This window comes from Xenopus laevis, chromosome 1S (genome assembly GCF_017654675.1).
Source record: "Xenopus laevis strain J_2021 chromosome 1S, Xenopus_laevis_v10.1, whole genome shotgun sequence".
NCBI classification, from domain to species: domain Eukaryota; kingdom Metazoa; phylum Chordata; class Amphibia; order Anura; family Pipidae; genus Xenopus; species Xenopus laevis.
This window is the reverse complement of record NC_054372.1, coordinates 183,159,025-183,303,203: the sequence shown is the minus strand read 5'-3', so window position 1 is coordinate 183,303,203 and position 144,179 is coordinate 183,159,025. Positions and strand designations below refer to the sequence as shown.

The window sequence follows — 144,179 nt, the reverse complement described above, 5'->3', positions numbered from 1 at the left end:
GATTATAAGCCAGTAAAAGCTGAATTCCAAGCTTACTTAAAATTGTCATTCACGTCAAAATTGTCGCACATCAAAATTATTTTGACGGCCAATGACTTCAATGCATTTCACAATTTTTTTGTTGTTTCACAAATTTTTTTCCCGGTTTCATGAATTTTTTGGCAAAGTAAAACGGGACAGATTCGCCCATCACTACTCATTTACAATGCCCTAGCAATATTTGCTAAAATGGGCTCAGAATTGCACTTCTTTGCAAATGCATAGTGCCATGTAGAATTTTCAGATGCAAATCTCGATCCTCATGATTTTCTCAAGAATGGCAGCACCACTGAAGCTAAGTGCACATAGTTGTATATTTCCAGCAAGCTATTTTAGCATGACTACACATTACCTTTTAGTTGTAAATGAGGCTTATTATAAATTGCATACAATTTTTCATACCTGTAATGAATGTCCATATTGCATTAAAATGATTTTTAAAGTACATAGACTGATTACTAGTGGGCGAATTTCTCCCGTTCTGCTTCACAGAAAAATTTGCGAATTTCCCGCAAAATTCACGAAACAGTGAAAAATTCACGAAAAATCGTGAAATTTGAAAGTTCACGAAAAATTAGTGAAATTCTAAAATTTTCTCGAAAAAATAGAGCAATTCGAACCTTTTCACGGAAAAAAACGTTAAAATCGAAAATTAACGCCGGTGAATTTTCACGGGAGATTTGCAAATTTATTCGCCGGCGGCTAAGTGCGGGAATACTGATTACAATTGGGAGAAATGGAACTGAGCAACAATCATAATTCTGAAAAGTAGATAATAGTAGATAGATAGAAATATAGATACTGTAGACTGATAGATAGACATATCAAGACATATGCTAGATAAGATAGACTGATAGGGTTAGGGATAGATAGATGGCAGATAGATATGGTAGATATATATACTGTAGTAGATAGATAGATAGATAGATAGATAGATAGATAGATAGATAGATAGATAGATAGATAGATAGATAGATAGATGGATGGATGATAGATAGATAGATAGATAGATAGATGGATGGATGGATGGATGGATGATAGATAGATAGATAGATAGATAGATAGATAGATGATAGATAGATAGATAGATAGATAGATAGATAGATAGATAGATAGATAGATAGATAGATGGATGGATGATAGATAGATAGATAGATAGATAGATAGATAGATAGATAGATAGATAGATAGATAAAAAGACACACAGATAGATATATCCCATAGATATGACAAATAAAGTAGAAAGACAAGATATGACAGATAGATGATAGAGAGGGAGAGAGAAAGAGACAGAGAGATTAGATAGATACATTCAGATAGATAGATAGATAGATAGATAGATAGATAGATAGATAGATAGATAGATAGATAGATAGATAGATAAATAGATAGATAGATAGATGATAGATAGATAGATAGATAGATAGATAGATAATAGATAGATAGATAGATAGATAGATAGATAGATAGATAGATAGATGTGTTTTGTAAAGAAGGCTTAGGTTGGAGCTTGATAGTTTATAGACCAGACAAAAATTGTGCAGTGAGATTGTAGATCCATACATTTATTATCATTAAATAGGACCTTGACTCACAAAGAAGGGGAGTTTAAAAAAATTCTGCTGTTGTATGTGTTTATTTAGGTTAAATGAGACAGTTAGTTCAAGCAATGACCTATGAAGGGACTGTTTGCTTCCAGTATTAGTTTTTTGACATCTTATATAAATCACGTTATCTTCATGTGCAAGATTATGTAGGTGGAATATTCTTGCTATATACATTTGAATACAGATATTGAACCCAAAATCTTCTAGTTATTGTTGAACTACTGTTGCCAATATCCATGAACTGACCGTGCATCCCTAGTGCAAAAGAACTGAAATGTTTTCAAAATATTTTGATGTTTTATATTTTCATAAATTCAATGGCTGGCATCTAAATTTTCTGCACTTTAAGGAAATCCAGAAAATAATTCCTCATCTTATCCTTGCTTGCCTGACAATGAATATGCAAGGAGCTCAAAGGAGAGCTAATACAATTTTGGCATTGAGATTAAAACCTTCTTTTAATAAAAAGGAATGAAGAAATCAAATTATTTGCAGGCTCATAAGCATGTTTATAATAAGTCTGCAGAAATATTTTGATTTCATTTCCTCACACTAAAAGCAACAGCCTTTCCAGAACGCGGGCAAAAAGTCTCTACTCGACTATCAACTCTTTAACTAATCACAATCATAATAACACGTTACGATATTGGAAAACATTTTTATTTTTTAATAAGGCCAATCACAACAGGTGGGAAGAGTCACACTGAGGTCAGATAGTGAAACGGTGCCTTTCTTGATAGGGGAAAAGATCGTATCACCCCAGTTTGACAGTATCAAATCACATGACGTTCTTGTTAGATCATAACACACAGCATCATGCAAAATTCTCACTTTTTACGGAATAACAAATGTTGAAAGGATGCTTTCTATCATGTTTATATTTCAAAGCACTAAAACCCCAAATTATCTCTTTTTATAATTTGACTCAGAAATATAAAAAACAATAGGCTGAAATATTCCTAAAGAGTAAGGAAAGCACAATTCACAGTGGGCGCCAATATATTAGGCTCTCCATGGGTGAATCCAAGCAATATGTTTCATGGGGGGGAAAAAACATAGTGCGGCACCACTGCCATCATATTTAGCTTTCCTAGACATCAGTGTTGATGGACACAATCAGTTATAATTTATTTTTCGCAGAGACCTGGAGCAATTCTGGAAGGTAGGTGGTGCACACTGCCAAGAACCTTACTCTACTGTGTGTCTGCTGAGGGATGACTAGGAAAGGTAAGACTCATAAGACTCAGCACATCGTTATTTATTCCCCAGGCCCAGCCAGGGAGAACATTTTCCAAATGAATTTAGGCTTTCCTTGTACTTTGTACTTAGACCCCACAATGTAAAATTTGTAAAGCCTGGCAGTCAGTAACAGTTTCAAACATTTTGGCAAAAGCATGGTGTTGGGGTGGGGTTATCCTTTGGGCAAACTTTTGTTACATTTTGGCAAAAGCAAAATGTGGCCCCATTAGGAAAACATTCAATACACACACTTGCTTTATAAAAATATCAACGTTACACAAGAAAGTGCAGATTAAAGGGGAAGTAAACTTTAAAAGTACACATGTGCATTTAGAAGCATGACCCACTACCCTGGTGAACCTGTGCCAGTCCTATACTGGTAATTCCCTACCAGGCAAATTCCCGCACTACTCCTTTGGTGACAAAGAGTTTCTGTCCCTTTTCCCAACAAGAGTACAATTGGTCCAGGTAGCGCTACTTTCCCAAGTACCTTTGCCGATGTACAAGGTACTGGCTCCCACGTGGCAGGCACACAAACAGCCTGTGACACAATAGAAACACCGCTGGATCCTTTCCCTTTCCTCTACTCTCCCCAGGCAGACTCAGACGAGGGCTTGCACACAGAGCTGGCAGGCTCACACAGAGCGGAAACATCCACAGCGATGAGAATCTTTATCCAAGAAATGCAGCTTTGATGAATCCTTAGCTGAACTGTAGCTCCCAGAACTGTCTATAGCGCAAGCATTTCCACATTCAGTTTTGGAACTCAGGAGCTTGAGACCCTCCTGATCTAGCTCCCAGGCATGGGGTTGCCTACCCCAGCCTCAGAGGCCTCCTGCTTCTACATCTTGGCTGCTGAATTCACTCTCTCCTCCAAGAAGTAACATCCAGCAATAATAAAGCAGGAATCTGTAATGGCTGTCTGAGCACATGGCTCTCCCTTTTATAGTAAAGTGGTGCAGCAGCAGCAAAATCACAGGGCCCTGAACAACAAAATTTTCAGGGCCCTCTGGCCATACCCCCACCCTGGCCCCCAAGCCCCACCCCAGATCCCACCCACTCCATACTACAGTTAAAAGACCACATAGACATCAGTGCTAAAAAAAATAACCCCCACACACACACAAGTTATAAAAAGCTATTGATGGTCAGGTCCCCTTATAAGTTAAAAAAACTTTGGTGCCAGGGCCCCCCATAATTTTTTTTTTAAAAAAAATTGGTGCTCAGGGCCCCCCTACAAGTTAAAAAAAACAATTGGTTATCACGGCCCCCCTACAAGTTAAAAAAAATAATTGGTGATCAGAACCCCCTATAAGTTAAAAAAAAAACATTGGCGCCAGGGCCCCCATAAATGTTTTTTTTTTTTAAAAAAAAACTTTGGTGGCAGGGCCCCCCTTACAAGTAAAAAAAATTGATGGCCTGGGGCCCCCCCCCACAAGTTATAAAAAGCCATTGGTGATCAGGGCCCCCTTGCAAGTAAAAAAAAAATTATTTTTTGTCTAAGGGGGGGCCCGGCCATGCTTCACTTACTTTATTAGCCAGGCCCCCCTGTTTTCAGCGTGTTGCACAGCAGCTCTGTGCACAAAAGCATTTCTCCTATGAAGATTTCCTGTAACCTCATTGGTCCTTTAAGAATACGTCCCGGTAAAGCTGTACAGGGATTGGATAAGGTGATCCAATCCCAATGCAACTGTCCCCCCTGTGGCCCCCTGATGGTGGCCCTGGTTGTATGCCTAACTGAAAACTCCCAGGCAAAATTTTCTGTGATTGTATAACATGCACCACATGCCTGTAAAAATGTTCACTATTGTGGGCCCCATTGAAGAGCAATGTAAACCAAGAATTTTATTGATTACTATGAGTCATGAACCTTTTCTCTACTTTTTTTGAGAGATCTGCTCTGACTGCTCCCCACTAAGTGACATGAAGGGTAATTACTGGATGAGAAAGATAAAGTGTGTGCTGCCACAAGGAAAAATATATAATTTAAATGGTACCACTCCAATAAACCAAAAAGTATTGTTGTAAAGTAAATAGCAGGGGGATCCACTCAAAGTTCACCTCAGTCCCAAGGTGAAAAATCCAAAACACTATATCCAAAAGGAAGAATGTGAGGATCTCCAATAATAAAGAGCTACATTTTTTAAAAAAGTAGAACATTTAAGACCTAACGCGTTTCGTGCCTGATAGGGCACTTACTCATAAGCTGAGTAAGCCTATGAGTATACCCTATGAGTAAGTGCCCTATCAGGCACGAAATGCGTTAGGTCTTATGTCCTAATAAATTCTCTACTTTTTTAAAAATGTAGCTCTTTATTATTGGAGATCCTCACATTCTTCCTTTTGGATATAGTGTTTTTAATTACTGGATGGTTTTAGCACACTTGGCATGATCTAGATGTCAACATTTCCCTTCTGTTTCTATAGCACATAGTAACATTGCACTAAAAGCTAAACACGCTAAGGGTAAAAACAGGACAGCTTTGCACGAAAACAATTATTTTTTCTGGAACAAATACCATTGTGGACAAATTTGCTTTGTCCTTTTAACCTTCATCATTGCTTGGTCACATTTCTCTTTATTCAGCCATAGGTTTTTATTCATCGCCTAGAGGTTAGGTTAAAAGAACAATGTTTCGGTTACCAGTAAAAATAAACATTTTACTGAATGGTGTATTCATCTCATTTGTTTTTCATGGAGCAGATCCTTTGTAGTTAGGCTTTTTGCACCAAACAGGTCTTTCAGATAAGCATTTATTCTGTGGAACAGATCTGAATGTGGAGTAATGATTGAAAGATTGTATGTCAGCTTGCCACAAAAATATAAAGAATTGTTTATCTTCTAGTTGCCAACCCACAGCATCACCAAAATACCATTTTACGTCCCACATTTCTATTAAAAAACAATTTCTTTAAAAAGTAAGATTTGTTTTCTGATAGTCAAGGTCAGGCAGAGGATGACACAGATTAAATATACAGTGTATTCTGCTGAACATAAATATAAGACATTATCGTAGCCATTTTAACACACATGATAAACAGGCAACTATTTGTTCTTCAGGATTTTCCTTTTGAAATAGAAAAATTTGAATGCCAGTTCTCTGCTAAAATCAACACACTTTTGTAGATAGATAGTGTAGGGCAGGGGTCCCCAACCTTTTTTACTCGTGAGATACATTCAAGTGTAAAATAATTTTGGAGAGCAACATAAGCATGCAAAAAGTTCCTGGGGCTTCCAAAAAAGGGTTGTGCTTGGGTATTGGACTTAAAGCCAACAGGAGGGTCTGTTTGGCAGTACAACTCGTTTTTATGCAATTAAAGTTTGCCTTTAAGCCAGGAATTTAAAAAGAAGCACGTTTAGAGAGCAACATCCAAGGGGTTGAAGAGCAACATGTTGCTCACAAACCACTAGTTGGAGATCACTGGTGTAAAGGATCAGACAAGTCTTTCCCCTGGTTTTCTGTCTGTGACATCATTCAGTTCCAGTTACAGGCTGGGGAGCCTGATTGGCTGGGAGTCCCAGTGCATATCTTGGAGAGGAGGAGGACCAAATGCACAGGGTTACAGAGGGAGCTTATAAAGGAGCTCCTGCTACAGCAGATGCTGTAATAAGTGAGACTCTGTTTGTGCTCAGCTGGAACAGCTTTAGGCTTCAGATTAAAGGTTGCCCTGCATCCAAATCAGCTGATGGATGCCAGTTACAACCCTTGTGTGTCCCCAGTGTGAGGATAAATGTTTCTCGTAAGCCTGCCATGTGGGAGCTACAGCCTACAGTATATCCTAAAGGGGGGGTACATTGGGGCAGGTAGCGTTACCTGGGGAATAAAGAGCACTTGGGAAAGGGACATTCCAACTGAACTGTGTTGTCCACCCGGAGTGGAGTGAGAGATTGTGCTAGGTTCTAGACAGAGCCAATGTTCCTCAGTGCAGGAATATTATTGAATTGCACCTGTTAACCTCATTGCTCTTTTGTTCTTTATATACAGTTAAATTCTTTTGCTGCAAAGTGTGTGTTTTATTTTTCTAGTGGAATCCTCCCTGAGGTGTGCTCCCACTAGGTGGAGGCACTACGCTGTAAATTCCAGTTCCCAGTTTGTTTCATATGCAAAGAGAATGAAAGAGTTACTGGATATGGTCTGCTCCTTTGTAGTTATTACACTGGAGCTAAGTAATTAAGACACAAAAAAATAGCTCATGTGGGTACAATATTCAAAGGGAAACCTGTACTTTAGGCCTGACCAACAATCGGTGTAAAACATGGGACTCCCTTGCACCACGGAAAAAGCAATTGGTTTTATGGTGGTTTAATTTCCACAAACTTGTGTGTTTAGCAGTTGAGCTGTATGTAATGAAGTGCTTAGTTATCAAGACCTGAAACCATTACCCAGACCCTCAAACTAGATTTTTACCCACTTGGACTTGCAACGTGACCCCAACACCCAACACAGACTTCTTCAGAAAGAAGGAAGGAAGGTGGACACACTCAGGCCGGATACCAAACACAAATGCAGATCTCTGCTATGCACTTAAAACAAGCCTTGGCACTTATATTCATCATTCTTTTCCATGTGTGGATGGGAATTACCTGTTAGTTAAAGGGCTCCAATGCAAGTTTTAGACAAACAATATCATGAGTTATTCATACTTCAGAAACCTCTGGACAACTTTAATGTGGGGTCTTGTCATTAAACATGAGCCATGGAGACAATCTACATGGAACATCTCCAACATTTTGTGGATTTATAAGTAGTCCCAGCTGCTAATCCTTTTTGGGTGAGATAGCATCACACAAGAGTTTGTAATGTGTTTTTGTCTTTTCCTTCTCTAATGTGAAATTCTCTCCCTTGTACAATTATTGCTGTCGAATTCACACAGTCATAAAACTGCATAATATTTCCCTAATGAAGAAGCAAGGATGTAACCATAAAATAATAGCCAGTAATGCATTCTTAGTTTAATATCAACTCTGATGATTTAAGCATTTTTTTCTACAGAGTCAGAAATATAATGTCAATATACACTATAAGAAAGGAGTTTCGGTCTACAACAGTTGTTTTCAGATTGTTCCCCAGAAATAAAGACGTTTTTCAATTACTTTCCATTATTTATTTTTTACGTTTTTCCAAAATCTAAGTTTAAAGATGAATTTTCCTGTCTCTGGTGTTTCAGTCTGGCAGCTCAGAAGTGATGTGCGGGCCAACCCGATACCCGCGGGACCCGCGGGTCAGGCGGGTTCGGGTCGACCTTGCAGTGCTCCTCGCGGGCACCTTCAAATGTCGACATCCGGGTTCCGGTTTTATAGTGTCGCGTCTGCTCGCCCCGCTCGTCTGGAGTATTAGCAACTATTGTATCAATTCTAACAGCTGCTGTAATGAAACTAGGGATGCACCGAATCCACTATTTTGGATTCGGCCGAACCCCCGAATCCTTCGTGAAAGATTCAGCCGAATACCGAACCGAATCCGAACCCTAATTTGCATATGCAAATTAGCGGTGGGAAGGGGAAATTCTTTTTACTTCCTTGTTTTCTGACAAAAAGTCACGTGATTTCCCTCCCGCCCCTAATTTGCATATGCAAATTCAGATTCGCTTCGGCCTGGCAGAAGGATTCGAGCTGAATCCGAATCCTGCTGAAAAAGGTCGAATCCCGAATCGAATCCTGAATTTGGTGCATCCCTGAATGAAACACAGAGATTCTGCTCAGCAGGTACAAAGATAAGAAATATATCAATTAAATGTATCAATTTAGAACAGTTTAAAGGGTCTGCGACCCCCCTTCCCAGAGCTGCTTTAGAAGGTGGAAAAATGACACTTTACACTTCAATATTAGAAAAACGGTGACACATAGTGATGGGCGAATTTATTCGCGACGAATTTGCGCGATTCGCCGCCAGTGAATAAATTTGCGAAACGCCCGCGAAAATTCGAGCCAAAAACGGGCGCCGGCATCAAAAACAGGCGCCTGCGCGATTTCGCGAATTTTTCGCCGTTTCGCGAAATTCGCACATTTTTTGCGCAAATTCGCCCATCACTAGTGACACATAGAAAGTAGAAAGTAATTGGAAAAAGTCATTATTTCTGGTGATCTGAAAACAACTAGTTGCTTGAAAGTGAACAACCCCTTTAAAGGAGAACCAGTTAGGGCTGTGAAGTCAGTACAATGTGTGTGAAAACATGGACTGATGTGATTCCTTCTGATGTGTTTCTGGAGTGGCACAAAAAAAACAATGCTATACCCCCATGTAGTGGATTGATACCATATTACTGTTATATAATTGTGTGCTGCCTTATATTTCAAAAATCAGTTTACTTTTTATCTGATTACCACTGGCACCCATTGTACTTGTTTTCCAATGTACCAATCAATTTCCATTTATAATGTATCAGTGCCCTATGGGGAAAAGGATTCTGAATGTAAGCCTGGTGCTTTCCCCATAGCTGATTCTAGGGGTTTGGGGGATTTTCCTGTCTAAACCAGTGATAAAAATGAACCTGCAGGATAGTAATTATTCCGTTTTTTCTATTAACTGTGATGGAGCAGTTGAGTTTGGGCTCAGTACCATGTTCTTCCTACATGTGTAGGTATGTGAGGGCTAGAAATCTGACATGTGCCATAAAAAAGATTTCTAGCAAAGCATTGCTGCTTTAATCAGTAAATATAAACTTAAAAGGGAATTTATTACATTCAGTAGAAAGGAATGAAGGCATAGTGCAAGAGGTGTTAAGTAGAGATTATCCTCCATCGACATTCCCATCCACAGAATGAAAACTATGAATAAATAATATATTGGCGTTCAAGAAACATTCCATCTCTGTATATATATGTTTATATACAGTATGAGGGAAGCTTAGTCAAACAAGGCCTCTTCTAAAGAGCGCAGCAGAAATTATTTATCGGTCAGAAAAGGGTTGCGCTAATGTGATATATTAATGGCTGCCTATGGTAATTCCTCAGCCAAGACAAATAATGTTGTAGCTTCTACTAATAAAACCATCGATATACAATGAAGGAATGCCCTGTGCAAACAACGAGCCACCACACTCATAATTCAGTGTGTACATAAAAGCATGCAATCTATTTTGTTTGTAATGACCTTGAGGAAGGCATTTGTAAGTATTGTATCTATTTTTGTGGATGATACTAAATTGTGCAAAATGATATGTTCCTTGTAGGATGCTGCCATTTTGCACAGATTTCACTACACTGGGAAACTGGGCAACAAACTGAGTTCAGTGTTGATAAGTGCAATGTAGAACTAACATAAATGCAAGTTATAAATGAAATGGTGTTTTGGGAGGCTCCTTAAAGGGCATGTAAAGGCAAAACAATTTTCCTTCGATCCAATATTCCTTCGATCGAACGATTAAATCCTTCGAAGGATTTAAATCCAACGATCGAAGGAATATCCTTCGATCAAAAAAAGTTAGGCAAGCCTATGGGGACCGTCCCCATAGGCTAACATTGACTTCGGTAGCTTTTAGATGGCGAACTAGGGGGTCGAAGATTTTTTTAAAGAGACAGTACTTCGACTATCGAATGGTCGAATAGTCGAACGATTTTTAGTTCGAATCCTTCGATTCGAAGTCGTAGTCGAAGGTCGAAGTAGCCCATTCGATGGTCGAAGTAGCCCAAAAAATACTTCTAAATTCGAAGTTTTTTTACTTCGAATCCTTCACTCGAAGTTAGTGAATCGGCCCCTAAGTATTAAAAAATGTACTATATAAAAAAATGTCTACAGTTTTTATTTTTTTATTATTTAAGAAACCTGACTGTATGCAGTGAAATTCCTCCTCCGTTTTACTTGCTCTGACAGCCAGTGTTGGACTGGGAAGCCAGGGGCCCACCAGAAAGCCTTAGACCTTGGGCCTTTCCAAACTATTATTCCTCCTCTACTAACTCAACGGGGCCGATTCATCAAGGGTCGAATATCGAGGGTTAATTAACCCTCGATATTCGAGTAGGAATTGAAATCCTTCGACTTCGAATATCGAAGTCGAAGGATTTAGCGCAAATTCTGCGATCGTACGATCGAAGGATTATTCCTATCGTTCAATTCGAAGGATTTAAATCCAACGATCGAAGGAATATCCTTCGATCAAAAAAACTTAGGCAAGCCTATGGGGACCTTCCTCATAGGCTAACATTGACTTCGGTAGCTTTTAGCTGCCGAACTAGGGGGTCGATTTTTTTTTAAAGAGACAGTACTTCGACTATCGAATGGTCGAATAGTCGAACGATTTTTATTTCGAATCCTTCGATAGTCGTAGTCGAAGGTCGAAGTAGCCCATTCGATGGTCGAAGTAGCCCAAAAAAACTTCGAAATTCGAAGCTTTTTACCTTCGAATCCTTCACTCGAAGTTAATGAATCGGCCCCAACCTCTTTATCCTATTAGTCTTTTATATGTACTATTTTCTCCCATTATTAAGACTTTTTCGCCATAAAGAAATAGGGAATGACCATGAAATCCTTCGACTTCGAATATCGAAGTCGAAGGATTTACCGCATTTTGTTCGATCGAACTATCGAAGGAAAAATCGTTCGTTCGAACGTTTAAATCCTTCGAATCGAAAGATTCGAAGGATTTTAATCCATCGATCGAACGATTTTCCTTTGATCAGAAATTACTTAGAAAGCCTATGGGGAAGGTCCCCATAGGCTAACATTGGTGCTCAGTAGGTTTTAGCTGGCAAAGTAGCTAGGCGAAGTTTTTTTTAAAGAGACAGTACTTCGATTATCAAATGGTCGAATAGTCGAACGATTTTTTGTTTGAATCGTTCGATTCGAAGTCGTAGTCGAAGGTCGAAGTAGCCAATTCGATGGTCGAAGTAGGCAAAAAAATACTTCGAAATTCAAAGTATTTTTCATTCTAATCCTTCACTCAAGCTAAGTAAATGTGCCCCTATGTGTTGAATTAGATATAAATTAGTGAGAATTGCACAACATCAGCCACATATTACATATTTTTACACAGGATGTAAAAAAAAATATAAGTACAAACAACCCAATATGCATGGTAATTTAAAGGCAACATCATTTATTTTAGTGATAGCCAATGCAGCGAATATGCATTCATCCACAGATTTTCATCCTGACTCTTCTTCAGTCATACTCTCTCATTGAATGGATTGGTTGTATTCATGGTAGGAACGAGGCATCCTCATAGTTTAGAAACCACTGGATTTAGATCATGGAGAGGGCTGAGGGCACAATATTTTATTCTGCAACACCCATCAGCCATGTGTCTTGGGGTTGGATGTGGCCACCACATAATACCCTGTGGCTACTGACCTCAAGCATTACTTACACATTACTCCTTAACTCATAGGCCACAGAGAAGGCAGAAAGTGGGTCAACTTGGTTCTCTGTTTTGTGCTCCTAGGGGCCGATTCACTAAGGGTCGAATTTCGAAGTTAAAAATACTTCGAAATTCGACCCTCGGATTGAAATCCTTCGTCTTCGAATATCGAAGTCGAAGGATTTAGCGCTAATCCTTCGATCGATCGATCGAAGGATTTTTCGTTCGATCGAACGATTAAATCCTTCGAAACGAACGATTCGAAGGATTTGAATCCAACGATCGAACGAAAATCCTTCGATCAAAAAAAGGTTAGCAAGCCTATGGGGACCTTCCCCATAGGCTAACATTGACTTCGGTAGGTTTTACCTGCCGAAGTAGGGGGTCGAAGTTTTTTTTAAAGGGCAAGTACTTCGACTATCGAATGGTTGAATAGTCGAACGATTTTTCGTTCGATTCGTTCGATTTCGTTCGAATTCGAACAAATTTAACCAATTCGATGGTCGAAGTACCAAAAAAATACTTCGAAATTCGAAGTATTTTTCATTCGAATCCTTCACTCGAGCTTAGTGAATCTGCCCCCTAGTGTGGTATCCCTACACTAAGTGCACCCCAGTGCATGTTTTATGTTTTCTCCCCGTTCCCCACTGAATATAGTTTAGAAGAGAAGAAAGATCCATGGACATCACCACCCCAAACCACCAGTTAAAAGAGGTCTCATGGCATGGCCACATCTCTCTGAGTAACACCAGGGCTATTGGATCTTTTCCAACTTGTTTATAAAAGTAGCTGAGGGCTGTGTAATATCATTTTCATTCAACCTGAATATGGACTAATTTACCAACAATGGGTAAATTTGCACTTAGGCAGTAACCTATGGCAACCAATCATAACGTTGCTTTCTTCATCAGAAATCAAAGAAAGGTGCTGATTGGTTGCTATGGTATACTGCCCAGTTTTTGAAAAAGAACTCTATTCAAGTGAGAGTCATTCCAAATTCAAGCAAGTGACTTTATTCACTATACAAGACGCAGAACCATATTTGGTATCAATGCTTCGTCTTACCTAATTACATGAGTTTTTTTGGTTGAAGATACTAGCAGTCACATGTAGTGATGGGCGAATTTGGGGCGTTTCGGTTCGCCAAAATTTGCAAAACGTCTTTTTTTGGACACCGGCATCCGTTTTTGTTGAAATTGTGCCGGCGTCCATTTATTTTTTGATGCCGGTAAATTTTCATGGCGGATTTATTTGTGAATTTGCGTATTTGCCGCGAATTCGCGACTGCCGAATAAATTCGCCCATCACTAGTCCCATGACTTGCAAAGGAGGTGTCATTGGTCACAGGTAGTTTCATATGTAAGTTCCCTTAAGACCAAAGTGACTATTTTTTTCTTTGATCAGATTTGTAAACATGCCTTTTGAACTTAAATTGGATGTTTTGTAAAGGGAATATGCTTCTTTTGTGTTGGACATGCTGAGACGTACTGTATCATGTGAGGCTTGGAAACCTGTTGCCAGCTAGGTGTTATTTAACAACAATTCCCATGGGTCTCAGAGAGCTTGCATTAAATGCTTCTAGCAGGAAGATGTGCATAAATGATCTCCTTACCAGGCATAGATTGGTGTATAATATATATTTATAGTGTGTGATAGACTGATAGTGTGTGATAGACTTTCCGTCATTCTGTACAGTGGGTCCAATGGCAGTGTTCAACATTTTGATCCTTGCTGAGTAGAGTTGTTATTGAAAGGCCTTCTTAGCAACTCTTTGAAAAGATGGTCGTGACTGTAAAAAAATAACGATTTCCAAAAAACATAAATATAAACAGATTGGGAAGCCACATAAATATTCTTATTTATCTACTACTGGGTTTTAGCATGACGTTATTAATAAATGTATGTGGTCACATGGTACTGGAAGTTGGAATTTCCTGCCACCTATTCAGTGTACGGTGGAGTAGTGGTGATGCTCATGAAATCTCGGTGCAATAGTCAATCCCTGCACAAGAACAAGGGATTTATAAAACATCCACATGGAAATGTTCTTATAACTGACCTTTCAGGCACATTTATCAAAGGTCGAATTTTGAGTTCATGCGAATTTTCAAAAACTCCTATAAATTCTCATGAACTCGAAATACAAAATGTATTAAAAAAAATCTAATTTTACAAACTTGGGTGAATAGCATCAACCCGGACAAGCTAAATCGGTTTTGAGTTTTAAAAACACGATTTGAGTTTTTTCTCCGAAAAAAACTTGAATGTCAGGAAGGCTGCAAACAACTCCAAATTGATCCCAGGACGTCTTCTATTGACTAAAAGAGCAATTCATCAGGTTTTAGGTGGTGAATAGTTGAATTAGCGTTCTTAAAGGCCCAGTGTATGATAAATCTCGAAAATAGAATTTTAACAATTCCCTAGTCAAATTGGACAGTTTTGGCCATTAAAAAACTCAAAAATTCTACTTGAAATTTTTCACTTCAATCCCTGCTAAATCGGTCCCCTAATGTACATGCCCTGCAAAGGGATTTTGTTAGTTGCCTCAAAATCCAGCAAAGTTCAAAGGGAAATTGGTCTGTGCAGGGATAAGTAGTTAGAATGAGTAATGAAGGGATCCCATGGGAGTTGGTAAAAAGGGGCCTCACCAACTCATAATACTCAACAACAAGTGATAAGCAGGACAAATACTAATATTAATGGCCAAATCAGTGGTTTGAACATGCTCTCAAGATGCCTGCACAGTCTAACAGGGTTACATTTGTGGGTGAGTTGAATAGAAAATGAGCCAATTACAGCTGCACAGGATCTAGTTCTCTAGAGCAAATTGGTGCAGCACTAACAGTATTTAATCACCTTCTTCTAAATGGTCAGTGCTAACTTCTGTCTGTATTTGCATCTGGATTCAGTTTCAGATAAGGACACATGCTGAATCAATTGCCTGTTTCTGAGGCCTCCTAGTAATTTCCTAGGCCTCCTAGCATCATAATCTTGTGCTTTGCCGAATAACTAGTTTCTCTACTGTCTCTATTTGGGATTCCCTTCCATGATCTATGAGACTCTTCTTTTTCATTGAAACTTCCAAACATCCCCTGAAGAACCAGCTAAGAAGGTCTATTTGAAGGCCTTGAATCATTAGAAGACGTTGTACTATACACAATATTTTTTTTAAAAGCCTTCTGTGCCAGTTTGTCCCTAGTTCTCTTGATTAAGTGGGATTATATAGGATGGAGGTGTATCTCACCTTTTAACATTTTTTTAATCATTTAAAGGGATCCTATCATCAGAAAACATGTTTTTTTCAATACGCATCAGTTAGTAGTGCTACTCCAGCAGACTTCTGCACTGAAATCCATTTCTCAAAAGAGCAAACAGATTTTTTTATATTCAATTTTGAAATCTGACATGGCATGACATGACATATTGTCAATTTCCCAGCTGCCCCTGGTCATGTGACTTGTGCCTGCACTTTAGGAAAGAAATGCTTTCTGGCAGGTTGCTGTTTTTCCTTCTCAATGTAACTGAATGTGTCTCAGTGGGACATGGGTTTTTACTATTGAGTGCTGTTCTTAGATCTACCAGGCAGTTGTTATCTTGTGTTAGGGAGCTGCTATCTGGTTACCTTCCCATTGTTCTTTTGTTTGGCTGCTGGGGGGGAAAGGGAGGGGGGTGATATCACTCCAACTTGCAGTACAGCAGTAAAGAGTGACTGAAGTTTATCAGAGCACAAGTCACATGACTGGGAAATTGACAATATGTCTAGCCCCATGTCAGATTTCAAAATTGAATATAAAAAAATCTGTTTGCTCTTTTGAGAAATGGATTTCAGTGCAGAATTCTGCTGGAGTAGCACTATTAACTGATGTGTTTTGAATTTTTTTTTCTTCCCCATGACAGTATCCCTTTAACTTTTGTATTTCTCATTCTCATCCTTTTCCAGGTTATCTGTCTACTGTCTTCGATTCCCCATAATTTTTGATTGAGGATTACTGTTTGATGTGTACTTTATAATATCTTCCATTTTATCCTAAATAGGATTATCTTACATTGTAGAGCAGAATAAAAAAAAAATACAGATCGTTAAAAGGCCCGTTTTGTTTCGGAAGATAAACTAGTTCTCCCAGGAATCTGAAATGCCACAATTAAATTTGATTATCTCATTATACTTCCCTGTATCTCATTTCGGAAGCAGACACTAGCACGCAACATTTGTTCATTCATAACTAGCGTTTGTTACACTGTAATATATCAAGTAAAAGTGCCGGAAGCACTTTACTTTCATTGAAGGAGCGAGATTGTTATGGCTGAAGCACATGAAAGGAATGGGAGATACAAGACAATCCTATTCACGCACAAAAGCCTTCACGGCAAGCAATAGACCTAGTGTGCCAGATCCAAGATTGATAACAAAACTGGGGGATTTTGTATGAAGGTTGGAAGCAATGGTGAGTTTCTAAGAAAGCAATTTCCATCTGAATCCAACTCAGACTGGCAAGAATGAAGAGTTGTTGCAACTAGTTCTTACATGGCAAGTACAGTGTAAAGTCCATGACACAACCACAAGTTTGGAGTATTAAAATACTATCAGCAGTGAGAGCTAATATGCCGGACCTGAATAGCTGGTCATCCCATGGTTCCTTTAGTGGGTTGCAAGGACACATACATCCAGTGAATTGGACACTTATTGCATTAATAATATTGAGTAGGGCATGAGGGACTTTTTTTGTCTGGTACAATTTCTCTTATCACTGAGGCTGAGTGCTACATTCGTAAATGAGACCTAATACGTTTTTATATGGAGTCATTTACTATGACCCTGGATGGAAAAGGTCCAAAAGCATTAACCCTTAAGGCTAGTTTTAGAAGAACTTGCATCGGGGGTCTGGCTGCAGTCTATAAAGGCACAGCTGCAACAGGGCACTTGGTATCATATATCTATTTATCTATATCTAGCTACAAATTGATCAATATCTATCTATCTATCTATCTATCTATCTATCATTGATCTATTATCTATCTATCAATCTATCTATCATCTATTATCTATCTATCTATCTATCTATCTATCTATCTATCTATCTATCATCTATCTGTCTGTCTGTTTCTATCTATTAATCAATATCTATCTATCTATCTATCATTGATCTATTATCTATCTATCAATCTATCATCTATCTATCTATCTATCTATCTATCTATCTATCTATCTATCATCTATCTATCATTGATCTATTATCTATCTATCTATCTATCTATCTATCTATCTATCTATCTATCTATCTATCTATCTATCTATCTATCTATCTATCTATCTATCTATCATCTATCTATCATTGATCTATTATCTATCTATCTATCTATCTATCTATCTATCTATCTATCTATCTATCTATCTATCTATCTATCTATCATCTATCTATCATTGTTCTATCATCTATCTATCATCTATCTATCATCTATCTATCATCGATCTATTATCTATCTATCTATCTATCTATCTATCTATCTATCTATCTATCTATCTATCTATCATTGATCTATCTATCTATCATCTATCTATCTATCTATCTATCTATCTATCAATCTATCTATCTATCTATCTATCTATCTATCTATCTATCTATCATTGATCTATTATCTATCTATCTATCTATCTATCTATCTATCTATCTATCTATCTATCATCTATCTATCTATCATTGATCTATCTATCTATCTATCTATCTATCTATCTATCTATCTATCTATCTATCTATCAATCTATCTATTATCTATCTATCTATCTATCTATCTATCTATCTATCTATCTATCTATCTATCTATCTATCTATCTATCATCTATCTATGATCTATCTATCTATCTATCTATCTATCTATCTATCTATCTATCTATCCATCCATCCATCCATCCATCCATCCATCTATCATCTATCTGTCTGTCTGTTTCTATCTATTAATCAATATCTATCTATCTATCTATCTATCTATCTATCTATCTATCTATCTATCTATCTATCTATCTATCTATCTATCTATCTATCCTATATCTATCATCTACCCATTTGTCTATCTGTTTGTACTTCTTGGACAAGCAAAATATCCAAGGCTATACTGATATTAAAATCTATAGTTAGCATAGATATTGGTAAATATACTGTACATAGTTTATGTGAATGTATGGAGGGGTCAGTATGAGTGTGTATGGATGCTGGGTTTCATTTGGAGGGGTTGAACTTGATGGACTTTAGTCTTTTTTCAACCCAACTAAACTATAACTATGCAACTATCTGAATAAATCAATATGTCATGTTGTATATCTATCTATCTCTATTTATCGTAGTCTAAGAAGCACAACAAATATGAACATAAAACCTTACAATTTCAGTGTGTATTTAGAAGAATAATAAACTCTGTAATTAGCAGAACAGTTAAGCAGTCTTGTGTGGTGCACCAGTAATACCAGTAACCAAGAAGGCAAAGCTGTTCATGTCCAAGCCTGTGCTCCGCTGACAACAAGCATCTCCTTTGTCCCTCATTAACCATACTTTACATTATACCTGGTATTTGACATTTTTTCCCTCCCCAAAAGCATTCTTTGCATTGTCCCGCAAACAACAGACAGACAAAAAAATATATATAGTGTAGTATTTTCAAAAAGTTTTTTACACCATGGGGCAGATTTATCATGGGTCGAAGTGAATTCGAGGGAATTTTCCAAGTAAAAAAATTCGAAATTCGAGGTGATTTTTTGGATACTTCAACCATCGAATAGGATACTATGACTTTGACTTTGATTCGAAGTAAAATAGTTTGAATATTCGACCATTTGATAATCGAAGTACTGTCTCTTCGACTTCGATTTTCAATACTTTACCAAATTAAACCTACCGAAGTGCTACCCTACAGAGACCTTTGGAAGTTTTTGGAAGTCGAAGTAAAATCATTCGATCAATCGCTGAAATCCTTTGAATTCAAACTATTCGAAAGATTAGTTTTAGGTGGCGAAGTAGGTGGTCGAAGTTTTTTTTAAAGAGACAGTACTTTGACTATCGAATGGTAGAATAGTCGAACGATTTTTAGCTCGAATCGTTCGATTCGAAGTCAAAGTCGTAGTCGAAGGTCGAAGTCGTAGTCGATGGTCGAAGTAGCCAAAAAAAACGTTTGAAATTCAAAGTATTTTTTATTCTATTCCTTCACTCGAGCTAAGTAAATGTGCCCCATGGTGTAAAAAAACTTTTTGAAAATACTACACTATGGGGCACATTTACTAAGCTTGAGTGAAGGATTCTAAGTAAAAAACCGTAGAATTTCTATGTTTTTTGGGTACTTCGACCATCTAATAGGCTACTTCGACCATCGACTAGGACTTCAACTCGAACGTTTCGAAGTAAAAATCGTTCGACTATTTGACCATTCGATAGTCGAAGTACTGTCTCTTTAAAAAAAAACTTTGACTACCTACTTCGCCACTTAAAACCTACCAACCTTCCCCATAATTTTTCTAAGCTATTTGTGATCGAACAAAAATCTTTCGATTGATGAATTTTACTTCGATCGAAGTAAAGATTTGCGGTAAATCCTTCGACTTCGATATTCGAAGTCGACGGATTTTACTTCGAGGGTCGAATATCGAGGGTTAATTAACCCTCAATATTCGACCCTTAGTAAATGTGCCCCTATATATTTATTTTTGTCTGTTATTTGTTTTTCTCCGTTGCCAGAGGCTCTGAATCATTTTTTATACTTTTGAAACAATTCTACAGTTGAGAGACTGAAGGAGGATCGGCAGGAGAGAACTAAATGGACTAATTTTTTCCTTCTATTTCATTTGTATCAAACAACAGACAGCATGAGAAACACAATGGGGCTAATTTATCAACACTGGGCAAATTTGCCCATGGGCTGTTACCTATAGCAACCAATCATGATCAGCTTTTTAAAGCCAGCTGCAAGAAGAACAATGAATGCAGCAATCTGATTGGTTGCTATAGGTAACAGCCCATGGGCAAATTTGCCTAGTGTTGATAAATGAGCCCCATAATGAGAAGCACAATGTCACTTTTTAAGGAATGTTTCATTCCCAATTCTGGAGTAGTGCACTAATTGTTTTAGAATTGAGCGTCAAAACAATATAGTTTTGCAATTAACTTTCAAAGCCACATAGACGTAAATAAAAGGAAAATCATTGTCAGTTAAAAAAAGATGAATAAGTTATTACCTGCTCCTTAGGAACAAAGGCACAAACGCAAGGAATGGGAGCAGAGAGCTGCAATCTTGTTTTGCAAACTGGGTGCGCTTAATAAACACAGCAATTCTAGAGTCAATAAAGTAGGGTTGGAAGGAAAACACCGTACAGTTACATACCATTAAAATGTAAATATCAAAATGAAAAAGCAGAAATGAAAATCATTTTAAAAGTTTTTTTTAATAGGAAACATAAAGAGAATCTGTTAAACATATTTTTATTGTGGCCCTAATCCATAGGCTCCATATTCCTTGATCTCACTTATTTTTTGAGATAACAGAATGTCCTAGGGGAATAGTATCTTTGCTACTCGAACAACAGCGTGTCCTGGCCAAATATTACAAATCTGATGCAATCAGGCTTTGGCCCATACAGATTTTTGATACCTAGTAAGTATTTTTTGGTCGCAGTCAATTTTGCTTAATAAAGCCAAACATCAGTCCAGGTACATATCAATATGCCAATCAGCCATAAAAAACATAACATATATCCCTATGAACTATATATGACCACAGCCCCTTCCCAGAGACTATTATCCCACTGTTACTATAGGCACCATCTCTCCCTACTATACCTGCTATCCCACAGTCACACTCCCTTCCCAGAGACTATTATCCACTGTTACTATAGGTACCATCTCTCCCTACTATACCTGCTATCCCACAGTCACACTCCCTTCCCAGAGACTATTATCCCACTGTTACTATAGGCACCATCTCTCCCTACTATACCTGCTATCCCACAGTCACACTCCCTTCCCAGAGACTATTATCCACTGTTACTATAGACACCATCTCTCCCTACTATACCTGCTATCCCACAGTCACACTCCCTTCCCAGAGACTATTATCCCACTGTTACTATAGACACCATCTCCCCCTACTATACCTGCTATCCCACAGTCACACTCCCTTCCCAGAGACTATTATCCACTGTTACTATAGGCACCATCTCTCCCTACTATACCTGCTATCCCACAGTCACACTCCCTTCCCAGAGACTATTATCCACTGTTACTATAGGCACCATCTCTCCCTACTATACCTGCTATCCCACAGTCACACTCCCTTCCCAGAGACTATTATCCCACTGTTACTATAGACACCATCTCCCCCTACTATACCTGCTATCCCACAGTCACACTCCCTTCCCAGAGACTATTATCCACTGTTACTATAGACACCATCTCTCCCTACTATACCTGCTATCCCACAGTCACACTCCCTTCCCAGAGACTATTATCCACTGTTACTATAGGCACCATCTCTCCCTACTATACCTGCTATCCCACAGTCACACTCCCTTCCCAGAGACTATTATCCCACTGTTACTATAGGTACCATCTCTCCCTACTATACCTGCTATCCCACAGCCACACTCCCTTCCCAGAGACTATTATCCCACTGTTACTATAGACACCATCTCTCCTTACTATACCTGCTATCCCACAGCCACACTCCCTTCCCAGAGACTATTATCCCACTGTTACTATAGGCACCATCTCTCCCTACTATACCTGCTATACCACAGTCACACTCCCTTCCCAGAGACTATTATCCACTGTTACTATAGGTACCATCTCTCCCTACTATACCTGCTATCCCACAGTCACACTCCCTTCCCAGAGACTATTATCCCACTGTTACTATAGGCACCATCTCTCCCTACTATACCTGCTATCCCACAGTCACACTCCCTTCCCAGAGACTATTATCCCACTGTTACTATAGGTACCATCTCTCCCTACTATACCTGCTATCCCACAGCCACACTCCCTTCCCAGAGACTATTATCCCACTGTTACTATAGACACCATCTCTCCCTACTATACCTGCTATCCCACAGCCACAGTCCCTTCCCAGAGACTATTATCCCACTGTTACTATAGGTACCATCTCTCCCTACTATACCTGCTATCCCACAGCCACAGTCCCTTCCCAGAGACTATTATCCCACTGTTACTATAGACACCAACTCTCCCTACTATACCTGCTATCCCACAGCCACACTCACTTCCCAGAGACTATTATCCACTGTTACTATAGGCACCATCTCTCCCTACTATACATGCTATCCCACAGCCAGAGTGCATTCCCAGATACGTCTTTCCTCATTGCTACTATATGTATCATCTATACCATCTATGCCACAGAATCCACTGCTACAGGCACAATTTCTCCCTGCTGCACTAGCCAGAAACTCCTAGATGCGATGCTATCCACAGTTGCAATAGACATTGCTGTGCAAGTAAAGGTTGAACTAGTGGTAAGTACAAGACTTTGGTCAGTTGTCCCTGCTCTTTGTAAATCAGTTAAAAGCCTATTACATAACCTCATTCATGCTTATCTATGGTCTCCATTAGTTACATGATGTGACCTAGTCTTATTAAGAAAATCTGTACACAAACATTTATTTAATACCTCGAGCAATGATCTTGCTCCACTTTGAAACTAAAATGTTTCCCCATGTTTAGCAATAAAAAAACGTTAATTAGGAGGCTCTCTTTGGGCCTGACTAGCAAATAACTTTACCTATCAATTAAATGGCATCCCCCAGGAGCAAGCAACGGGAATGGTATTTCATTGGCTTCCTGTTCAGCTGCATTAGGAAGCTTTTCGACTGAAAAACAAAGCGTATTGCTGGTTTTCATTTAGTTTCTGAATGTCATACCATGCATAATGTTAACAGAGGGCATAGCAGGGACGGAGAAATGTCTTCTTCAATTTGGCCAATTAATCAATTACACTACTGTATTAGCGTTAAAATGTAGCTGTTTCTGTGAAAATACCTCCAGTGCTTTAAATGCTGCTTATAATGCTGCTTGTTCCTAAGACAGTGAAGGGTGAGCTAATACAGTACACAGAATACAAATTCCTTGATTCTTATCAGGAATATATTTGCCCGTCTGTAATTAATGAGACAAAATTGAATACAATAACCCTATAGGCTTTTGACTATACAGATTATATACAGGATACATTTGGGGGTTCCTGTGTGCAGGGTCATCTTTACTTGTTGTGGGGCCAAGGGAAAACTGGGCTTCCTTTTATTAATCTAATGTCGATCTGAGAAATTTTTGACAATTAATTTGTTGCCGGATTTCAACTTTCTGGACCCTTCCAATGGCCTTAAAAATTCAAATTCAACAACAAATGAAAGGCCGCAGGTTGGGCATACGAATTCCAGTCGAGTCAGTTGTTCAGGGGTATAATAATGGAGGAAGTAGATTTAAGTGGTGGGTTTCTTCATAAGTATGAATTAGTGATGTGCGGGTCAGGATTTCCCCATCCCACACCCGACCCTAACCCGCCCTCCCTTGGCCCGTGCCTGCATCCGACTTCCGCGTTGCTTTTATAGACCCGCGCCGACTCGATATAAGTCAAAGGGAGAAGTCCCAATAATTTTTTTGATGTGCGCTGGGTTTGGTGCAAAAACCCGGAGTTTTCAGCAAAAACCCTAAAAAGAGTCTGAGTTTTTGGGTGAAAAATCCAAAAAAATTCAAGTTTTCGGGTGAAAAAAAATCTGAAAAAATCGTGAAATCAGATTTTTTCCCACAAAGCAAATTTTCGGGAAAATTTATTAATAAATAAGCATAAAAAACCTGAGCAGATTTGAATGGAGTTTGTAGCAGAAAATGTTGAGATAAAATCTGACTTAAATAACCCCCACAATGTATCCATCTTTCAAATATCCACATTTAGATGCCTGTTTACCAAAATTCCAATTTATGAGGTTTTAGAGGGTTTTTCTACTTTGAATAAACTCACAATTTTAAAAACTCAAATGTTTGCTCATTTATTAAAAACTCTGAATTAAAAAAAAAAACAAGATTGAATACAATTGTGGAAAAAACACAAATACCTCGAATTTGTCAAGTTTATAGGCTTAACAAGCTCAACTTTGAGAGTCCTGGATTTTCTCCTTTATTGATTCTGCCTTTTGGTATGGAATCACATGACATTTTTTGTTCTTCGTGTTTGCATCAATCCATATATAGATAAACTAAATGATCTATTTAAATACATGAAAATGTCCCTAAATTCTCCTTCTTTGATTCATCTGTCTTCTCTGTACAAATCACATTCATACTCAATGGAACAATTTCCCCTTTCTAACAAACTAGTGTAGCGCTATAGTGAATTGAGTGCACCTTACTCCACTATAAGCTCCACTCCTAATAAATGTGCTCCGGATGAGAACTTAAAATCCTAGGGAGTAAGCCCTCGCAGCAATGTGGAGGCAGGGTGTAGTGCAACTGTAACTGTATTCAGGGTCTAAATAAATGGCCACCAGTGGTTCTTATAACTTAACCATTGAACAGATTTATTGAACATACAATCCTCAGTGGAGTGTACATAAAAGAGAACATGCAGGATCATACATCAACATTGGATAGGCAATACACACAGCACCTTTGAACGATATAAGTTCCCTCATGAATGAGAACAATGAATGCAGCCTTGAGGAGGTACACACAGCTTCGGGCCTTTTCCCTAAGTGGAACTGGAGGGGAACCAGAGGGGAATACTCTACCCTAGGTCTGTACACTTAGTCCCTACTTCTGGGCAATTAGTACCCGGGATCTTAATCCCACTCACAATCCTCGGAGGAGCCTCAAGCTGCTCAGCTAAATATCCTGACTGGCTGTCACTCCTAGCATGACCTAAGAAGAGAAGCCTATCCTTACTAGACCTGACCTGTCTAGGTTCCACTCAAGCTCTGCCTGCCTGCCTGCCCAGGCTAGAGCCAGCACAAGATGGACACTGAAAGCATGGCTTCAGAGTCTTTTATACTCTAGCACAATGCCATCTACTGGTCACTGTGAGAAACAACAAGGGGCATATCTTAAAACAGGATTAGGAAACAGTTACCCCTCCCAACTGTATTTTAGGACCCAGTTAGGTATCTATAACACTAGGGGACTAACTGCTAAACAATACTGGGGATGGTTATTTTACACATCCCTACAGTGGCATTATTCTAACTATGAAATATGTTTATATTATTTATTTTTACATAATTTAAGATCTTCTCTCAGACCTCCAACACCTAATTGATCATTTACATAATTTAAGATCTTCTCTCAGACCTCCAACACCTAATTGATCATGTCACAGGCTTTAGGATTATTGCTTCAAAGTCAATGTGGATTCTATTTGCCAGTGCATTTCCTGTCCCATTTGACCCTGATCAAAATTTGTTCCTTTTATTTAATGTTCTGCCAATTTTAATTCCCCCAACTTCTGTAGTTGTGCTGCTTTTAGGAATCTTCTTCTCTTCTCCACTTCCTTACCTGTAACCTTGTACAAATGGTATAACAATTGGAACAGCAAACCAGGTAGGTACCCCAAAGACATTATTCAATGTTCAGTTTTAGGGGGTTAGTTATTAAAGTTGAAATGCTAAAAACTCAAACAATTCAAGTTTTTTTTACTATAAAATCTGAATTTTTAGTGAAAAGAACTTGAATTTTTCAAGATTTATTATACCCTAGAGGCTGCAAAGTCCGAAAATCTGCCATCTCAGACCTGCCAAAGTAGTATAAAAGTCAATGGGAGAGGTCCCTATACTATTTGGACGTTTCTGTGGTCTGCGCTGGAATTAGAATGAAAATCCGACTATTTTGAACTTTTCGGGCAAAACTCCAAAAAATTCAGACTTTTCATGAAAAATTTTGAAAAAATGAGTGATCCAGGGAAATAAATTGGAAAAAAAACGTACAATTCTGGTTTTCGCTCAGTTTTATCGAGTTTTTCCCTGATCAGATTAAATCTTGCTTTTTTAATAATAAATAAGGTCAAATTGTGGATTCTAGTCTGGTCTTTTTTTTTGATAAAATAGCACAGAAAAGAAACATGGCAGATAAAATAATATAGTTGTTCCATTTGTATGGAGTACTAGAAAACCTTAGGAGCTTTTTTTACAATCATCACATTCCTGTGTTTTTCAAACAAAAGACAGACCTAAAGAGTCCAGTGTAGAGGAGACTGCACAAATCTATACATTGGAATGACAATTAACAATATGTGATTGTCCCAAAATACGAGGGCTAGCTCTTCAAGGCAAAATAAGTAACACTTATCTTGAATACAGCAAAGCTTATATTTTAGACTGGGAACATATCAAACTGCAAAAACCCTAAAGATGAACGTTGCTAAAAATGCCATATTTTATATACTGAACTTATCTTACTTATATGAGCTTGTCAATAGCAGCAATGATCCAGGACTTCAAACTTGTCACAGGGGGTCACCATCTTGGAAAGTGTCTGTGACACTCACATGCTCAGTGGGCTCTGAGCAGCTGTTGAGAAGCTAAGCTTAGGGCTCGTCACTAATTATCCAGCAGAAAATGAGCTTCCCCTGTAATATAAGCTGATGCTACAGGGCTGATTATTAAATTCTGATGCTAGTTGCACTGGTTTCTGTGCTGCCATGTAGTAATTATCTGTATTAATTACTAATCAGCCTTATATTGTGACATTTCTATTCTATGTGTACTGTATATTGTGAGTGGGTCCCTAAGCTCAGTAAGTAACAGCAGCACAGAGCATGTGCAGTGAATCAGCAGAAAAGAAGATGGGGAGCTACTGGGGCATCTTTGGAGACACAGATCTTTACTGCTAAAGGGCTGTGGTTGCCTTGGGCTGGTACAGAAGCACAAAACATAATGTAAAACATTTCTAGCTACTTCTTTAGTTAAGCTTCAGTTCTCCTTTAAGAGATGTGAGTGCCTTATACACCACCTGTGAGTCACAACATAAATATAAGGATTTATTGTATGGTAAACTCTGAGAGTGTACCACCATGTACAGATGTGACCAATCACACAGGCTGATCAGGCAGCTTAGTGCAATCTGACCATCTACAAGAGCAGGACAATTGTCACCCCTGGATGTTAAAACAGTAAAATATGACTGAATTAAGTTGTCATGATTGTTCAAAGTTTCAATAGGAAAATTGTGCAGGTCCATGCCTCCCCCAGAGTTATTTATCTGACTTCAGCTGGTCATACATGTGCAGATTGAAGCTGTTGATTTGGCCCCTTATGACCAAGACTGAGTGGGCTCTTCCAGACAAAGCTGGAGCAAAGATCTAACAATCTCATCTCAAACAAATGAATATTTATGTCTACGGTCAGCCTAAGCCTTGCAAGTGTAAACAGCAGTAGCCTGTATTTTTTGGACAGGGAACTGTAGTTGAGATTTAGGGGGTTATTTATTAAGTTCTGAATACCTGAAATCCGAAAAATTTGGATTTTTCGGGTTATAAAAAAAAATCTGAATTTTTTTTGGATTTATTAAAGTCTGACGGTATGAAAACACCACATCCGAAAACCCTGCATCTCAAAGCTCTCAGGATCATGTATAAATTAATGGGGAAGGTCCCGGTTACTGCCCTGCTGTTAGTACCGATATCCGATGATTTTGGGGATTTTGGGCCAAAAAGTCAGACTTTTCAAGCAAAGGTCCAAAGTTTGCCCCAAACCTATTTATTTGAATGATAAATGAGGTCCATTCTGGAATTCGGAGTTGCTCGGATTTTTATCTTAGAAATCCTGAGATAAATTCGGAGCTTGATAAATAACCCCCGTGGACTTTATCTAAAAATGTACCCTACATTAACACAATTTATACATATTTATGGAAACCATAAATACTTAAATAAGTACAATTCTTGGGATAAAAGCAGCTGCATCAGAGGTATTGGGTGTTTCCCATTTAAATAAATGGGAAATATCAAAGGTGGTCAAAACGTGTTGGGGTGAGAGAAGTGCCCCATCTAAAGAAAATACTCTTTTTTGCTCCAACGCATTTTAAAAAACAGATTCCATATCAGTATATATTATCCATCACGTTTAATTAACATTTAATGGAAATAATTAACTATACAATGAAAATCAGGTTAAGAGTCAGCTTTATTGAGGAAGACAAAACAATCTAACCATTTTGCAGTTTATGGGAAAGCTCCTTTTAAACAGCTAATACTTAAATAACAGATTTACATGGAAGTGCTCATAAAAAGCATTACATTCAAATAACTTATAAGACCACAAAAGACCAGTATTTCTAGAGGTTATATTTTTAGTAAAAAGTCTTTTCATTTGTACCAAAATATTTTTGAGCAACAAAAATAAACCATATTATTTTACAAGAGCTGCAGTATCAATTCATTATTTCCTTATTAACTAACATTTTTTGCATTCGATAACATTATCTTTGGTGGGACACGACCTATAAGGCATGTACTTTTGTCTATTGGAATACAAAGTGAGTCTGTGGCTTGGGTGATAGATGTATTATTTATCTGCTCTAACAAAAGGAACGTTATAAAACAAATTGTACTAGTCAATATTTTTGCGTTACAAGGAATTGAAAGAGATTATTGGGGAGAATCTTTTAAATATTAAAATCCTAGGTGAATTTTTTTGAGACCTAAAGAAAAAAAGATTTTCACAGTCTAAATACAATTCTTTGTGGGGTTTCAATTAAACAATGTATGTAGGCTTTTCCTGCAAGAGGACTCCGTTTGGTCATTAGCATTTTTTGTCAGTTATTTTCCAAATATTGTACTTTTAAAATCTGAAATTAGAATAGATATGGTACACATGGAGCCCTCCTTTGTGCAACATCTGAAGCACTCCTTGATGCAACATCTGAAGCACTCCTTGATGCAACATCTGAAGCACTCCTTGATGCAACATCTGAAGCACTCCTTGATGCAACATCTGAAGCACTCCTTGATGCAACATCTGAAGCACTCCTTGATGCAACATTTGGAGAACATCTTGGTATAACATTTGAAACAATCCTTGCTGCAACATTTGGAACACTCTTTTTTGCAACATCTGGAACACTCCTTATTGCAACATCTAGAGCAACATCTGGAGCACTCCTTGTTGTAACATCTGGAGCACTACTTGGTGCAACGTCTGGAGCACTCCTTGATCTAACATTTCTGTAAAAAGGAATACTGAAATCTATTCCATCTGTAAGCACCATTTTTCCATTAGGTCATAGAAACGGAAATATATGTGGAAGATATATAATCATGACCAATCATGACCAAATGGTACTTTCAAGAATAAACAAGTCTTCTCACTCTTATACTGGTCGGAGGTTGTGCATAAAGTATGTAACACAGGATGTACATCATACATGTTGTACCTCTGCAAGTGAGGCAAAGTTTTCTTAAAGTCAAGGGTAAATATTGTAGCAAGCTGTAAATATCAGTCTGGTAGCTGTACTGTCGCAGGAAATGATTAAGATCTATCCACACTAGAATAAAAATTATAATATTAGTGATAAGCTATTCATATAAAGGTGTTACATCATGAGCAGTTACACTAACATACAAAGTGGGCCAAATTGCATAATATGTATACATCGCAATGGCATTACGAAAGGTCTTATTCAACCCTTCTCCACTTACTTTAGGAAGACCGTGTGATTTTTGATTAATCTGGATCAACACATTGGTTGAAGTCCTGCCACTCTAAAAGCAGCGCACAATTTACCTGTGGTTTTTGTTGTTAGTTTTTCTCAACAGCCTTGAATTAATGTTTTTTCCCAATGGCATAATTGACTTGTATTTTTATTCCAAACTCTTCCTTTCATTAAAACCTAAAAAAAAACCTATCTAGTGTATCTTTGAGTTGTGTCCAACTGAAAATGAACCATAAGAAAGAAGTGTTTTCTTTTGCTTTTCTTTTTTTTAGCCTAGACACAAACTGTAGTATGAAGTTGAAGCAGAGACATCTATCTATGAGAGTGACATCAAACATTTTTAAATTTAAGACAAACAATTCAAACACAGAAGACAGGTATCAAACATTCTATTAAATAAATAACTTACAAAGAAACAGAAAGAGATGAAGGTAAAAGTACACAGGCATACCATAATATTCATTTTTGTTAGAACAGTTTTAATACATTTATATTTCTTAATCCTAACCATTCTTCACGTTGACTCTTCAGAAAAATACATCATCAATACTTTTGACCCAAGTGCTTCCAGTAAATTCTTACATGGCTCCCTGCTCATTGGGATCGTTGGAAGTGAATGAGCGATGAAAGTCTTTGATTTGAATAAAGTAATCCATAAATAACTTTCCCAGTAGATAATTTGATTGTCTTTTATCCTTAAAATCGGACTGTACAAATATAATTCTATGTGACACAGGTACTGGCTGCTTTCCTTCTCAATCTGGCCACAGTCACCACAAAGTCAATAAAAAAAGTGTCCTTCTAAAATCCAAATGTGCGTACATTATCCATCTTGGACCTCCCCATTAGAATGAAATAAGGAGGTGAGTACACATTATGGATGAAGAAAGTACTTATTTAATACAGAAATGTGTCAATTCCTTCATTTGAGGTTATACAACAATTGGAAGAAAATGAGCCGAAGTATTTTTCCGTCTTGTTTTTGGTCCTCTCTTTGGAACCCCTTTACCATTTAAGGCCACAAACATTTGTCTCTCGTTGTTCTTCCAGTTATGTGATGCATAGGTGTTGTAGCCATTCTCCTCTATTCTCTCTTTCAGCTTGCAATCAATATTGAATACTTTCTGCGGAAAATATAAACAACTGTTAGAAAAAAAGGAAAGTAATTGCAAAATAAAATCTAACTAAACATTCAGCAAAAATATGCTACTACTCACTGATTAAAAATATATTACAGACTTCTTGGAACAGTTGAGGTGTTTCAAACTAAAACCAGATGTCAACCAGCATCTGAAGGGCCTCACCTGCTTCACCTCCTGCCAAGGCAACACCAATGTTTCACCCAGGTCATGCCCATAATTGCTCTCCCTCCAACAACTGAAATTCGGTAACAAATTACAGGGAGCAGGTGAATGGTCTATAACTGCAGGTGACTGGGTAAGGGGGGTGAGTCAAGGTGACTTCTGAAAAATTCAGGTGAGTTGAAATGTCTGTGTAACTTCAGCGCTTCATAAACCAACAAAAGCAGGTCAATTATACAGATGTGTGGTCTAATTTTAGCATTGAAAGGGTTCCGTTCCCATATTAAACACTCCAATGCTTATACAAGAAGATCATATTTTGGAGAATATTGTGAAAAATTGTTTCATTACTTTCGGATATTTTTTCTCCTTAAGTATTATCAACTGTATATAGAATGAAGGAAGGAATGCCTAAAGTAATTGAGAAAAGAATATAAATACAGAAGAGGGGTGCACTCCCATAGTGTAAAACCATGTGAATTATTAAGAGGGTTATTTAATAAAACGCAATTTACTCATAGTTTACCAGAAACAAACTGGTCTTACCCCCCATTTCTGAATTGAGCTTATTAACTAATATTTCAGGTAAAAAAAATTATATATAATAAAAATATAACTACAATCTTTTTTTCAAGTTTGAAAAAAAAAATCAAAATATTAGAATTTTAATTCAAATCCTACAACTTTATCGAATTGCCACTCAAAATACTCAAACGTATCAAGTTTTCAAGGGAAAAACCTGCGTCAAACACCCCAAATCGCTCAAAATTTGTGAAGGTTGAAAACATCTTCATGGTTAAATGGACTTTTTTATTTACCACCTACATTTTTAATAGCATCAGTGCCCCTTTCTTCCTTATTGAGAAAAAAATGCCTGTATTAAGCCCTAGTATCTTGTGCTCCCCTATATAAAATCTTTATAATATGTCTATATAAATATATGACCCTCTGTCATTCTATACAATGCAACACTGGATAGAGAGGCTCATTTATTAAAGCTATTTACTAACTTCTATCTAATATTTACCTAGGGAAACATTGGCAGATCAGACCATACGTGAAAATGCAAGTTCATTTCCAGTTCCAGCCTCCTGGAATGACTTGAGTCGGTAAATCTTTCAGACCAATGAGCATTATAGATATTTTTGTGATTATCAACAAACCGATTTATTAATTAAAGGGCATGTAAAGTCTAAAATCGAATAAGGCTAGAAATGTATTTTGTATACTAAATGTAAACATGAACTTACTGCACCACAAGCCTAATCAAACAAATAATTTATGCTTTCAAAGTTGGCTACAGGGGGTCACCATCTTGTAACTTTGTTAAACATCTCTGCAAGACTAAGACTGTGCACATGCTCAGTGTGGTCTGGGCTGGTTAGGGATCGTTATAAACAAAGCTGCTTGAGTTCTGCATGGCTGGGAAGTAAGGTGGGGGCTCCCCCTGCTGTTAATAAGTATGATTGTTTCCTTGCTCAGCAGTTAGGGACCATCTGACAATTCCTATACACAGCAGTAAATGAAGGGAGAAATTCACTGCATACAGTGAGGTTTCTTATAAAAACGGTACATATTTTTTAATTAAAATATATTAAAGAAAGTAAAAATGGGATTTTATTTTTTTGCCTTTACATGCCCTTTAAGGGCAAACTTTTTTTCTTAGAGCATATATACATGCAGAGGCTGATACATATGGCCTAAACTGAGTAATATTTGAAATTGTCACAGTGATACTGGATGTGTACCCTGGCCATTTGCAAATGAGCTGGAAAAGAATACCTAGAATTGCCAGGACCTGGTTTGAATGGTTACTTACCGAACCGTAGATCTTTCCTCTCCTATTCATGGCTAAGTAATAATTGCTGTTAATGGCTTTCACTGCCACAACCCCCACGTCCACAGATGTTATCTCCAGTATACCTAAGGTGGAAATAAAAAGAGTCGATATTTACGTCTTTAAATATATATAAAAAAATATTTTATTGTCCAGTGAAGTGCAACACTCAACGGGTCTTGTGCAAACAAAAATAAAGTTTTTTATTTAATTTACAAACCTGAGATTTCGGCCACTAAAAAATTATTTTAGTAACAAGCCAATCAAATACTTTCATTTATTCATTCATTTCATTATGCTTACTGTTAATTGGTTACTGAACTTGGCAAACTTTGTCTATGGTGCTACATAATTAACTATTATTAATTATACTTAATTGACCTGCAACTCAATATATCTTGACATTATTGGGGAGTGTCTGAAGACACAATCCTAAAACTATGATATAAAATCCGAGATCCAAGCACTACCTAGTCGTGAAGCAAACCTCATGCAGCAGTACACTGTACAATTAACATATTTTTGTGGAATTCATTTATTATAAACTAGAAACACATGGCAAATGCATGCTGAAAATCCCTACGCATTCAGTACATTCCAATTTTACACATTTTAAGATGACAAAATAAAAATATCTGTATGTTCTAGCATGGTTATCTAATTTTTTCTTCTTTAAATAAAAAAATAGTTTCTGGGAGATAATGGGGTTTTTGATACAGGTATGGGACCTGTTATCCAGAATGCTAATGGATCTTTCTGTAATTCGGGTCTTCATGCCTTAAGTCTACTAGAAATTCATTTAAACATTAAGGGGCAAATTCATCAAGGGTCGAATTTCGAGGGGTTAAATCCCTTGAAATTCGACTGGAGAATAGAATCGAATAGAATCGAATAGGCAAATCGGGCGAATTTACGCGCTGGCGAATAGTCGAATCGGCGAATATTCGCCAGGCGAATAGGCGCTCGATCGAAGATTCGATCGAAGGATTTTGATTCGATCGAATGCCTTTTTATTCGATCAAAAACTTGGAAAACAAGCCAATGGGACTTTCCCATAGGCTTTTAAAGCAATTCGGAAGGTTTTAGGTGGCGAAGTAGGCAGTCGAAGTATTTTTAAAAGAGACAGTACTTAGACTATCGAATGGGCGAATAGTCGCAGCGTTTTTGCGCTCGATCCAGTACTTCGACTGTCGAATGGCGAATAGTCGCAGCGTTTTTGCGCTCGATCTATTTGAATCATTCTACTCAGGCGAATTTACGCCAATTCAATAGTCGAGAGCACAAAAATTCTAAGTTTTTTTACTTCGAATCCTTCACTCGAAGTTAGTGAATCGGCCCCTAAATAAACCCAATAGGCTGGTTTTGCTTCCAATAAGGATTAATTATATCTTAGTTGAGATCAAGTACAAGCTACTGTTTTATTATTACAGAGAAAAAGGAAATCATTTTTAAAAAATTGGATTATTTGGATAAAATGGAGTCTATGGGAGACAGCCATTACGTAATTTGGAGCTTTCTGGATATCGGGTTTCCGGATAAGGGATCCTATACCTGTACTGGAAAAACAGCACAAAGACATGATTCTGAAGCAAACTACTCTAAATGGCCACTTCTGTGTATTAGGGGCAGATTTATCAAGGGTCGAATTTCGAAGTTGAAAATACTTCGAAATTCAACCATCGAATTGAATTACTTCCACTTCGAATATCGAAGTCGAAGTTTTTTTTCATTGAATTTGTCCATTTACGGTTGAATTAAAATAAGAAGGATTTCAGCGATCGATCGAACTTTTTTTCTTCTACTTCAAAAAACTTCTCTAGAATGTCCCCATAGGCTAACATAGCACTTCGGCAGGTTTAATTTGGCGAAGTATTGAAGTCGAAGTTTTTTTAAAGAGACAGTACTTCGATTATCAAATGGTTGAATATTGAAACTTTTTTACTTCGAATCGAATTCGAAGTCAAAGTCGAAGTCGTAGTATCCTATTCGATGGTCGAAGTATCCAAAAAATTACTTCGAATTTCGAATTTTTTTACTTTGAAAATTCCTTTGAATTCACTTCGACCCTTGATAAATCTGACCCTTAGTGTTATCCACCCTAGTAGCAACTGATTTGGCAGTGTAGGTCCTTCAAGCATAAAAGAGTACATTCTGGGATAGAAAATGTGTTTCCAATGGCCATGATTACTCAATATCACAATGACCCTATGACACTTATAAAATTGACCTAATGAAACTTGTTAAATGGCAATGTACTGAATTCATATCACATGTGTTTCTAAGTTAGAACAAAGTAACTCAAAGAAAGTAAGTTTTTTGTACATTGTGAGGTTTGCTTCATGACTAGGTTGTACTTGGATCTGCATATATCTGCATACAGTTCTCAAACCCACATATTATGATGGACAATAAAACATGACCTACCGTACAGAATTGTGATAAATATATTTACTGTAGGTGATAAAAAAAATACATGTATTGGACCCCTTAGGCCAGGGGTCATCAAAAGTGCCATTTTGCCCCTTTTTCCACTAAAGAAAAATAGTCTGCAGCCGCAAAACATAACACAGCTTATAAACTTTTAAAAGTTTTAATCTTTTTTTTAATTTTAACTGTTACAGAATACAACAAACAGAAGTGCAGTGTGCATGTGTAGGCCTACTTTGAAATAAATTAAACACTGAACAGCCCTATTAAATGCTAGCGTCCTCATCTGCTTAAAGGCGAGATGTCATTAAAATATGCGTCACATTCACGTCTATAACCCTCGCACCCATTGCAGCTGGACCCTGGAGGCTTCTCTCTTGAGTGTGTGACCGCAGTAAGGACTATGGTGAATCATCTTGCTGCGGCTCGGTCTTGCCTGTCACTCCTGAGACGTCTATACAGTCCTTGAACCTGCTGGCGGCTTTCTAAGCTAACAGTTAGCTTACCGCGGTCGCACACTCAAGAAGCCGCCAGTAGGTGTGAGGGTTGTACAGACGACGTGATAGGCAAAGCCGCAAGACCGAGCCGCAGCAAGCAGGATGAAGAGCCGCATGAGGCTCCGGAGCTGCGGGTTGCCTATCCCTGCCTTAGGCAGCATCCTGGTTAGTGATGGGCGAATTTCTTCCGTTTCGCTTAGCTGGAAAATTTGCGAATTTCCCACGATATTCGCAAAACGACAAAAGAATTTTGCAATTCCGATGCCAGCAACAATTCCGACACGGCGCCACTTTGACGTGCATTAAAGTCAATGTTCACCTTTAATTGTCGGCAGCGGCGGAATTTTCGCTGCAATTTTGCAAATTTATTCGTCGCAGGCAGGCTCAAAACCCAAAGCTGCCACAATCTGATCCAAAGCAAGTGAATTATCTTATGTCTTCTCCCATTGGATTGGTTAGTGCTATGTTAAAATAATTTTTAATGTGGCGCTATCAATTATCAACTAGGGAAACCACATTTTCAACAAGCTTCATGTTCCAAGGCTTTGCTGCATAAGGGTCCCATACATACTTGGTAAGTAGTGGTCTTAAATAGATGCCCTGTCATGTTCTACATATGCCCCTTTCTCTGCCCAAACCAGGTGCATAAATATGGCAGACTTGGATGGGTTGACATGTTAATGATAAACTGGTGGATTAAAATAAAAATTGAGGGCAACAATATGTGGGATGTAAGAAGGGTCAGGTAAAAAGCACTTGAGGGTACAAATATATAAGCAAGTAGCTTAGTCGTCTACTTTATTTCAGGCAGATGGTTTTTGTGGAGGAGAAGGAGGGGGTACACGTTGAAAAACATCTAAATGAAGGCACTAAAAGGACTAATTATTATGTTTTGCCTCTCAGAATAATTCCTATATAAATTCAGACACATTTAGATATGTTTACAACCAATGGGCGCATTTCTAAAGGTCAACTTCAGCGAATTTTAGCAGTTATTACTAAAATAATGATGCCGGCAGCTATTGCTGTGTAATATGTGCAGGTGCTCCACAAATCATGTTCTGTAACCACATATTTTAAAAGCAATCGTAAAAGTAAGAACAAGGTTGTATTGGCTATTGGAAAAACTGACGAAAATGGCTTTGCGTGGAATTTTACACATCGTTAAAGTACAGACAAAGTCATATTTGTGAAATATTTAAGATTTAAGGGAAAACTAAGCAGTTTATCAGAAAGAGATGTGGACATTCGGCAGTTACAGTATCTGATGGATGAAATGTCTTCCTTTACTCCTTTACAATAGGAAACTACATTTTTTTTTTGTTATTTTCTGGAATTGTTTTTTACTGCGCCAGCCGGAAAAACTGCAGTGTGTGGGGTAGCACTGAACTATTTAAAATGGCAGAACATTTATGATAGAAAGTTGTTTCTTTTTCGTCTGTTGTTTAGAAATAGAAATATTTTGATTTTCCACATGACATTTAATATTTCCTTTTTGTGTAGCTGACACCTGCATCAAATTTATTGTGATTTGAGTGTTGGAAACGAGAGGAAAAGTGAACAGTTTTGTAAAACCCTAAAGCAAATTTTGCATACATATTTTTGGTAACAGCGGAAGATGGTTCTGTTTTCAGAAACCAAACTAGTTATGCGACACAAACAACCATGGAATCACACACATAGGGGCCGATTCACAAAGGGTCGGATATCGAGAGTTAATTAACCCTCGATATTCGACTGGGAATTAAAATCCTTCGACTTCGAATATCGAAGTCGAAGGATTTTAGCGCAAATAGCACGATCGAACGATCGAAGGATTATTCCTTCGATCGAACGATAAAATCCTTTGAATCGAACGATTCGAAGGATTTTAATCCAACGATCGAAGGAATATCCTTCGATCAAAAAAACTTAGGAAAGCTTATGGGGACCTTCCCCATAGGCTAACATTGAGTTTGGTAGCTTTTAGATGGCGAACTAGGGGGGTCGAAGTTTTTTCTTAAAGAGACAGTACTTTGACTATCGAATGGTCGAATAGTCGAACGATTTTTAGTTCGAATCCTTCGATTCGAAGTCGTAGTCGAAGGTCGTAGTAGCCCATTCGATGGTCGAAGTAGCCCAAAAAACACTTCGAAATTTGAAGTTATTTTACTTCGAATCCTTCACTCGAAGTATACACACAAATATTCCTAAACTATTCCAAAAATAAGTTTTGGTCTTTTTTGGTGTTGTGGTAATGTTGTTTTATAGTAATGTTTTAAGAAATCTGAAGCTTGTTATTTTTCATCAACTCCTGAATAACTGATCAAAGTATCGGAGTCCGGCATCTTTAGTAACAACCCGGCTTTACTCAGACGCACATTCAGATTACATTGTAACAGTGGGTGTATAAATCTAACGCGTTTCGTGCCCACTTCATCAGACTCAGACTCTTTGGAATAATTTCAGATTCAAATTATTCAAATTTTAGATTTTTCTTTAAAAATTCGAGTTTCTTCCCCTTTAAAACTCGACTAGAAAAGTTTGCTTTTTAATAAATAACACCCTGCGATTCGCAGAGGCACATTTATTAAAGGTCAAATTTCGAATTCATGTAAGTCATGTAAGTCTTTTAAAACTCTATTAAATTCAAATATACTCTTAATTCGACTGGAGGGGTTATTTATAAAAACAAACTAATATGTAAAACTGGGACGATTTTTACCGACTTGAAAACCCAAATCGGATTTAAATCTATTTCGACTAAACTCGATTTAAGTTTTTTCTCCAAAAAAACTAGAATTTCAGGAAGGCTAGTGTCCAAATTGATGCCTGGACAACTCCCATTGATTTAAACATGAACTCGGCAGGTTTTAGGTGGTGAATAGTCTAATTTGAGTTCTTAAAGGGTATGATAAATCTCAAAATTGTAATTCAAATTAAAACTCAAATCGAGTTTGGATAATGCACAATTCGAATTTGAGAGTTTTGACCATAAAAAAAATTGAAAATTCGAATTTGAATTTTTAGTTCGACCCTTAAAGGGCATGTAAAGTCTAAAATAGAATAAGGCAAGAAATGCTGTATTTTGTATACTTAATATAAACATGAACTTACTGCACCACAAGCCTAATCAAACAAATAATTTATGCTTTCAAAGTTGGCTACAGGGGGTCACCATCTTGTAACTTTGCAAGACTAAGACTGTGCACATGCTCAGTGTGGTCTGGGCTGCTTAGGGATCATCATAAACAATGCTGATTTAGTTCTGCATGGCTGGGAAGTAAGGCGGGGCTCCCCCTGCTGTCCATAAGTATGATTTTTTCCCTGCTCAGCAGTTAGGGACCATCTGACAATTCCTACCCACAGCAGTAAATGAAGGGAGAACTTCACTGCATACAGTCAGGTTTCTTGTAAAAACGGTACACATTTTTTAATTAAAGTATATTGGAGATATATTGGAGTGGTGTCTAATAAAAGGGCAGCCAAGTTTGGGAGTTTTACTTTGAAAGCAGCTAGTAAGTTGCAGGTAAAACGTGTTCGTCCCTTTTATAAAACGTATAATGAAACCATAGAATTCTTAATGAATCAAATGAAAATTGAGCATAGGACTGGCCAGATATGGGATGACTTTGACGTAGTTGGCCATCTTAAATATATTGCAATATATGGACAAACAATCCCTGTTTTGTTTAAAGGGTAAGGCATTTTTCAGTAGCAGTATGCACAAAATGTCTCTGTCTTAAATATATTGATAATGGGTTGAGTGCAGAGGAATCTAGTATTTGTCTTTAATAAATCTGCCCCTTGGTGTGTGATGTTCTCCCATAAGTAGCTCCTGGGTTTGATTATAGGACTATGCTCTCTGTGTTTCCTATCATATTCAATGAGCCATTCTGTGATGCCCTCCAATCCCATGCACCATAAAATAGTCGGTATTTCTAAATGTTTTCCTTTTTTTTATATAATGGGAACTAGAGGCTTTATAGCAGATGTTTATAGTGTGTGAGTCATACAAAGGTTTGTGTTTCGAGGAGATGATGTCTATTCCCGGCTACTACCATTATCTGTAACAGGAAGTGATTTGACAAATTAAAAGTTTAAAGAAGTATATATTTTTTCCTCCCATGTTTCCTTGAATTAATAGCTACAATATTTTGTTTTAAAAACTGATCTATAGCTTTACCCTTATTTCTATAACTAAGATGGAACAATAATACATTCTTTTGACTTATTATTATTAATGAGGGGAACATCTTTATTTTCATGCAAGTGAATTTATATTGTACGGTGGTCCTGCATGCTTCAAATTCCCATCCTTCCCAATATTTTAATGTGATTATTTACTATAAATAGAGCGTTTTGATCCTGATAATGCTTGATGTACTTAATATGCATTAGAATATTACATATGGTATATGCACTTCCATTTATGAATTTGACAGCATATGGACTGTGTCAGGTGGAAGGCATAGAAGGAAGGGAAGGTTACACTGGTCACATTGGTATATTTGCCACGGTTACAATTCTTGTGTGAATGATTGTGGGTGCCATCCAATTAAAACTGCCCATTAGGGATGGGTGAATTTTTTCGCCTCGTTTCGACGAAGAAATGATGCCCATAGACTTTTTATGGCGGCATGCGTCAAAAAATACGCACAACAAAATTTTGTTGACGCCCATAGACTTTAATGGGCGTCTGCGACATTTCGCCGGCGGCGAATTTTTGGCGAAACAAAACGGGTCAAATTCCTCCATCCCTACTGGCCATACGTGTAAAAATCGACTCTTTTTGGAAAAGTCGCCAAACAAGCAAATCTTTTACCAATATATAGTACCAATATAGGTGGGAGGCATAGAAGGAAGGGAATAAATAGAATAAAGGGAATAGTTCTTTATGCCTATGATATTGCCAATAAGAGGAAGAACATTTCATAAAAGGGCATGTAAAGGCAAAAAAATAAAATCCCATTTTTACTTTCTTTAATGAAAAAGAAACCTATCTCCAATATACTTTAATTAAAAAATGTGTACAGTTTTTATAAGAAACCTGACCGTATGCAGTGAAATTCTCTCTTCATTTACTGCTGTGAATAGGAATTGCCAGACTTTCCCTAACTGCTCTGCAGGGAAACAATCATACTTATGAACAGCAGGGGGAGCCCCCGCTTTACTTCCCAGCCATGCAAAACTCAAGCAGCTTTGTTTATGACGATCCCTAAGCAGCCCAGACTACAATGAGCATGTGCACAGTCTTAGTCTTGCAAAGATGTTTAACAAAGTTACAAGATGTTGACCCCCTGTAGCCAACTTTGAAAGCATAACTTATTTGTTTGATTAGAATTTGATAAATAACCCCCAAAATCTTTAGATTATTGGACGACACCCAGTGCAGATCAGGATTTCTTCAGGACCTCTCCCATTGACTTATATACAACCTCGGCAGGTCTGAAATGCCGGATTTTCGGATTCTAACTTTTTCCGTCCTCGGGTATAATAAATCCCTAAAATGTATTTGACATAAATATATTAGAGGTTGGAGCTGGAGACAGTGAATGTTTTTTTCCCCTGAGATCTGCTATAAGGTCATAAAACCTAAACGGGAAGTAGGTCTGTCAGGTGTAAGGAAGCAGGACATATTATATGTCTGAACTACCCCCCCCCCAAATCTAAATTCAGGTGCACTGCTTCAAAAGCCAAATCACCTTAACGGCAGCTCCTCAAATCTGTTTCAAGTTCCTTTTTTTTTACAACACCTGCCTTAAGTAATTCTCCTTTGAATGTTATATAAATTAAAGTGTTTCAGATGTCTTCCTCACAACTAACAGATAAGACTCGGGAGAAACTTGTATGGGGGGTCAAACGTTGCCTTTGAACATGAAAAGTTCTCAAGCCCTGAGATTACTGGCAATCACCTGTAGGTACGTACTGTATCATTTATTAGGTGAGAATATGAGTAGGGAGTGTTGTTGTCAATACTTAACATTTCCTGCTGCAAACTCCGATCAAATCTGTTCGGGTTTTTTACTGAAAATTTGCTTGCAGGAAAAAAATCAGATTTTCACAATTTTTTCAGATTTTTCACCCGAAAACTAAGAATTCTTATGTTTTTTTGCCCGAAAACTTTTAAAACTTCGGGGTATTGCACGAAACCCAGCGCACAACATAAAAATCATTGGGACTAGTGATGGGCGAATTTATTCGCCAGGCGTGGATTTGCGGCGAATTGGCGCGATTCGCCACCGGCGAATAAATTCCGAAACGGCCGCAAAAATTCGCTGGTAAAAATTTGCCGGTGTCAAAAAAAAGTCGCCGCGTCCATAAAAAACGGACGCTGGCGTCAAAAACGCCCACCGGCGTCAAAAAACGTCTAGTTTTTTTGGCGCCGGTGCCGTTTCGCGAATTTTTCGCCATTTCGATAACTTCGCTGGAAATTCGCAAATTTTTGGCAAAGCAAAACGACGCAAATTCGCCCATCACTAATTGGGACTTCTCCCATTGACTTATATGCAACCTCGACAGGTCTGATACTGGAGATACTGGATTTTATGATTCAGACTTTTCCATCCTCGGGGTATAATATATATATATATATATATATATATATATATATATATATATATATATATATATATATATATATATATATATATATATATATACGTATATAAATGTCTGATTTTATTTTAAAAAAATCACACATTTTTCTTAATTATTGCATTCAGAGTTTAGTAAATAACCCCCTACAAGTGCACTACTGTGGTTATTGTGTATCTTTATTAGACTTTTTTTTCTTATTGTTTCTAAACCACTAATTAAATTATCTCTCACATGCCAAGGAAATGTGTGTATAAAACATATAAATATAATAGTAATAATAAACCACCCCCATCTCATCAATGATTTAGCCTTGGGTAGTTAACTGTGTCAAGCAACAGATTAAAACAAACTAAGCTTCTATTAGACTTAAGTAGATGAAGAAGTAGGATATTTATTTTGTAGACACGTTTCTCTTTCCCTTTGTTGTGATACACTATGCATTTTAATCGGACGCCTGCCAGACATGCCTAAATCTGAACTTCTTCCCAAATTATTTCTTCAGGAAGAATTAAAACCAGCTGTTAACAGTGCAGTCTACTAAGAAAAAATATTAATTATCTGTTGAATCTGGAGCAGATTAGATTTAAATAATTGTATTCTGTCCCATAACATAAACAATTTTTTTCTTTTTTTTTTGCTGGAGGTCTGCAATGCATGCTGATTTCATAAACAGTCATTCAACACATCATCAGAGCAAGATAAAAACCTGAAACCTGCAAACATACTTAAAAGGCTATAAAGCACTATGGTCATCATCTTACACCTTGCCAAATCTATTACCGTCACGTGGATTTTTCAGGGAAATGGCGGTTGTTATGCGGCAAATTCACATAGTTTAGTGTCAGAAGAATGTCTAGACTCACACTGAGATCTTTTGCTTTTTGTGTGAATATCATTGGATTTCACCTCACATTGATAAGAAATGAATAAACAGACAAAGACTTGAAGAGAAGAAAATAAATAGATACTTAAGCCACAAGCAATATGATATTTAGATATATTTTATTTATTTATACAGGTATCGGATCCATTATCTAGAAAACAGAAAGCTCAGAATTACGGAAAGGCTGTCTCTAGTGATGGGCGAATTTCTCCACTTTCGGTTCGCCAAAAATTTTGGGAATTTCCAGTGAAATTCGCTAAACAAAGCAAAATTAGTGAAACTCAAAAATTGCAGCTCACGTCAATTTTGACGGCGCATTAAAGTCAATGGGTGTCCGAATAATGTTGACACGTGTCGATTTTGACGTGAGTCAATCAAAATTTTTTAAGGCCGGCGAATTTTCGTGTGAATTTTGCATATTTATTCACCGGCGGTGAAACTCGGAAATTCGCTGCGAATTTGTGTCACGCAAATGTATTCACCCATCCAAGCTGTCTCCCATAGATACCCTTTTACTAATAATAAAACAACACATTGTACAGGTATGTGACCTGTTATCCAGAATGCTCGGGACCTGGGGTTTTCCAGATAAGGGATCTATCTGTAACCTGGATCTTCATACCTTAAGTCTACTAGAACATTAAGGGGCCGATTCACTAAGGGTCGAATATCGAGGGTTAATTAACCCTCGATATTCGACTAGGAATTAAAATCCTTCGACTTCGAATATCGAAGTAGAAGGATTTAGCGCAGATAATTTGATCGAACGATGGAAGGATAATTCCTTCGATCGAACGATAAAATCCTTTGAATCGAACGATTCGAAGGATTTTAATCCAACGATTGAAGGAATATCCTTCGATCAAAAAAAGTTAGCCAAGCCTATGGGGACCTTCCCCATAGGCTAACATTGACTTCGGTAGCTTTTAGATGGCGAACTAGGGGGTCAAAGTTTTTCTTAAAGAGACAGTACTTCGACTATCGAATGGTTGAATAGTCGAACGATTTTTACTTCGAATAGTTCGATTCGAAGTCGTAGTCGAAGGTCGAAGTAGCCCATTCGATGGTCGAAGTAGCCCAAAAAAACCTTCGAAATTCGACGTTTTTTACCTTCGAATCCTTCACTCGAAGTTAGTGAATCGGCCCCTAAATAAACCAAATAGGCTGGTTTTGCTTCCAAAAAGGATTAATTATATCTTAGTTTGGATCCAGTACAAGTTACTGTTTTATTATTACAGAGAAAAAGGAAATCATTTTTTAAAATTTGGATTATTTGGATAAAATGGAGTCTATGGGAGATGGCCTATCCATAATTCGGAGCTTTCTGGATAACAGGGTTCCAGAGGTATGGGATCCCATACCTGTACTAATGTGTAAAAATTTTTTACATAACATAACAGATAAATAACAAATACAAATACATTTTTGTTTTACTGATTGTAATAAATACTACAGTAGGAATCTCATATACAAAATAGCACTCTTTATATATTTATTTCCGTTTCTGCATTCTTCACATAATTTATTTTTTTTCAAATTAAGGGAATAATAAATACATTTTTTTTACAACATATGGAGGGAGTCACGATTAAATCAGACAGATGTTTAGGCATGATTCACACTGGAATGTATGTACAATGTTACTGATTTGCTCTTTATTGGAGAAATAAGACAAAAAATGTGGAGCTAGTTGCTCGTTCACCTCGCCTTGCTGAACAATTCCTACATAGAAGGGTAGATGTATTAAAAATACTTGATTTTTTTTACATTTCACACACAAGTCACAGAGCATTTATTGTCAAGAATTGTCCAAGAATCATTTTCTTTACAGGGATAGGGTTACAATGATTTTGTTTGAAAATTCTGATAGAGAGAAAGATTTCTATTCCAACAAATGATGATGTGCCTACTTGTGGATCTAGGTGCAAAAAGTGATAAATAAAAAAAAAAAAAAGAGATCTTCAGGAGAAGAGCATTTTTCAATCGAGAACTAAATAGAAAATAGAAAATGAAACTGAAATATTAAATAAAAATTGCATCTCATCCTTGTATCATTATAGTGAAAAATGATACAGTGTCATATAAAGATGTCCATGGTCACTTTGTTACACCAAAGACTATAAAGAATACTTGAAGGATCACATTCAGTCACTATCTAGTCAGGACAAGATTATTATTTTTATATTTTTTGTGCAGAATGTTCATTTTTATTTTTATAATAGTTTATTATTTAAAGGAGAAGGAAAGCTACCAAAGCAGTTTATTGCCAATAGATTAGCTACAATAGTACAAGCTATAACACTATATTTATTCTGCAGAATGCTTTACCATACTCGAGTAAACAGCTCTAGAAGCTCTCTCTGTTTGTTTAGGATAGCAGCTGCCATACTAGTTTGGTGTGACATCACTTCCTGCCTGAGTCTCTCTCTGCTCACTCATAGCTCTGGGCTCAGATTACAGCAGGGAGGGGAGGAGGGTGGCGGAAAGGGGAGAGGAGCAAACTGAGCATGCTCAAGCCCTAGGCCTGGAGGTTTAAGCTGAAAACAGGAAGTCTGATACAGAAGCCCATGAGTACACAATAGAAGGAACTAAATGTGATGTTTCTTTTGACAGAGGACTCAGAGCAGCATTACTTTGAGGGGCAGATTTATCAAGGGTTGAATTTCTAAGTTGATAATCGAATTCGAAGTTTTTTCAGCGAATTTGGCAATTGTTCGATCAAATTAAAATCATTCGATCAAACGATTAAATCCTTCGAATCGAACTATTTGAAGGATTTCATCGATCGATCGATTTTAATTTAATGTGTAAAGACTTGGAAAAAGTTTGTAGAAGGTCCCCATAGGTCCCCTTAGGCTAACATAGCAATTCGGCAGGTTTAATTTGGCGATGTATTGAAGTCGAAGTTTTTTAAAGAGACAGTACTTTGATTATCGAATGGTCGAATATTCAAACTATTTTTACTTCGAATCGAATTTGAAGTAAATTCGAAGTTGTAGTATCCTATTCAATGGTCGAAGTATACAAAAATTTACTTTGAATTTCAAATTTTTTTTACTTTGAAAATTCCCTCTAATTCACTTTTGACCATTGATAAATCTGCCCCTCTGAGTGATTACTGGTGTATTTATATAGACCTTTCTGATAAAACTTACTTAATTTTAGCCTTTCCTTCTCCTTTAAAACAGCCTTGTATTGCCCAGAAATTGTAGGACGCAATCTCCCAGTCAGAATTTCGGGGGAATAATTGTTTTATTTGCAATTTATGCCAGTTCCATGGCTAATATAAATGCTTATTCCTGTAGTGATAGTTAGACAGACGGTGGCAATGCATAATTACATCTAAATCTATTTTAGACTTCCCATTAATCAAGTCCCTGTTTTTACCTGATCAGGTCAAAGGACAATGTCACTGTTTTCTCATGAAACTACATTCTGAGAAGATCACAGCAATCCAAATATTTTTTGCCGGGAAAATATGTAAATATAAATTAAGCTTTAGGATATATAAGACTGGGGGTTATTTTTTTATGTATATCCGTATACAAGAAATTTGGCCACAACATGACCATGAAGTAAAAAAAAGTGGAGTGGAAAGATTACAAAAATCCATCAGATCTTCCACTGATTTTTCTCTTGCCCAAGCTGTTTGTTTGATTCATATAGACATGCTCAAACTAGAATACAGGCATGGGACCTGTTAACCAGAATGCTTGGGACCTGTGGTTTTCTGGATCGAATGATCGTTTCGATCGAACGATTATTCCTCCGATCGTTCGATCGTAGGAATAGCGGTAAATCCTTCGACTTCGAATATCGAAGTCGAAGGATTTTTATTTACCCTCGATATTCGACCCTAGGTAAATGTGCCCACTAAAGTCTATTAGAAAATCATGTAAACATTAAGGGGCAAATTTACCTAGGGTCGAATATCGAGGGTTAATTAACCCTCGTTATTCGACTGCCGAATTGAAATCCATCAACTTCGAATATAGAAGTCAAAGGATTTAGCGCAATTCGAACGATCGAACGATCGAAGGAATAATCGTTCGATCGAAGATTCAAAGGATTTTAATCCATCGTTCGAAGGATTATCCTTCGATCAGAAAAACCTTGGAAAGCCTATGGGGAAATTCCCCATAGGCTAACATTGGCCTCGGTAGGTTTTAGGTGGCGAACTAGGGGGTCGAAGTTTTTTTTAAAGAGACAGTACTTCGACTATGGAATGGTCGAATAGTCGAACAATTTTTAGTTCGAATCGTTCGATTCGAAGTCGAAGGTCGTAGTCAAAGGTTGAAGTAGCCCATTCGATGGTCGAAGTAGCCAAAAAAAACATTCAAAATTCGAAGTTTTTTCCTCTATTTTCCTCTATTCCTTCACTCGAGATAAGTGAAGGGCCCCTGTATAAACCCAATAGGCTGGTTTTGCTTCCAATAAGGATTAATTTTTAGTGATGAGTGAATAAATTTGGCTGGCACAAATTTGCGGCGAATTTCCATGTTTCGGCGGCGGCGAATACATTTCTCAAATCTCCTGGCATCAAAATAATTTGGGCGCGCGTCCGAAAAGTCGCTCAGCAGGCGCCACCCATTCGACACCCATTGATTTAACGCCAGCGCCAGCTTGGACTCGGACGTCAATTTCCGATTTGCATTATTATAATGTCAGTTTTCACGATTTTTTCATACCTGTATATTAGTGATGGGCAAATAAATTCTCAAATCTCTGCATATCGCTGCCGGTGAATAAATTCGCAAGAAAAATCCGCTGCGTCATGAAAATTTGCATGTAAAAATAATTTTGACGTCCATTGACTTCAATGCATTTCGAAAAATTTTCGCCGTTTTGCGAATATATATATATACATACCATGATTGTTATACAACTCAGACAATTGCCCCATTTGACTATCCTTGTGGTATATCTCGCTCAAGTTGTGGGTGCCCACAATGATGACAATATTCTGCAAGAAATGTGGGTGGTAGTGTGGGGTAGTAATTTGCTGTTGCTCTTATGTTTAAAAATGAGCCTTACAAACGTACATGTACCTTATGTTCAAAAGAAAATACCTCAAAATATCAAAACCATTTTTCTAAAAACAACAATTGCCAGTTGTAATTAGTACCACATATTGCCATAAATCAATAGGGATTATTTACAGAACAAGGAGCAAAGTGCAAATAACTCTCAGTCAGGATAAATGTCGGCCATTCTGGCATTGGGCATTTTATGCCCTTAGTCTGTGCACATAAAATAAAAAAAATCATAGGGGAAAATCTTGCTATATTAAGGCCAAAAGCAGCAGAATTGGTTCAGACGAGAGAGATTACTAAGCTAATGCTGTACAAACATTATTCATCATATGTCATGATAAAAAAAAACAAATCCCACTGACAAACCGCAGATTGGTGATTCTGTCAGTCTGCTCTACTGTTTTTATGTTTGTGCAGGTCTATTAGGGAAGATGTCAATGTGTTCTCAGCTGGAAACAACATGTTGCTCTGGTCAGAATTACGGCAGTCAAATTATTTTATTCATTAGAGCCTAACAGAAGTATCACAACGAGATGAATCCTGCCGGAAAATTTGAACAATGATGCCTGTGATTGATGTTCAGTAATCCATAGCAGCCAATCAGCAGTTAACTTTGCTGTTGGTAAAATGCTTAAAGCAAATAGCTGATTGGTTAATGCAATACGGCAAATGAGTGTAGTAAATGAGACTCAGTATATCAAGTCTATGGGGCAGATTAACTAAAGGGCGAAGTGGCAGTCGCTAACAAAAATACGCCAGAAATCCAATCTCTAGCAATAGAGACCGTCACTAGCATTCATTCAAACTCTATCACCAGGCGACTTTTCGCTCAGGTGAATGGTCTTTGCTCTTCAAATTCACTAAAATGCGTTTTTTTACTGAACTTGTTACCTCTTTTGCCTTCGCCACCTCAGACCAGGTGAAATGCTAAAAAGAAGCCAGATCTTCCTCAATCTTATGTCACTTACATCATATTCTGTCTGCCAAAAATGCATTAAAGATGAAAAAACGCTGGCGACTTTTCCTTTTATTAAGCGGGATTGCCTGCAAAAGTCCTTACTTGAACTTTTTTGGGTTAACATTTTTCCCCAGACACTTGAGGGCCATGGGACATTCCTTTTACAGTGGGCTCATGTTTAGGGCATTACAGTATATGATCTCTTTTGTCTTTATTAAGGTTCCTTGGATATTTGTAATAAAAAGTGTCTACTTCAAGCATTTGCACCAACATCTCTAATAAAGATGTCCATACAACTTTAATGTACCCGCCCTATTCAAATTGACCTATGTTTAAGATCACTAGTGACTTTTCACTAGGCGTAAACGAACGCTAGGGACTCTTCACTATGAAATGCTCACACTGAAGAAGTATCGCTAGCGAAAAGTCGCCAGCGTTCAGCACCCGTAACTCCACATTAGCGTAGTGATAACGAATTGGCGTCTGGCAAAGTGGTTGCTGGAGACAATTCACCCCGTTAGTAAATCTTCCCCTATGATGGTGGCACTTTACTAGGGGCAGCAAAGAGAAATAGCTTTTTTTTAAGATCTACTGATTACCCTATTCTACCATTTATGTTCTTAAACGTACCGAGTAAGAAGTCTTTTCTAGTAAAAGTTGACAAACGAGTTCTTCCAAGAACAAGCTCAGCCGCAGTGTTAAACCATTCTCTGTTACAGGGTGTCTTGACCAGATCTGCTTAATGCGTCTTTTATTCAGCATGTTACAATGAACAGATGTCTTGCCTTGTGTTATTTTCACTTGCATTTAAAAATAGCTCCTTCCCCAAAGCTGTCGAATACCATTAATCTGTTAAAATCTCTTTTTAAATATATAAATATATTATAAAAAAAAACATTATAAATATTAATCATTCTTTTCTTTTGTTTCTTTACACTATACCATCAGATTAAGAAATTGTGCCTGCCTGCCTGCCTGCCAGCTGGGGAAAATATTTAATGAACATATATTGGAAAAATCCATTGGTCCTTTTTAATATCCAGTTAATTTTCTCTCTATAGATAATTCATTTCTGGCTTCTTCAGTTTGTTTTTTTGAAAGACAGCACAGAGTAACCTGGTATTTTAGCACTAAAAAGTAGTGATGGGCGATTAAATTCAGCAGGCAGGGATTCACGGCGAATTTCCACGTTTCGCCATCCGCAAATAAATTCGTGGAACTGTGACGAAAATTTGCCGGAAAAAAATAGTTGCGCGCATAAAAATTGACTTCAATGCGTTTCGTGAATTTATCTCTGTCTTTTATAATTTTTCACTGTTTTGCAACAGATTCGCCCATCACTACTAAAAAGGAACACCAGTCTTTCTTGAACTTTTCTCAACTTGTCCCCTAGAAAAAGACGCAAGAGCCCAGTCTGAAGCCCCAACATGGTAATGGAGAATTCTGATGTCCTCCACTAGATCCTACTGGAAATCCAGATAGAAGACAAACCCCCATAATTAATAAACAGTACTTCAAGTCGAAGTAACCAGTAAGAACCAGTAAGATATTTGCTTTTAAACAGGGGAACAGTTAGGGGCCGATTCACTAAATTCGAGTGAAGGATTCGAAGTAAAAAAACGTCGAATTTCGAAGTATTTTTTTGGGCTACTTCGACCATCAAATGGGCTACTTCGACCTTCGACTACGACTTCGAATCTAAGGATTCGAACTAAAAATCGTTCGACTATTCGACCATTCGATAGTCGAAGTACTGTCTCTTTAAAAAAAACTTCGACCCCCTAGTTCGGCAGCTAAAAGCTACCGAAGTCAATGTTAGCCTATGGGGAAGGTCCCCATAGGCTTTCCTAAGTTTTTTTGATCGAAGGATATTCCTTCAAACGTTGGATTAAAATCCTTCGAATCGTTCGATTCGAAGGATTTAATCGTTCGATCGAAGGAATAATCCTTCGATCGTACGATCGCAGAATTTGCGCTAAATCCTTCGACTTCGATATTCGAAGTCGAAGGATTTCAATTCCTAGTCGAATATCGAGGGTTAATTAACCCTCGATATTCGACCCTTAATGAATCAGCCCCTAAATGCTAGCAGCTGATTTATTATTATTATAGTTGACTGGGATGATTGTTTACTGTTAGAGATGACTAATCATGTAGCAAACTGTGCACCTTTTATTACATAACCTCCTAATTCATGTTGAACATTTATTGGTCCTAGATATTTTAATCGTCATCTACAGAGGGCCCTGGACAAACGCTGAACCTCAAAAGGATGAGGGAGTAACTACAAAAGCCCACAAAAAATTTAATTTAGTGCATGTTTCTGTTCCACCGCTTCAAGGAGAGAATTCTACTACATTAGGGTCATTTATGACCACAAATCAATAAGGCACTCACTTTCAAACACACTCCTACATATCCACATTGTTGCCAATGCATTCATTCTGCAATTGTGAGGATGGGGAACCCTGGAGCTAATTTAAATACCAAAAAAGCTGGCTATTTCATTCTACTGCGCATGCGTTTGCCCCGGGAAATTTGAAGGAAATAGAAGAAGCCGTAGAGGATCGTTCTGTGGTGCTCACTGGAATAACCTCGGGCCGGTGCCGTTTTCTGCTGATAGGAGCACCAGCACGGGGTTTTAGGTTAGTAAATATATTGACTTGGGGGTGCCTAACATTTGGTACCCCCAAGTGTGAAAAGACTTTGTAATAATCCATTGATAGTTTAATATCAATTAATTACATATATAAAAGGATTATAAACCAAACACTACAGTTGGGGGGCACAGTTATGTCAATGTCAATCTAATCTCAAGAGATGCACAAGGGTGCTCATTAATCTACCTAAGCATATAATCATTAAACCCAGAGTTACAGTATGAACCGGTTTATTAAGTGCTGCTATTAAAAAATGGACATTTAGCAGCAGCTTCTATAATAATAAATTAAATACTGTATGTTTGAAACAGAGATGAATACCAATAAGTGACAAGCACCTCTATAGTATCATTTATTTATAATGCACTAACATATTCTGCAGAGCTTTACGGATATTATACATCATTCCCAGTGAAGTTTACAATCTAAAACCCCTATTCATAATCACTATGGACAATGTAATCAGGATTAAATTAATTTGCATGTTTAAAGGAAACCTAGTACCAGAATTAAACCCATGCAAGCACCAGGAGAACATGCAAACCCCTTGCAGATAATACCCTACCTGGAATTAAACCTATGAACCCAGCACTACAAAGAACTAAAGTCAACCTTAGCCATTTAGCAAGGAAGATATGCGTCTCCAAAGATGCCCCAGTAGCTCCCCATCTTCTTTTCTGCTGAGTCACTGCATATGCTCTGTGCTGCTGTCACTTACTGAGCTTAGGGACCTACTCAATATATACAGTACACAATGGGGTATATTTATCAAAGAGTGAAGTTAAAGATCATCACAGTCTTTTAGAGTGAAATTCCTCCACTCTCCATTCATTTCTATGGGATTTTTAAAAGAGTATTTATCAATGAGTGAAAGTGAAAGTTCATCCTTTGATAAATATGCCTTTTAAAATCCCATAAAAATGAATGGAGAGTGGCAGAATTTCACTCTAGCGGCTATTGACTTTTCAATGAACAGGTTTTAGCTGGACCATTTGTGGATTTGGATTTTTAGCAGCTTCAGAGCATAATAAATCTTGAATCTTGAGTTTTTTTTCTCCCTTTAAAAACTTAATTTATCAAAATTCGAATTTTAGGGGCAGATTCACTAAGGGTCGAATTTCGAAGTAAAAAATACTTCGAAATTCGACCCTCGAATTGAAATCCTTCGACTTCGAATATCGAAGTCGAAGGATTTAGCGCAAATCCTGCGATCGAACGATCGAAGGATTTTTCGTTCGATCGAACGATTAACTCCTTCGAATCGAACGATTCGAAGGATTTTAATCCAACGATCGAAGGATTTTAATCCAACGATCGAAGGAAAATCCTTCGATCAAAAAAAGTTAGCCAAGCCTATGGGGACCTTCCCCATAGGCTAACATTGACTTCGGTAGCTTTTAGCTGCCGAAGTAGGGGGTCGAAGTTTTTTTTAAAGGGAAAGTACTTCGACTATCGAATGGTCGAATAGTCGAACGATTTTTAGTTCGAATCGTTCGAATCGAAGTCGAAGGTCGTAGTCGAAGGTCGAAGTAGCCCATTCGATGGTCGAAGTACCCCAAAAATACTTCGAAATTCGAAGTATTTTTCATTCGAATCCTTCACTCGAGCTTAGTGAATCGGCCCCTTAGAGTTATGTGAATTTTTTTAAACTCTAATAAATTTGATTTTATTCACAATTCGAATGGTATGTTATTTATGAAAACATTTCTTTGTCTAAAATTCGATCGAATAGTCCCAACTTGGCTTTTGCGAGCTAAAAATCTTTTGACACACGTCAACATTTTTTTCTACCATTTTCAAAGCAAAACTTGGCAAAAATTTGGCTCATCGCTACTATTAACATCTTCAAATAGTTCCAGGAACCTCTGCCATTGACTTCTACATGAACTTGGCAGGTTTTAAGTGTAGAATAGTGTAGAACTGCTTCCTGGATCGAGCTGTGATAAATGTCACATATTGCAAATAGAGTATGTTACTAATTTATTAGGAATTTTCTAAAAACAATGAGGGGGAAGCAGTAAATGGGGCCCCAACACAGCTATTTATAAAAGCTCTCTGAAATTGTACAACGCATTAAGCAATCGTGATGGAAGGAACAACAACATATTTCGTTCCCGTATTAGAAAATAAATTCATTTTATTTAATTCATATTATTTTATTGCACCCAAAGTAGAGTTTCCAAAATATCATTAGTAAAACCTTATGGATTTATTTTTTAAACAAACAGTTAATTACAGGGGATGAGGATATGAAATGCCAAAGAATTAATAGCAATAAGCACTCATAAAATAAGTCATTCCAATCATGTGGTCTCCTGCAGAGGTTTATTATGATGAGTGCTTTGATTATTTTCTTCCTTTTTTTTCTTAATTAGGCAGAAATTAAGGCAATGGTGTTTACTATCATTTTCAGGATCCCTGTACACAACTCAAAACAATGTATATCACAATCTAGTGACCATGTTTGTGTCTTTTTTGTCTGATTACAGACTTCCTCGCAAAGTTTGGGACCAAATGGATTTTGTGAACATTTTCAGTGTATCTGATAAAATTTCACAATTCCAACAAAATATTTTATGAAACTCCAGAGCAAGTGTTAACACTAACCATTGGTAAATCCAATGTATAGGTAGGAGTACAAATAAGCGCAGAAGAACTGCTGCAAAAAGTGCCTTTATTCACAAACAAGATATGGTTCGATCGTCTTTATCAAGTGTATAAAGAGTGGCGTACTTGATACCGAGAGGTGGCGCTCGAAACATGTTGTGTGAATAAAGGCACTTTTTTGCAGCAGTACTTCGCGCTTCTTTGTACCCATACCTATACATTGGATTTACGGATTGATTGCTTTGGATGGAAGCAAGGTATTGGGCTACTTGAAGTGGAATTTGAAGAGTATAGATACCATTGTATTTTGACTGTTAACACTAAGGGGCCGATTCACTAACTTCGAGTGAAGGATTCGAAGTAAAAAAACTTTGAATTTCGAAGGTTTTTTTGGGCTACTTCGACCATCGAATGGGCTACTTCAACCTTCGACTACGACTTTGAATCAAAGGATACGTAGTAAAAATCGTTCGACTATTCGACCATTCAATAGTCGAAGTACTGTCTCTTTAAAAAAAACTTCGGCCCCCTAGTTCGGCATCTAAAAGCTACCGAAGTCAATGTTAGCCTATGGGGAAGGTCCCCATAGCCTTGGCTAACTTTTTTTGATCAAAGGATATTCCTTCGATCGTTGGATTTAAATCCTTTGAATTGTTCGATTCAAAGGATTTAATCGTTCGATCGAAGGAATAATCCTTCGATCGTTCGATCGAACTATCTGAGCTAAATCCTTCGACTTCGATATTCAAAGTCGAAGGATTTCAATTCCTAGTCGAATATCGAGGGTTAATTAACCCTCGATATTGGACCCTTAGTGAATCGGCCCCTAACCATTGCTTAAGGATGTAATATTTGGCGCTAAGCATTCACAAAAATGCCATTTCAAACCTTATTTGTGATTTTCATATACAATGCCCCTTAAGCATTTTAATTTAAGGTCAGGGGTACTCTATAGTCAATGGAACATTTGGCTTGTGCCATACCGTGTGTTTTCATCACAATTTCTTGTGGCAATAAAATCACCTACTACTCCTCACTCGACGGGACAACCCACTGATGCAGCAAAGAAGCTTTGCACATCAAGTGGTGGGAATTTGGACCACTTTTAGGTTATTTATCAAAGTCTGAATTGATCTCAATATGTTCTGCTACAAACTCTGATCAAATCAGCTCGTTTTTTTATGCTTATTTATTATTACAAAAAATCTGATTTTCACGATTTTTTCATCCGATTTTCAGGTTCGGAAAAGTTCGATTTTTGCCCGAAAACTCAGAAAACGTCGGGGTATTGCACGAAACCCAGCACACATCAAAAAATCATTGGGACTTCTCCCACTGACCTATATGCAACCTCGACTGGTCTGAGATGCCGGATTTTCTGATTTGGACTTTTCCATCCTCGGGGTTTAATAAATTCCGAAAAATTCATGATTTTTTAAAAGTCCGATTTTATAAGAAAAAATCTAATTTTTTTCAGATTTTTGCACTCGGAGTTTAGTAAATAATAGCCTTAATGTCATGAAGATGTAAATGTATGTGTGAGTTCAACATGCATGTATCTGTTATATTTGGAATATGCATCTAATGCTTAAAACCATGAGTTACAATTGTGCTAAAACACAGATATGACCATTTGTGGGTTCATCCAGGCAGAATTATACAAGAAGCAATTATCTAACACATTTAGATACTCTCAAACAAAGGTCACAGTCATGAAAAACACCAGTGCCTATAAATTAGACCATTGGCAGTTCAAGCTCCATATGGAGGGCCAACCTTTGGTTGTGGCTCCCCTTGGTTTATAACATGGTTATAGTTGAAGGAAAATATAAGTGTCAGTCATTCAGCCAAAGCACCATGATTGAGAGCAAAACTGGTGACCACTGGGGCCTCCAGGAAGTATATAGTGCCCAGTGGGGCTCTAACTGGTATGTTTCAATATATTTAGTTTAGGGGGGTCCCAAAATTATTTTGCTCTATTGCCCTGCAGCTTCACAATCTTTCCAGGAATACGTAGGACAAAAAATAGTTTTTCACTCTAACTGACCTTTAAGCTAGACTTTCAGGTGTATCTCGAAGAGCAAATAGCCATTTTTCACCATCTTACCCTAGTTCAAGCTGAGTCTCCTTGCCACTGCACCAAGTTACACCCAGGAGACCGTCTCTACCTCATTTAATCATTCAAAGAAATAAATGAATCTCTTGCCAACAGAGCCACCTACAAACTACAACGATAGCACCTACTTTTGTGATGTTGGCCTCCAAAAAAATCCAACGTGTATTTGTTATATTTCTTGTTGAGTGAGCTGCACTTTACCCTTATAATAATGAAAAAGACATTGAACTATTTTCGGTCAGTAAGTTGTAGATTATTCGTTAGACAGCGCACTCCAGGATCCTTTTCAAACAGATTTGCTTGTTTCCACTTTTAAAGTTTAAAACAAATTTCCTTTATTCAATTACACATCTTGGTACACCATTAACATAGCGCCATGAGGTCTGACGCGTTTCGTGTCACTGCACTTCATCAGAGACCTAAGTTGCCCTTTTTTATTTCTGCTTATACTCACAACCAAACCTAAAATTATTATTTATTCAACACCTGGTCATTTATTTATTTATCCTGACACTTATTCTTAGATCTGCGATATGAGAAAGACATTTCCAGTACAGCCCTGTTACCTTCAAGATCAGGTTCCTTTTCACCGGACAGGTAAATGAATAGCTTTCCCTCCCAAGCCTTAGGTTCAAACTCACACACATATTACGGAAGGAAGAGTGACACAGTTGGGAAACAAAGATGATGAAAGATTCATTTTAAATCCTTGGGGATCAAAGATAGCGGCGGTCCAATACAAAAGCATTTCATGAGAAACCGGTGGGAGTTTTCCTAGTCAATGACGTTACATCCACTTGGTTTATTATCGTTGTTATTTTTTTTTTCTTCTTCTTAGAAAGATAATGGTATGTTCCTAAAGACTTGAAAAGGAGGTACAATTCACTTTAACAAAGGCATCTGTCCTTCTTGTTTAGAATTTCTCAAGCTTTGATGTGGTGCTGAAAATATTAGCGCAATTTCATCCCCTATTACCCTGACTGCAGTGCAGGTTCAAAAGAAGTACTTCTCTACACATTCCAGGTTATTGTGACAAAAAAGTAAGAAGAGCTTTGAACTACCGCTACAAAATTCAAATTTTTGCATTTCTTTTGCATCATTTAGGGGCAGATTCATTAAGGGTTGAATTTCGAAGTTAAAAATACTTCGAAATTTGACCCTCGAATTGAAATCCTTCGACTTCGAATATCGAAGTCGAAGGATTTAGCGCTAAACGTTCGTTCGATCGATCGAAGAATTTTTCGTTCGATCGAACGATTAAATCCTTCGAATCGAACGATTCGAAGGATTTTAATCCAACGATCGAAGGAAAATCCTTCGATCAAAAAAAGGTTAGCAAACCTATGGGGACCTTCCCCATAGGCTAACATTGACTTCGGTAGGTTTTATCTGCCGAAGTAGGGGGTCGAAGTTTTTTTTAAAGGGAAAGTACTTCGACTATCGAATGGTCGAATAGTCGAACGATTTTTCGTTCGATTCGTTCGATTTCGTTCGTATTCGAACGAATTTAACCAATTCGATGGTCGAAGTACCCAAAAAATACTTCGAAATTCGAATTTTTTTCATTCGAATCCTTCACTCGAGCTTAGTGAATCGGCCCCTAAATGTGAAACAAATGGGGTGATACAGGCTCACATGGAAATAGTACAAGTATTTTGTATTTTTTTTGGGGGAGCCAAGAGTTTTAACTGTTGTAACTGTAGAACTACTAACAGTGTTGAAATTGATAATTCTTTCTTCTTTTACTGAATTATTCTATTAAAGTGTCCCTATAATATCCAGATAATGGCTAGAATAAGAATAGAATGGGAAATAATTATATAAAAGCAACACAAAAAATATATAAAAAAAATATTCTAAACACTTCATAATTATTTTTATTATCAAACCACTTTGCATCCCCGCATGGAATATTGCTGTGGCCCACAGCTCCCACCTTCCCTTCAGGGAAGCAATATTGGAAGAGAAAAGTTAGTAAAATATATTTCCTTCTTAATATTTTGGTAATTTTAATTTTAATTTAATTCTTCGGACGAAGGGTGATCTTTCCTGCCCCGGCACATCAACTGCTCACTTAATGTTCTTACTGTACACAATCATGAATCCAAAGAATGTGTTCCTTGAACAAATACACCTGCAAATTTGCTGGTGTTTACTTCACTCGTGAAAACAAATTCGAATTTGCGTCACAAACCACATGTTTCAACCAACTGCTTTTCACCAGCCTTTCTAAGCATCTGTTATCATGAACCGCTTTTAGTCCAGTGAATCCATATTATTGGTTGTGTGCGAATACTAGCAAGGTAGGAGATGTCAATATGAAGTATATACATATATATATATATATTAATTAGCTCCTTTTCCATATTAACCATTCTAACCAATTAGCCACTGCAGCTCCCATTGAGCCATTATTTTATTGCACTGATCCAGCAAGTATTGTTTATTCAAATACATATACAGTACCTCCTACTGAGCAAATCTATCACCTATAGTGATGGGCGAATTTATTCGCCAGGCGCAAATTCGCGGCGAATTTGCGCGATTCGCCGCCAGCGAATAAATTCGCAAAACGCCCGCGAAAATTCGCCTGAAAAAATTCGCCGGCGTCGAAGAAAAACGTACACCGCATCAAAAATGGGTGCCGGTGTCAAAAACGGGCGCCGGCGTCGTTTCGTGAATTTTCCGGCGAAGCAAAATTCGCCCATCACTAATCACCTACCAAGTCAGTGCTTTCCCTAACAGTACTTCACCTACTAAGCCCATCTTTCCCACTAACCTACCCTTTCTTCCACTTGACTTGGGGGCAGATTTACTACGCCAGCGACCACTTCGCACCACTTCGCCAGGAGCAAATTCCTTACCACTACGCTAATTCACTAAAATACTAAATTGCGTACTGGCGACTTTTCGCTAGCGATACTTCTTCAGTGGGAGAATTTCATAGAGAAGATTCGCTAGCGTTCGTTTATGCCTAGTAAAAAGTCGTTAGTGATCTTACGTTTATGTCAATTTGAATAGGGTGGGTACATTTCTCTCCAGACATTTCATGGCCATAGGACATTCATTTTACAATGGGCTCATGTCTAGGGCATTATCTGCCTTAATAAAGACAAAAGAGATCAGATAATGCCCTAGACATGAGCCCACTGTAAAATGAATGTCCTATGGCCATGAAATGTCTGGAGAGAAATGTTAACCCAAAAAAGTTTGTTAGGACTTTTGCAGGCAATCCCGCTTCAAAAAAGGAAAAGTCTCGTTTTTTCAACTTTAATGCATTTTCGGTAAACAGGATATGATGCAAGTGACACGATTGAGGAAGATGAAGCTTCATTTTATCAGTTCGCCTGGTCTGAGGTGGCGAAAGTGGGAACGTTCAGTAAAATCCGCACTTTAGTGAATTTGAGGAGCAGCGACCATTCACCTGATTGAAAAGTCGTCTGGCGATAAGAGTGCGAATGAACACTAGCGACGGTCTCTTTTGCTATCGAATTGTCATCTTGCACCTGTTAGTGAATTGGCGATGTCCCTGTGGATGTGATTTTGCCCTTTAGTAAATCTACCCCTGGGTTTCCACTGAGCCACCTATTCTCTCACTGAGATTCTCTTTTTAATGCTACACTGTTTTTTCTCCTAAGAAGATACTGTTATTGAGCCCTTCCTTCTCTAGCACAAATTTTTCTTTTTCACAGCACGCTTCACATATTAGGCAAATAAAAATGTAAAAATGAATGTATAAAAGGCTAGACACAGCTGTATAAAACTTGTGTTTTCCTTTTATTACCCAAGCCATCCATCTTTACAGGGTTTACAACTCAAATGAAGTCAACTACTACAATATTGATTTATTTGTAAGGGTCCTGTCAGCAAACTCCAAATGAATTACTGTTTCCACAGTCTTTGATGTACATTATTTTAAAAAAGAAAGAATCAATAAAAGAGATAGGGAGAGTGTATACTTTTCTCTTTACATACATGCATTCATCAAAATATGGACATAGTGCAGAGCCATTGAAGAACAGGTGGTTTGGTTTGAGGAATGACATTCTTTCATTGCTCTACCACCTGAGTAATCTCATGATATGGATGGAGGACAAGCATACAGGTAACAACAAGGACTTTTGCTGTCACAGATGTAGACATAAAGGCTGTGGACATTTAAATGTAGACATAAAAGGTTGCAGCCATTTTCTACAGCCATTTAAAATGTTGATGCAATATATGTTTTTATTTCAATGTAATGCTATCTATTCATTTTCTAGTGATGTCTCCCATTTCCTCTCTAGTCTACTTTTTTCAGAGCAAAAGTGCCATTGGGCCAGGGTCCAAACACTGACAGTTGTGGTCCTTCTACCAGCACATAATAGAAGGGCACTGCTTAAGCCCAGTGGGCATTATATTCATTTACTGCTGTTCTATAAATCTTTAGGAACGTTTGATTTTTACAGCTTTCCTTGACTGGATTGTTCACATTTCAGCATGTTGTGTTCTTACACAGAATCATGTGCACTGGCTAAACATGTACTGAATTAAACATGATTCTGTTTAAAAAAGTCATCAAGGTCAGTGGTTTCTAAGCAGCACATGAAGATGCCTCTGTCATATGAAGCATATGTAAAGTAAAAATATAGGGGCAGATTTACTAAAGGGCGAATTGTCACCAGCGACCGCTTCGCACCTATTGATACACTTTGGCAGGCGCAAATGCGCTTAGAAAATGCTAATTCACTAAAATGTGGAGTTTCGTCGTGGGCGCCGAAAACTGGTGACTTTTCGTTAGCATTACTTCGCCAATGCGAGCATTTGATAATGAAGATGCGCTAGCGTTCATTTCTGCCTAGCAAAACATCGCTAGACGAGAAATTTAAAGTTGTATGGACGTCTTTATATTAAATGTTGGTGCATATACTTACAAATTATACTTTTTAAAACATATGTCCAGGGAACCTTAATAAAGACAATAGAGTTATTCTAATGACCTACACGTGGCCACTGTAAAATTAATGTTCCATATGTTTGCAAATGTATGGGGAAAACCTTTTGCAGGCAATCAGGCTGAAAAAAGGAAAAGACACCAGCATTTTTCGGATTGCATATTCGGCTCATAATGCATTAATGCATATAATGTAAGTGATTGAGGAAGATCTAGCTACTGCCTGGTCTGAGGTGGCATAGGCAACTCTGGCGAAAGAGGTAATGTTCAGTAAAATCCGTACTTTAGTGAAACTGCGGAGTAATGACCGTTCATCAGATCAAAAAGTCGCCTGACGATAGAGTGCAAATGACCTATAGCGCTAGTCTCTTTCACTAGAAAATTGGCGCCAGTGCTGGTTAGTAAATCGGCGATGTCCCTTTAGAAGCACTACTATTGTTGATATAAATAAGTTGCTGTGTAGCAATGGGGGCAGTCATTCAAAGGAGAAAAGGCTCAAATTACACAGTAGATAAGCTCTGTGGAACATAATGTCATCTGTTATCCACTATTTAACCTGTGCCTATAGCCTTTTTAACATTTTTGCCATTACTACACAGCAGCTTGTTTATAGGAATTATAGTAGAGTTTCTGAAGCAAACCCACCAGTTTTACCAGTGCAGGGCAACACTACAGATGAAGCCAGTTTGGTTTGTGTGTTTAACAGAGAATATCTAAACACATTTAACCCTTTTATCCCATTTAAAACTCCATCACGGCATCCCATCTAATTAAAGAATTCACCATTGTAAACAATGGTGCTTTGGTATGTTAATGAAAACTGTTCCTTTAGGGAAAGGCCATTTCCCACAGACTTCATTTTATCCAAATAATCCAAATTTTGAAAAATGATTTCCTTTTTCTCTGTAATAATTAAACAGTAGCTTGTACTTGATCCGAACTAAGATGTAATTAATCCTTATTGGAAGCAAAACCAGCCTATTGGGTTTATTTAACGTTTACATGATTTTCTAGTAGACTTAATGTATGAAGATCTAAATTATGGTAAGATCCCTTATCTGGAAAACCCGAGGTCCCAAACATTCTGGATAACAGGTCCAAACAGGTCCAGGTCCTAGCTGGAGCCACGTAGTCTCATCTCATGTGTATTCGTATACTGCTGAGATGACAATAAAGTTTACTTTGACTTTGACTTTGATTTTGAAAACCTGTACCACAAATGTAGTTGCGTTCATTCGAATTTCCCCATAGTCCATTGCATGTAAAACCCCCTTAATTAAATTAAATGTTATTAATTTCAGAAAACTGCATCAAGATCATATATATCTGAAAGACACATTAGGGGTCATTCATGAAGACCACCGATAGAAGTGCAAAAACACTAAGGGGTGCAAGAGTGTGCCTCTAGCACTTATGTCTGGAGTCTGGCTGCAATCTGCACCTCACACATAGAGGTAAAAAAATGTGCACGTTAGCTCCTGAACCTCCTGATGCTCCTCTCGGCACCACTTCCCAATATAGATGACCAATGTGACCATGAGCCAAGATGATGGTCTATGGTCTATATATGAATATTGCTTAGAAAATATGCCAATAACTCATCAATGCTATGACAAAAAGACAGAAATGTTGTTATTTTCAATCAATCATATTCTCATAGATGCACAAGTAATTGGGCAGTAAAACCACCTATAGTCTCACATGGAGAGGCTTTCACAAATGGTGTTGCTGTCCCCACTGAAGCTTGTATTTGTCACACAATATATAAAACACATATTATGTTAAAAGCAAAGTATACCCCCTTTTCAAGATGAGTTCCATGAACAGAGCTTGTTACACTTAGCACAAGACCTATTTATTAAAACCAATGTTAAAAACAGCCCATACTGTCCAGTTAAGTTGATGATAGGACTGTTCACTACAAAGATACATGAATCATAACAAAAAAAACACTACTAAACCAAATAAAGGAAAGCAAAAGCCACAAATATATGTGAGGGATGTATTCTTATTGGCTCTGGGGTGTTATGGATAAGCATTTTAATGAAAAGGGAGAAACAGCCAGGATTCCTCCTCTATCGATGCTGCTGAACAGCATGGGTTAAGAAGCTTTAGTAGGGGCCTGAGACAGGAGATCTCAGCAAAGGATAAGCCAGGATACTAAAGTATAGAGAACATCTTAATGGTGAGCGAGAACTCTTAGTGAATGATAGGATAGCTCCTTTTATAGCATGCTCTAGCACAGCGATCCCCAACTAGTGGCTCATGAGCAACATGTTGCTCACCAACCCCTTGGATGTTGCTCCCAGTGGCCTCCAAGCAGGAGCTTATTTTTTAATTCTTGGCTTAAAGGCAAACTTTAGTTGCATAAAAACCATGTGTACTGCCAAACAGAGCCTCCTGTTGGCTGCAAGTCAACACAGAAGCTACCAATGCCCAATCTCAGCCCTTATTTGGAAGCCACGGGAACTTTTTGCATGCTTATGTTGCTCTCCAACATTATTTTACAATTGAAAGTGGCTCAAAGATAAAAAAAGGGTTGGGTAACCATGCTCTAGCACATAGGTAGAAGAAGCAGTCCTGCTCCACTGAGGAGAGAGACAGCATGGCCATAGTCCCCTAGGAGACACCTGCCAAAGACTTCAGCATTTAGGAGATGGTAAAACAAACCTGAAAGAACGGCCATAGGATTCCACTGATGAATATACTATCTGTGTGATACCCCTTTGAGATATATTTGTAGCTTTTCCTGTGAACTAAGTATCCTTCCTATGTTTTTGCCACAGAAAAAAATTAAAGTATATAAGAGAGTTGCGGTTCAGCCTGAAGACCCTTCACCTCCACTATTCTGTGAAGACCCATGTAACATTGCTTTACTAGGAGAGAAGCTAGACAGTATTCAATTTCTATATTGCTACATAAATATAATTACAGAACCTCTAGAGACCCATCACAGTTCTTTCCCTGCCTCTTCTTCTCTTTACGTTGTTATGCCCAACAGTTCATAGTATATGTAGTGATAGTATATAGTATATGTTGTGATTCTGTTTCTGTTATATATCTGTTAATTTAGTTGCTGCAATTGCAGAACATTCCTATTCATTACTGTTTTGACTTTTCTGCTGTGCATTTTTTCCCTTTCTCTAACAATTGCCCCTCCATCAGCCAGGCTCTCACGTGGAGCTTGTTGTGTATAGGCCTTTGAAATTAATCTCTGAGACTGGCTGTAACTATTTAGTACCCATAAGTACAGAAATGATACAGTACCAATATATTTCACAATTCTTTAAAATGGGTTTCAAAAAATAAATATACCCATAAACGACTACAAAAGCTATTAGAGCCGACTGCAAAAGCAACATATGTAAGTCACAGTCAAATATCACGGTAGAATTAACATAATGGCGACATTTGGATAAAAAAAATAAGTTCTATTTCCTGCAGCACTAAAAGGATTAAAAAGAAAAACAAGGAATCACTAATGACCACTTGTGAAGTGACGTATTAAAATGTGACCCAGGACATAAATTAGATGCCGAAAAGACGCTGAGTGAAAATTCACAGGAAAGGCTTGTCGTGCAAGTTTGGGTTATTAAAGAATAATAAAGCAGCAGGGGATTTAATTCTGAATCTGTGATGGATAAACTCCAGGGCTGCAAGCTTAGCTACTGCATGTCCTCATTCACAGCAATCAATCTCGGCAACACATGTAACATATTAACAGTGAAGTAATTAGTAGGAATTCCCGTCTGCTACTAAAGACTCCCCCCCCCAGATGCTGCTGCTGTATGAGCTTGTTTGTATTACCTTTGATGATTCAAAAAACTTTCTGTGTTGCTGAAGACAAGAGTGTTGATACAGCCTAAACCACTGATGTCCAACAGCCAACGTTCCTTTAAGGGAGTTATTGCTCAAACATCTGGGGAGTGGGAAGTGTCCTATCCCTGGCCAAAGTTATGGAATTATAGGTTTTTTTTAAACCAGTAGAATTAATGTAAGATCTTGATCTCTAAAACCAAGGGATCACCTGTTGAGGGATGTTGATAAAAAGGTTGGAATTATGTAGGTTGTCCTTGAATTATAAAACGAGTGACTGTGTAGGTTAGAACTCCCCATGGCATGGCAGTCTAGAAGTAATCGTGCCAGAATAAAATTTTTGAATACGGAGATTCAGTCATAGATCCTTATACATTGACTATGTCCTGGTAGTTCAGCTGTATGTCCCCACCATAAAGTTCGCTGAGCTGGAAAAACAGGTCTAATCTTCTAGGCTCCAAAATGCCAGTGCCAATGCTACCAATACAAATGTAATTCGTTATTGTGCAAACAAGTTACAACACAAAGCATAACAATAATCTGAAAAAGTCAATAATATCCTGACAAAGAGCAGGGTCAGGGATTGTTCTGACCAAGGATATCACTTATAAAATGAGTCTTTTAAGAACATAAAAAGTAGTGTTTGTGAATGTCCATGGAAAATGAATGGGGGGGGGGGTCCCAGTCTTGTTTTTCCTAAATTAGACAGCAAATTGTGCCGAGTTTGGCCCAAGGGTTGTAAGTGCTGGGATTGAAGTCCTGGCTTTCACTTGTTTTTATTATGATTTTTTTTCAAACAACACATGAGTTTATTTACTCAAATATCATTCCAGCATTTCTGTTTTCATTTGGTGACCTGCTTCCTTCCAAATCATCACTGTGACCGGGGACAGAGCCTTAAATTACAGAATTGTATCTATAGGTCACAGTGTCACTCTGTGACTCGTCTACTGACTCCTGCTTGTCATTAAACAAAGGTGATGGATCCCCTCCAGCTAATGTACCATGCAGTGGCAGCAAACACTGGCTTTCTTAAGAGTCCCATGCGCAGAAGCAGTTTTGGAAATGTATCCATAGGACTGGAATATTCTGCCACTGACAATTATCTTAGAAATGAATTACATCTTACTCACAACTACTATTAGTGGTTCAATAGCAGTTGAGGGTTTCAAGGTGAACCCTGCTGACATGAAGAGGCATCTTTACATTCTATACTTGCAATGGTATTATTCATTAACCAACACTTGGAATATCTGCCCCCGTGTAGCCAAACACTAAAGCTGGCCATAGATGTGCAGATTTTATCCTATGTCCAACGAACGATCATGCGCTGCAATCTCACTACCTACAGTACACCTAACTATTCAGATTAAATAAAGTAGTAAAAAAAACAAATTAGACAATGTTCTGGCCATGAAATGACAGCAAAAGTAATGTCCGACAGTCACCCATTCATATCATTAGATGTCGGGACAATCCACGCAGGGTCCGAAAAAAGGTTTGTATAACTTCATCTTTGGGTCTATGGCCAGTTCTACATTTATGGTCCTACCTGAAAAGTTGATTGCTTGTTGCTCACTATGGGGCAAATTCACTAAAGGACAAAGCGCCTAACGCTAGCGTTAATTCGCTAGCGTAGTGCATTTTCGTTATTTCGACAATTCACTAACGGACACTAGTGTTACTTCGCACCCTTACGCCTGGCGAATTTGCGCAACGGACGTAACTCCACTGACGCGCGCATTTTTCAGAACGCTACCTTTTACGCCAGACATCCTTCGCCAACTCGGACCAGGCGAAGTGCAATAGAGTAGATAGGGATTGCTTCAAAAAAAGTTAAAAAATTTTCCAAGTCCCAAAAAACGCTGGCCTTTTTTTCTTTTTTTATGGGTGATAGGCTGAAAAAGATTGAAATTTTTTTGGGGGCTACTCTCGTTCCTCCCTACATTTCCTAACTCATGGCACCTTAACTATACAGTGGGCACATGTAATAAAAATTTTATTTGCTGTTTTGAAGGTTTCCCAGGCTTGTGTAGTGATGCTACATATACCTCCATTGTAACTTCAATTTGGCGCCGTATGCAAATTAAGCATCGCTAGCGTAACTTTGCTTTGCTTGGCGAATTAACGCTAGTGCGACTTCACAACCTTACGCTTCCCCTGAGCACAACTTCGGATTTTAGTGAATTTGCGTAGCGCTGGCGAAAATACGCTTGGCGAAGTGCGGCAAAGCGGACGCTGGCGCAACTACGAATCTTAGTGAATTTGCAGTAGAGCGAATTTACCCAGTCCTATAAATCTGAAGCTATCTTTATTTATTATACACAGTAAGTCAAGAACCTTATTACAAAAAAGGATGAGTAATACATATCTCCTAAATCTATTCCAGATTTTCCCATGATCTTCAAGGTAGTTTTCCCTTGAAAAATATACTAAGAATATATTAAGAGATAACTAATACTCATTGAACTGAATCTGTCCCAGTATTTCTTACTTCAGCCCACAGAACAGACAAGAGCAATACAACTGAGCATGCTATAGAATGTTAGTGAATATCCAAAAGTTTTAGTATCTCTTGACATTAGGAAAATCGTAGTACAAAAATAATAATGGATGCTCGATACTGCTGTGCTCCTGTATCTTTGCTTTAGGAAGTCTGATTTCCTCTCAGAGGCCAAAGGAACATTTCCAGCAACTTAAACGGCCCTATTAAAACTCATTATTCTTTCTTTCTGTCTCACTAAAGTTGTTAAAGATAGTATCCATATGCAACTCTCAGAACACCTCAGCAATTGGCAGCTATTAACCTCTTTCCCAATCATGGTTTGGGAAAGGTCATTCCACTTCACTGAAGTAACAAATGACATCCTCTCAGCCATGTTCCAAGGTCAATACTGCTTTTATTGACTTGCCAAAGGCTCTTGGTCTGATAAACCATCAGCTCTTTCTTTTTCAGAGTAATCATTACACAAAATGGATCAATCAGTAAGATCAGAAAATTGTTCCTGAAAACCAGACAACAATTAGCTTCTCAAGATGGTAATTAGAGCAGTTCCTCTGTTTCATCAGGCAGTAATGAGAGCGACATATGAAACATTCTAACTAGTCATCCTCACGCCACAGATAAAATGGTCAGACGTCATGCCCATTACATCAACATCTGGCTTCATTGCCGGGCAAATTTTTACTCGATGGAAACTTCTATGAATGAATCTCAGAACCTTGGTTTGTATCTCAATGCAAAAAAAAAAAAAAATCCAAAGGAAAACATTTCTTCTTCAAATAATATTTTATCTGGTATTAGAAAATTACCAGATAGAGAACACAGAACAAAAGAAGAAACCCAAACATTAACCACAGCATTATATTGAGTGTAAATATGAACTCAACCAATATGAAGTTTGGTCCAGATGCACCAGTAGGGTTGCCACCCAGTCAGTATTATACTGGCCTAGCTGGTAAAACACCTGCCAAGGCCGGGGCCAGTATAATTTACTGGCAATGTAGTTGCCGGTAAATTTGTAATACCCTTAACAAAACACCTTGGCCCGTCCCCAATGTGCTGGAAACTTAACTGTTCTCCTCCTTCTGGCCATCACTGCAACATGGCTCTGCCTTTTACATCATGACCCGCCCCTTTTTTCATCACGGCCTGCCCCCTTTTCGTCACAGCCCCACCACCGGCCGGTAGATAATTTATGAAAAGGTGGCAACCCTATGCACCAGCCCCATACCCACAGCATGAGGTGAGGAAAATCCCCATACATCAACCACAGAAATGGGGAACAGACACTCAAAAACCACAATAGTCACCAAAAAAATAAGTTAAAAACAAAAACTTTTATTGGAAGAATATCTCTAATGCCTTACATGTTTTGTGCTACACTGAATCATAGGCTTAGAGTAAACATATGTAGAGGATCAGACAAATCCGCCCCCTGTTTTTCTGTCTGTGACATCATCCAACCCAATTACAGGCTGGAGAGCCATTGATCCAGCCATGGCTGGGAGCCCCAGTGCATCCTTGAGAGAGAGGGAGTGCCTGACTTTGGAGCCAAATGTACAGGGTTTCCCACAGAGCTTAGAAGGGGAATCCCTGCTGCAGCAGCCAGAGAAAAACAGATCTGTGGAGTAAAAGCTATATTGTGTGATTTGCATTTACAGTTACTTAATACAGTTTAAATAAAATTTATATTTGTTTTATTACAAACTGTTTGTGGGACATTCACTAAGATTCGTTATTGTGCCAGCGGCCGCTTCGCCGCGCTTCGCCAGTCGTATTTTCGACAGCGCTACGCAAATTCAAAATCTGAAGTTGCGCTCAGGGGAAGCGTAAGGTTGCGAAGTTGCGCTAGCGTTAATTCGCCAAGCAAAGCAAAGTTACGCTAGCGATGGTTAATTTGCATACGGCGCCAAATTGATGTTACAATGGAGGTATATGTAGCAGCACTACACAAGCCTGGGAAACCTTCAAAACAGCAAGTAAAATTTTTATTTTGCCCACTGTATAGTTAAAGTGCCATGAGTTAGGAAAAACTTTTTTTGAAGCAATCTCTATCTACTCTATTGCACTTCGCCTGGTCTGAGGTGGTGAAGGAAGTCTGGTGTAAAAGGTAGCGTTCAGAATAATTTGTGCGTTAGTGAATTTGCGTAGTTATGTGCGCAAATTCGCCAGGCGTAAGGGTGCGAAGTAACACTAGCGAATTTATGCCAGCGTCCGTTAGTGAATCTGCGAATTAACTAAAATGCGCTACGCTGGCGCATTCACGCTAGCGTTAGGCGCTTCGTCATTTAGTGAATTTGCCCCTTTGTGTTTTATTTTTCCTAGTGGAAATCTCCTAAGGTTTGCTCCTCAGTGTTCCCTAGGTGGAGGCACTGCGCTGTAAATCCCAGTTCCCAATACTTTTCATACGCAAAAGGGACTCAGGGCCCTGGATTGCCAAGGGTTAATTGCTATTTAAAGAGTCAGTAACCAAATTAGGGTTATACATAAATACTAGGCTACAGGAGTTATTTACTTAGACCCTTGTAAGAAGCACAGGAGCACTAAGTGGGGCAAGTGCACTACTTCTGTGGATCTGCCTGTGCTCTGCGCCTCATGACATATAACTTATTAGGCTAAAAATGTAAACAAACAATATTATTGTGCCACAAAATGAATTGGCCACCACAATCTGAGGTCATTGAAGTCTACCCACCTTCTAGAGACACATTCATGAGAAGTCCCCCTTGTTAAAACACCCAGTGGCAAAATTATAGTTGGATGCCATCCATGAGCTCCGCTATTGTGCCTGATCAGTATTTTTTGACGAATCATGCACAAAAGAAAACCTAAAAGCAGGTGGTATTCAGACTTTGAAGAGCATCAATTACAGCAAACTTGCACCCAAATTGTCAGGTGCATGTAATTTTAATTGCCAGAAATTACTATATCCCAACAACAAAATGCAAAAATGCAAAATACAAGTGCAAGGCTGGTTAACACACTGAGACTCTATGCCAAAGAAATTGAATTACTGCTTATAAACCCATTTAAACTCACCTGAATATTTTTTAATGTGAATTTTATTTTAAAGTTGTTCTGTCCAGACCATAAAATGAGCAGTAAAAATGAACATAACTCCACAAGAAGAAAAAAAACAAGGCTGACAGCGCAGTCAGAGACACATTGGGCTGCAGTCCAGAGGTGCTGACTCAGCTGGATATCCGTGTACAACATGTGTATAATGGCAATTTCATCTTGTCATTTGTGTAGAACATTCAATTATAAACAAAGCTAAACACTGCCAGCTGTAGCAGTAAATACAGCAGCTAGGGGCTGCGCTTTGCACAATCACGTTCTCACCCGAGGATTAATTACAATTACCTAACCGCACTGAGACAGCAGCCTCCGCATATCCCACATCATATCATAGCAGAAATAGAGATTCTTTGACATTAAGCTCTGCTGTTACATATCTTCCTTTCACTTGTTCAACCTCCGTTCCCACAGAAACATTGTTATATACATGGCCATTGGAAAGGCCCTAAAAAGCTGCCACATTGGCCTGGAGGGGACCTTTTCTGGGCCCTTGTTGTATGGCCACCTTAAACTGTCATGAGTTTTTTAATCTGATCAAACTTAAGGGGGCCCCAGGTCCCAAAACACTTAAGTCCTGGGACAGGCTGCATTGTTCACCTTGTGGTTGATTTGAAATAAGGACCTAGGTGCAGAACACAGAGCCAGCAAGTGCAGGTTAGTCCATTCCTTTCCATAACCCTACGACAGGCAACCTGTGCCCCCTAACGTATGCTTCTGAAGGATGAGTAGAGGGCAGGGGAGGATACCTACATTGAGGCACGGACTGGCCATCTGTGAGTTCTGGCAAATGCCAGGGGGGCTGCCATAAAAAACAATAGAAAGTCACTATTTAGTGGGCCGGTGGGGAGCTAATTGGGCCTCTATGTGCCTGAAATGCCAGGGCCTATTTTGACTTCCAGTCCAGACCTGCCTACATGGTAAATTTGTAAACCCCAGTGGTCCTGCTGGGAGCCAGCCTGCCCCAATTCTTCCCCAATCACCACACTCCCTTTAGTCTCCAGTCCTGCCTACTTACCCAATCCACCCAGACCCTCCCATAAGTCATCACCCACCTCCTTTTATAAATCCGGATGGTATTCTACCAGGCAAGAGGAGGCAATCCAAGTAGCACTTTATTCAAAGGACACAAGCAGACAATTTGAAAGTATAGGAAACAGACCAGGAACAGGCAGTACTTTAGTCTGCAAACACCCTTTATTGGTGTATTTTCACTCACGACATGTTTCGGGAACCAGTCCCTTTTTCAAAAAAAAAAAAAGGGACTGGTTCCCGAAACATGTTGTGAGTGAAAAAACACCAATAAAGGGTGTTTGCAGACTAAAGTACTGCCTGTTCCTTGTCTGTTTCCTATACTTTCAAATTGAATGCTTATCACATGATGGATGGTGTGTGTTGAAACAGCAGGTCTATACGTATCTGATTTCGTTCGCTCATCTTGTTCTGAATATTGAATCTGGGACACAAGCAGACCTATGGTAATGGGCCCTACCATTTTTCTCCAGTTAATAAAACTTATTTCTAAGTGCTACTATGGAAAGAAATATACTAATATCTATAAACATGTTCTCTTCCCATTCCCATAGTATCTTGTAGCAAAGCCTTCTGTGGTCAGGCAACCGGCTAGCTAACATCATCTGAGATTTAATTAGTTTTCTTCGTTAATAATGACGCAGTGATAGATAATACACGCAGTTGAATGTCAAGGTTATCCATTATTTATTTATCAAGCATTTCATTTTTTCTCCATTTTTGGAGGTCATGCTCTCAGTGGTTTTTAAAATACAGCTAAGTGTTAATAATATATGTAGAAACTTTGGTAAGCAGCTGCCCTACAGCATCCAATCAGATGTGCAGTGCTGATAGGTTGTTACGGGTTACTGGACCAGTGCAAACATTTATCTACTATAGCTTATTACATACTCTATATAACATTTTGCTCTCTTTCTCTCTACACACATATATATGAGCTAACAGTGCTCACCAGGAATATATTAGTTGGCTATTGCTCAGGGATGGGAATCCAACATCCTCTATATGTTCTGTGCTCACGGCTACTTTGCCTCAATTAAACTTGCGCAACTCTCCCTCGCAGCGGCTGATTGATCACATCTTGACTGTTCTTTGCATGTGTAAAAGGTCACAAAAGGCGGCTAAAACAGGACGTCCATGCATTTCACATGCTTTCTGGGAAATAATCTTTCCCATGCTTAAATATAACCCATTAACAAAAGACAGTTTTAAACAAAAAATACAAGAATATGAATACAAAATAACGAAGAGCCGTTCCATAAAATAAAATTGTGAAGAAGTCAGATATTAACTATAGGCATAAGATGTGTATTTCTATTAATCCTGCAGAAGATCAACAGCAGTTACAGTAAGGGCCAGACAGATTTTCTGATAAAAACGCATTCATTCATTTCCTAGTTTCCATAGTGTCACTAGAGAGAAGATTTTAGAGCTCATAATTAGCTAGATGTGACCCCATCCTTTTATTTCCATCCCTTGCTCCTTTTCTCATCTCTAAGCCACCAGCTAGTGAATTCATCACATGACACCTCTGTATATAAATAGATGATGATGATGATGATGATGATGATAACGAATCTTACTGCTAGTTTTCTAAACAAACCATTGCAAAATTGTGACTAATATAGTTCAATACCTATTCTTATGTTGGTATATTTAGAGAGGTTCTACTCTTGAATGGGACTTGCATGCCTGAGAGCACCACCACCTTCCATAATTAACAATTCGTGGTATCCAGACAGTAATTATCCATAACTATAAGGGGCAGATTTACATATGGTCAAATATCGAGGGTTAATTAACCCTCGATATTCGACTGCTGAATGTAAATACTTTGAAGGATTTACCGCAAATAGTTCGATCGAACGAAGGATTTTAATCCATCGATCGAACGATTTTTCTTCGACCAAAAAATTGTTAGAAAGCCTATAGGGACCTTCCCCATAGGCTAACATTGCACCTCTGTGGGTTTTAGGTGGCAAAGCAGGGGGTCGAAGTTTTTTTTAAAGAGACAGTACTTCGACTATCGAATGGTCGAATATTTAAACGATTTTTAGTAATCGTTCGATTCGAAGTCAAAGTCGTAGCGGAAGGTCGAAGTATCCAATTCGATGGTTCCAAAAAAACCATTCTGAATTCAGTTTTTTTTATTCTATTCCTTCACTCGAGCAAAGTAAATGTGCCCCCATGAGTTTAAAAAAAACATTATTTTGCATTAAGTTTGCAGGATTAAACTGCGTTTGAAACTATGGTTACATAGTATTAGAGTTTTAGGCATGGGGAAAGATAGGGGTTGTTTCTGCTGCATCTATGTCTGTATAAGTCACCAACAGGTCCTTCCATTATACACATCAAACCATGGCCGCTACTGTCTTTTTGAAAAGGGACTGTGACCCACCAGAAGGTGAATGTATAAGAGAAGCGCACATAATACACACTTTTAGTTACAATATCACAAATCATAGCAAGTTTTTTATCAGTTAAGGAAAAATGGCAACATGTGGCAGAAAGCATTTCCTTGTGTGAATCTTTACAGCAGATGTGGATGTGGCTTCCAAAAGCTTAATAGGAACTGCTTATGTGAGACAGGAAAGGAAATCAGTGGGAGCTTTACACCATAAAGAGACAGTGGGTCAAGATAGGTCAATAACAAGTGCTAAATCATAATAATATTAGTGCAATCTTTAGCGCAAACCATAACGCCTCTTAGCACTCAACTGCTTACTGCCATCAAAGAGATTCAACGCATCAAACAGTATTGAAAAAAAACAAACAAACATAAATACAGGCATCTTATGTGTCCACAGATTGTAGAATCCACATACTGTAAAGGTGCAACCACTATAGATTCTATGTTTTCCAGGTTCCTTATTAGCTTCGCCATATATTCATGAAACAGCAATAAATTTGCCAAAGGAATTTAAGTCAATGGATGTTTCTTCGTGCAATCTTTTTCAAACCACACAATATTTTTCACACTGCGTGACCTTTTTTTTTTTTTTTACAATACATTACAATCTACGGGGAAATGTAATACAATTCTCAAAGACAACAAATTTGCATGTTGCAGTGTAATATTCTCAGTTAGGCTTTTATTGCATTACAAATATTATTTGCGCATGGGAACCTTTAACACCTGCTTGGAGCAAGCGTACCAACGTTTTCATTACATGCACTGCCGGCCCTAAACTATAAAATTCGCAATTGCTATCCTAATGTCGTGTGAGGGCAAAGTGTTTGCAAAGGCAACATTTTTCACTTTGGGAACATTTATTTGTATTTGTATTGCAAATGAATTGCGAATGATTTTTTCCATTAGCGACCAATATTACAATCCCCCCATTAGGGTTTTGTTTCATTCATATTTCATTCATCTTAGTCTTGATCTGTTTCCTTGAAACTCATGATCCTGCTTCAGGGGAATCAGATTGCACAAAATGGGGTATATTTATCAAAGAGTGAAGGTCGCCACAGTCCGCTAGCGTGAAATACCGCCTTTCTTTATTAATTTCGTGGGGATTTTTAAAGGCGTATTTATCAAATGGTGAACTTTCACTATCACCCTTTCATTAATACGCCTTTAAATATTCCATAGAAATGAATGGAGAGAAGCGGTATTTCACGCTAGCGGACTGTGGTGATCTTTAACTTCACTCTTTGATAAATATACCCCAATGAGTTTAAGGCAGGGGTTCCTTAACTGTGGCCTGGGCCCCAAGGGGCCCTGAGCTTGGCTGTAGGGCTCCAGCCTTGAAGGCCAGTTATGGTGAGATTTAAAGAGAATCCCAACTTGCTTTCTGGATATAGTTTGAAGGTCAGCTAGTAGGGTGAACACTTTGCTTGAAATAATGATTGAAGGACTGATTCAGCAATATATATTGTTATGGGGAGGCCTAGCCAAATATAAGCCCTCAAAGGGGGTCTTAGATCAAAAAAGCAAGCCCATTTCACCCAATTGTTTAGACTGCAATAGCTGTACATGGCTACATATAGTATCTCTGGAGCATATTTCTCTATTGGGTGTCTAAGGCACCCCTACACACAGTCCTAGGGATCTATTGATCATGCTGTGTAAAAAGTGGAGTGAAAAAATACTGGTGATGTTGCTCAGAGCAACCAATCAACAATTCCATTTCAACAGGTAGAAAACAAAAGCAAAGATCTGATTGGTTACTATGAGCAACATCACCGATAATGTTTCACACAATGTAAATTCTTCTGTACCTTGTAGTCTTTGCATACAAATAATATATGTTGTAATTGTTGACAGTGTTGTTCTAAGGTTTTCATCCAAATGCAGACTTATCTTCACACGCACAAATTAAACCATAAGAAATATATAAGAAAGGTACCGTGACCTTATATATAATATAGAGGTTTGTAACCTCCCACATTGCTTTTTGTAATCTCAGGTTTCTTATCCAATTTAAAGAGTTGCATTTCATTTGTATCAATTATTTGCTAAAAGGGCAGTTTTATATGGGAAAGCTGTTAGAATAATGAGGCCAAGAGGTCAGGCCTGCTTCTGGCTTCTTGCTATAGTACAGATAAAAACCTTGACACTGAAAATGAAATGGGATTTTGTTATATATTGCTCTACCAACATCAAAACAGAGCTTTGCTAAAAATATGTGGCCTTTTTAAAGCTTATCATTCACTTTTCTTCATGACAAATATTTGTGCAGAACAATACAGCTCCCTCTAGTACTTTTATTAGGAGAGACCTTGTATTACTAGTTGGGCACACATGGAGTTCATGCAATGCTAAGCAAATGGCCATAGTGTGTGGACCTTCCCATACTCTGGTACGTACTGGTCAAAATAGAAAACTCAGACAATTGACTGGCATTTGTGTAGATTCAGTAGTGAACAAAAAATGTCCTCATCACCTTTTTGTGAAGCAAGAGGCCAATATGTAGGGGGGTTATCTGTGCACTCAACTTAATTATCGACCTCCCAAGGACCAAACATGGAGAAGCTTCGATTTCCCTGAAAAAATAATAAGTCATAGCGACTCTGAAGATTTTCATTCCTCCAGATCATGGTATATCTAGTGTAGGTCTAAAACCCTTTTTACCTATTGTTTTAATCACAAAAAATCTTATTTCTTATATAGGTAATTCCGAGCTTCTTCAGTTCAGCTGACATATAAACTCTTCAGTCAGTTGAACTGAAGAAGCTGCTCGGATGAGTAGTGAAACATCTTCAATAATAACTCAGCAAGTCCAGTTATTTTAGAATAACCTAAGAAATAAGCATTTTTGTGATTAAAACAATAGGCAAAAAGTGTGTTCAGCTCAAGCCTATTCATTTTATTTTGAATAAGGAGACATTCTACTCCTTATCTGACAAGGTACAGATTTACTTCAACATTCCAAATACTGGTAGGGACAAGCAAGCCATACACACACTGATCATTTTTTTGGCTATGTGTATAGTGGCCTCATGTTCTATGGATATCAGTCAGTTTGGGAATTGGGTATGTTGGAATATCTTATCTACTGCAACTCCTCTTTATTACCTCCTGTTCTGACCATTCTGGGTGTTTACTGGAAGAGGCAGAGCAATTGATAGACTGTTTCCTTACTTCAAATGTTTTTCTATGTAGAGACTGACACAAGAATTAGACCAAGGCCTTCCTAAACAAGTAACACAACGGCATATGATAGATGTAGCTTTATCTCTTTCCAAGGCAGCTATCACTTGCTCCTTCAGTTGTGGTCATCCCCCCAAATGAGATAAGACTGTACCCACAAGGGTCGGACCGGACCAGCAGGAAAAAACCCAGTGGGCCCCCTAAGGTAGCAGGCCCGGTGGGCCCTGGGTCCTCCAGTCTGACACTGGTACCCACTGGCAATAACTTCTTCAGGTGCTTCAAGCCACAGTAAAAATAAAGAACGCAATGATCAATCAATCAAAAAAACATTTCTAATGCCAAAGAATTATTATCTTATAAAGCCGTACATACCTTCAGGTTATTACATTATATAGTATATAGTCAACAAGACCCAAACTACTGCAAGAGAGCAGCACATTGGCTAGAAAGGGATGTGGTTTTCCTGGAAGTTGATAGAGACAGAAGAGAATGGGGCAAGGTCAGGGATGGTGCAGAATGTTTATTTTTTCTTAGTGGGGATTTAGTGCAAGGAACTATATTATTGCTACAGAGAAAAAGGGAGAAATCATTTCTTAAAATCTGAATCACTTGATTAAAATGGAGTCTATGATAGACCCCTTTCTGGTAATTCTCAAATTCCTAGATAACAGGTTTCCAGATAACGGATCCCACAACAGGTCATAATAATATTCAAAAATGGACAGTGGCAATGCTAAGAATTTTTTAGAAGACAGATATATATTCAGACAAATTTTTCTTTGTTTGTAAACTGAGTTAAATAGGAAACATTAGCAAATGTCACATGGAATGAGAGTAGAAACCTCCAACCAAATTATGCAAATATTATGATTTTTATTTCCTTCTCTGACTTGTGGGCCTACAAAAACATACATCATTTTTTTAAAGAAGGTAAAGACTGACAAGACGAGAAGATTTTAATAAAGTATTTATGGTTTGAGGAACGGGATTCATTATGGTTAAGTGAATTAGTCTGTTTCCTTTAAACTGGAGAGATTAACAAGCTACCAAGGGCCTCCTCTGGGATCCTGACACTTTTAGTGAATTGTGACATACGAGCTGTAAATGGCAGCCTTCTTTCAGAAGCAAATGAAAAAGAAATCCAGGAAAAAAAAATTCAGCCACTGGGCATATGACAATGTTTAAGACAACATCCTACTTTTAAAGAATATTCTGAAGGTGTTCAGAACCGATAGGACCCGCTACCCAACCCTACCCGCAAGTACCTTATCCGCAACCCGGACCAGCAACCCGCTGACCATCAAGAATCAGGAAGTGCTGTCATTGTAAACCAGAAGTGACATCATCAGAAGTAGGCGTGATCAGAAAAAAGGAGTAAAAATCTCTATTGACAAGACCCACGGCCCGACCTGCGACCCGCAAACCCGCAGAACCGCCGACCCGCGTCCATACGGACACCCGGAACTTCTACCCACAACCCACAGGGTACCGCAGGTTTTTGCGGGTAACCCACGGGTACCCAACCCGCTGCAGGACTCTACATCATTGCAAATCTTATAGTTTGCGATAAGGCGCAGTGTATGTAATAAACTTCTTAATGAAACGTTTGCTCCACAAGTTTACGCCACCTTCAAGCAGGTGTTAAAGGTTCACAATGTGCAATTAGGATTTGCAATGCCATAACAGCCTAATGAAGAATATTACATTGCGACATCCACATATTTTAAATTTGTTCTCTTTGCAAATTTTATTACATTTCCCCCTTAGGCTATTATAACAAGAGCCTTGTTAGCTGCAGTACACATGGAAACATAACAAAATTTACTGAGATTTTCCATTTATGTTTCACTAATGGAAGCTCATAGAGAGAAGGTATACCATATATAGATATGTATAACAAACAAGGGAAAGTTGTGCTCACCACTAATTATTAAAACCATTAGGTGGGGGTGCAATGAGGCTGTGACCACAAAATACATATAGACAAATAGTCCTCTGCACTCAACCATTATCAATATATTTCGGACATTGAGACATTTTGTGCCTTAAGCTACTAAAAAATTCTTTACCCTTTAAACAAAACAGGGATTGTTTGTCCATATATTGCAATATATTTAAGCTGGCCAACTACGTCAAAGTCATCCCTGCTATGGCCAGTCCTACACTCAACTTTTATCTGATTCATTAAGAATTCTATTGCTTTATTATAAGTTTTACACAGGGACTAAGATTTACCTGCAACTTACTAGCTGCTTTCAAGTTTAAAACACCCAAACATGGTTGCTCTTTTATTGGCCACCACTGGCATCACCGGACTATAGCTGGAAATGGTGGGAGCTACAACATGGAGCCGTACACTGGGGCTTGAGGATTGACCCCAATGGACCTGGGGGAGAGTGGGGGCCCCTGAAACAGAAGCCCAGGTGGACCCTGGACCCCCCAGTCTGATGCTGGCAACATGGGAACCTTTTTTGCTATAAGGAACATAGTGGTAGGGTAAGATTGGGCAATGTATATGTTATTGCACAGCTTTAAAAAATGCCTTAACCAATGTTAATTAATGCAATTTTACGACTGACATCAATTTGCAAATTGGGGGAGCAGAAACAGTGGGGAAAGGCATGATGCCATTTTTTTTTGGCACTTTGTCATTTAAGGGAAGAGGCACGTGCCTATCCTCTACATTTTGATTGGGCTACATGTACCTTTCGAGCTGAGTATATTAATGACACAGAAAAAAAGAAGAAAAATTGATCAATGCACATTCCCTGGTCCCCTGTCATATCAGTAATCTATGCAGATGCATGTATTTACAAAGACAGGGGGTTTTTTAGTTACAAAATTATGATCATAAGATTGATAAGCCTCCATGCCACGTCAAGGTAAAACCCATATGGCGGTCCCTAACTATTTACCTCTGGTCATAATATCAAATGCTAAAGTCCCCCGGCATAAGAGCATTACCTGAAATAAAGGTCTCCCGACCTGGGCATTGGTTTCATTCATAGGGTTTAGTCCTCCCCCGCCATTAGCTTTCAAAGGGGAGAGATAACCTAGACCCCATCATTGGTTCCATGAGATTAATCCTCCCCCGCTTGCGGCTTTTAAGAGAGAGAAACTGCCCAGACCAACACCCATTTCCAGGGACCAGAGAATGTAGTTAATTTGGCCAGATCAGTAGCACTTCCAATGTATTTTAGTACATTTTTTTTAACCTATGGAGTGCTCTCACAATTTTTCCTTTTTGTATTTTATATTATTGACACAACAGAAAACTATGTTTTAGTTCAGGTGTTTTTTTAACAGGTCTGGCCAACTATTATTCAATATGCTCAGCACTTAGCTTGATTGTGATTATTTAAAACACTCAAACACTCAAAACTGAATATCCCATTGGATGAACACAATAATACACGTGTGTGGTCAGTCTGCATAGCACCCTCCATTCTTGCACTAAATAGTGATTTGCAATAGTCACTTTCATTGTGTCTTTGCCCTTTAAAATGGGGGGGGGGGTTATAGGTGACTGAATTCCTCCCCTTAGGTAAAACATGGCAGCTGCTCCCATTTAAATGATAAAAAGATAAGTGTAACAACATTAATGGACTGAAATAAGTTAAGTCAGGCCCATTTCTGCTATTGCACTGGCAAATGGTTCTTTCAACGTTTACTGTCCTTTTAAATAATATGCATCCCACATTTTAAAGAAAGATGTGCGGCCAAAGAATTAGTTTAGCAGTAAAACGGGGCAAGGTTTTACTACTGACACTTTAAATGTATAACAATTTAACTGAATACACATGTCCCAAGCAGTAAACTCCATTCTCCAGTTCATTCCATTGCTTGAGGGTCACCTTAATATTCTGTCATTTATGTGCCGCATGGATCAAAATGGGGGTGTTCAAAGAATGGACGTGATCTCTAACTAAAGACTGCTCAGAGGTGATAAATGTGGAGACCGGTGGTTAACTTTAGAAAACTAAAAAGTTTAGGGGTATGGCAATTTGTTGGCTTTGTTGGCTCTGGACAGGTCACGTGTGATAGTGAGCAGATGGGTAATCTGCACTAAAGGATATTGTCCTTAGAGAGTATTTAGAGATAAGAGCAGGAAGTGACAAAAAAGTGACAAAGCAGAGATAAGGAGATGAGATGCAGTTGTTTTAGGGGTGGGGAGATTATTTAGCAACAGTTTATGTAAAACATAGAACTAATCTTGCTCAGAGCATTGAAATAGTATAATGAATAAGCTTACCAGTGGTGTAACTAGATGTTATTGGGTCTCACAGCAAATTCATTGTAGGGCCCACAACATATCTAGAGGTTGTTCTGTTTTACCAATATATGTTGAAAATTCTCATTAATTTGGGCTTCCAGGGCCCACCTTTACCTCCTGGGGACCCCCCTCCTGGGGACCCCCCCCCCCCTGCAGACACAGTGTCCGCTTCCTCTGTAGTTACACCCCTGACGCTTACAGATACCATATATCATATGCATTATTTAATTATAGAAGTCACTGGATATATTCCATTTTAGCACTGTGATGAAAATATAAACCATATACAGTTTTTGGAGATATATTGTTGCATTGCATGGGAGACATATATATACAGTATGTAACATTGTATATCATACCTCAAACATTCTGGAAACAGAAAGAGTGACAAAAAGATTTGCACCACATAGCACAATGAAACATTTTTGACCATGCACCTTCTTGCGGCCACACCCCCTAATTACCATGCCCATTTTACAAAATCCGCCAGGTTATGAAAATTTTAACACATTTCTGTAGTTTTTATGTTTTATTACAGTTTTACTAATGAAGGTGAATTGCCCTGCTTGTAAGTCTAACTTCTCCCAAGGGACAAAACTGTTACAAATGTATTTTAAGTATCTGTTCTTGGCTCTTTGCCAAGAGACAATTAAGTTAGAAACATTGTATCTTTTTTGGCTGTTCAGTACAAAGAAATCGGGACTTTCCAGTACAAATGCAGGACTACGGGTTGAGCTGTCAAAAGAGGCACTGTCCCGCTCAAAACGGGACAGTTGGGAGGTATGGTATACATGGGGCCAGATTCCATGCAAATGAAATAAGTGAAAATAAGTGAAATGAAATAAGAAAAAAAAAGTATCCCTTAATTCTATTCCACATTTCCCTTTTTAAACCAATGCTCTTCAAACTCTCCACAAACAGATAACAATGTAAAGGAGGAATTACACAACTGAACAGGTCCAATCAAAAATGAGTGGCTTTTAACTTGACTTTTAGGGGGATATTTATTAAAGTCCGAATGGTAAAAACTTTGAATTTGAGGGGTTTTTTTACTATAAAATCTGAAATTTTAGTTGGGAAAAAAACCTCTAATTTATTTTTCTCACAACAATCCTAAAAAATCACGGCTTTCGTGCAACAATACGAAAAAGTCTGGTTTTTGGCAATCTGATTCTTTAATGGTTTTTTATTGTTAAATAAGGGTAAATCGTGGATTCTAGTTTGGTCAGACTTTTTTTATTTTAAAAAAAAAAAACGGATTTTGATAAATATCTCCCTCTTGTTGGTTGTCAAGAAGAGGTTCAGTACTTCGAGAAAGAAACTGTATTCTTCTGGAAGAGACACCACCAAGACAGGCCAGAGGAAAGGTAGGTGCAGGAATTTGGCGTTTGCTGCCTTGGCATAATGGCCCACTGTCCATATGTTCAAACAACTTTATTGTATCTGAAGCCAGGGTCTGATCACTTGACAGTTGGCCCATAAGTGGTTAGGTTTAAAGTCCATACAGAGTACAAGTGTTAACTTTAATGACACACTACGTTTGTTCATCAGTATTAAGTTCAACATTGCACATCTTTCAATGGCAAACACATTATTCTTTGCCAGAAAGGGCCATCATCTTTTGCAAAACTAGAAAACAACTCAGGTAATTGAAATAATAATGTTCTTTTGCAAACTCAAATATTTTCCTAGCCCAGTGATCCCCAACCAGTAGCTCGTGAGCAACATGTTACTCTCCAACTCCTTCAATGTTGCTCCCAATGGGCTCAAAGCAGGAGCTTATTTTTGAATTCCAGGCTTGGAGGCAGGTTTTGGTTGTATAAAAATCAGGTGCACTGCCAAACAGAGCTTCAATATAGGTTGACAATCCACATAGGGGCTACCAAATGGCCAATCACAACACTTATATGGCAGGCCAAGAAAATTTTTCATTTGTTGCTCCCCAACTCCTTTTACTTCTGAATGTTGCTCCCGGTTTCAAAAGGTTGGGGATCCCCGTCCTAGCCCATCACTGGCTTACAGAGAAGAATCACAATCATCTCCCAGCTCCCAGCATTATATCTAAACCTAGGTCATTTTTATTCTGAGAAACTCCCTTTTATGTCACAAAATTGCTTGCAAAGTGATATCACCTCTCATAGTGGGAATGGACCTATAAGATCACGGGGCAGCATTCTTATGCATATTTATAGCTGGTCTACATCAGGAATGTCTGAGGCAGAATTCAGTAATAACTCTTCATTGGTAATAGGTTCCAGACTTTGCATTTTCAGTAAAAGTTATTTCAGGAAGGGAACATTAGCAGTGGCACTTCATCCAGCACACACCATCAATGGAGAGGGACCTCACCTAGAGTTACTGTGATTACATTGCTAATTAAAAAGAGGCTACTAACTAATGCAGGTTTCCATAGTGCTTCTCAAACCCTAACAACCTATAAGCTCACAGGAGGAAACAGGGCATTTGGTACGAATTACGGAATCAGAGCACAGTATTTCTCATAATGTAATGGATCGTGTTTCACGTCACAAATTTATCAATGTCTATTATCTAACAAATTCCTATTGTAATCTATGGGGAAGTTTAGAAAAATGAATTTTTGTAATCCAAGCCATAGATCCTAGGCAGGCTGGAAGCTTCCCGTGGGTCTGTTCATAAGAACTAGTAATATTTCTGCCTTAATACAGAGCTACTGCACACAGGACTTTTATGGAGTTTCCACCCAACAGAATGAACAGTTCAACCTTTCAGGGCCTGTGAAACAGAGATAAACGAATTACTTGGGAGGTTACAATAAGAAGATATGGAAGTCCATATCAGAAGAAGATATGGAAGTTAAAGGAGAACTAAACCCTAAAAATGATTATGGCTAAAATGCCATATTTTATAAACTGAACTTATTGCACCAGCCTAAAGTTTCAGCTTGTCAATAGCAGCAATGATCCAGGACTTCAAACTTGTCACAGGGGGTCACCATCTTGGAAAGTGTCTGTGACACTCACATGCTCAGTGGGCTCTGAGCAGCTGTTGAGAAGCTAAGCAGCTTAGGGCTCGTCACTAATTATCCAGCACAAAATGAGGTTGGTCTGTAATATAAGCTGATGCTACAGGGCTGATTATTAAATTCTGATGCTAATTGCACTGGTTTCTGTGCTGCCATGTAGTAATTATCTGTATTAATTACTAATCAGCCCAGTGGCGTAACTAGATATTACTGGGCCCCACAGCAAATTATTTTTCAGGCCCCCAAAATGTTTAGAGGTTGACTTGTTTCTCCAATATTTATTGAAATTGTATATGAATTAGGGCCTCATGGGGCCCCTATACCTCCTGGGCCCCCCTGCAGCCGCAGGGTCTGCTTCCTCTATAGTTACGCCCCTGAATCAGCCTTATATTGTGACATTTCTATTCTATGTGTACTGTATATTGTGAGTGGGTCCCTAAGCTCAGTAAGTGACAGCAGCACAGAGTATGTGCAGTGAATCAGCAGAAAAGAAGATGGGGAGCTACTGGGGCATCTTTGGAGACACAGATCTTTACTGCTAAAGGGCTGTGGTTGCCTTGGGCTGGTACAGAAGCACAAAACATAATGTACAACATTTCTTTTATTAAGTTTAGTCCTCCTTTAAAGCCCAATTTCCTTGTCTCCTATAACCAGTGGCTCTTCAAAATATTCTCTTCATACTATAAGTGTGGTAAAATATTTTGATTGGCTTCGGGTACATTGTAAATGATCCTTGCAACATACTTTTATTCTTGCAACCACTAAAGTAATGGATTTTAGAGTTCAAACCCCCTTTATGGACCAACTATACTATCCTTATAACAAGAACAGGATACATGAAAATATTGTTTTGGCATTTATCTTGCTACAGTTATCGAGAGTATCTACGAAAGCAAATAACTGTTCACTGCTTTTCAGGCAGGGTTTCCAAAGATGTCTGAGATTAAGGGGGTTATTAATAAAAATCAGTTTTTTTCTGATTTTTTAAGTAAAAAAAAGTCCGGCCAAACTAGAATACACAATTTGACCTTATTTATCATTGAAAAAAACGTGATAAAATCGGTTTTGAAAAAAAAACTCCAAAAAATTTTTGCAAAAAAAAAAAAACCCTGAATTTTTCGGATTTTTTTCCCAAAACTTTGACCATGATATTTTCAAATTTGAAATTTGAGTCTTTCCGGATTCTGATTTTTAGCAGCCTTGGGGTATAATAAATCACGAAAACTTTGAGGTTTTTTTTTCCCTCTAAATATTTGTGCTTTCTAGTGAAAAAAAACTCGAGTTTTTCGAGTTTTTTCTATTCAGACTTTAATAAATAACCCCCTAAATGTTTTTCACCTCAAATCTTGCTCCACCATCCAACTCTTTGAGGGAACCCTGGATAGGAAGTCTCATAATTTGCGAAACTTTGCTTTATAGGCTAAAGCTTGCTATACACCTATAGATCCGCTGGTTTAGTGAGGTCACCAAACAAGGGGATCTTAGGTCAACCCTAGTGGGTGACCAGATCATGCTGATCTGACCAATAGGGACCCATGCCAATGATCAAATTAGGGTGCTAGTGCAATACAGTCCCACCTGGAGAGATGCAATCCTTTTCTGACTGCTTCGCTGAGTCTCAATCAAATATTGATTGGGGAGGCAAACATTTTGGCTCCATGCATGGATCAAGATGTTGCCATCTCAGTCAACAGCAGTTGAGTTGGCAGCCAATATTGGGCAGTGTATGACCCACTTGAGACTCCCCACCTGCTACCAAACTAAAATTAGCAAAATCCCATTGACTTTAAGGTCACTGTGGAAGGTGACGTTCAGTAACAGTTGTGGTAGTATAATAGGTCAAGCCTTAAAAGAGAAAGCAGCTTGGGCACCATGTATTACTTTCACATCTAAGAAACTTGATTAAATGGAATATATGCACCTACTGTGATTTTCCTGTGTAACCAAAATGCCATAGGGAGCTTAGTATAGACAACATGTTTAGCCATACTGTTCAAGTTAAAGGGACCTGCCCCCTGAATACACAGTGATGTTTATGGCACTTACATGCACAGGACCCTAGAGGTTAAAGGGATACTGTCATGGGAAAAAAAATGTTTTTCAAAATGAATCAGTTAATAGTGCTGCCCCAGCAGAATTCTGCACTGAAATCCATTTCTCAAAAGAGCAAACAGATTTTTTGATATTCAATTTTGAAATCTGACATGGGGCTAGACATATTGTCAATTTCCCAGCTGCCCCAAGTCATGTGACTTGTGCTCTGATAAACTTCAATCACTCTTTACTGCTGTACTGCAAGTTGGAGTGATATCACCCCCCTCCCCCCCCCCCCCCCCCAGCAGCCAAACAAAAGAACAATGGGAAGGTAACCAGATAGCAGCTCCCTGACACAAGATAACAGCTGCCTGGTAGATCTAAGAACAACACTCAATAGTAAAAACCCATGTCCCACTGAGACACATTCAGTTACGGAAAAACAGCAGCCTGCCAGAAAGCATTTCTCTCCTAAAGTGCAGGCACAAGTCACATGACCAGGGGCAGCTGGGAAATTGACAAAATGTCCAGCCCCATGTCAGATTTCAAAATTGAATATAAAAAAAATCTGTTTGCTCTTTTGAGAAATGGATTTCAGTGCAGAATTCTGCTGGAGCAGCACTATTAACTGATTCATTTTGAAAAAAAATTTCTCCCATGACAGTATCCCTTTAAGGCTAAGCATGATAAAAGAAAAAGAAAATCCCACTGCCACATTGTATGCCATATTATAATTCTGTATATTATTGTCAAATGTGCGTCTGCTGAGCCCTTTTCTCTGCCCCCAAAATAAAACCTCAAATTCCGCACAGCTAGGTATGCCGACTCACAGTTATGCCAAATATTAGTAATCCCCATGTGTGACCTTTGTAACCGATGTAAAGGGGAAGTCATGTTCACAAGTGAGAAAGCTCGTGTTTTCCCCAAGGAAAGTAGGTTGTGCAGCACAACATGTGATTCCCCTAAAGTTATGCCCTATTTAACTGTCAGTCTAATCTAAACCTGCTCCAAAAGGTAAACATCGAGAGGAGAACAAGAGAAAACACGTGTAACAAACTCTTCATGCCAGGCATCTAAAATAAACCCAATTTGAAACAATTACAGATGAATGGAGCATGTCTGTAGTGATGAGTTAATTCGTCGAGCTGAATGACAGGTCGGGCGCATATTATACAGCTTTTCTGTGTGTGTGGCATGGTGTGTCTGAGAGCAAAATATACAGATGGGGAATTTCTGCTAAATAGTATTCCAGAGGGTGCGCTGACAGGCAGAATAAAACCCGAGCACACTGTGTGATTTACTGACCGTCCCTTCATATACAACCCTTTCCAGTAAACATCACTTACTACAGTTCATTGATTTTTGTTTTCTCGTTACACTCTAAAAACTTTAAGGAGCTATTAGAAAAAATATAAATTATATTTTTTAAGAGTGGTCATTTTCCATTGCCCCCCTTTAAAGGAGAACTAAAGCTTAACTAAAGAAGTAGCTAGAAATGTTGTACATGATGTTTTGTGCTTCTGTACCAGCCCAAGGCAACCACAGCCCTTTAGCAGTAAAGATCTATGTCTCCAAAGATGCCCCAGTAGCTCCCCATCTTCTTTTCTGCTGATTCACTGCACATGCTCTGTGCTGCTGTCACTTACTGAGCTTAGGGACCCACTCACAATATACAGGACACATAGAATAGAAATGTCACAATATAAGGCTGATTAGTAATTAATACAGATAATTACTACATGACAGCACAGAAACCAGTGCAATTAGCATCAGAATTTAATAATCAGCCCTGTAGCATCAGCTTATATTAAAGGGGAAGCTCATTTTCTGCTGGATAATTAGTGACGAGCCCTAAGCTTAGCTTCTCAACAGCTGCTCAGAGCCCACTGAGCATGTGAGTGTCACAGACACTTTCCAAGATGGTGACTACCTGTGACAAGTTTGAAGTCCTGGATCATTGCTGTATAGTGTATATATATATATAATGGCATTATAACTATATTTATTTTTAGGGTTTACTTCTCTACTTCTCCTTTAATAGTATTTATACAGAAAGATCCCTGCACCCCAGAGATGCATCTGGTCGTACTCTGCAGTCTCACTGACAGTTATTTATTTCTAGTTTGATCATTTCAAACTCAATGGCATAATGGTTGATGTGTTTTTGGTCCCTCTGCCAAGCTATTAGGCCAATATAACCATAGTGTGAATGGCAAACCACACCAAGTTGTTTAGTCACACCATTGGCATTTATAAAATAGGCTACTAGAAAATAGCCATGGCACCCTAAAGTTGGCCATACATGCAAAGGTCTGCTCATTTTGGTGTGACCAACCAATGATGTTGGCCCAATATGGTCCTCACCTGACCTGCCGAGTAGAAATCTGTCATTGTTTTGACTTCATACACCAACCAAAAAGCTGATTTGGAGCGGGCAGCTAATGTATGGACAACTTTTGGTCACAGTTATTAGATAAAATTCTGCTTTACCATATAATCAATTTGTAAGAAGACAGGTATGTATTCACCCCAAGTCTCATCCTTGAGACCAGGTCTCCATCCAGTGCCCTTTCTGAATGGTAGCAAGTCTCAACAGAAATCTGAAGCAATGATCCACAACGCAGCAGGAAAATCATTTTGAATTAGCAACACAAGGATTAAGGAATACAAATAATACATAAATCAATTACTTTCCTATAGCTGCACATTACTAAGCCTTTGGTACATGAGAAACCCATGAAAACCCTAATGTATGGAACACAGTCACAGTGGCTGCCATATACATTGCTCTCCCAAGACTGAGTCCTTTTGACATATGAACTTTTACCATACCGCCTGCTTCCCATGCAACCTCGTGCCGTTTGTCATTTTAATAACTGCTGTGAAAAGGCTGTTTCTTATGGAGCAGCTACATCTGTTTCCATTGGACAGGTGAAAATTAACATGTGAACCACAACTTTTTTTCTGTACCAGATGTGGCCTTCAGTCCTGTCCATCCTGGTACATTAGGCATTAGCCTCTAGGCTGTGCAACAGAGAACTGCAGGGTTTACCAATTGCCTTACTCTCTTTTTTTGCACACATTTTTGGAGTTTGGAGTTAAAAGTTGGATACCCTCATATTTGAGGCTGGTATGCCCACCCTTGTGGAAGTACAGTTGTGTGGTCTGCTCACACAAGCTGCTCTTGGACTCAATATGACTTGTAGCACCAACCAACTAATAATATTGGTTCTGTCCATGCAAGACACCCTTGCGCTATAAAGTAAGGGCTAGATCGGAGAAGCCATATTTGTTTATTGATTGGCAAATAAAAAATAAACACAGTTATCTTACTATAGGGACAGCCATACAAATCCGTATCTGAGACATGTTTGTGCTATGGTCACTTCTATAATTGGCTTTGCCAGTGCAGAAGGCTGGACTGAAGGACAACAGAATTCCAGTGAGGCTGCTGGGATTGAACCAAACACACAGGCCTGGATTTGTGGAAGACCACCAAGGCCCGGGCCTAGGGTGGCAGGATTTTAGGGCAGGCATGCTGCCCAACCACACCCACACTGGTTCAGAAACAATGGGGATCCGCAGGAGATTAAATCGTTTTTTAAATTTCCTGTGCGCCAATCCCTATTGCTCCCGTCCAGATGATGAGAATTTGTGCGAATAAAAGGGAGGGGACGGGGGCAACAAAAGTAAGAAAGAAGAGAAAGGGAAGAGAGAGAAAGTGAGTGCCAAATAGTTTGATACTTAGGTACACGCAGAATGTTAGTTAATTATTGTCCAAGGCAAGTTATAGGACAGCTATTTAGACAATATAGACCAGTGGTCCCCAACCAGTAGCTCGCGAGCAACATGTTGCTCTCCATCCCCTTGGATGTTGCTCCCAGTGGCCTCAAAGCAGGTGCTTATTTTTTGAATTCCAGGCTTGGAGGAAAGTTTTGGTAGTATAAAAACCAGGTTTACTGCCAAACAGAGCCTCAATGTAGGTTGACAATCCACATAGGGGCTACTAAATGGCCAATCACAGCACTTATTTGGCACCCCAAGAACATTTTTTATGTAGTGTTGCTCCCCAACTCCTTTTACTTCTGAAAGTTGCTCACGGGTTCAAAAGGTTGGGGATCCCTGATATAGACAATCATGATCTTTTGAGACATGGCATTCACTTCTTGCACCAGGCAATACTTTAATATTAAGGTTATCCCCCAGTATTTGCCTCCATTGCACTTTAGATAACATGCAATGTGCTACAAAAAGCAACAGCAGAATCATATAAATCTTATTGCATGCAGGAAATGAGCATATTATATTCACTGGCTCTTTTCCCATAGGAGAAAAATAGAGTGCACAAGATCCTCAAGCAACCTGTGGGTCTTATTTATCGATAGCTAGAACGGCACCCCCCCCCCCAATATAACAATCAACCACACAACCTGTTAGTGGGATTAAATTTATACAGTGTTAATAGTGGGGTGCCAAGCTGGAGTAAATGTTTGGGGTAGAGGGATTAAGTGCTGAGAATATATTTGTATCGTTCTGGACAGCCATAGCATAACAGGATTTGCTGTTCTTGGAGAGGTGCCCAACTATGTCAGACACCAGCTGCTGTCATTTTTAGCAAGATATAATAGTGGGGCTGCAATACAGTCAATGCACTAATCCACCTAACATTTATTTTTGGCTTTCACGCAGGCTTCATTTCCTTATAAATCTGAAACTGAAAGCCTATGTGGACTTGAATGCCGTCTAAAAATGGAAATGTACATCTGAATTCAAGCATTCTTCATTTTTAAACTGCAAGGAGAAGTGCAGTTGATGGACTGTTGTAGCAATGGGCGGCATATAAGAACTACAACTCCCAGCATGCTCGTGTAACATTTGAAAGCTTTTTGTGTAAATTTTAATCTGGTGTGGTCTATAGTTTTTTCTGCTCCTGAGGGAGCCCAATTAGTCAGATGACATCATTACACAAGGAGCCAGCAACATAATTACTGGGCTAAGTGGACTCCTGGGATATCTGGGCTAAGTGGACTCCTGGGATATCTGCTAGAGGCCTGGACAATAGGGGGGAGGGGGGTTGAGGTTAAAAATGGTTTCTCCCTGGGAGTGCAAAGGCATGGGTTGAAAGGCCAAACAGAGTAAAATTTGGGTCAGTTTTTGTCTCCATTATGGATTAACCAGTAGCTATAGTTGGGTAGCCATACATTTTACCACCTAAAGAAAGCCTGACCAAATACTGGGCAGAGCATGGCCTATCATTGAAAGCTGCAAGGAATAAGAGCAGTGTTGGACTGGGGGTCCTGGGCCCACTGGGACTGTTACCTTGGGGGACCCCACACAGTGTTGGACTGGGGCCCACCGAAAGACCTTAGACCAGGGGCCCACTCTCAGTACTATTATCTAGCTCTATTCTCCTATTCTCTTTTCTTTACATATTATAATCTATTAATCCATCTATTTATCCTCTTTGTTCTCATAGAAATAGGGAATGGTAATGAAATAGGCCAAATGTTTGGAGGCAGGAGGGCCCACTGACACCTTGGCCCACCGGAAGTTTTCCTGGTATCCCAGTGGGCCATTCCGACACTGAATAAGAGTATATATTGTATTGCGGGTGATGGCTTTGTGGGACGCAGGTAAATGATAAGTACAGTACCCATGAAGGGTCAATTGATGCAAGGATAGAGGCTGCCCTTATTCTGTGCCTGTAGTTCGTTAGCTTAGCTTTGTACTCTTCCCTTTCTGTTCTTTGGAACCACCCGTTCTTCCTGCCCTCCAAACACAAGGCTATAAATCACAGCAAGACATCACCCTGGGCCATCATAAATATGGCAGTTCAAAAGAAAACTGTTGCCACTCAAACATTTGAAAAGAACACAAATGGGGCTGATTTATTAACCGTATTAATAGTTTCCTGACTGTCGGCTAAATTATTCTGACAGTCAGGAAAGTGTTTCAACAAACTTTAACACACTGAAAGCAATGGGCCAGCTTATTAAAATGCATTTGACTTCTCTGAGCGGGGATGCACCATTATATCCTACGGGGTGTTTGAACTCAGTTCTGACGCTGAGCTCTAACACCTACACAACAGAATGCAAAAATCAAGGAACGATTCATGATTCAGAATCCGATGCTTTCAGTTGGAAAGTATTATTCCTTTACTAAGTAGTATGCATTGTTACTTGTTTGGTATAAAATAATTGCTGAGTAAATTAGGCAGATATATCCACTATGCTGCTCCCCAGCATGTTATTGATCTACAAGTCCCAAGGGGCATCAGAGATGCTTAATGTTCAGTCTTCCAGCTGGAAAAAACTACAACTCCCAGAATTCCCAAACAGGCTTCTGCTGTAGTTGGCAACTGAAATTCAGCAATATCTGAAGACTGAATGTTAGATAAGCCTTGATATAAAGTGCAACTGACCAGTGGTGTAATTAAAGGTTCCAGAGCATCACAGTAAAATCTTTTTAGAATACCCTAAGCCTTGTGGGCCCCCTAGAAGTTGCAGAGTTTGCTTCCTCTATAGTTACACCTCTGCTACTTACATCATCTTGCCTTTGTGTAGTCACCACACTTGTATCCATGACATTGTCACGTCTTACCAAATTAGTGAATATATGTATATACTACTACCTTACTATATACACCAGCAGTAGTGATGGCGAATAAATTCGGCAGGTGCCTATTTGCAGCGAATTTCCATGTTTTGCCTCCGGCAAATACATTTGCGAAACTGCGTCTAAAATTTTTGGACGCACGGCGGAAAAGTCACTTGTATCAAAACCGTTGCGCGTCAACATTATTTGGAAGCCTGCTGACTTTTAACGCCGGCGAGCGTCAGAATTGTCACAGGCGTCAAAATTCACGTTTTGCAAATTTTTCGCCATTTTGCGAACTTAGCGAGTTTTTCATCTAAGCGAAACGGGACAAATTCGCCCATCACTAAACAGCAGCCAAACTATAGAGGGAACAAACAATGCAATTTCTGGGTGCCAAGGAGGTACGTGGGGGGTACAGACTGGTAAAAATGTCTTATTCCTAAAGTTAATGGGGTCTCAACAATTTTCTTTACCTTGTTACTATTTATGCTCGTAATACAAACTCTATTACCTTACTATAGACACTATCCCACAGTTACTATACACACAGTGACCCCATCTCAGGACAGGCATGGGATCTGTTATCCAGAATGGCTGGGTTTTTCGGTATAACTGATGCGTCCGTAGCTTGGATCTTCATCAGGGAAGTAACTATAGAGGAAGCAGACCCTGTGGCTGCAGGGGGGGGCCAAGAGGTATAGGGGCCATATGAAGCCCTAATTCGTATATAGTATTGATGGGCGAATTTCTCCCATTTCACTTTGCCGAAAAATTTGCGAATTTCCCACAAAATTCGGGAAACGGCGAAAAAATTTGCAAAACTTAAAAATTTATGACTGCGTCAATTTTGACGCAGGCTTTAAAGTCAATGGGCGTCTAAATAGTGTTGACTCACGCCGGTTTTGACGCAAGCGACTTTTCGAACGCGCTGCAAAATTTTGTTGACGCCGGTGAATTTTTGTGGGAGATCGCAAATTTATTTGCCAGTGGCAAAATGCGGAAATTCGCACCAGCCGAATTTATTCGCCCATCATACTGTATACACTTTCAATAAATATTAGTAAAACAAGTCAACCTCTAAACATTTTGGGGGCCTTAAAAATAATCTGCTGTGGGGCCCAGTAAATATGTAGTCACACCACTGATCTTCTAGTCTACTAGAAAATCATGTAAACATTTAATAAACCCAATAGGCTGGTTTTGTTTCCAATAAGAATTAATTATATCTCAGTTGGGATCAAGTCCAAGCTACTGTTTTATGATTACAGAGAAAAAGGAAATCGTTGATTATTTGGATAAAATGGAGTCTATGGCCCTTCAGTAAAGTTTCCGCATAACAGATCCAATACCTGTACTACTTTATTTATTCTGCATACTCTCGCAAATTATTGCCCCTGACATTCTCGTGCTTAAATACACACACTGTAGCATTTGCTGCCCCTTTTCCCAGAACTAAAAAGATATAAAGAAGATTCATTACTTTCTCGCTCCACCCATTTGCTCTTAAAAGGGGCTGCATTATGGGAGGTCTGCTTGCCCCCTTGGCAGCGTTGGCTTATCACGTCTCCTTCTTTTCTTCTAGGAAAGGACAGATGTTCCTTAAAGCTTCCGGCAATAAAAAGGTTTTTTTTTTCTTTTAAGGGATGAAAGGAACCTATCAGGTGTGGGTTCGGGATCAAAAATATCTCACAGTTACTAGAATTTAAACATCCTAATTGGCTACAATTTACTTTTTGGTGGGCTAAGTCACTTGGCCTGTGGGCATGGCTTCAGTCGGTTCCCATGTAATTAGGCGCCTTTCAGACAATATCTTAATGATACAATGAACTTGCATTCAGAGAATCCAGCTGGAAGTCATGCCACGGCCGTCTGATTGCACATGTGGGACTATTATACACAGCCTATACTTTGCCTTCCGACGCTCTCGCACAGATGTTCGTTAAGTACAAATTAGCACAAAAAAAAAAATCATTCAGGTTTTATTCAACGTATCGCAAACAAAGTGACACGCAGGAATATACGGCTCTTTCATCTCTTGTCTTACGTCTCGCTTTGAAGCTGTTAATATAACCATTAGCATTCAGTAGCGAGGAGATCTCTACATTTTTAAGGGGAAATATACTGTTTTTCAGTTGCTGTGTATGCTTAGCTGATGATACCAGTACAGGTATGGGACCTGTTATCCAGAATGCTCGGGATAAAAACCTGGGGTTTTCCGGATAACAGATCTTTCCGTAATTTCCGTAATTTGAATCTTTATACCTTAAATCTACTAGAAAATCATGTAAACATTAAATAAGCCCAATAGGCTGGCTTTGCTTCCAATAAGGATCAATTATATCTTAGTTTGCTACTGTTTTATTATTACATACCTCCGAACATTATAAACAGAAAACAGAAAAAGGGACAAAATGATTTGCCGCGCGGAGCATAGCGAAAATATTTGACCATGCCCATTTTTGTGGCCACACCCCCTAATTACCATATCCATTTTACAAAATTTGGCATGTTATGAAAGTTTGAACACATTTCTGTGGTTATATGTTATTACAGTTTTGCTAATGAAGGTGAATTGCCCTTTAAGCTGTGAGTCTAAGTTCTCCCAAGAGACCTGCTTATCTTAAACTGTGACAAAAATATCTAAGTATCTATTCTGGGCTCTCTGCCAAAAGCCAATTAAGCTTCAGAAACGTTGTATCTTTTTCTGGCTGTTCAGTGCAGGAGATCAAAGAGAAAGTCGGGACATTTCAGTAACAATCCGGGACTGTGGGCTGAGCTGTCAAAATCGGGGCTGTCCCGCGAAAAACGGGACAGTTGGGAGATATGTTATTACAGAGAAAAAGGAAATCAATTTTAAATATTCAAACTATTTGCCTAAATTGGAGTCTATGGGAAATGGCCTTTACATAATTTGGAGCTTTCTGGATAACAGATTTCTAGATAACGGATCCCATACCTGTACTATTAATATTAATATATATAGTATATATATATATATATATATATATATATATATATATATATATATATATATATATATATATATATATATATATATATATATATATATATATATATATATATATATATATAGTCATATATAGTCATATATATAGTCATATATATAGCGACTACCCAGCTGTCTCTCCTCCAATTCAGTGTAGGTAAAAGTGGAGTCCACTGTGGAGTGGAGTCCACTGTATGCTGCAAAGCTGCATATAAATCAGTTCAGTCTGCAGCATGCATCGAAATATTTGCACATTAGCCATGCAGGATGTTATTCAATATGTGGCCAGATGAAGTGACGACCTCTTTCACACTCAGTAGAGTTTGTTTTATCTGGAGTCAATTATTTTGCCTATATATTTTGGAGTGTGCGAGGAAACCTAGAACCCTAGAGCTGCAAGGGAATTGGTTATCACTATACAACTATGGCACAGGGGGCATTTGTCAGTCTCTAGAGAAGCTCTGAAAGGCATGACCACCACCACCAGACTCGGGCCAGCTGCCGCCTCTCCTCCCTCCCTGAATACCCCTAGTTCCACCCCTCACCACCACCCACTGACTTAAATGGGAACCAGTATTTGCAGTGTATTGAAATGCGTTTAAATTAGCTTACCACTATGTACGGTGGGACCGGGTGCACATGCCCCAGACCTTCAGCAAAGGGAGCAAACACCAGGAGAAATCGAAAGAGGCCGGCACAAGCCTGGACCCACAAAGTAGTAGAGCCGAAGTCAGATTGTCAAAGGGTGAAAGCTTACATTAAAATTCTCCATAATTAAGAACCAAGGCCTGACGCGTTTCATGTCTACCAAGGATACTTAGTCATAGGCTCACCTGATACAGTTAGTACAAGGGGTTCTTACATGGGTGTCCGCAGAAGGGGGCAAGAGGGGGCAGTGGCCCCACCCTGACTTCTTCAGCTATTCCAAGAAATTGCATGTATATGTAACTCCCAACAATACAAAATGTTTTTTATACTTCCCACCCCAAGACAGCCCTTAATTAGTTTATCTACTGCATTGTCATGTATAGGTTCATCTTCAGTGAGATGTTACTCTATGAAATATTAGCCCGTACGGACACCCATAGGTTCTTGGTCTGAAAACACTTGTATATGTTTGAGACAAGATCCACCTGCACTTAGGGTTGCCACCAGGCTGACACTTTATTGGCCTGGCTGGCAAAAGTAATGTTTGATGCCAGTGTTATTAATGAGGCAGAAAGATAAAATGATAGGTGTTTTTTTTCAGAAAAGGTGGCAACCTTACCTGCACTCACAGGGGAAATTCACTAAAGGGCGAATTTTTGCCTTGGAAGCCACAGTTCGTGCCACTTCGTCAGACGTTAATTTACAGCGCATACGCTTATTCATAATTTTTACGACATAAGATTGAGGAGGATGTGGCTTCTACTTATCACTTGTACCTGGTGAAAGAAACTCTGGCAAAACGGGTAACTTAGTGGAAAATTTGCACTTTAATGAATTTGCAGATAGTGATGGGCAAATATCCACATTTCGCAAAATAATTAGCGAAACTGTGGCGAAAATCCGTCAGTGAAAAATCTGTAGCGGCAAAAAAAAATGGCGCGCATCAAAATTATTCAGACGCCCATTGACTTTAATGCATTCTGACCAAATAGTCGCACATATAAAAATTATCGATCATGTCAAAATTATTTTGACACCTATTGACTTCAATGTGTTTTGCGAATTTTTCGTAGTAGATTCATCCATCACTATTTGCGGAGTAATGATCATTCGCCTGACCAAAAATTAGTCTGTGAAACTTCATTAGCGCTGAGGTTTTTCTCTAGCGAATTGTCGTCTACGCTTGTTAATAAATTGGTGATGTCCCTGTGGATTGTTTTCCTGGCAAATTTTTGCTAGCGAAGGCAACTTCACCCTTTAGTAAATTTGCTCCACTGCGTCAGGCAGTTCCCTCAGTGGGTGGCAACAAAGTTGGTTTGCAGGTGTTTCTCCACCGGAATGTGCCCTCAGTCTTACAAACACAATAGCTCTGGAATGAGTGACTTACTGGCAGGCCGGATTTGTGGCAAGGATACAAAGGCCTGGGCCTAGGGCGGCACATTTTTAGGGGCTACCCAGCAACAGCTTTTGGTCACACCCGGACACCCGGAGCGGAGAGCAGAGGAACCAACCAGAATGGAGAGATCTCTTGCGCGCACTTGTTAGGGGTGCAGGTGGCACCGAAAATAGGGGTGCATTATTTGTAAATCCGGCCTACAGGTAGGGTTGCCAACTGGCCTGTAGCAAAAACAGCAAGAATATAGGAAGGCCAGTATTTTTTTCCAGAAAAGGTGGCAACCCTACCTACAGGCCTCTGCTTTAACAGGGATTACAAAAACATTGTTCATATAAAACAGAAGCTTGTTAAGGAGAGAAGCCAGACTACTGATGTTAAAGGGGAAACCACCTTAAAAAAATACATCTTATCTTATCTTTAAAGGAACTTTCCAATATACATTCATTGTACATTTCCAAAGGATTTAAATTTACTTGCAAATGTAATTTCTGTTGAAATCAGTGTCTGCCTGCCTGTTTATATCCTTTATGCTCCTAAAACAATGACTTCTCCTACATTGTTTCATGAGTCAGAAATGTTGCTAATAAAGGTAAGGGACCTGTTATCCAGAATGTTCGGGGCCTGGGGGTTTCCAGATAATGGATCTTTCCATCATTTGGATTTTCATGCCTGAAGTCTACTAGAAAATCATACTAACATAAAATAACAATCAAATAAGGATTAATTATACCTCCCAACTGTCCCGTTTTCAGCGGGACAGTCCCTCTTTTGACAGCTCAACCCGCAGTCCTGCGTTTGTACTGGGAAGTCCCCATTTCTCTGTACTGAACAGCCAGAAAAGATTCAATGTTTCTAACTTAATTGTCTCTTGGCAGAGAGCCCAGAATACATACTTAAAATACATTTGTAACAGTTTTGTCCCTTGGGAGAAGTTAGCAAATTTTGTAAAATGGGCACGGTAATTACGCGCTGTGGCTGCAAAAAGGGGCGTGGTCAAAAAAATGTACGCACAGCAATTTTTTTAGTCCCTCTTTCCATTTCCAGAATGTTGGGAGGTATGTTATACCTTTGTTTGGATCCTGTACAAGGTACTGTTTTATTATAACAGGGAAAAAGGAAATTATTTAAAAAAAAATTGGATTATTTGAATATAACGGAGTCTATGGGAGACAGCCTTTCCGTAATTCTGAGCTTTATGGTTAGTGGGTTTCCGGATAACGGATCCCATACCTGTAACTTTACAGCCCCCAGAAAATGTATGTTTTAAAGTTGTTTAGAACTTTTCTTTGATTATGCAACCAAAAAAAATTGCTTTTGGGTGGAGTTCCCCTTTTTAAAAAAAAAAAAGTCAAGCCCTGGTTCTTGAAGGCTGAACTTGCCACCCATCTATACGTTTGGGATGAGCCATTACAAAGAGAGATGTAATCGTTGAGCAAAGAACTATCTGTTGGGAATAACAAATAGTAACGGTAGCACGAAGGGCCGACATCAAAGCTTCCTGCTTTTATTGACTTGATTAAAGGGAAAGAGAACCATATGACAATTACTAAAACATGGGACAGGTCACAGCAATTAAAAACAATTGTGAAACAAACAGAATGCAAATATTTGGGAATGTTTTCGGAGTCTCCGCTATGTTTGCACGCGACTTTAACAGTTTCCATGGGAAAGTATCAGAAGCGAGAGGTGGTGCAGGCCCAGTCAGCTGCCTCGCAAACATCAAGGCCGAGTACATTGCTAAATAAAATAAATGTATCCCCAGTTCACGTCAGATAAAGTGCCTTCAGTGCATAATCGCCCTTATATTGTACATGAAAGTGGGAGCTGCCCTACTGATCAGAGTCAACAGAAGGAGAATAGTGATGAGCGGATTTTTTACCCGCTCATAGGCTCTAATGGATGAAAAAAATTGGCGCAAGTCAAAAATTTGGCGCACATAGACTTCAATGCATTTTTTTCGCCATTTCGCTAATTTATGGCGAAGAGAAAGCAGTCAGAATTCGTCCATCACTAAAGGAGAACTCTGAATAATGTTTCCACCTAATAAATGGCAAGCAGACTAACCCTGCTTACAGCCACTGGCAAGGCTTGACTTTATTATTTCTTTGGTCCTCAACCCCAACTCTTGTTTATCCTTTATTGGCCCCAGTCAGTGGTATAACCTTTCCTTCTATTGTGTACACATGGGCTTCTGTATCAGACTTCCTGTTTTCAGCATAAACCTCCAGGGCTAGGGCTTGAGCATGCTCGGTTTGCTCCTCTCTCCCTCCCTTTCCCTCCTCCCCCTCCCCTCCCTGCTGCAATCTGAGCCCAGAGCTATGAGTGAGCAGGGAGAAACTCAGGCAGGAAGTGATGTCACACCAAACTAATATGGCAGCTGCTATCCTAAACAAACAGACAGAGCTTCTAGAGCTGTTTACTCAGGAATGGTAAAGCATTCTGCTGAATAAATATAGTGTTCATACCTCATGACCGTTTTTAGAGGGACAGTCCCTCTTTTGACAGCACAACCCGCAGTCCCTCGTTTGTACTGCACTGAACAGCCAGAAAAAGAAACAATGTTTCTAACTTAATTGGCTTTTGGCAGAGAGCCCAGAACAGCCACAGCAGCAGATAAAATACTTTGTTACTATTTTGAGATAAGCAAATAAGTAATTGTAACAATATAAGATAACAGATCCCTTGGGAAAAGTTAGACTCACAGCGTAAAGAGCAATTCACCTTCATTAGCAAAACTGTAATAACTTAAAAAAACCACAGCTATGTTCAAACTTTCATAACTTGCCAAATTTTGTAAATTGAACATGGTAATTAGGGGGTGTGGCCACAAAATGGGCGTGGCAAAAAATCGCAGTGCTACGCGCGGCAACTTTTTTGTCCCTCTTTTTATTTCCAAAATGTTGGGAGGTATGTTATAGCTTGCACTATAGTGGCTTATCTATTGGCAATAAACTGCTTTGGTAGCTTTGCTTCTCCTTTAATATAGTAATATTGGTACAGGCAATAGGTTGTTTTTTAGGAACATTTCTTGGCCTAATGCACCAACCGCCCCTGCAAATCAGATTGTCAGCTTTGGCTGAAAGTTTTCCTTTTGCCATCAACAAAGCACCACCATAAACAGACAATGCCCTTCCAATCAATCAACATGGCAGCTCCCATTCTGTGATGCAATAATCTCTTCAAATACACTTAACTGTTTTACTGTCTTCATAATATGCAATGCATTCTTATAAAAGAATAATTATGATCCATGAAAAATGGTGCAAGCTTTGCACTGTATTGCCAAGCAATTGCTTTCAAGATGAGTAGTACCCACGACTGACAGAGGGATGCTGGGAGTTGTAGTTTAACATCTAGACAAGCCAAAATATATAGTATCCTAGCCTGGGGCCATGGCGGTGACTAGATCAGATGCAAAGGGAATCCGAACCAAGTACAATTATTTGTTCTTTCTGTAGAAAGCTCACAGCGGGTGCCATAGGAGAAAGTGAGCGAGGCAGTGTATCATATTACTGGAGTGAATGCAGGGGGAATATACACATACAGACTCAGCCTGTGCCATTCTTATTGAGAAATATACACTGTTCCTGTAGGGACTCCCTGCTTTCATTTGTTATAGACATAACCAACAATAAGTCCCACTCCATATGCTTAAAGGAGAACTAACCCCTAAAAATGAATATGGCTAAAAATACTAGGGATGCACCGAATCCAGGATTCGGTTCGGGATTCGGCCAGGATTCGGTTCGGGATTCGGCCAGGATTCGGCCTTTTTCAGCAGGATTCGGATTCGGCCGAATCCTTCTGCCTGGCCGAACCGAATCCGAATCCTAATTTGCATATGCAAATTAGGGGCGGGAGGGAAATTGCGTGACTTTTTGTCAGAAAACAAGGAAGTAAAAAATGTTTTCCCCTTCCCACCCCTAATTTGCATATGCAAATTAGGGTTCGGATTCGGTTCGGTATTCGGCCGAATCTTTCGTGAAGGATTCGGGGGTTTGGCCGAATCCAAAAAAGTGGATTCGGTGCATCCCTAAAAAATACCATATTTTATATACTGAACTTATTGCACCCACCTAAAGTTTCAGCTTGTCAATAGCAGCAATGATCCAGGACTTCAAACTTGTCACAGGGGGTCACCATCTTGGAAAGTGTCTGTGACTCTCACATGCTCAGTGGGCTCTGAGCAGCTGTTGAGAAGCTAAGCTTAGGGCTCGTCACTAATTATCCAGCAGAAAATGAGCTTCCCCTGTAATATAAGCTGATGCTACAGGGCTGATTATTAAATTCTGATGCTAATTGCACTGGTTTCTGTGCTGCCATGTAGTAATTATCTGTATTAATTACTAATCAGCCTTATATTGTGACATTTCTATTCTATGTGTACTGTATATTGTGAGTGGGTCCCTAAGCTCAGTAAGTGACAGCAGCACAGAGCATGTGCAGTGAATCAGCAGAAAAGAAGATGGGGAGCTACTGGGGCATCTTTGGAGACACAGATCTTTACTGCTAAAGGGCTGTGGTTGCCTTGGGCTGGTACAGAAGCACAAACATAATGTATAACATTTCTAGCCTATTTCTTTAATTAAGCTTTAGTTCTGCTTTAAATGGCACATTCCCCATACAATTTCAGTATAATATAGACAATAGCATTTTAATTATTTAATTCAAGAATTCATTGTTTGTGAATGGCATTTTGCCTTTTGCACTGGGGCTCCACCAAATTGGAATTGACACTGTTCCTGATTTGGGGGAGGCTGAACACCCTTCTGCTCTATGGGGCATTTGCCACAGGGTACAGCAGTACAACGCTGCACAAACAGCTCCTATGTAATAATCTCAGGGACTGAAAATGGCACTAGAATGCTGATTGCTATAGGGCTGTGTGGCTGGGTCCCACTGGAAAAAGAGAAAACTGAGATGAGATCAGAGAATGTTCCTGTTGACTCGTTGCAAATAAATCACAAGCAACTAATCACCACCTATGCAAGCTAACCAGTCGCTCTAGTAGTGGAGTAGTAGTCACTCACTGGCTCTCAGAAGTTCAGGTGCAAGCAGCCAATTCATGCTATTTAAATACCAAGCACACACACAGATATATAGATGATAGATAGATAGATAGTGGATGGATGGATATATAGATAGAAAGACAGACAGACAGATCAAGATGATAAATAGATGGAAAGACAGACAGACGGACGGACGGACGGACGGACAGACAGATAGTTCAAGATAATAAATAGATAGATAGATAATAGATAGATAGAGACAGATGATAGATAGATAGATAATATATGATAGATAGATAGAGATAGATGATAGATAGATAATAGATAGAACGATAGATAGATAGATAGATAGATAGATAGATAGATAGATAGATAGATAGATAGATAGATAGATAGATAGATAATAGATAGATAGATAGATAGATAGATAGATAGATGATAGATAGTTAGATAGATAGATAGATAGATAGATAGATAGATAGAGATAAATGATAGATAGATAATATATGATAGATAATATATGATAGATAGATAATAGAGAGATAGATAGATGATAAATAGATAGATAGATAGATGATAGATAGATAGATAGATAGATAGATAGATAGATAGATAGATAGATAGATAGATAGATAGATAGATAGATAGATGATAGATAGATAGATAGATGATAGATAGATAGATAGATAGATAGATAGATAGATAGATAGATAGATAGATATAGATCAAGATGATAAATAGATAGAAAGATAGACAGACAGACAGATAGATGTATAGACCTATGCAATATAAAATGTACCTACTGTAAGTTAGGGGGCTAAATGCCTCCGAGCAATATCTGTTTAAAGCAAGGGAACCCGAATGTCTCCAGTCAAGTTAACCGAGAATGAAATCTACACCAAGGTGGAAACCTGGTGGTCTTAGAAGTGGGTGTCAGTGCCACCATGAAGTACCCAGAGAAATAGAAGACTTGGGTGGCTGTTCCTTTTCATAGCATAGTGCATATACATTAAAGTTGCTGTACTATTCGCATGTCTATATAATGATAAGCTGCGCTATATTAAACATGACACCAGAAGTGATTAAAACCATTCTATGTCTGTGTGTTAAGGAGGGCTCCACTGTAAGAAACTAGAAGGGGGGGGGCAATATTAAGGGCTGAAGATTGTAAAGTTATGGGATCCGTTATCCGGAAACCCATTCAGAAAGCTCTGAATGATATAAAGGTTGTCTCCATTTTAACCAAATAATCCAAAGTTTTAAAAATGATTTCCTTTTTCTCTGTAATAATAAAACAGTACCCTGTACTTGATCCCAACTAAGATATAATTACTCCTTATTGGAGGCAAAACCAGCCTATTGGGTTTATTTAATGTTTACATGGTTTTCCAATAGACTTAAGGCGTGTGGATCCAAATTACAGAAAGATCCGTTATCCGGAAAACCCCAGGTCCCAAGCATTCTGGAGAACAGGTCCCATACCTGTATATAAGTGTTTGCTGTGGGTCTGTGGGAAGTGGTAGAGCACCAATGAAGTGGGAAGTCCGTAGTGAAGTGAATGGGGGCATATTTAGTTGTGATGTTGTGCCCTCTGGATGGCACCTGGCAGGGCACCACAATGTATTAAAGTTCAGTTAACAGTATAGTGACACACATACTGAACTAGCACTAAGATGCTTAAAGGGGTGGTTCACCTTTAAGTACATTTTTATTATGTCATAGAATGGCCAATTCTAAGCAACTTTTCAATTGGTCTTCATTATTTATTTTTTATAGTTTTGTTAATGATTTGCCTTTTTCTTCTAACCCTCTCAAATGGGGGTCGCTGCCCCCTTCTACAAAAACAAAGGCTCTGTAAGGCTACAAATCTATTGTTATTGCTATTTTTTTATTACTCATCTTTCTATTCAGGCCTCTCTCCTATTCATAGTCCAGTCTCTTATTCAAATCAGTGCACGGTTGCTAGGCTCATTTAGACCCTAGCTACCAAAAATGAAAATGCTGCTGAATTAAAAGCTAAATAACTCAAAAAACTTAGATAATACAAATTGAAAACCAGTTGGAAATTGTCTCTGAATATCATTCTGTACTAAAGGTTATCTCAAAGGTGAACAACCCCCTTTCACCCATTTATTTCAACACATGAAGAATGGAAACAAATGTATCGTTATCTTATCCCTCCTCTATTTTGTATGTAACAATTCTTCGAGGGGGTGATTTTGCATCTACATCTTTTTGAGGTGCCGTGGCTTTGACAGTAAGGGGACTGGTATATGTTTCATTCAGTAAAGTTCATTTCCATACAGACTAATCCACATACAGAATGCTGCAGGCTGTTTATTTTGCTGCTCCTTTAACTACAGATACAGTACATTGTGCTCAAAGGGAGTTTGGAGCTGGAATGGGATCTGGGACTGTTTAAAAAACACATGTTTTCTGCAGGCTGTTGACATTTCACTTATACCTGAAGTGGGAATCTTGTCGGCTAGTAAGTACCCGGCACCTCTGCACGATGGGGCAACTAGCAGTGTCTCAATGGCAAATCATACTTCGCATTTCAGATTAGAGATGTTTATAAAGGAGTGGTTCACCTTTAAATCAACTTTTAGTTTGTCATAGTATGGCAGTTTCTAAGCAACTTTTCAATTGGCCTTCTTTATTTATTTTTTATAGTTAGTAACTTTTCTCTTTCCTGCTTTCAAATGGGGGGGGTCACTGACCCCATCTAAAGAACAAATGCTTTTGAAGGCTACACATTGATTGTGATTGTTGCTTTTTACTACTCATCTTTCTATTTAGACCTCTCCTATTCATATTCCCGTCTCTTAGTTAAATCAATGCATGGTTGGTAGGGTAATTTGGACCCTAGCAACCAGATTGCTGAAATTGCAAACCGGAGAGCTGCTGAATAAAAAGCTAAATAAAGCAAAAATATACACAAATAATAGAAAATGAAAACCAATTGCATATTGTCTCAGAATATCACTCTCTACATCCTACTAAAGTTAACTCAACTGTGCATGACCCCTTTAAGGGCATCCAGGACCCCATAACCAGGGGTAGGTAGGAAACGTATTGGAAATGTCATTAGCCAGCAGAGCATGATGGGGACAGTAGTTAACGTAACGCTAACATTAAGCTTGATATTGCTAATGTACAACTCCCAGCACCTAACAACTGCTGAAGGCTGTTTAACAAGAGCTGGAATATTTCATATTAATTATGGGGCTTCGCAAAGTCTGTTTAGCCCTGAGCCCCAGACACAAAGGACAGCTGAGTATGATTTGTGCCCTCTCCGTGCTTCTTCTCCTCTCCATAATGATCTACACAGAGCATAGTCAAATACTGTACAGCCCTATTCATGATATTGGATGAGCAATATTCTGCTGTGTCCATATATCTAGGTGGTAACTGTCAATCATGGAATGACATGGCTTCACAAGCTTTCAGGGGATTGTAAAGACACAGCTACTTCACTTTTAAACTGTAAGCTCTTGAGCCGCCTTTATATCTTTACCAGTGTTTGTGAATGCTCTATGATCCCATTTATATAAAATGTGTCTCCAGAACAGCAGAATATTTTCATGAGACCCATCCTATTCCCTCGCATTTTATTTTCCCTCCACCCACCACCACCTTAGTGCAACTGATAGGACTGAACTTTCAAGCAGGTCACATCACTCCAGAACATCCCATTGCCCACAGAGGGCACCCTAATCAGTCAGTGGACCAGTCACGCTGCTCCCAACTAACTGGTTGCTATAGGTTACTAGACCAGTCGCACACTTTCATTGCTCCCTATAATTGTGCCTTGTTATATAACTGCTATTAAAGGGGTGGATCACCTTTAAGTTTTAGTATGTTCTACAACGGCTAATTCTTTTTTTTTTTTTTTCTTTTTTTCTAGTTTTTAAATTATTTGCCTTTTTCTTCTGACTCTTTCCAGCTTTCAAATGGCTTTCAAATCGCTAGGGTAATTTGCACCCTAGCAACCAGATTGCTAAAATTGCAAATTCAAAAAAATATAACTCAAATAAATAAATAAATAAAACCAAATGCAAATTGTCTCAGAATATTGTTCTCTACGTCATATTAATAGTTAATTTAAAGGAAAACTAAAGCTTAACTACAGTAGCTAGAAATTTTGTACAATATGTTTTGGGCTTCTGTACCAGCCCAAGGCAACCACAGCCCTTTAGCAGTAAAGATCTGTGTCTCCAAAGATGCCCCAGTAGCTCCCCATCTTCTTTTCTGCTGATTCACTGCACATGCTCTGTGCTGCTGTCACTTACTGAGCTTAGGGACCCACTCACAATATACAGTACACATAGAATAGAAATGTCACAATATAAGGCTGATTAGTAATTAATACACATGGCAGCACTACATGGCAGCACATGGCACTACAGAAATCAGTGGAATTAGCATCAGAAATTAAACAATCGGCCAGCGCTAGTCAAGATTTGCCCCAGGGTGGATTATGGGGATTGTAGTACAACATAACCTTGGTGAAACAGAACAAATCCCTGCATGTTATCTTTAGGGAATGTCATGCTGTGCGATACCTACAGCCCAGCTCAGTTCACAACCTTTGTGTCGCAAAGACGCAGCTAATGTCGGACTAGGACACCAGGGGCCCATCCAAAAACAATAGACCAGGGGCCCATTACTATTATTCTTCCTCTCCTACCTCAACCTCTCTTCTCCTAGTCTATTTTCTTTACATACTATAATCTATTATTCCGTCTATTTAGCCTCTTTGTTCTCATAGAAATAGAGAATGGCCATGAAATAAACCAAATGTTAACAACATGAGGGCCACTGACACCTGGGCCCACCTGGAGTTTTCCTGGTATCCCTGTGGGCCAGTCCAACACTAGACGCAGCCCCCCCGCACAAAGGGCTATTAGCAGATTCCAGAGATGTGCTGGGTGGCACTGGGGGGGCTAAGGAGGACCACACTGAGGGGAGCACTTAGTTATCAGCTCAATCACATTCTCAGCTGCTGCAGCTCCTCTTAGGAGCTATTGATATTGTGTTAAGTTGCACTGCTACCACTGACTGACAGTTAGTCTTCCTAAGAGGCAGCAGCTGTTCTTTGGAATTGTTAAACCAACACTGTATGAACTTGAATCAGGGTTATCATCCCCCCGCAACAAAAAAAAAAACACCCCACCCCAATGTAGAAGTTTGCCAACCAACCCCTGCTTAAATCCTCTTCCCCCTTTTCCAAGCTGGGGCAGATACTGTTACTTACTGTAAGGGCAATTCTCCCTCTTGGTGCCGCTGACTGTGCCGTTGCCATCGATCTGGAGAAAGTACTTAGTGTAAGAGAAGAGTTTCCTGCTCCGCACGTCTCCCTGGAGGTGGTTATAGCTCCGCACGTGCCGACCGGACGAAGAGTTGGAGGACGCCTCCGCGGAGCGCAGCCAGTCCCTGGCCCTGGCCTCATTGCAGGTGACAGAAATGGAGGCGACGAGAAAGAAGAGCAGCAAAGAGCGGGGCAAGTGGGAGAAGCCTGGGGCACTATGTGTCAGTATCCATTTCCACATTGTACTGAGGCTGTCGGAATGAGCAAACGCCTCATGGAAAGAAACATACTGGAAGGATGAGAGAGTGTAGATAAAGTAGATGGCAACGGGAGAGCTGCTGGCCGAGGAGCCCCAGGACTTTATCTTGTGCAGAGAATAAGGCACCAACATCCATCACTCGATTGACAAACCAGATTCAGTTATGTCCATAGTCCTGGGTATGTCCAAGAGCGCACGGGATCCTGCGTCTAAATCTCCAGTTGCGCACAGTTAACAGTAACCGAGACTTACCACATACAGGACAAATTCAACTCCCCTCCAACATAGGGAAAAAAAATCTCTGTCCCCCCCTCCCTCCTTCTTTTTCTTTTTTCCAGGCTGTAAAAAAAATCCTCTGTCGGCTAATGGTCAGCCTGTGGAAGAGCAGTTGGCTTGGAAGAGAGGACAGCAGTTGCCCTTGTTGTAAATAGGTTGGAAGCTGAAGTGGAAATGTCAGTGATTAGAATCCAGAGGTGGGGATGTCTCTGGTGGGCTGCAGGGGTCAAGCAGCGGTGGATATCTGAAACCAAAAGAGTAAGAGGAGTTCCAAGGAGGGGTTGGGTTGGGTTAATTCTGCTTGCAAGCTCTGGAGATCACTGATCCTTTCCACTGATGTGAATCCTACTAATTGCAGCTAAACACTCCTCTCTGCCCACCAGCATGCTTGTATGGATAGCCCTGTATTACAAGCACTCTCCCTCTCTCTCTGTTCTATCCAATCCCCACCAGGGAGCCCCTTTTTGACTTGTTTCCTAGTCTATCTTTTTTTTTTCTCTCTCTCTCTCTCTCTCCCCCTATGCTGGCAGGGAAGTGTTGGAGAGCCACCTTGAGATTGTTGCGCGCTAACTCTTTTCTAGCTGTGTTTCAGGCTCCCCAGCTAAAGCAGACGAAACTATGTACTAGATATTGGGGGAACAAAACAATTAACTTCTTTTTATTAACCCTTGCTAATCCCCAAACCCTTTATTTCCATTTCAGAAATAAAAAAAAAAAAAGCTCACACTTTTGCTTGTCCTTCTCCTACAGACCCAGGAGGCTCAGTCTCTTCACCAGCACCATGACCAATTTCTGATCCCCGAAATGAGTCAATTTTTCACTGGTTCGTGCCTTTACTTCAAAGCACAATATAAGATTTTTTTAGAAAAAGAAGGGTTTCACCATGTCTGGGATATCCTCTCTACACTGGAAAACAAGATCTGTGCAGAAGGATATTCCCTGAATTCAGTTTATTTAAATGTTTATTATACTTCTGGACCTGACCACACTGTTTAGATTACAGTTACAGTCTAGTGTATGATCTTATTTGCCAACGCTAAGCTTCTAACCACCATGGAGCTCTAAAATAATTAAAAAATGGTGGCATTTATTTTGGAAGAAAAGGCAACATTTTACATCACATGCCCAATCCTATGTCTAGGAGTTAGAAATAAAGAATGGACAGAATAGAATGGGTTCATTTAGCAAACACACAAAAAAAAAAGTGTTAGGGGGTTGCTTGCAATGCCTACTCTAATTCACATGCTTCATTGGTGCAAAGTTGAGACACAAACATAACAAATTGTGGGGTGCACAGAACACTGTATTCAGGGTCATATAATATTTAGCCTTGTAGAGCTGATCAAGGCACCAGCAGTGTGTACATTCTCCCTGTTATTGTGATTTATCTGCTATAATCAGCTAGATTGAAAGTGAAGGGAAGGAGAACATAAATCTGGGATGTCCACCTGCTGTTGAAGAACTAAAACTCTCAGCATCACCTCCCCCCAGGAGGTGCAATTCAATACCAGTTGGAAGAGTTCAGGTTCATCATCCCCAGGGTCGGTCTGGGGGGTCCGGGGTCCACCGGTGCAGCTGTCTCGGGGCCTAGAGAAGTGAGGTCACATCAGGAAGATGATTCAGAGAGCGGGTCTGGGTACCACCGGCCCAGTCTGATCCTGACCATCCCTGATATATATACTTGTGGAACAAAATAACAAAAAGATACTGCACTCAACAGGGTCAGTTAGAGTAACTGATAGACAAACAAATGAAATTCCAACATTTTGATCACATGATAGTGATCTTACTCAGGGAAAAAACGAACAAGAGTGTAAGCTGTGCAAACAAAAAATAGTCCAACCAAATAAAATGAAAGCCAGTGAAAACTGATGTTGTGTTCATAGCAAATTACAATAAATGAAATTAGGGATGCACCGAATCCAGGATTCGGTTTGGGAATTCGGCAAGGATTTTCAGCAGAATTTGCATATGCAAATTAAAGGTGGAAAGGGAAATCACATAATTTTTTGTCACAGAACAAGGAAGTAAAAAAATGTTACCCCCCTTTCTCCTTCATGTCCCTAATTTGCATATGCAAATTAGGATTCAGATTCGGTTCGGTATTCAGGTGAACCTTTCATGAAGGAGTCGGGGATTTGGCCGGATCCCAAACAGTGCATTTCTGGGCACACCTAAAACAAACAAGTTAAAATCAGATCCTTGGGGATAACCAAAGAACCAAGTGAGGCATATAGGATTAACTAGATATTACACAGCAGGTTGAGGATTGTTGCCCAGGCACTAGATACAAAATTGGCAAAAATTATTAAACAAGATCAGGCAGAAGGGTCTTACTAGAACCTAAAACTGAGTGCAATCTCAAAAATGCTAAATCATCAATATACCCATAAATGTATTTATATATATTTATAGCAATTATATTCTTAAGCACTGTACAATAAACTTGTATTTTTCCCCTCTGCACAAAGGGCCCCCTCTGATGCTGAAAGCACAAGGGAAACGTTTCCTCTAACCACAACCTAAATCTGGATGCTGAAGGTTATTTTGCTTCAATGTAAATTAGAAAGGAAAATTTGATTGTTAGCTCCTGTGGTGCACATATTGGCTTGAGTGATTGGATAGTCTCTCTCCTGGACCTATGCTGCCACTATATGAATAAAGGATAACTGTAGCATAATGCACATCCCCCATTAGATTACAAATATATATATTAGTGTTTCCAAACAAGCAGTATCCACAGTTGAGAGCCTTCTCTCATCTCTCATGACACTGCACACACGCTGCAATCTGTTCTGCACCGACCCGGAACATTTACACCTTCATCCCCGGGTAATTCTACATTGGTTATTTGAAGTTAAATTGACAAAACAAGAAAACTATTTTTGAAAACACATTTAGCTGTAAACAACATTTCACCAAGTAAATCTGGCCAATTTTTGACAAAAGTAAAAAAAAAAATAACTACTGATCCTGATAATTTCAGGGGAATTTTTGTCTCAATTTTCAGGTGTGAAAATCTTATATACCGTATATACTCGAGTATAAGCCGTCCCGAGTATAAGCCGAGGTACCTAATTTTACCTCCAAAAACTGGGAAAGCTGGTATATATATACACATACATGTATGGGACCTTTTATCTAGAATGTTTGGGACCTGTGGTTTTCCAGATATTGGATCTTTCCCTAATTTGGATCCTCATACCTTAAGCCTACAAGAAAATCATGTAAACTTTAAATAAACACAATAGGCTGGTTTTGTTTCCAATAAGGATTAATTATATCTTAGTTGGGATCAAATACAAGTTACTTTTTTATTATTACAGTATACATTTGGATTATTTTATTATAATAGAGTCTATGGGAGATGGCCTTTCCATAATTCAGAGCTTTCTGGATAACGGGTTTCTGGATAACAGATCCCATACCTGTATATATATATATATATATATATATATATATATATATATATATATATATATATATATATATATATATATATATATATATACTTTATGTAATAATGTTGTATTGGCTTTTCATGTAGTCAAACCTTAGGGTGTGCTATGGGGCTTGTATAAACCCCTTTATTTAGCATTGCAAAGCAGGATTGTTCTCCAAGTACCCTGTTGATTTAATGGTCTGGATGTGATGACAATTAAGTCTATTAGTGAGTTCCCCACAATTAGTTAAACACTGAAGCATGAAGGGTCTGGACATCTAAAATCATACAGTGCAAATGGGTTTCTAAATTTATTCAAAAATCATCATGAGTTTCATTTGCTAAATGCCTTGCCATTATTGTTTTGGCTTCCCAACCAAAAGGAAGAATTTAAAAAAAAGATTTTTCTGCTTTTTTTTTCTCCCGAACAAAACAACAAAGACCTCAGCAGGTCACCAGCCATGTAATGAGCCGGCCCTCGACTTAACTATTTCCTGGACTTGACTATATTGCTACAAAGTGGTAGAAAAAGTCTAAAATATCAGGGCTGGAACTTTATCTCTCCGGTGGTCCTGAGTCAGTTCACTTCTTGGAATGAAATGCTAAAACATACTTAAATGTGTTTCCCTGTATTAAGAGGGGCTCACATATAGTAGGGCACAGGATTTGAAAAAGAAGCAGGGCCGACCGACGCTCAAACGGATCCACAGGACCAGTGAAAACTAGTTAGAAAATATATTTTATTTATACAAAGTTAAAAATGTATATTTGCATCTCCATCCGCCCTATGCGTTTGCTGGTGCACCCGGACCACATTTACCATTTGGTGAGTCATTTACAATATATTCTGGGGCACCTTGTTTTTCCCAAACTATCACATACAGTAGGACCTGGTCAGTCTTTATACATTGAATTCCTAGAATCTGCTACAGCATAGCAGCAGCCTGCCTAGGTCTTGTTCAGTTGGGGCCATTGGCTGGACCTGATGGTGTTTGGCAAAATACTTACATATACCACTTAAATATGCATAATTATATTTTATTTTTGTTTAGATCTGACATAATCCATAGCCCTCTGTGGAGATTATAACTGGACTATATATACTGTGTATAGTGAATAAAGTACCCCCTATTGTAAATTATAAGGATATTATAAGTCATGTTATGTTATTATAAGTTCTATGACCATATAAAAGTACGAGGCCGAAGGCTGAGTGCTTTTATACAGGTTATGGAACTCCGAGGTTACTTATAATATCCTCATATTTTCGATCAAGGGGTACTTTATTTATTATAATGCACAAGTTTTAGTGAGTCATATGATAAAAATGACATCACTACACACCGTTTATAACTGATGACATCACTAGTCACCGTTTATAAGGATATCATTTACAAGATATGCATAGCTTATCTTATATATATATATTATACAAGAACCCTGAATAATTGTATTTCCTTATAAACTGGGGTCATGATGTCATCGGTGCTTTGTGATGTCATTTGGGTCACTTACTCAATTCGGAGTAAAAATGTACCCAGTTTTATAAAACAAGGGGTACGGGTGTAAACATGGATCCTGGGGTCCACCCTGCCACCCACTATGCCGGGCCTTGTGGCCCTACCCCCTTCAGTTCAGCACCATTTGTCCCAACCTACCACCTGCATACATGAGTTTTGCATCACTGTCCCCCCCCTCTTCCACAAGAAAAACAAGGGGACTACAATGACTAAAACATGGGGATCACAGAATGTGCTGGTGGGTGTGGGGGTTACAGGTTCTTACTGGCAGGGTCAGAACTAGGGGTAGGTAGAAGAGGAACATGTCTAGGGTACAACTGTAAGTGGGCATAGTTACATACTTTAGACACTTACCCAAAGCTCAGAGCCTGGATGAGTAAACGCAATTACCTGGAATAGCCAGATTAGCAAATACTGGTATTTTTCTTGGGGTTTTGGTGGAAGTTGGGGGGTTGGCTTGTCTTGGGTGCACTTGGATCATGACTCGGCACTGCTTAATGATCTCTCTCTCTCTGCTGGCCCCTGCCGTTGGGTCTACCTCCCCTATATATGGGGATATTAGAAGATACTTCGCCATAATCTCTGCAAAAAAGCACTTGGCATCATGGGTGTCCACAAAAGGGGGCGACAGTGGGCATATAACAAAACAAAACATTTTTTATACTTCACACCCCAAGGCAAGCCTTAATTCGGTTATTTTCTGCATTGTCATGAATAGGTTCATCTTCAGTGAGATGCTACCCTATGGGATATTAGCCTACTTGCCCCCCCCCTTTAATCCTCTATATGGTCATGAAACTCCACTTATAATATCCTTGGATTTAACAACATGGGGTATATTATTAGACACACACACACACACACACACACACGGGCTGATTTAATAATGCAAATTATGAACCAATGAATTCTAATTAATGCATAATGATCATTGATATGTATTAATCAATGCCCAGGCCAATGGCTCGGATGATGCTTAAAGGGCATGTAAAGTCTAAAATAGAATAAGGCTAGAAATGCTGTATTTTGTATACTAAATATAAACAAGAACTTACTGCACCACAAGCCTAATCAAACAAATAATTTATGCTTTCAAAGTTGGCTACAGGGGGTCACCATCTTGTAACTTTGTTATACATCTTTGCAGGACTAAGACTGTGCACATGCTCAGTGTGGTCTGGGCTGCTTAGGGATCATCATAAACAAAGCTGCTTGAGTTCTGCATGGCTGGGAAGTAAGGTGGGGCTCCCCCTGCTGTTCATAAGTATGATTGTTTCCCTGCTCAGCAGTTAGGGACCGTCTGACAATTTCTATCCACAGCAGTAAATGAAGGGAGAATTTCACTGCATACAGTCAGGTTTCTTATAAAAACAGTATATATTTTTTAATTAAAGTATATTGGAGATAGGTTTCTTTTTCATTAAAGAAAGTAAAAATGGGATTTTATTTTAATAATGATTTTGATGTTTTTTTGTTTTTAAAATGTATTTGTTCTGTCCAAGAACGTCTGGGAATTTGATAAACCTGAACCAGCATTTAACTATTTTCTATCAGGGCTCCTCTTGTCCCCATTTGATGTGATTTGTTGTCTTTAAAGGGGTGGTTCACCTTCAAATTGACTTGTAGTATGTTATAGAATGGCCAATTCTAAGCAACTTTTCAACTGGCCCTCGTTATTATTTTTTATAGTTTTTTTTTAATTAATCGCCTTCTTCTTACTTTCTCCAGCTTTCAAATGATTTCAAATTTAAACAACAAATGCTCTGAAAGGCTACACATATATTGTTACTACTACTTTTTATTACTCATCTTTCTATTCAGGCCTCTCCTATTCATAATCCATTTAAAGCAATGCATGGTTGCTAGGATTATTTGGACCCTGGCAACCAGACTATTGAAATTGCAAACTGGAGAGCTGCTGAATAAAAAGCTAAATAACTCAAAAACCAGAAACAATAAAAAAATGAAAACCGATTGCAAATTGTCTCAGAATATCACTCTCTACTGGCTTTTACACACAGGCGTTTTTTCCTGCACTCTCCTGCATTTTGCTTTCTTCCATTCAGCCGCAGGGGAGCGCAGGAGTAGACGCACTCAATTATTGTGAAGGGGTCTGTACTCACACAAATGCATGTATGCGCTGAATGCAGGTGAAATGCTACATGCTGTGTCCCACCTGCATTTGGTGCTTACATGCGTCAGTGAGTACGGCCCCCTTCACAATAATTGAGTGTGTTTACTCCTGCGTTCCCCTGTGGCTGAACGGAAGAAAGCGAAACGCAGGGGAGCGCAGGAAAAACCGCTCGTGTGTAAGAGCCAGACATCATACTAATGGGCAGATTTATCAAGGGTCGAATTTCGAAGTGTAAAATACTTCGAAATTCGACCATCGAATTGAAATACTTTGAATTCGAATATCGAAGTCGAAGTATTTTTCACCGAATTTGGACATCCTGCGATCTAAGTAAAAACGAACGATTTTAGTGTACGATCAAATGATTTACTTTGTAGAAAATGGTTGTAGAAGGTCCCCATAGGCTAACATAGCACTTCGGCAGGTTTAATTTGGCAAAGTATTGAAGTTGAAGTTTTTTTTAAAGAGACAGTACTTCAAATATCGAATGGTCGAATATTTAAAAAATTTTTACTTCGAATCGAAGTAAATTTGAAGTCATAGTATCCTATTCGATGGTCGAAGTATCCAAAAAATTACTTCGAATTTCGTATTTGTTTATTACGAAAATTCCCTCGAATTCACTTTGACCCTTGATAAATCTGTCCCTAAAAGTTAATTTAAAGTTGAACAACCCCTTTAATGCCCCAGCAAGCCTGCACACTGAAGCAGTGCTGTGTCGCTGCTGTTTGATATTAAAAACTAAACATAATAATGAAGACTATTTAGTAACTTGATTAGTTTAATGTTGGGAAGGTCAAGTTTATCTCCCCGTAGGGTGATTCTGCTGCCTCTGCGCTTAACCCTTGTGCTTCAAGGGGTTAAAATTAGATGCTGGCCTGACAGGTGTAGTACATAAATCCATACACATAGATACTTTTCCATATTGTATGATGACAGGGAGAGCGTTCACTAAACAGAGCCCAAATGAAAAGCTGACATAGCTTTTTAGATTATATCAGTTTCTCTCCCTTTTCTCTGTGGCCTTTCATTTACAGCACAGTCAGATCACTAAACAGCCAACTCCTTCCCATTGTCTGGCCCAGCATTTTGGTTAGCTCGAGAAAGCCTGAGAAAGGCTCCACAGGAAAGATGGACTATTTAACGGAATTCAATCTGTCCCAATAGATTTGAATCACTAACATAAATGTATGAATGTAGATTATATCTCTGTAATGAGGCCTGAATCATTCTCAGTTACTTCAAAGGACTGAAACTTAACCTCCCCACTTTTTTTAGCAGCAATAATCAGAGCTTAATGGGTTCCTTTATTAATTGTTTCACTGGTAAGTTTGAATAAGGGCTCACAGAGGAACGCTACTGCTCCCAATGGCTTTTTCACCGCCTTCCAGTCTCCAGGATGGTTTTTAGGCAGGTAGGCTGACTTGTGTGGAGCATAGAAGTGTGAAGAAATTCAGTTATGGTTTAGATATATATGTGCTAATCCATCAAATAGATTATAGAGATCGGAAAACCCTCCAGCTGCTGTACAAGTATCACCTTGGATTTGTAGTTCTACAACAGCTGGTGGGATGCGACATTCTTGTTCTGGTCTGAATGCTCAATAATTGACCTAGGAATATAGACACAAGGGGGGACAAGGTAACAAAGAAAAGTTGACCTCCCAACTGAGCATATGTCCAATATCCAACCGAAAGCCCCCACCTGTGTCGACTCCGGGATATTGGGAACATAAAGGTCAGCTAAACCCTAAAAATGAATATAGCTAAAAATGCCATATTTTATGTAATGAACTTATTGCACCAGCCTAAAGTTTCAGCTTGTCAATAGCAGCAATGATCCAGGACTTCAAACTTGTCACGGGGGGTCACCATCTTGGAAAGTGTCTGTGACACTCACATGCTCAGTGGGCTCTGAGCAGCTGTTGAGAAGCTAAGCTTAGGGCTCGTCACTAATTATCCAGCAGAAAATGAGCTTCCGCTGTAATATAAGCTGATGCTACAGGGCTGATTATTAAATTCTGATGCTAATTGCACTGGTTTCTGTGCTGCCGTGTAGTAATTATCTGTATTAATTACTAATCAGCCTTATATTGTGACATTTCTATTCTATATGTACTGTATATTGTGAGTGGGTCCCTAAGCTCAGTAAGTGGCAGCAGCACAGAGCATGTGCAGTGAATCAGCAGAAAAGAAGATGGGGAGCTACTGGGGCATCTTTGGAGACACAGATCTTTACTGCTAAAGGGCTGTGGTTGCCTTGGGCTGGTACAGAAGCCTAAAACATAATGTACAACATTTCTACCTACTTTAGTTAGGCTTTAGTTCTCCTTTAAAGGGATTCTGTCATCATTTTTATGATATCATTTTTATTTCTAATTTTCACTGTTTACATTGCAAATAATTAACTCTACAATACAATACAATACAATACAATACCAGCAAGTGTATTTTTTTTAGTTGTAATATTGGTGTGTAGGTGCATCTCAGGTCATTTTGCCTGGTCATGTGATTTCAGAAAGAGCCAGCACTTTAGGATGGAACTGCTTTCTGGCAGGCTGTTGTTTCTCCTACTCAATGTAACTGAATGTGTCGCAGTGGGATCTGGATTTTACTATTGAGTGCTATTCTTGGATCTACCAAGCAGCTGTTATCTTGTGTTAGGGAGCTGCTATCTTCCCTTTGTTCAGTTGTTAGGATGCTGGGGGAGAGAAAGGAGGGGGGTGATATCACTGCAACTTGCAGTACAGCAGTAAAGAGTGACTGAAGTTTATCAGAGCACACAGTGTCGGACTGGCCCGGCGGGACACCGGGAAAAAACCTGGTGGGCCCCGACCCTCGTGGGCCCCCGCCGGGCCAGACCCCCTCTACATATAAAAAATTAGAGAAAAAAAGTTTTTGGCGATGCGCATCGCCGCTCGCGCATGCGCACGAGAAGCGCCATTCGCGCATGCGCACGAGAAGCGCCGCTCGCGCATGCGCATGGCGGCGTTCCAGCGGCCGAACTCGGTGCGGCGCAGTAGGGGGGCGGGGGCCCTGGACCAGCAGTCCCGGTGGGCCCCGGGCCCCCCAGTCCGACCCTGAGAGCACAAGTCACATGACCGGGGGCAGCTGTGAAACTGACAATATGTCGTGTCAGATTTCAAAATTAAATATTTTTTTAGCAGCTTCTGATTTGGTCTTTTTTTATTTGTTCTGATTTATTTGCATTTCACTTCTGCCTCTTTCCAGCTTTCAAATGGGGGTCAGTGACCCAGACAACCAAAAAACTATTCCATTCTGAGACCATTTGAAAATTGTCTCAGAATATCACTAATGTTAAAGGTGAACTAACCCCTTTAGTCAAACATTTTCAACCTTTCGACCCTCTAGACTACATCTCATAGCGTGTGGCAATTTGAGGAATGAGTTCCTAGAGGGGACTTTGACCACACGAAGACCACGTCTTCCCTACTCTTGTTAATACAAAGCACCCATGCAGCTGTTGGCAGAATATTGAAAGCCCATTCTCTACAGAGTAAAATGGGATTCAAGAGACCAAAATGCCATTTACTTACCACTCCTCCTTTGTAATAGTTCCTACCACTGCACTTAAAGGGGCGGTTCCCCTTTTAGTAAGCTTTTAGTATGTTACAGAATGGCCAGTTGTAAGCAACTTTTCAATTGGTCTTCATTATTATTATTTTTTTAATTAATTGCCTTCTGAGTCTCTCCAGCTTTCAAATGGGGGTCGTTGTACCCCTTTTAAACAACAAATGCCCTGAAAGGCTACTACTACTATTCAGGCCTCTCCTATTCATATTCCAATGTCTCAATTAAAGCAATACATGGTTGCTAGGATTTTTTGGATCCTAGCAACCAAATAGCTGAAATTGCAAACTAGAGAGATGCTGAATAAAAAGCTAAATAACTAAAAAGCCACAAATAATAAAAAATGAAAATCCCTATCTACTAGGGATGCACCGAATCCAGTATTCGGTTCGGGTTTCGGCCAGGATTCAGCCTTTTTCAGCAGGATTCAGATTCGGCCGAATCCTTCTGCCCAGCTGAACCGAATCTGAATCCCAATTTGCATATGCAAATTAAGGGTGGGGAGGGAAATCACGTGACTTTTTGCCAAAAAACAAGGAAGTAAAAAAAATGTTTTACCCTTCCCAAATTAGGATTCGGTATTCGGCCGAATCTATCGCAAAGTATTTGGGGGTTCCGCCGAATCCAAAATAGTGGATTCGGTGCATCCCTACTCTCTACATTATACTAAAAGTTAATTTAAAGGTGAACAAGCCCTTTAAAGGACAAAACAAGTGCAATAATGAATTTGCATCCATTGAGAGGCATACCTCTGCGCTTGTTATGCTTTGGCTCAAGTCTGCAGATCTTTCAGCCGTTTTTGTGATCAGCGAGTAAAACTAAAAAAAAGAAAAGTTCCATTTTAAAAAAATCCCACAATTCCATGCTTCTGCATGAAGACCAAGACAACAGTTCTTGAGAGTATGAGAGAAAATTAATAATGAGTGTGGGTATAAAATATGCAAATTCATATACATTTTTACTTCACCACCGCCATGGTCATTACATCACTAGAAAATAGGTGGTGGCGGCAATAACAAGAGGACAGTACTGTAGTATTTGCTAATTGTATTTCAGTGATCACACTGGGGCCCTCGATTGCAAAGTATAATATTCAGTCTTACGCTTTCCATGTTCTTTAATAATTCTTTGCACCTTCTAATGGTCCCTCGATTTTTTGACAAATGCAGAACAAAATTATGTGGACCATTTCTTAAAAAGATGATGGTAATGCACACCGTCCAATGGAATTCTGTTCAAGTGGAGGCATAAATGAATGCAGGAGGGTAAAACTAATACAACCAGCAATCACACAGACCTGCTCAACTGATTTGATGTCCAAACAAGCTGGTCCAGGGTCATACAACTTATTTTGTGCACCAGACTGGTAAATAATGGCCTAGAGCTCATGACTAAATACACATGCTCCGGTAATCATCAGAAAATGACCAGCATTGAGAAGTTGGGTCGTTTGGGCAATATTGGGCGAATCTAATATATTTCGCTAGTGCAAAAAATATTCACAAACACCTTTGCCAATGTTAGCGACCATGTTTACGCCATTTTAGACTGATTAAAGATCTTAACAACTTTCTTCCGACCAAATTGCTCCCAGTGTATGCAATAACATTTCATCAACCATTTTTTGCAATGAAATATTTAACACAACTCTCGAGCTGGTGTTAAAGGAGAAGGAAAGGCTTGGTGCACTTGGGGGCCAAATGTTAAACAACCCCAAGTGATTGTATCGACTTACCTGAAACCCCAGGCTGGTGCTCCTATCAGCAGAAAACTGCACCGGCCCGGGGTTATTCCAGTGATCCTCTTCCGTCTTCTTTTTTCTTAAAATTTCTCAGGGCAGATGAATGCGCAGTTGAACTAAATAGCTGAGTTTTTAGTTAAAGTTTGGCTTTTCTTTGTACTGCACATGCACAGTAGCGCGAAGAAGGAGGAAGACGGAAGAGGATAGATCCATGGTGCTTACTTGTATAACCCCGGGCTGGTGAAGTTATCTGCTGATAGGAGCAACGGCTGGCGTTTAAGGTAAGTAAATACAATCACTTGGGGGTGCCTAACATTTGACACCCTCAAGTGCACCAAGCCTTTCCTTCTCTTCTAAAGGTTCGCAATGTGCAATACAGATTTGCAATACGATAAAAGCCTAATGAAAAATATTACATTCCGACAGGTGAATTTTTATTCACAACGTTTTGCTCTTTGCAAATTGTATTACATATCCCCCTATGTGAAATCAGTTTGATCAAAACTGGCCAACATTATCTACCAGGTAAGACCATTTTTAATCCACATATTTGCTATTAAGTGTGTTCATCTAGTCGTTGATATTTGTATCTGAATTGTCAATTCTGGTACAAAAGGTGAGTCTTTTTTATAAATGGGGTGTGAAAGCTGTAGGTAGAGGGTGATTTTTGTGTTTGGGAAGCCTAATTAAAGGATTTTTCTACCAAGATTCCTTGGTCTAGTCCATGTACGACAATGTATGATGTTTAATATGACCCAAGAACACATGGCAGGAAAATACAGTGCCAATTTCATCCACTTTAACACCTAATAAGATAAATTCAGTGCCAACTGCAAGATAAATAAAGTACAATTTCCACGTATAATACCTTCACGCTGGTTTTGTTGGTAATTAATTGGTGCTGGTTTGGGGAGGTTTATTGTCCGCAATTCTGAGCCCATTTCACACCCAGCTGATGTAAAAATGGTGCCGTACACTGCTGCATCCCACACATTATAGATAACGGTTTCCTAACAAACAGGTTTGTTTTTCCATTTAAAAAAATGGAAAATTAAGATGACCAGACCACTGACTCATTCGTACATTTTCAGGAAGAAAAGGCGGCTTGAAAGTTATTACCCGGATGGAACTAACTTGTGGTTAAAAACAAACAAACAAAAAAGCAATGCATAGGCAGGTTTTCTATCTAGTTTTTATTTTAATAGGATACAGCGATATAGTTCTTTGTTTTACATAGATTTGTTAATAGATAGCGGTAAGATGTGTAATTTAACATGTGTGTTTTTACTGAGAGAGCCTATAAATGTAATCTATGAGTCAGTAGAGTAGGTCAATAGGTGGGATGCACAGCGCATTCATTGTGCTTCTGCCATCCAACTGCGAGAGGCCCAGCTGGGAGTTGAAAAGAAGCGCTCCTATTGTTTTTCTTAGCAATTCTCCCCTAATAGGTAATATGGTAGATTTGATCTGCAGTACCAAATTGAATAATTCAAGGCAAGTGTAGTTTGAGGCAGAATAACTGAATTTAGTGTTGCAGTACAAGGCTCCACATGTAAACCAGAGCTCTAGGTAAATTTAAAGAGGGTGATTTCCCTATGTTCTGCACATTGTGGGGCCCCACAGAATGATGCTCTACGTAAGAATAGTTTGGGAAACTTCAATAACATGTCACATGTTCAACTCTTGACTGCACAGCAGTGGCATAACTAGATGTTACTGGCCCTCAAAGCAAATTAATTTTAGGGGCCCCCAACATATCCAGAGGTTGTCTCATTTTACTAAAAGATATTGAAATTGAGCATTATTTGGGTCTCATGGGCTCCCCTATACCTCCTGGGCCCCCCATGCAGCCACAGGGTCTGCTTCCTCTGTAGTTACGCCCATAATGCGTAAATGTCAGTGCAGCAGTGCTGATTGGGAAACTAGGCTCAGAATAGGGAGTGTGGCTGTGGGATAGCAGGGATAGTAGGGAGAGATGGTGCCTATAGTAACAGTGGGATAATAGTCTCTGGGAAGGGAGTGTGACTGTGGGATAGCAGGTATAGTAGGGAGAGATGATGCCTATAGTAACAGTGGGATAATAGTCTCTGGGAAGGGAGTGTGACTGTGGGATAGCAGGTATAGTAGGGAGAGATGGTGCCTATAGTAACAGTGGATAATAGTCTCTGGGAAGGGTCTGTGACTGTGGGATAGCAGGTATAGTAGGGAGAGATGGTGCCTATAGTAACAGTGGGATAATAGTCTCTGGGAAGGGAGTGTGACTGTGGGATAGCAGGTATAGTAGGGAGAGATGGTGCCTATAGTAACAGTGGGATAATAGTCTCTGGGAAGGGAGTGTGACTGTGGGATAGCAGGTATAGTAGGGAGAGATGGTGCCTATAGTAACAGTGGGATAATAGTCTCTGGTAAGGGAGTGTGACTGTGGGATAGCAGGTATAGTAGGGAGAGATGGTGCCTATAGTAACAGTGGATAATAGTCTCTGGGAAGGGAGTGTGACTGTGGGATAGCAGGTATAGTAGGGAGAGATGGTGCCTATAGTAACAGTGGGATAATAGTCTCTGGGAAGGGAGTGTGACTGTGGGATAGCAGGTATAGTAGGAAGAGATGGTGCCTATAGTAACAGTGGGATAATAGTCTCTGGGAAGGGAGTGTGACTGTGGGATAGCAGGTATAGTAGGGAGAGATGGTGCCTATAGTAACAGTGGATAATAGTCTCTGGGAAGGGAGTGTAACTGTGGGATAACAGGTATAGTAGGGAGAGATGGTGTCTATAGTAACAGTGGATAATAGTCTCTGGAAGGGAGTGTGACTGTGGGATAGCAGGTATAGTAGGGAGAGATGGTGCCTATAGTAACAGTGGATAATAGTCTCTGGGAAGGGTCTGTGACTGTGGGATAGCAGGTATAGTAGGGAGAGATGGTGCCTATAGTAACAGTGGGATAATAGTCTCTGGGAAGGGAGTGTGACTGTGGGATAGCAGGTATAGTAGGGAGAGATGGTGCCTATAGTAACAGTGGGATAATAGTCTCTGGGAAGGGAGTGTGACTGTGGGATAGCAGGTATAGTAGGGAGAGATGGTGCCTATAGTAACAGTGGGATAATAGTCTCTGGGAAGGGAGTGTGACTGTGGGATAGCAGGTATAGTAGGGAGAGATGGTGCCTATAGTAACAGTGGGATAATAGTCTCTGGGAAGGGAGTGTGACTGTGGGATAGCAGGTATAGTAGGGAGAGATGGTGCCTATAGTAACAGTGGATAATAGTCTCTGGGAAGGGACTGTGACTGTGGGATAGCAGGTATAGTAGGGAGAGATGGTGCCTATAGTAACAGTGGATAATAGTCTCTGGGAAGGGAGTGTAACTGTGGGATAACAGGTATAGTAGGGAGAGATGGTGTCTATAGTAACAGTGGATAATAGTCTCTGGGAAGGGAGTGTGACTGTGGGATAGCAGGTATAGTAGGGAGAGATGGTGCCTATAGTAACAGTGGATAATAGTCTCTGGGAAGGGAGTGTGACTGTGGGATAGCAGGTATAGTAGGGAGAGATGGTGCCTATAGTAGCAGTGTGAATAGTCTCTGGGAAGGGACTGCAGAATAGTATTTTAAGTAGTTTGAGAAGGAAGACTTTCCATGAAATGATGCACATAGATATATACAGTAGATATATGATTTAAGCATGGAGCTCAGTTTGCCACTACTAGGGATGCACCGAATACACTATTTGGGATTCGGCCGAATCCCTGAATCCTTCTTGAAAGATTTGGCCGAATAACAAACTGAATCCGAACCCTAATTTGCATATGCAAATTAGGGTCTGGAAAGGAAAAAGTGGAAAAAATTCTTCTTCTGTGATGAAAAGTCACGCGATTGCCCTACCTGCCTATAATTTACATATGCAAATTAGGATTTGGTTTGGCCAGACATTCGGATTCGGCCGAATCTGAATCCTGCTGAAAACGGCCGAATCCTGGCCGAAATCCCGAACCGAATCCTGGATTCGGTGCATCCCTAGCCACTACTATATAAGAACTGCCCAAGTTGACACCTTACAAAGCTTACGGAAGTTTCAGTGCAACATGGGTTGGACATTATAACTTTTTAAATGATGATCCCCCCTCAATGATTCTTTTGCCCTCAGATCCACCAGCCGCTTCCCTGAAGAAACAGAAGTAGATAGAGAATGTATCCTGGGGCCAAGTTTGACTCTGGTTCTAGGGTGGTGCAATGATAATTAATTCCAAATAAAATGTTCTACTGCTCTTTGTATGCTTTCCATACGCTATATCTTGACAGGTTTATTCGCCTGAGACGTGATTGACAGCACTAATAGAAATTGGTTAGTGCCTGAGGCAAGTAGTAGGCAGAACTCATATCATTGTATTAGAGGCTGTGTGACGTGCCTTTATTCCTGTATGACACAGATACACCCTGTTGCACACCTTCCCTTTGTAGAGAATGTAAGTCAAGCAGGGGGAAAAAAAAAAAACCTGGGAAAAAGAAAGAAATGAGAATACATGCAATAAGAAGTTTTTATGTAAAGTCACCCAAACTCAATGCTGCTTAATTAAACTGGGCAACCAAAACAACCCCAAAGACTGCAATGCTACAGTTTTATTGTTATTTTTTACATTGTGAATTTGTCTCATTTGTCCCTATTTTTTACTGGGTCTAGGGTGATATAGAATAATGGTGTATCATAGGGCTTAATCAAGTGCTAAAATGGCACCTTAATCTGACAATAATTCCAAAATTCCCTTAAAACGGGGGGGTCCTCAACATTTTTTACCCGTGAGCCGCATTCATTTGTAAAAAGAATTGGGTGGCAACACACGCATTATAAAATGTTCCTGTGTGGTGTAAAATAAGGGCTGCAATTGGCTATTTGGTTGTCTCTATGTTGACTGGCAGGTCTACAGGAGGCTCTGTTTGGCAGTACAACTGGTTTTTATGCAACCAAAACTTGCCTCGAATTCAAAAATAAACACTTGCTTTAAACTACAGTTAAATTAAGAAGTATCTAGAAATGTTGTACATTATGTTTTGGGCTTCTGTACCAGCCCAAGGCAACCACAGCCCTTTAGCAGTAAAGATCTGTGTCTCCAAAGATGCCCCAGTAGCTCCCCATCTTCTTTTCTGCTGATTCACTGCACATGCTCTGTGCTGCTGTCACTTACTGAGCTTAGGGACCCACTCACAATATACAGTACACATAGAATAGAAATGTCACAATATAAGGCTGATTAGTTATTAATACAGATAATTACTACATGGCAGCACAGAAACCAGTGCAATTAGCATCAGAATTTAATAATCAGCAAACCTGTAGCATCAGCTTATATTACAGGGGAAGCTCATTTTCTGCTGGATAATTAGTGACGAGCCCTAAGCTTAGCTTCTCAACAGCCAATCAGAGCCCACTGAGCATGTGAGTGTCACAGACACTTTCCAAGATGGTGACCCCCTGTGACAAGTTTGAAGTCCTGGATCATTGCTGCTATTGACAAGCTCAAACTTTAGCCTCGTGCAATAAGTATATAACATATAACATATGGCATTTTTAGCCATATTCATTTTTAGGGTTTAGTTGTCCTTTAACACCTACAGGACCACAGGTTTGATATTCCATGGCTCATGCTTAGAGGGTTTGCAGTTTCATTCAGTTTCATGCTCAAACAACACCTTTTGGATAACTTTTTTAGAGGTAAGCTCCAGGTGGCCCCTTCCCACCATCATGGCATTTTCTCCATCTTTCCATCTTTCTTTGCTATTTTACTAATGAGTAGCCACAAATGTGCATATTTCAAGTAATTAGTGATGAGCAAATTTTTTTTCACCAGGCATGAATTTGCTGAAAAATGTTGCATTTCATCATCTGCATATTTTTTCACAAGACTGCGGCAAAAATTTGCCATGAAGAAATTCGCAGTGACAAAAAAGTTGCTACATGAAAAAATCGCCAAGTAACTTTAATGCATTTGCCCCCAAATGTAATATTTGGCGTTATCGCAGCAATTTTGCGAGCATATTTGAGCTAAGCGGAATGCAATATTTTTTGCACAGATATATTACATAAGCACAAAACAGTAGCAAACGCAAAAATAAGATGAGTCGCAATGAAAGTTGTACATACACCTTCTTCTCACAACACTGATAGCAAAGTCACGTGAACACAATTACACTGCGACTAGATTGCGAATAACATTTGCACTGAACAGCGACTACAGACACGACTCGTTAAAAAACCAAGCGCAATATAAGCAATTTGCGATAAGAAGTTTTATTACATTGATAGCGCAATAGAGTGCAATAACAAAAGTTTGCAAAGTAGAGGGAAACGGCGGAAACAGTCGCAAATGTAGCAGAACAGTCGCAAAGCAAATTATTACATTCCCATTCTCGCGCGCAAACTACTCGCAATTCGCCTTGCAAACAGTTTATGCGATTGTGCGTGATATTACATTCCCCCGTTGGAGAGATGCATTTTCTTTAGAAGTTTAAGTGAAACGGGACAGATCCAGTCATCACTATTCACAGTCATATTTTTATTTTGACCATATTTTTTATTTCATTCTATTATAATGTGGTCTGGTCAGTTATTTTCTTCTTTCTTTCTGGTTCATGCTGACGATTTTTAATACGTTAGATAAAGGAAGATCGATTGCCCTACAAACTCAAAACCAAAGTCATTTCAATTTCAGTGGTTTCTAAAGAGTTCTAAGATACTGACATGCTCAGGGCAGAAGATATTGCAGCTGAAAGGTCTGATGTTGGTACTTAAGTCCCATGGGCTTTGGTAGATGTCCCTTTGGCTGCCTAGGGATCTGAGGCCATACTGCATGGAAGGTTAGGAGCCACATCGACATTTTTATTTAAGGCCAAATATAAACAACATATCTGGATGTGAACCTTTCCTCTGAAAAAAAAAATGAAGGATGAATCTCTTTTGGCCATCAGTAAAATGGTGCACTTGTGTGATTTGTCTTAGTGGAGAAACCAGACACCTTGGGACTTCTTGTAGACGGGTTCAAAATGGCAGCTGGCCGCACGCATACTCATATAATTATACAAAACAAAGAATCCCGATCAATATCTATATACTATGGATCTGTTGACATTCAGCGAGGCTTTATTTAAAATTTAGTAACAAATACTCGTTGAATTTTAACCGTTCCAAGGAGTCAAGGAGTGTGCATCCACAATGGAACATTAGAATCAGGGCCACCATCAGAAATCACTGGGCCCCGTGCAACAACATTTACTGGGCCCCCCTACAAGTTAAAAACAAAACATTGATGGCCAAAGACCAGTACAAGTAAAAAAAAACCTTGATGGCCACCCCACCCCAAGTTTAAAAAAAAAAATTTGTGGCCAGGGCCCACAAAGTTAAAAAAAACATCAGCTGCCAGGGCCCCCCCAAAGTTAAAAAAATACATCAGTGGCCAGGGCCCCCAAGTTAAAAAAAAAACATCAGCAGCCAGGCTTCCCCCAAGTTAAGAAAATGAGTTTCCAAAGATTTAAAAAAATTTGATGTTCGGCATGGTTCAGCTCCTACTTCAGCGCAAATCGCCTTCTACTTCAGTGCAACTTGGCTCCTTCTTTGACGCAATTCTGCTCCTACTTCGGCTCAACTCGGCTCCTACGTCAGAGCAACTTGGCTCCTACTTCGGCGCAACTTGGCTCCTTCCTCAACGCAATTCTTCTCCTACTTCGCAGCAACTCAGCTCCTTCTTCGGCGCAGCTCGGCTCCTACTTTGGCGCAACTCAACAGTTCAAGGGGGCCCAGTTAATTCAGGAAATGAAGCACCTAGGTCTCCTTAACATATAGAAGCCATTTGGCCCTGTTTGGAATATTTGTGTTAGGGGCATATTTATCAAGGGTCAAATTGAAAAAACATCGAAATTCGAATTCAAAAAGACCAAAAGATCAAAATTAAGTCAAATTTTTTTTTTGGTCGAATAGGTCAGTTTTCCATCAAATAGGTCCGTATTTGGAATCGTACGAATCGAAGGAATAGTACATTTGATTGAATTCAATTAGAAGGTTTTCCCAAAAACAACTTTGATTTTCCAAAGTCCACCAATTGACTCCCAATAGGTTCAAGGAGGTACCCCATAGGCTAAAACAGCAATTTTCAGATGACGAATAGTCGAAGTCGAATTTTTAAAGAGACAGTACATGATATAGTTTGATATTCGAATTTTTAACTATTCCCTAGTCGAAGTACACAAAAAATAGCTCGATTTTGAATTTTTTTCATTCAAGAATTCACCTCGACCTTTGATAAATGTGCCCCTAGATGTCGCACTTCACAGAATGAAGCATTATACTATAATGTCTGACAGTTACCCTGTGATTTTCCTGCAACCATATTCATTACTATTTTCAGTCGCTGCTGATCTCTATGGAAATTCCATATATTAGCTTACACCCACGGCTTTTGAAAATAAACATCATGCTTCCCATGTTATAAGCCCCCCTAGGACGTGTACCATGGCACAATAGTTAAGTAGAACCTTCCGCTCTGCCAAAAATGTAGAACATTAGTATTCACACAGAAAATATGTGTAACCTGTCATATATGTTTAACATGGCAGGGTTTCCTGCAGAATGAGAATAAAATAGATGCTAAGAATGAAATGTGTTTATACCCTGCCAAGTCACACAAGCTTGGGGCCTTAGAAAGTAGGAAATAAAGAACATGTATTGTTTATTACATAAATTAAAATAAATATGATGACTTCCTAACATTTTATTGTATTATTTTTGGCTCCAAAAAACAGTCACTTCATGCCAAAACAGCTCCGCTGAAATATCCCGACTAACCCGATTGTGCCAGGGTTGGATTTTTCATTCATTTATCATTTTATTTCAATGAATCACAAGGGGCACAACAACTAAACAGAGTTCAAATGTAATTTGCCTCTTATTTTTGGGCAAGTGCCTTTAAAACATTGCCCCCTATCATTATGTTTCTGGAACGTATATGTTGACTCTACCAGCCCTACTAGTGTTGCTGGTGTGAAAATAAACAGTAAAGTGGATTAGTGTTATTTGTATGGTTTGTCTGTCTTTACCTTTTTGTTCTTGAATGAGTTTCAATGTACAGCAGCCCCGCTGGGAAACTGGTTACTTGCTCCCTCCCAGAGGAATGATGTCTGGGTCATACAGGGCAGCCATCGGGGGGGACAGGGGGGAGAGTTGTAGGGGGCCCTGAGGGTAAGGGGGGGCCCGGCCACGCCACACTTACATGATTAGCCAGCCCCCCATCTTTCTGAGAGCTGCTGACTTCAGGAAGGCATGGACGTTTAAGGGGCCCTGGCCACTAATTTTCTCATAATGTGGGGGGGGGGCTGGCCACCAATTTTTTTTCTCATGTGGGGTCCTAGCCACCAATATTTTTTAATGGGGGGGCCCTGGCCACAAATGTTTTTTTATGGGGGGCCCTGACCACCAATATCATTTTATTTTTTATTAACATGTGGGAACCCTAGCCACCAATATTTTTTTTGTTTTTTTACTGTGTGGTGGAGGGCGGACCTGTAGGTGGGGCTTGCGGTAGGTGCAGCCCAGGGGGCAAGGAAATTTTGTCGTATGAGGCCCTGCGATTTCTGATGGCGGTCCTGGGGTCACATACAGTATGTGTGATATGAACTGTTGTTATCTTAAACATTTTCTATATTTTGTAAGAGATGCTTTTTTATATCCAAGACACAGAAAGCCTTCAAACCAGAAAAATAATAATTGTGGTTCCTATTTCAGACATGTGTTGGCTTCAAAACCAACATTTAACTACTAAGAAATCAATAGATACCAATTAGTATTAGTAAATGTATACAGCTAATGGTCCATTTAGCCAAAATGTGTTTTACTTGAAGATGCTGTTTGCCTGTCTTTATGCTCCTGATACTCTGCTTACCTGCCTACCATTGCTAATTTCCTCCAAACGTTACATGAACAGGCAACAATCTTGTCTTAATACTTAAAGGAGAACTAAACCCTAAAATGAATGGCTAAAAATGCCATGTTTTATATTGTGAACTTATTGCACGAGGCTAAAGTTTGAGCTTGTCAATAGCAGCAATGATCCAGGACTTCAAACTTGTCACAGGGGCTCACCATCTTGGAAAGTGTCTGTGACACTCACATGCTCAGTGGGCTCTGAGCAGCTGTTGAGAAGCTAAGCTTAGCTAAGGACTTAACCACAAGTGTGCAGATTCCAAGTAATATTTATATTTTGATCTCATTTCATTCTATTGTAATGCAGTTTGGCCAAAGCGTTAACTCCTAGGTTTTCTCCCCATGTTTTGTCTGCCTCTACGTCTTGTTGTGCAGGGTTGTTGAATGAGTTTATATCTACAGCAGCCTTGTGCTGGGAAACTGGTTACATTTTTCCTCCTAGTGCCATAACATCTGGGTCAGTACTTGTCTATGTTTGAAAGATTTCTAAAACATTGCTAAAAACAAGACTCATAGGGGGGGAATTCACAAAAGTGTCGGGAACGAAAAAATGTCTTTAAAATGTCGTAAAAAGTGTCGTAAGCAACAGCCGACAAATTCACAGAGCATTTCTCCGCCAATTTTCTGACATGTACGACACTTTGGAATTAGTGTCCTTAAAAGTGGGCGTGGTTTTTTCAGGGCCACTTTTCCCGACATCTTTTTTTTTACCGACAATTTTTCAGACACTTTAGGCTCTCCAAAAGGAAAATGTCGGTCAAATTGTCTTTTGAAAAGTCTTGGTAAATGTCGTTTGTACGATGAAAAGATATACGATATTTTAGAAAATTGTCGGACTTATGAGACATTCAGAGATGGAAACATCTGCCGTTGTGAATTTGCCGTTCGTACGACATTTTACAAATTTGTCGGCCACTTCTGGGTTACTTATTTTACCGACACTTTTGTGAATTCCCCCAATAGTGTTAGGAACAAACAGCTTCCTTCTGGTGCTTTATCAATGGTGTGACTAATGGGTGCGCAGGGGGTGCAACTGGTCTGAGGAGTGAGGGTGGGGCCCCTGGGTGTGGGGTCCCAGGGTGCAAAACCTATGCCCGGCCTTATTTTAGTGACCACAAAACAGCATCCAGTGGCCAGGGGCACAATGCCTTTATGAAGTTTTCCGAAGTTGTCCAAAGTTTCCTCGTGTGGCAACTAGGGATGCACCGAATCCACTATTTTGGATTCGGCTGAACCCCCGAATCCTTTGCAAAAGATTCGGCCAAATCCGAATCCTGCTGAAAAAGGCCGAATCCTGGCCGAATCCCGAACTGAATCCTGGATTCGGTGCATCCCTAGTGGCAACGTTGGGCGACTTCTGAAAACGAAGTGCTCCGAGTGCCATCCCGCTGGCGATTTACGCTCTAGCCAGCAGGAAGCAGTTTGGGGAGATTAATCGCCCGAAGAAGAGGAGATTTGTTGCCGGGCGACTAATTTCCCTGAATCTGAGCATGTGCCCTGACCCTAAAACTGGCCATAGACGCAAAGATCCGATCGTACGAATCCTCGATTTGTACAATTTTCGGACCATGTGTGGAGAGTCCCGACATTTTTCATCCCATGGAGATGAGTTGTATGGACGATCGGACAGGTTAAAAGATTTCCATCGGCTGACGATAATATCTCTGCATGTATTGCCGATCTGACGATATCACTGTGAGCTTCCCAGTAGTATTTGTCGGCCATACTTTCGCACGATTGTTGTTGCACGATTTGCTGCTTTATTTTATCTGAATGGTTTGTGGCAGGTCGGGAAAGGGCACTGAACGATCGATCGGCCGATATGAAGGTAAAATCTGCACATCTATGGCCACCTTAACTTAGAAGAGGAAGCAGCATGGCAGCTCCAATACGTAAAGCTGTTTGTATAATATAAATCATGGCCATACGTAAACAGAAACACAAAACAAAAGTGGCCCCTGCTTATAGCCTGGAGGCATTTATGTCAGATAAGTGAGCAGGGACCCATTCAGCTAAGTACCTAGGAAGACTATCTATCAGTCTAGACTCCTTTTCCAGCAGCTTCCTCAGTAGTCTTTGATCTCCAAATGTCAATACATTTGAAATGATAAAAAAAACAAACTCTTGGCCCTTCTAAATGTGTTTTTCTTTGGGAGCACTGGGACCATGCACCCGCAACAGGATCTTTGTTTATATAAGCAACCCTCTGGCTGGCAGTTATTTATTGACAGTCACAACATCCAATAAGACAGCTGCTTTACCTGTTACCCCATGGGCTCAGACTGTCCAGCTGCTGAAATCCTTATTGTTATCTCAGTAAGGTACTTCACCGGTCAGTATTTTCTGTTGCTTATAATTATTCTTACTGCTGAGATGTCACTAGCTATGGGAATCCATGTTCAGAAATTACCATTGTGATCCCTTCTTTCAGTGTAATGTCTGTGTACATTTATTGGGGATATTACAAAAGGCATCGCTTATGGGTGTGCCGGCATAGGGGCGCGACGTGTTTAGTCTTTAACTGAACCTTTGATACTCTGTAATGATGACCATTAAAGGGAAACAAAAGGGACTGGTTTTAAAAGTAGGAAAAAAACTGAATAAATATGAAACCTATTTCTGGGTTTGCACCAAATAAATTATTGCAATTGTACTTTTATACAAGTATTGTACAAGGGCCACACACAATATGTTTAATAAACGTGGGTTATCATGTATTTATCCTGTTATTCAGTTATGAATCTCTATATATATGTCACTAATGAGCTATTGCAGACTTTTGCAATGTGTTCTATAATAAACCTTCTATGTAGTTATTAGTTATTGTTATCTCAAGTTGTTATATTATCCTTTCCCTCAAATCCCTGCAACCATATTTATGTCAGACTGGGCCGGCGGGAGACCGGGAAAAACCTAGTGGGCCCTGGCTCTTTTGGGCCCCGTGGGCTCAGATCTACTCCCTGCACTCCTTCTCCCTGCACTCCCTACCTGAACCCAGTCACGCTGGAGCACTGAAAAGGTTTAGGCGCGTGTGCACTCTGGTGGGGGAAGTGCAGACAGGACCTTCTGGCTGGGGGGCCTGCGGGATGGTGTGGAGGGCCCCTGATGCTGCAGGTCTGGTGGGTCCTTGGCCCCCCAGTTTGACACTGGTTTCAGATGTTGGAGTGTGACCAACTATAAAGTAGGACAAAACAAATCTGTACCCAACGAGAGCATTCAATCCCTCCTAGAGCAGAACCAACTTATTGCCAATCAGTGCACTAGGACATTGACAAAGTGCTAACTGCAACACAAACGACTTCTACTCAGAAAGGTTGTTGAATTAAATCTCTTAGTAATTTGTTGTAATGTATTTTATGAGCACTTTCCAAAAACTGGAACATAAGTCATGGGGGAGCAACCAGATTTTTAGAGCTGTGGTTCCCGGTCTGGAGAGGGACAACGACTGTGCCGTATCAACGATCTGATTTATAGCTTTACACATTAACTGGCCCACTGACACTTTGGCTCCTGACACTTTCTCAAAGGCCAATAAAAACACATTTCTACCCATGGCTGATACTGGACTCCGGTTCTAAAGGTGACAAAAAGTAATAGGGGCTAATTAAACCGTGAAAGTAGAAAGGCAACCTCTCAAAGCAGCCCACGTGGAACCAAAGGTGCTTGCATGACCTTGCATTGCGTCTCTCAGCTTTACAGTACAGATGACTGAATCTGCAAAAAGCTGGTCAAGTTTATTGCTTTTTATACCATTAGTTAATGTACATTGGAAGGCTTGTGCAGTGTAAGGGATACCGTTTGGAATGCAAAAGAATTACATAAAAATTTATTGATTTATAGTTTCCAGTTACTAAATCACCTGAGTCACATGTTGGTTTTAAACATTTCTGATCTGTTTCCAAATTGACTGGGCTGAGACATTTTGTGCCCTGAAACAGTTTGCCTTGATTCTTTTTTCATACATACTTTTAGCAAGGTTATGAGAAGCTGATGGAGGATCCATACTAAAGATTCTCTTTCTTATAATGTACATGCCATGAAACAACTATTCTCTCTGTTGTTTCTTGCAGAAGCCAGTGAGATTACTCAGCTTATTATGGTCAGAATATTTCTACAGCCACCTGTGTGTATAGGAAGAATCCACTTATTATTTGTTTTCAGCACTTTTATTATAGGATTGTTTTAAATTGCTTAAATTAAATTGTTTATGGTCAAATGTGGATACCAACACTGTATCACCCTAATGATAGTCAGGATGATAGTGTTAGTTTAGGAAGTCATGTTTAACTGTAAACCATGCCCTGGGGAAGGGATGTGTTCCCATAGGCTCATGGGTAGGGTGATAAGTTCCTGATCACAGTTTATTTAAGGAAAGGGAGGCAGGGACCATATGGCTATTTCTCCTTGGACTCCACCTGTTGCCAGGGGAGATTGGAGCACAAGGTCCGAGTAATAAGAAGCTTTGTACCCTAAGGGAAGGAGGGCCTTTAAGGGAAGTTGTGGAACGGGACCCGTGATTGGGGTATAGATAGTGATTTGCAGATCCTGTAATAGAAGAGGAGAGGGTTTAAGGCAGTGCTATGTCATGTGTGTAGCATGAGGAATGTGAATATCAGTTTTTGTAAGGCTTCCAATGCATGTTTTGCCATGTCAAGGGCTCTTTGGCTCCTTTAGCCTTCGTCACCCTAACCTGTTCAATAACCAAAGTCTTTGAGGTATATCTGGGTCTTCAGGCGGTTTTTAATTAATTTAAGAAAAGGAGAATCTGATGTAGTGTAAGATGACATTCCAGTGATAGTCAGAAGCTCAAGAAAAGTCTCATAGTTTAATGTGGGGAGAAAGAAGTGAAAGTTGATCACAAATAGGGAAAGAAAGTGAATTGGGGGGCAAACATGGGAAGCACAAAGGGAAGAGATGCACATTTTAGGGCAACAGAGTTGAATATAAAATGTTATTCCTTACAGACTAGAGAAGCAAGAGTAGGTTCCAACATGGAGACAGCAGACATGGATAGTGGAATAAACTATCATTCAACTGAATGCCAACAACTTTCAAATTGCAGAAATTCAGTTTTGATATGACAAGAAAATGGATACAAATTTTGGTTGTTTTATTATAAAAGGACTGAATTTTTGCAATGCTCTGGATAGTAAATGGGGATGGCAGGATATGGCAAGAGTAAAAAAATGAACTGAAATGTAGAGTTCAGAGATTGTCTCATTGTAATGTAATCAGAAGTGAAAGGGATGAGAGTGATAAAAAGGGCAGTGCAGTGATGCCCAGGAAAAACACATACATAGTGGCCATTAGAGTTTAAGCCACATTCATGGATGACTGATATATTGGTCACACATAAAGAGAGTAAATGCAGACAGTAGCTATCAGGGCTACAGAAGGCAGTAATATAGCAGAGATTTCTAGCAAAGCAGTAAGGGAGAAGGGTTTGAAATAGCAAGTAAAGAAGGGCAAGATGGCAGAAAGGTGGTGATAGGAATCTTCTAAATTAAAATTGCAGTGATCTAAGGCTGTCCATGAATTATTATAGCACAAAAGCAACTGGATTGTCCTTGATAAAACAGGGCCTGCAAATTATTTTGTACTAGTGTTCTGCAAAACCTAAAATCAATATGGAGAGCATAGGCAAATGGTTAGAATTACTGCACCAGGGCACTGGAGTTTCAGCATCCACCTGCATTTTCTGAAAGTATTCCAGATATACTTATGGTCGAAGTGAATTTGAAGTGAATTTTTGAATTCAAAAACGTTGAATTTCTAAGTAATTTTTGGGTATTTCGACCATCGAATAGGCCAAATTCGACTTTGACTTCGATTCGAATTGAAAATACTTTGAATATTCGACCATTCAAAAATGAAATTACTGTCTCTTTAAAAAAGTTCGACTTCGACACTTCGCCACCTTAAACCTGCCAAATTGCTATGTTAGCCTATGGGGAACTCCGAGAACCTATAGCCAAAATTTGTCTAAGTTTTAAAAAAGTCAAAAAATCGTTCGGTCAAATTGTTTGCCCGAAAACGGCCAAAAAAATTCAAAAAGAAAAGTTCGACTATCAAGTTTGGCCTATTCGCTGGTCGAATTTCGAAGTTTTTTAAGTTCGAAATTCGACCCTTGATAAATGTGCCCCTACGGGTTATTGGCCATAGTATACATGATGGGGACACAAGATTGTAACTCCTGCTTGGGAAGAGACTAATGTGGATGATGTATAATTTGTAAGGGCAGTGGACTAAGACTACCCTATATTAATAAAGACGAATTATAACCATAACGACTATAAAGAGAAACTGAAATAGAATCTGTGTGAATACTGTGCATACTTGATATAAAAAAACAAAATATAGAATAAAAACCAGCAATATTTGAAAGTTATAGGATGTGAGAGCAGTTATAATAACAGGGGCAATAACGTTTCCCATATTGGGTAAAGTAATACAAAAATGGACATGATATATAGCCGTCTAGCAGTGAAGCTATAGCTAAAGAACATACTGTAGTCATATAAAAGATCATTCTGAAACATTATCCACTATTTATGTGACCATAAGTTGCAAGGACTGTTACTGGCTCATTTTATCAAGGGTCATTTGGTGAACTGTCCATCTCTCATCAGAGGCTGAATCATCTGTGCCATTGTTGAGGAAGATCTAACCTCTGATATACATCCCTAGATAAGAAGAGCAAGAAAAACAAGAGTGAAAGCACAGGGGGAAAGAGCTACTCACTCAGGATGGGGTTATCAGGGAAGTACGTGCAGAAAGGAGGAGAGCTGCTTATAATGATGGGAAACTACCAGTCAAGAGGCAACTCTAGCTTTTGTTGGACTACAACTACTAGTTTTTGATTGCCTTTAGTTGTTGTGATGTTGCTGGGAACTGTACTGAATGTAAATGTTGCTGTCAGACAGTAAGGGAAGCACTTTGCTCAAAAGAGCTTACAATTTAAAAGAGTGAGACACATGGGTAGATTTTAATGAAGGCTTAAATAGGCTAAGCCTCCCCAAACCAGCACCAATACATTTTTCCAATAAGCTATTTATCCTGCCAAACAGTATACACAAAACTGGCACTTCCAGTTAACTTGTTCTGGGGTATTATACATGAAATTGGTAGAGTATCTATACTGTATGTGTTATGGGGGCGCTAAACTCTATATGGAATAGGGACTGTGTTTCTTCTGCCATGTATTATATGTGGCATTTGCCCCGGGATAAGCTTTGCTGCAGAGATGGGTTGAGAGTGAAGGCCTGGGGGTAGATTCACTAAATGAAGTGGCTAACGCTAGCGACAATTCGAAAGAAATTGCCAATTCACTAATAGGCGCAGTCGTCAATTTCCTAGTGAAAGAGACCGTTGCTAGCGTTCGTTCGCACTCTATCGCCAGCCGACTTTTCGCTCTGGTGAAAGGTTGATACTCTGCAAATTCAGTAAAGTGCAGATTTTACTGAACGTTACCTCTTTTGCCAGATTTGACTTCACCACCTCAGACCAGACGAAGTGCTAGAAAGCAGCTAGATCTTCCTCAATCTTCTGTCACTTAAGCTGGCCATAGATGTTGAGATTTTTAAAAGATCAGATCCTGATCGTGAGACCACGATCTTCTCAGAAAGATCGTACGATCATACGAATTTACCATCAACTAAAAAGACCAATTTGCCAGGAAAACAAAGGGGAGCTGCCTGCTTGGCCCTGCAAACATAGATAGATTGCACTGGGACCGACAAAGATTTTTTGACCTGGCCGATCAATTTCCTGACAGATGTTGGCCGAAAAATTGTAAGATGTACGATCGTTCGAATCCCACTAACCTCACGATAATTTCGAAGGATTGGTCGGACTTCCCTAAAATCGGTCGTTCGGCAAGAAGAATCGTCACGTCTATGGGGAGCTTAACACCATATCTTGTCTGCTGAAAATGCATTAAAGTTCAAAAAACACTAGCAACTTTCTCTTTTTTTAAGCGGTATTGCCTACAAAAGTCCTAACAAACTTTTTTTTGGATAACTGGTTTTCTCCAGACATTTCATAATATATGGAACATTCATTTTACAGTGGGCTCATGTGTAGGGCATTATATTAACTCTCTTGTCTTTATTAAGCTTCCCTGGACATTTGTAATAAAAAGTGGTAACTTCAAGCATTTGCCCAACATTTATAATAAAGACGTCGATACAACTTTAAATTACCTGCCCTATGCAAATTGACCTAAGCGCAACATCACTAGTGAATTTTCGCTAGGCACAAACGAACGCTAGCGAATCTTCGCTAAGAAATGCTCGTACTGCTGAAGTAACGATAGCGAAAAGTCACCAGCATTTGGCGCCCAGGACAAAATTCCGCATATTAGTGAATTGGCGTAGACGTAGCGCATTTGTGCCTGGCGAACTGGTGCGAGTTGTGCGAAGCTGACACTGGCGAAAATTCGCCATTAGTGAATATACCGCCTGGAGACTCTTGCAATGTCTAATGTGACAGGGAAAGGAATTCCAGAGCATGGGCTCAGCATATCTATTGCTCTGAATGTGGAAGAGGTAACACTGAGGAGCAAAGAAGAACATTGTGTCCAAAGAAATTTAGGGGGTGAAATTAATACGTAAATTGTATAGTGAATTTGTTAGCCACTGCAGACACTAGCAATGAGGGGGACACTTGTTGAGTGATATTAAACAGCAGCACACAGAAGATACGCTGCTCCCTTCCAGATAGGTAAATGGTCTGCTCCAAATAGTCAACTGTATCTGGATTCAATGAAAATGCATCTACCTATGCCACAAAAGACCCCTAGATAGACACCCCTTTCTACCCAGAATTTTGTGAAATATAATTAATAGAAAATATAAAGTGTCATTCTGCGCATTAACCAACCATGTTTTGGACCCTTAATAAGTAAATAGACAGTTCAATATTACCAGCTGCTCGATAAATGTACAGACAAAGCTGCTTGCATAACTATATGCTATTGAATAGTGATGTTGAGATTTTGCTGCTTTGTGATTCTATACAAATGCACTAGTGATGGGCGGATTTATTCGCCAGGCGCAAATTTGTGGCAAATTCCCTAGATTTGGCGGCGGCGAATAAATTCGCCGGCGCCGTTATGCGAATTGTTTAACGTTTCGTGAATTTCACTGGAAATTTGTGAATTTTTCGGCGAAGAGAAACGCCCCATATTCACCCATCACTAGAATGTACCAAATTTAGGACTCATAAAGGCAATAGGCTATAAGGCAGAACATTAAGCATGTGGTGCTTTTCAGCTTAACTCCTATTTGACTTCTGATAGCACCAGTACAGGCATTTTTCAACCCGAGAACCCATACAGAACCCTGCAATGGTTAGCGATCTAGACATTAATCTGTTCACAGTTAGGGGTCGTTTTAAAAAGAAGAAAGAAAAGTTTAAAACGTTGCACAGTCATTGGGTCATGTTGCCTGCTATACTCGCATCATTATACATAAGTTCTACAAAGTCAACAGTTTGACATCTAAAGCCCATTAACTTGTGTAAAACCCTAATTGACTGATACAGAAATCAGACCCAGACGCATCAGACGTCAGAACTAAATAACTAACCACTGACCCGTCTCTTGTTCCTTAGCTTCAATCAATAATTGTCATATTGAAGATAAGGGTGAATCGGTTCATCCAAATATATAAATTAATTATTTTTACTTTTTGCTTTTAAAAGCCATTTAGATTTGGGATTCCACTACTTTAGTGTTTTTTTTCCCCTTTGTTGACACTTTAATCCTCATTTCATTAACTGCAAAGGATGGCCTCCTGTCACTTAAATGATCCCAGGGATGAATAGTTCCCTTGGGAATTCCTTGGATGTATTTACACAGATTAATCATACCCCACTGAAGGTCGGCGTTTGCAGTAAAAAGCATCTCATTTATCAAACCTTCCATCAGAACTCAACCCTTTAACTAATGTGCTTGTCCCACGCTGAACTCTTTGACACCAATCTATATTATATATTCATTTTCATGATTTATACAGTGGTCACATAATTGCAAGTATTGGGCAATAAGAGCAAGCAATGGATGCAAAAACATTTACACAGGTACTCGAAGAGACAAATATATACACGCCAAGTGAAACTTTGGGAACAAGCACAAGTGTGTAATGGGTTTTCTCTGTCCATTTAATTGAAGAATAAAAGCAAAGCCAAGTGACAGATGTTCCATCCACGCAGTTCCTCTGCTACTCCCCTGGAATTGTCTTATGTCTAGTACATCATACTCTTGACTCCATGTTGCAGCATGCTGCCTTTAACGCACTTGTGGGACATGGAGCAGGAACTCTGGGACATGCCAGGGAAGTCTCTTGATACTTCAAAAAATATTCAAAATTCTGGACCTGAACAGCCCAAAGAGTGCATAGAGCACATAAAAGGTCATTATTTGCAATGTGGACATTATCTTTCCTTGATGACAAGAGATTCTGCTATAGGTAGACTTTTATTTCAGCATTAGTGATGTGCGGGTTGGGGAAAACTCAACCTGCACCCAGACCTAACCCTCAAGACTTAAACTGCACCTGACTCTTACATACATAAGAACAGAGATATCTTCAGGACCAAAGCAGTACTTCCCCAGTCTGACCAGGACCCAACCTGAACCCGCAATGGTTGATGAAATTTTAATCTGAACCTGCCCAACCAACAGGTTTTGGGTCAACCTGCACATCACTATTTTGTACATTAATCTACAAGTGTGAATCCTTGAATTTTACTTTGGTCTATGGAAGGGGGGAGTGGAGTGTGGCTTAAAGGTGGCTATTTTTAGGCACCAGACTCCGAGAAATAAACAGAAAGGGCACATCCTGTCCCAGGAAACAAATTAAAGTTCACCCATTATAGTTTCAAATTTGGTCAGACATCAGGCTCATGACCCGCCTAATTCTAGTATGTCCAAGAGCTGTTCTAGCACTCGTTTCTATAAGACAAGGCAAAGGCAACCAAAGCCAGTAGTGACTTGGGGACATATCTATGGTACAGAAGATATCATAATAAATAGTGTAAAGTGATGTCACTTGTTTCTCAAGACTGCTTCAAAATATGAGAACATACAGTGTGTTACCTTGGAGAATCTAGACAAAATTAGTATTTATTTGGTCAAGGAACTCCTTATTGACTTCTAATATTCTTTTACTTTTAACATGGAATAATTATACATTAGAATACAGTCAGGAAGGAAGTGATACGTGTCGAAAAGTTCTGCTATACCATAGAAACTACAGACTGAGCAACATGAGAAACAAGAGAGTTGTGTGGAGGGTAGTCAGTAGTCAAGTAGACAGACACAGATTATAACTTGGAGAGAGTGCTAGACCTGTAAAAATATAGGCTGTTCAGTGAAGTGAATGTATAGACAGTGTCAGACTGGGGGGTCCCACTGGGGTTGCCACATCAGGGGCCCACAACCCCACTTTCATCCGCCTACCCCCAACCCTACCAGCACATAGTACCTGCTTTTTCTTTCTTCGATCGGGATGGGAAAGGTCAAGGAGCTTCAGGCAGGGAGTGAGTTTCAGTTAGGCACAGGGGGGGAACAGATCTGGCCCTGTCCAACTCCTGCAACAATTTTTTTCATGAATCTCTAAAAATGTGTGGTTTTTCTGTATTTCTTTAAAAGTGTAAGAACCATGAAAGCCTCTAATACTAAACTGCACCAAGTAAAAGCTGTTGAGGTCCCAAAGAAGTCAATGGGAGATTGACTGATCCTAATGGACTATTTTTAATCAATTTGGACTTTTAGGGGATTATTTAATGAAAATTTAAATTTGACAGCTTCGACCAAATTTTGATCCACAATTTTGCGTTACTTATCAATAAAATAACTTTGGTGTGGGAAAAGACTCGATAAAATCGTAAAAAAAAATTGAATTGCACCGTGCTATGTCTGTAATATATAAATGGGTCAACTATCGTATACTGTATTCTTGTTGCTAAATGAAAGCATACTATTTTGTACGCAAATGTCTGTATTTTCCAGAAATAAAAATATTTAAAAAAAATTGAATTGTATGTTTTTTTCAGATTTTACACCTGAAAACTCAAATTTTTTTGGATTATCACTCGAAAACCACAAAATAGTTAGACTATTCTATGAACTACATGACTTCGGCAGGTTTGAGATGGAGTACTTTCAGATTCTGACTTTTAGCAGCCTCAGGGTATAGTAATAATTTTTCTCCACGATAAATTTGTATTTTCCCCTTTAAAACCCAGAAA

General features: G+C 39.2%; 1 protein-coding gene across 1 annotated transcript; it reads right to left on the bottom strand.

The window, feature by feature from the left end:
* Positions 1-30,474: 30,474 nt before the first annotated feature.
* Positions 30,475-109,703, bottom strand: fgf10.S (fibroblast growth factor 10 S homeolog). The gene is given in 3 exon segments (NM_001137566.1): positions 30,475-30,996; positions 32,993-33,096; positions 108,954-109,703. Coding segments are annotated over 3 exon segments (741 nt in total). The 5' UTR covers positions 109,399-109,703; the 3' UTR covers positions 30,475-30,804.
* Positions 109,704-144,179: the final 34,476 nt, after the last annotated feature.